This window comes from Schistocerca serialis, chromosome 2 (assembly GCF_023864345.2).
Source record: "Schistocerca serialis cubense isolate TAMUIC-IGC-003099 chromosome 2, iqSchSeri2.2, whole genome shotgun sequence".
In the NCBI taxonomy this organism is placed as follows: domain Eukaryota; kingdom Metazoa; phylum Arthropoda; class Insecta; order Orthoptera; family Acrididae; genus Schistocerca; species Schistocerca serialis.
This window is the reverse complement of record NC_064639.1, coordinates 503,150,369-503,294,547: the sequence shown is the minus strand read 5'-3', so window position 1 is coordinate 503,294,547 and position 144,179 is coordinate 503,150,369. Positions and strand designations below refer to the sequence as shown.

The following is a 144,179-nucleotide window of genomic DNA, read 5'->3' as shown; positions in this document are numbered from 1 at the left end:
GATGGATAAGGAGAGCGGGGGCAGGAGGAGATGGAGAAAGGGGTGAGAGTAAGATAGAAGGTGGAGGAGGAGATGGATAGAGACGGGGAGATGGACACAGAGAGAGGAGGAGGAAGAAATGGAGAGGCAGAGAAATGGTGGAGGATGAGACAGTAAGAGAGAGAGAGAGAAAGGAGGAGGAGGAAATGGACAGAGATAGGTGTAGGGGAAGGTGAACAGATGGGGGAGGAGCAGATGGGCAGAGGGAGAGGACGAGGTGGATACAGAAAGGGGCACAGAGAATGGTCCGAGAGAGGGGGACGAAGAGATGGTCAGAGGGTTCAGGAGGAATTGGACAGAGAGAGGGGGTAGAAGGAGATGGACAGAAGTCGGGAGAGACAGATATGAACAGAAAGATGGGAGGAGGAAGAGGTGGGCAGAGAGAAAGGGGAGGCGGAGGCTTGTCCAATATTTGTATCGATTGTGTACACGACGAAGCCATGGAGAAAAAGCTAGTACAGAAACAAGGAAGACATATAGTGTTGTGAGCTGTGCTGCATAGTTGTGTAGGGATCAGCTTCGATGGCTGGCAAGCTGCGACCAGCAGGTTCAAATTCGGTCGCTTCTGAATATGTGTTATTTAATATTTATTATCTGTAGAAGGTTCTAGAAATTTCTTATATTTGTAGTGTCTGCGTATTCTGGAATATTCAGTGTTTTTATAAATAGCAGCACTCCCCATCCAGGAGGTAGTTCTGATCTGTCTGTACGTTGGTGATGTTAGTAAACGTGCTTCAGTACTAAGTGTTATTCTTCATTGACTACCCTGCTTTGGGATTTGGACTCGATTGTGGTTATGGAGTGACGATACAAATAAAGTTTTAAGCTTCAGTTGTAAAGCATAGACTGTCGAGAAGCACAAAAAGAAAATAGAGGCGGCAAAAATGTAAGTGTGGAGGAGAATCACAAAAATATTATAGATTATAGATTATAGGAAAATGATCGTGTACCAAAAGAAACAAAAGACAAGCAGTTATAGGTAACCTCATAGAGAAAAGAGAAACAAATTGATTGGTATTAAAGGCACCTCGAACGAAAATCTAGCGAAGAAATTCAAGAGGCAGGCCCAGAGGAGCCGCAGCGCTAAGTGTAATCAGTTGAATGAATGCAGCTCTTACAATACAGAGCTACAGTTGATTAGAAACAGCAAGGAATGGCTATACCAACAAAGCATTACCTTCAGTGGATGATGATAATGAGAGATTATGCTACGAAGTGGGTTTCACTCTCTCTTGCCTCATTCTCTCTTCTCCCTGTTATTGCTCTGCATCATCATCATGAGCATCATCACCTTAATCAAATACAGACACATTCGACTACACACTCTATTACCTGACCACAATATTATTTCACATGGCTGTGAGGGCGCTTCAGTTGGCTTATTGAGAGTTTTTATCATATAATATTTCACAAGGACACAATGAACCATTCCACAGTATATGCGCAAATGCCTTGAAATCATTCAAAGTGCGATGCGCTTTCTTTAGTCACCACTGTACTTGTTAACTGTACGCGACATGTGTTTCCGATAACGGCCACAGGAGGCCAAGTGTACCGGAATCGCCTGGAGCACATAGTTAAAAAATGTGTGTGAAATCGTATGGTACTTAACTGCTAAGGTCATCAGTCCCTAAGCTTACACACTACTTAACCTAATTTATCCTAAGGACAAACACACACACACCCATACCCGAGGGAGGACTCAAACCTCCGCCGGGACCAGCCGCACAGTCCATGACTGCAGCGCCTGAGACCACTCGGCTAATCCCGCGCGGCGCACATAGTTAGCTTCGACAAGCAAATCTCTGTCAACTTCAGAAGAAATGAAAACATTTTCGTCGGTACTAAACCGTAAGGAAAACAACTATTGGATGAGTCTTATTAACGGAGTGGTTATAATACCTTTGCGAATTATCAGTTGGAGTTTAAAAGGTTTCTTGATACAAACAACGCGCAATGTTACTTATAATCCGTCTTGATTGCAAAAATATTTATTCACAAGACCGGTTTCGGTTCCTCTAGAGCCATCTTCAGATCTGAAATGACAGTGATACTAATTTACTATGTCACAAATGCTAACCTATTTCATCCTACCCGATCAACATCAAATGTACCAGAACATACCTGCAATTTCGATTACAGGAGTAACCTGTCCACACACAGCAACCTTCACATACTGCATCACATTAAATTGGTTGGCAGAATGCACGTCATTTATATTAATTATAAAACACTTGCCGACAGATGGCGTCTGGAACATTTGTTACATTACATGTGCACATACTGTATTAAGTAGATTTTTCTAATTTGCTTTTCGCTCTAAGAATACTTAGTTAAAATCTAAAGTTGAAATATGCACCCACAAAAAGAAAGATCCGGATTTAATCCTCAAGAGCAAAGCGAGTTCAATCATAAGACCTATTTTAGTGTTCATGACGACTTACTGAAATGATCACTGTTGCGTATGGAAGTCCAAGCCGAAGGATGTGAGATGGTGCACGGAGAAACAGCTGGAAGATGCGTGCAGCGCTTATCGTCGTTGACGGGGCGGGGCCCCCCTGCACGGCCCTCTTACCCACGGCGATGGACATCAGACGACTGAACGGATCGTGGCACAACACCGAAATAGCGGGAACCACGGAAACAGACCATGGAGGAAAACAAGTCTACGCTAGCGCCATGGATATAGAAATCGCCCTTTGTTTTCGATCGTAAAAAAATGATTATTTTATTTTGTATTTTAATTTTGACAAGTACAGATTTTAACCTTGGCAACTACAGATTTTAGCTAACGAGGAGACCTTCTGGGAGGTGCATCGAGTTATGAGCTCCCACTTCGCCTGCTTATAGCGTGGATAGGCACCTATTACACCCTAAAATTGTAGTTGCCAATGCGGCCTCGTTTTTGAACTATTGCAAATATTGCCTGTTAAAGGTTGGGCAGACCTTTGTATACAGAAAAGTTTCATTATTGTGCAAGTGAGCGAATAGCCGAGTGGAAAGCGAGCTAGACTCCTGTCCAGGCGACCCTCGTTCGAGACCCGACAATGCTACTTTTGTTTTCGCGACGCTAGATCCATTGCAAAAAGAAGTATTCCATTACGTCAAGGCAGTGGCGTTTCCTGCGGACTTGAGAAAATACAGACGCGATTGCGACGAAAATGAATGTGAAATTCGTACAATGTTCATGGTGTCGAAAGTACAAATGTTTTGATTGTTTTTATAACAAGTATCTTCCGTCGGAATGCTGTCTTCAAAATATAGGAAATATCGATTAACTTTCCATTAAATGGAACATATTTTAATCCCTCATTCGTTGGTTTTTTTAATATTCCCTACCTCAACGGAACAAAATTAAAAATACAACGAAAACAAATTGAACAATGATAAAATATTTCAAGAATTCGGTTAAATTCCTGTTAAAATAAAAAAAAACGCAAAAGATTGAAACAAAATGCGACATTCAATTTTAATTCTGACTTATAGAGGCTTGTAATTCTTTTTAATCAATTCCTTGCGGAATTTTCTTGATTAATTACAAATTAAAACAGGCATTTGAAAAAAAAGAAAACAAAAGTAGCATAGACGGGTCTCGAACCAGGGTCGCCTGGACGGGAGTCTAGCTTGCTTGCGTTGATCGTTGTGTTTGTCCGTTGCGGACGTCACGTGACATCAGTTAAAGTTTGTTTGTGGATCCTTCCACTCAGTTTTTTATTACAGAGGCCAACCAGCACTCTGACCCAAGCCGTTGAGCTACCGTGCCGGCTTTTTTAAAAATGGTTCAAATGGCTCTGAGCACTATGGGACTTAACATCTGAGATCATCAGTCCCGTAGAACTTAGAACTACTTAAACCTAACTAACCTAAGGACATCACACACATCCATACCCGAGGCAGGATTCGAACCTGCAACCGTAGCAGCAGCGCAGTTCCGGACTGAAGCGCCTAGAACCACTCGGTCACGAGCCACTCAGCTACTCGCTCACTTGCCCCAATAGTGAAACTTTCCTGTATATAAAAAGCTGCCCAAACTTTAACAGGCAATACTTCAAAAACGTGGTCGCATTGGAACGTACAATTTTAGGGTGTGATGGGTGCCTACCCACACTATAAGCAGGCGAAGTGGGAACTCGTAACACAATTCACCTTCCAGAAGGTCCCCTCGTAAGTATTTTTAGAGATAAAAGCAAATTAGAAAAATCTACTTAATACAGTATGTGCATATGTAATGTTACAAATGTACCAGACGCCATCTGTCGGTAAGAGTTTATAACTAACATAAATGATGTGCATTCTGCAACCAATGTAATCTTTCCCGAAGTGTTGCGAACGGACATCATACTGTCGCTGGGTGTGCTTTTTGTATCTCTTGCGAACAGAAACCAGACTGTCGCCGTGTTCTTTAATTGTCTGTCTACTATTTTTCCTGTCTGCTTCCTGTGTATTTTATTATCATCGCCCACCATTTGTTTTATGTTTTAACTTTCGACAATTTTTCGCCGTTTTACCATATACGTCACTGTTTTATCGCCTGCTTTTATTGTTTCTTATCTTGTTGTTGTTGTGGTCTTCAGTCCTGAGACTGGTTTGATGCAGCTCTACATGCTACTCTATCCTGTGCAAGCTTCTTCATCTCCCAGTACCTACTGCAACCTACATCCTTCTGAATCTGCTTAGTGTATTCATCTCTCGGCCTCCCTCTACGATTTTTACCCTCCACGCTGCCCTCCAATACTAAATTGGTGATCCTTTGATGCCTCAGAATATGTCCTACCAACCGATCCCTTCTTCTAGTCAAGTTGTGCCACAAACTTCTCTTCTCCCCAATCCTATTCAATACGTCTTCACTAGTTATGTGATCTACCCATCTAATCTTCAGCATTCTTCTGTAGCACCACATTTCGAAAGCTTCTATTCTCTTCTCGTCCAAACTATTTATTGTCCATGTTTCACTTCCATACATGGCTGCATTCCATACAAATACTTTCAGAAACGACTTCCTGACATTTAAATCTATACTCGATGATAACAAATTTTTCTTCTTCAGAAACGCTTTCCTTGCCTTTGCCAGTCTACATCTTATATCCTCTCTACTTCGACCATCATCAGTTATTTTGATCCCCAAATAGCAAAACTCTTTTACTACTTTAAGTGTCTCATTTCCTAATATAATTACCTTAGCATCACCCGACTTAATTCGACTACATTCCATTATCCTCGTCTTGCTTTTGTTGACGTTCATCTTATATCCTCCTTTCAAGATACTATCCATTCTGTTCAACTGCTCTTCCAAGCCCTTTGCTGTCTCTGACAGAATTACAATGTCATCGGCGAACCTCAAAGTTTTTATTTCTTCTCCATGGATTTTAATACCTACCCCGAATTTTTCTTTTGTTGCCTTTACTGCTTGCACAATACACAGATTGAATAAGATCGGGGACAGGCTACAACCCTGTCTCACTCCCTTCCCAACCACTGGTTCCCTTTCATGTCCCTCGACCCTTATAACTGCCATCTGGTTTCTGTACAAATTGTAAATAGCCTTTCGCTCCCTGTATTTTACCCCTGCCACCTGCAGAATTTGAAAGAGAGTATTCCCGTCAACATTGTCAAAAGCTTTCTCTAAGTCTACAAACGCTAGAAACGTAGATTTGCCTTTCCTTAATCTATCTTCTAAGATAAGTCGTAAGGTCAGTATTGCCTCACGTGTTCCAACATTTCTACGGAATCCAAATTGATCTTCCCCGATCTCGGCTTCTAACAGTTTTTCCATTCGTCTGTAAAGAATTCGCGTTAGTTCTTTGCAGCCGTGACTTATTAAATTGATAGTTCGGTAATTTTCACATCTGTCAACACCTCCTTTCTTTGAGATTGGAATTATTATATTCTTCTTGATGTCTGAGGGTATTTCGCCTGTCTCATACATCTTGCTCACCAGAGGGTAGAGTTTTGTCAGGACTGGCTCTCCCAAGGCCGTCAGTAGTTCTAATGGAATGTTGTCTACTGCCGGGGCCTTGTTTCGACTCAGGTCTTTCAGTGCTCTGTCAAACTCTTCACGCAGTATCCTATCTCCCATTTCATCTTCATCTACATCCTCTTCCATTTCCATAATATTGTCCTCAAGTACATCGCCCTTGTATAGATCCTCTATATACTGCTTCCACCTTTCTGCTTTCCCTTCTTTGCTTAGAACTGGGTTTCCATCTGAGCTCTTGATATTCATACAAGTGGTCCTCTTTTCTCCAAAGGTCTCCTTAATTTTCCTGTAGGCGGCATCTATCTTACCCCTATATCCTTATCTTCTTATGTTTTAAAAATTCTGTAGGCTGAAAAGCCGCGTACTAAGCTGCTGCCAGCCCGCCCCCTTCGAATAAAGGAAAAAAAAAAAACAACCAATTTAATGTGATGCAGCATGTGAAGGCTGATGTGTGTGGACGGGTTACTCCCGTAACCGAAATTGCAGGTACGGTCGGGTACATTTGATGTTGATCGCACAGGATGAAATAGGTTTGCATTTGTGAAATAGTAAATTAGTATCATTGTCATTTCAGATCTGAAGATGGTTCTAGAGGAACCGAAACCGGTCATCTGAATAAAAATTTTTGCAATCACGGCGGATTATAAGTAACATTGTATAACCAGTGATTGCGGTATCCCATCAGACATTATGTCTGTTTTTGCAAAACAAACAACTTGTCCTAAGGAATTAAGTGCCGCGTGAAGACATGAATCGTTCAATGAGAACCTAGAACAAAAGAAAGAAGAGACGAATGGTAACCACTGGGGACGACAGGTGCTGCTGGACAAGCAACATGTCAACGGCCGTGTACCGCCTTTGAGCGGCCTCAGAGTGCGGAGAGTGAGTCGTCAAGGTCATCGGGGCGGGCGGTCAGCGCAGCGGCCGCGGCCTTATACGGGGTCGCCTCCACAAGCCGGCCGGCCTCCAACGGCGACGCCTCCGCGCAGATGGGGCAACGTGTGCGCTGTTCCGCCGCTCAGCTCGCCCCTATACGGTCGTATTCCCGAGATGAGTCTTCGTGGGCCGTGGCGCGCCGACGGAAGAAATCTCTCTCTTCTCTAAACGACCAGCAGCCTAGGATTGGCAGGCTCCGGCACTGATGCCAACCTACACGTAAATCTGTTTTCTGAAAACCAGTAAGTACAAAGAGTACATAATTGTCTGGTCGAAAACTAACACTGCGACCGTGAAACTTGGTGGTGGTTGTGTTGGTTCTTCTGCACATACTCGCCTTCCAGTGGGACACATTTTTCCCAACGGTGGATGCCATTCTACATCTACATCTACATCTACATCTACATCCATACTCAGCAAGCCACCTGACGGTGTGTGGCGAAGGGTACTTTGAGTACCTCTATCGGTTCTCCCTTCCATTCCAGTCTCGTACTGTTCGTGGAAAGATTGTCGGTATGCCTCTGTGTAGGCTCTAATCTCTCTGATTTTATCCTCACGGTCTCTTCGCGAGATATACGTAGGAGGGAGCAATATACTGCTTGACTCCTCGGTGAAGGTATGTTCTCGAAATTCAACAAAAGCCCGTACCGAGCTACTGAGCGTTTCTCTTGCAGAGTCTTCCACTGGAGCTTATCTATCATCTCCGTAACGCTTTCGCGATTACTAAATGATCCTGTAACGAAGCGCGCTGCTCTCCGTTGGATCTTCTCTATCTCTTCTATCAACCCTATCTAGTACGGATCCCACACTGCTGAGCAGTATTCAAGCAGTGGGCGAACAAGCGTACTGTATCCTACTTCCTTTGTTTTCGGATTGCATTTCCTGTACTGTATCCTACTTCCTTTGTTTTCGGATTGCATTTCCTTACGATTCTTCCAATCAATCTCAGTCTGGCATCTGCTTTACCGACGATCAACTTTATATGATCATTCCATTTTAAATCACTCCTAATGCGTACTCCCAGATAATTTATGGAATTAACTGCTTCCAGTTGCTGACCTGCTATATTGTAGCTAAATGATAGTGGATCTTTCTTTCTATGTATTCGTAGCACATTACACTAAAAATGGTTCAAATGGCTCTGAGCACTATGGGACTTAACATCTGTGGTCATCAGTCCCCTAGAACTTAGAACTACTTAAACCTAACTAACCTAAGGACATCACACACATCCATGCCCGATACAGGATTCGAACCTGCGACCGTAGCGGTCACGCGGTTCCAGACTGAAGCGCCTAGAACCACACGACCACACTGGCCGGCGCACATTACACTTATCGACATTGAGATTCAATTGCCATTCCCTGCACCATGCGTCAATTCGCTGCAGATCCTCCTGCACTTCAGTACAATTTTCCATTGTTACAATCTCTCGATATACCACAGCATCATCCGCAAAAAGCCTCAGTGAACTTCCGATGTCATCCACAAGCTCATTTATGTATATTGTGAATAGCAACGGTCCTGCGACACTCCCGTGCGGCACACCTGAAATCACTCTTACTTCGGAAGACTTCTCTCCATTTAGAATGACATGCTGCGTTCTGTTATCTAGGAACTCTTCAATCCAGTCACACAATTGGTCTGATAGCCCATGTGCTCTTACTTTGTTCATTAAACGACTGTGGGGAACTGTATCGAACGCCTTGCGGAGGTCAAGAAACACGGCATCTACCCGGGAACCCGTGTCTATGGTCCTCTGAGTCTCGTGGACGAACAGCGCGAGCTGGGTTTCACACGATCGTCTTTTTCGAAACCCATGCTGATTCCTACAGAGTAGATTTCTAGTCTCCAGACTTTGCGGCCATCCAGGTTGTCGATGTCTCTATTTTAGCTCTTCACAAAACGTTTCACTGCGAAAATCATCTTGTCCTCATGAGCGTTAAAGAAAACATGGCAGCCCAAAGAAACAGCATTGTGACTGCAACCTGCATAGAATGAACATGAGTGTCGTCGAGGAGCAACAACAGCCCCTCGGTCAGCTTCCTGCAACGAATGGTGTTAACAGCCTCTCGTCAGCTCGTCAGGAGATTTCGGTTGTGCGCTTTTGGAACGATTCGCCACTTATGAGAAAATTCTGTTAGTACCACGCCGTAGGAGTCCCAAAAAAGGACATTCAGTACCATCTTACCCGATGATGCTGGCCAGTCCACATGTACTCACTACTCGCTTTGCTCCTTTGTCTCAGGGATGTGATACACTCGTCACTCGTCCATGTTGATTATCCAGCTAAAGAAATCACCTGGATTCAAATGGTTCAAATGGCTCTAACACTATGGGACTTAACATCTGTGGTCATCAGTCCCCTAGACTTAGAACTACTTAAACATAACTAACCTCAGCACAGCGCACACATCCATGCGCGAGGCGGGATTCGAGCCAGTAACCGTAGCAGCAGCGCGGTTCCGGACTGAACCGCCTACAACCGCTCGGCCACAACATCCGGCCACCTGCATTCGCCCGAATAAAGTTTTGTAAGCGCTTTTGTGCTGTACAAAGTTACATGCAGTTGTGGCCGGCAACTGAAGGTATTAGAAAAACTCTATAATAGCCTTAGTCGTTGCCTTCCTTACAAATAGTATTCATTTGTAATTTTCCTATAGTTATTAATCTGACCTTCTTGACCACAATTCTACGTCTTTTAATACCAAAATTATACGTTGTGCTACATGTCGTCCAAATATCGTTAGACGGTGTTGGAAAATAGGATATCCAAATGTAGTAAAAGAAACAATTTTAGAGGAAGTTTCGATGAAATCTATGGTACGCGTTGTTAAACATATTTTAAAATGTTCCCAAGTATGTTTAATTTTTTGTGATGTTATTGTATCTGATCTTAAACTGTTCTGTTATTATTTCTGCATTGCCTTAAGAAAATTGAAAACCAGTTTTCCTTCATGAGAAATAGCTGGATGTGGTTCGCTACATTCACTGCGGAGACAGCAGTTCACAGCACAGATCGCCACACTCTGCCGTACTTACCGGCCAGTTACACATTAGCTTATTAATCCACAACAACGTGACATCTTCTCCATTCGTGACACAAATTTATTGGTTCCATTTCACACCTCCACTCATTTTAACTATAATGTTTTTGTTTAACGACTCTCATTCATTCTCTATGCAGGTCGGTGTAATCCTTTCCATTTGATGCCACTTTGGTTGAGCCGTGCGTGGCTCGTGTTCATGCTGTTTATTGATTGTCAGCTTCTCTTACGGTACTGCCGCCTCGTTTTTTATTCCATTTACTAGCGTCACTAACTTTCTACCTTACCTGCCCCTGAATGGCAGCAGCAGCGCTTGTCGATAAGTGCACTGTCGTACCATCTCTGGAGCGACCGATAGTATTTCCGCGTCGTCGGGTGTCGGGAGTTCAGTTACGGACGGACCAGAGGTGGAATCAGTCGGGACGCAGAAGCAGTGAAGTCGGGGACGGAACGCCAGTGAGATTCGGACAGCCAGTGCTCACCGACCGCTAGCGACACACATGAACTGTCCGGCGGAAGGAGATTGGAGCGGGACAACCTTTGGTTGTTCGTCCGGTTGGTCGTCTCATCGGGCGACGTGTTTGTGATCCTTTGACCGGTCCTGGGCCTCGTCAGTTGGTTATCTTGCCGGACGTGGGTCGGTTCCTTCCTTGTGTAGAGATGTCGTGGCCAATGGGCAAAAGTTACCTCTGCATGGTTGGGTCCGAGCCTTTGTGGCCGGGTCACCGTGTTCCCAAATTCCGAACGGACATCGAGATGAGTCGGGTTGGAGCTGCAGTCAGCTTCGGATAGCCAAGACTAGCCCGACCGTTGCCGACACACGTAACTTCAGTGGGAACGACCTGGGTTGGTCGTTCGGTCGGTCGTCTCATCGGACGACGTGTATTTGATCGCCGACCGCTTGTGGAAACTCTCTGTGTGTCGAATTGATTCGTCCTTGTTCCGCAGTGATTGCTTTCACGATTGTTCGAGATCTTGTGCATGTGTGTTTACGTGGAACTGTGTGTAGATTCTGTGATTTCCACTGAGCACATGAATGTTGCCACGAACTGGAGTAGGCAGTTGGTCAGAGTTTCCTCCCCAGGCCGACCCTTGGAACACTTCTGATCACCACTGTTCGTTGTTTGTGATTGTCATTTTACTTGGTCGCAGGTACTGCGCCAGGCCTTCAGTCGTGTATTAATATTGTCTGTTTTACGTTTAGTATATGGCCTTCAGCCGCCTTCATGACAACTATTTTAAGATTAGGCCTTCAGTCGTGTTTTATTTAAAATTCTTGTTGCTCTGTATTTATGCCTTCAGACGTGTTTTTTTCAGAATCCGTGGCTTTCATATGTAAATCCTTGTCTGTAAGGTTTCACTTTAATTATCTTGAATTCTTGATACGGCCTTCAGCCGTGTTCTGTAAATGTTTATCTTGAGATGGTCTTTAATTATTCTTAACCCTTCAGCCGACAAGATACTTCACGTTTTCTTAAGACTTTTTTGTTGTACTGTGTAAAAACTTATCTTTAAAGTTTCTCTTTTATTATGTAAAAAAAATTTTATTGGGCTTTCAGCCGAAGAATTTATTTGAATTTTCCTTAATATGGCCACTAGCCAAAAATTGTAAATGGTTGGCTTCTAAAGAATTTCTTTAGCCAATCTGAAATATTATTTCGGCCTTTGGCCGAGAAGATATTGCAAGTTTACTTAAGTAAGTCCATCAGCCGTTACTCTAAATCCTGGTGTTTTAAAAAGAATCATTTAAACTTATTCTGGAGAAGATACTTGGGCCCTCAGCCGTGAATTGATCTTTGTTGTTTTAAAGAGAAAACTGTGCATTGGTTCGAGCAATAAAGTTGTGTGTTCTTGTATTACTAACAGTAACTGACCTTGCCCCCTTTACACATCCTGATCCACTCTGTCCTGCGACAACCAAGATTTCATTGGTGACTTAGTGACATTGTTTTTCATTTGGCTGAGTCCATCTCGTTCCAGACCCTATGAACGCAGAAAAGTTCCTCCGGGAAACAAAGCGGGCCTCAGCATTAGTACTTGATAACGTTAAGGATTACAACACACAGGAGGCGAGGCTTGGAACTTTGGGAGCAACATCTCGCCACTCAATAACTGCCTCCGTCATTTAGGAGCCTCAGGATGCCAGATACAGAACCGTACAGTAGGAAACAGAGTACTGTAGGCGATCGAGAGGATAACGGCTTAGGCTGCTAATTCTACGTTTCCGAAGCCTGCACCTGAGCTGATAAAAAGTCTTCAGCTTGCGAAATGATATTGGTGATATCGAATTTCACTCACAGGAGAACTATAGAGGAGAACGTTTCATGAACAAATACAGAGTGAAAGTATGTGCTTTGCCGGTATGATCTATGTCCTTAAAAATAGTTCCTTAGGCAGAACCGAAAAACTCAGGTTGCAAACTCGAAAGTGAGATACATCCTACCCCGTCAGCCCAAACAATTTCGAAATTGGGTTCATAAAAACCAGAGGAACGTTGACATTGTGGTTTTAATGCTTTAGGCATAGTCTGCCCCCCTCCCCCCAGTGTCACCAACCCCCTCCCCCCCCCCCCCCTAAATAAAACAAAGGCTTCAATAAAATGCAGAGAACGTTAATGCAGTCATGTGAAACTGCCAGAAAAGTACTGCCTTTGGTATGTTGTTCAACTCGCGCGTCGTATTAGCTTGAACGTCGGCTATTTCGAGAAAGCGTTGATGCTTCATGTCAATTCCTGTACACTTTCCTCTTCTTCAAAACATTCTGAGGAATCTCTTGAACGCTATATTTAGAGATGTTTTGTGACACAACAACGAAGACACACTACGGTGGCACGTCCACTACGTTAACACTACCTGCTCACAACTGACTGGTCAAATGCACACCTGTTGCTTACAGTTATTAGTTCAAGACACCACCGGCTGATGTTTGTACCCCAGAAATAAAAATAGTTGCTGACCTTTTTGGACGAACAGTGTTAGCAAGGTTTGATGGAGTTTTAAATCACGTCTATTTCACACTTTCGATTCAGTGCTTCTGCTTGAGACTTGGCTCAAAACACTGATAGTTACCACCCGTTGCTGACAGAACTGTAAGGGACCCGCTGAATATTGCTCAGGTCGCCAGCAGACACACACGAGCTGCCCGCTGCCGTTGGCTGTCTCAGACTGCCTTGTGCAAGACGCGCATCGAACAGTGCGCTGCAATAGCCACCTGGTAACGAAATGCGCTGTGCACGTGTAAAGAATTCTGCTCACCCGTTTTCCAAAACCCATAAACATTTAACACATTGGAAAATCTGCCATGATATGAATAGAAAATTACCAATAATTTTACTAAGTGCTGAATTGCAATGAGAACGTTATGAGCTCTAATAGTTTAAAAGAAGTTTTTGTACGTCGGTGGTATTATAAACATGTAACCATAATTTTAAAAAATTAGTTGGGGTGAAGTCAATGATCTGTGGGATGTAAAATAAATTGCAGTGTATCGGTTTCCGTGCCTCCAATTGGCGAACTTTATCATTTTCATATATTTAAATAAGCTAAACTTGCCATCAATCTGAAGCCTGGTTTGAACACCATAATACTGTTAACAAGCTTGGCTGTGCTGGAGGGCCGGCCGGAGTGGCCAAGCGGTTCTAGGAGCTACAGTCTGGAACCGCGCGACCGCTACGGTCACAGGTTCGAATCCTGCCTCGGACATGGATGTGTGTGATGTCCTTAGGTTCGTTAGGTTTAAGTAGTTCTAAGTTCTAGGGGACTGATGACCTCAGTAGTTAAGTCCCATAGTGCTCAGAGCCATTTTGTGCTCGAGGTGATATGCTGTTACCTTCCTTCGCTCTCTGAGCTTAGTCAGGCAGTCACAGGGGGGAACTACAGTCCAACGTGGAGTCAAAACCACCGCGCAACTCGGCATTTTGCACATTCTCAGAGGTGAGAGAACAGATATGTGACAAAAATAAATCCTATGAAAGGCTGAGGATCATACCATGGACCTTTGGGTTGGCAGTTCGATGTTTATCCACTCACCCGCCTAGCTATTAGGTAGTAAAAAATTAACGTCAATGTTCCAAATCTACCCAGCTAATCAGAGAATCAATCCCTATAAGGAACAAATTATTTTATGTTTCATGAAGATAAAGCTGGTGCCGCCCCGCACACTGGGTCTATGTAAGGCAGCAGTTCGTAACATCCGATGTAAGGAACTACATCTGTTATCGAAATATTTTACGCAAAACTGAATCGATTGGTTCAAAATGGTTCAAATGGCTCTGAGCACTATGGGACTTAACATCTATGGTCATCAGTCCCTTAGAAGTTAGAACTACTTAAACCTAACTAACCTAAGGACATCACACAACACCCAGTCATCACGAGGCAGAGAAAATCCCTGACCCCGCCGGGAATCGAACCCGGGCGTGGGAAGCGAGAACGCTACCGCACGATCACGAGCTGCGAACTGAATCGATTGCTCGGCTGGAATTGTGAAGACAAACTATCAAACAACTGCTCTTTCCTCATTTTCACTGTCTTCCAGCAAAGAGTTCTGCGAGTGTAAATATCAGTTTTGTAACCCTCGCGCAGCAGACAACACAAATAATTGATTATAATAATTCTTCAAACTTTTCATTCGGCGACATACCGTTAGACTCAATACGTGAGCTCTCTGCCGCCGTTGGGTAAGCAGCAGCCAGCAGCAAGTCGTACTCTTAGCTCACTTATTTGTTTCATAGTTTAATTCTTAATTTCTTTGCGTGTTTCTGGGTACTTGCATAGTATATTCACAAATTTCCGGCGTATTATAGTATTTGAGTTTTGTAGAATCGCGTTTTAGTACCCGTATAGTGTAAATTCGCGTAGTCGTCAGTCATCTTTTTGTTTTGAACGGCTTGTGAGATAAAAGAGAGGATAAAAATTGTTAGGGATTGGATAGGGACTGCGCCTGTTGTGTACGGATTCAGGGGAAATTGGCCAGTCCATAAACAGCTGGAAGCTGTGTTGGCTGTGGTCGACAGGCTCCAGGCTGTTGCCCTGGGCCGCGGTGACATTGGGACACCCGAGGCAAGCGCTTTGGCGCTTCTGGAACCTATAGCATCGTCTTGAATCTCTGATGCCATTACGCCCTCGGATTCGGACGTCCCTGCCGGTCGACACTTGCCTGACTGTGATTGGTGAACCGTGGCAGGGTCGCGAATCCCTGGACTGAAGGCGAAAGTTGATGCTGGCCGCAAGGCTGTACCCTTACGCCTCTGTAACAGGTTTGAGGTACTGCCAACTGCTGAAAGTAATTCTGAGCCAGCAAGGACGGCCTCGCCTGCTGCGGCAGTGACCGGTCTTCCTGAGAGGTCTGGACAAGCGCAGAGGGTGGGATTACTTGTTATTGGGAGCTCCACTGTTAGGCGGGTGATGGAGCCCCTTAGCGATATGCTAGCTAAGGACGGGGAGAAAGCCAATGTGCACTCGGTGTGCATACCGTGGGGAGGGGGGGGGGGGAGACATCCAAGATGTAAAAAGTGTCCTTCCGGATGCCATGAAGGGTATAGGGTGCAGCCAACTGCAGGTGGTGGCTCATGTTGGCAGGATCGGGAGAGATTCTCTCTGGTTTCCAGCGGCTATCTGAGTTGGTGAAGATTGCCAGTCTTGAAAGCGAGATGAAGGCAGAGTTCACCATCTACAGCATCGTCGAAAGGACCGATTGCGGACCTTTGGTACAGACCCGAGTGCAGGGTCTGAATCAAAGGCTTAGACGGTTCTGCGGCGGTGTAGGCTGCAGAATCCTCAACTTGCGCCAAAGGGTGGTGGAGTTTCGGGCTCCGCTAAATAGGTCAGGTGTCCATTACAGACAGGAGGCGAATACACGGGTAGGAGGGGCTGTGTGGAGTGGACTGGGTGGTTTTTTAGAGTGGACAGTCTCGCGAAAGATCAAAAAGGACCCCAGTCTCAGAGGGTACAGGGCAAAGAAACGACGAGAATCGACCAAGCAACAGTCGGTATTGTAATTGTAAATTGTCGTAGCTGTGTTGGAAAAGTACCAGAGCTTCAAGCACTGATAGAAAGCACTGAAGCTGAAATCGTTATAGGAACAGAAAGCTGGCTAAAGCCGGAGATAAATTCTGCGAAATTTTTACAGAGGCGCAAACCGTGTTCAGAAAGGATAGATTAAATAAAGTAGGTGGTGGTGTGTTTGTGTCTGTTGGTAGTAGTTTATCTTGTAGTGAAGTTGAATTACTATGGGCAGAGGATATACTCAACAGCTGTACCAAAATAATAATTGGCTCCTTCTACCGACCCCCCGACTCAGATGATACAATAGCTGAACGATTCAAAGAAAACTTGAATCTCATTACAAATAAGTACCCCACTCACACAGCTATAATTGGTGGAGACTTCAAGCTACACTCGATTTGTTGGCGAAAATACATGTTCAAACCCGGTGGTAGACAGAAAACATCTTCCGAAATTGTACTAAATGCTTTCTCTGAGAATTACTTTGAACAATTAGTTCATGAGCCCACACGAATTGTAAATGACCTCTTAGCCTCAAATAATCCTGATCTAATACAGAGCGTCATGACGGATACAGGGATAGTGAACACAAGCGAGGCTCAAAACCATATGAACCAAAACCACTAAAAATAATCGCAAAGTATATATATTTGAAACAGCAGATAAAAATTCGCTTGATGCCTTCCTAAGAGAGAGTCTCCATTCCTTACAAGCTAATTACGTAAGTGTAGACCAGATGTGACTCAAATTCAAAGATACAGTATCGAAAGCAATAGATAGTTTCATACCGCATAAGTTAATAAGAGACGGGACTGATCCACCATGGTACACAAAAACGTCAGAACACTGTTGAAGAAGCGACGAAAAAAGCATGCCAAATTCAGAAGAACGCAAAATCCCCAAGACTGGCTAAGTTTCACGGAAGCTCGAAATTTAGTGTGGACGTCAATGCGAGATGCTTTTAATACTCGTAGTGTCCACAATGAAACTTTGTCTCAAAATATGGTAGAAAACCCAAAGTGATTCTTTTCGTATGTAAAGTACACCAGTCGCAAAAACAGTCAATACCGTCGCTGCGCGATAGCGATGGAAATGTTACCGATGATGGTGCCACTAAAGCGGAGTTACTAAATACAGTTTTCCGTAATTCCTTCACGAAAGAAGACGAAGTAAATATTCCAGAACTCGAAACCAGAACAGCTGTTAGCGTGAGTGACATCAAAGTAGATATCTTAGGTGTTTGCGAAACAACTCAAATTACTTACGAAAGGCAAGTCTTCCGGGCCAGATGGTATACCAATCAGTTTCCATTCAGAGTATGCAGACATAATAGCGCCTTTCTTAGCAATCATATACAACCGCCCTCTTGACGGAAGGTCTGTTCCTAAAGACTGAAAAGTAGCACAGGTCACACCAATATTCAAGAAAGGAATTAGGAGTAACCATTGAATCACTAACCTCAATTTGCAGTAGGATTTTGGAGCATATACTGTAGTCGAACATTACGAACCATCTTGAAGAAAAGGACGACGGTTCAATCCCGTCTCCAGCCATTCTGATTTAGGTTTTCCGTGATTTCCCTAAATCGTTTCAGGCAAATGCCGGGATGGTTCCTTTGAAAGGGCACGGCCGATTTCCTTCCCCATCCTTCCCTAACCCGAGCTTGCGCTCCGTCTCTAATGACCTCGTTGTCGACGGGACGTTAAACAACACTAACCTAACCTAACATCTTGAAGAAAATGACTTATTGATACATAACCAACACGGATTCATAAAATATCGATCTTGTGCAACACAGCTAGCTCTTTATTCCCGTGAAGTAATGATTGCTGTCGACAAAGGATCTCAGATCGATTCCATATTCCTAGATTTCCAGAAGGCTTTTGATACCCTTCCTCACAAGCGACTATTAATCAAATTGCCTGCATATGGAGTATCGTCTCGGTTGTGTGACTGGATTCGTGATTTCCTCTCAGAGAGGTCACAGTTCCTAGTGATAGACGGTAAATCATCGAGTAGAACAGAAGTAATATCTGACGTTCCGCAAGGTAATGTAATAGGCCCTCTTCTGCTCCTGATTTACGTAAATGATCTAGGTGATAATCTGAGCACCCCCTTAGATTGTTTGCAGATGACGCTGTAATTTACCGTCTAGAAAAATCATCAGACATCAATTCCAGCCGGCCATTGTGACCGAGCGGTTCTAGGCGCTTCAGTCCGGAACCGCACTGCTACAACGGTCGCAGGTTCGAATCCTACCTCGAGCATGGATGTGTGTGATTTCTTTAGATTTAAGTAGTTCTAAGTTATAGGGGACTGATGACCTCATATGTTAAGTCCAGTTGTGCTTAGAGGGTTTTTTTATCAATTCCAATTACAAAATGATCTAGAGAAAATTGCTGTATGGTGAGAAAAGTGGCAATTGGCACTAAACAAAGAAAAGTGAGAGGTCATCCACATGGGTACTAAAATAAATCCGATAAATTTTGGATATACGATAAATCGCACAGATCATTTCTGTCATTTCGACTAAATACCTAGGAATAACAATTACGAGCAAATTAAATTGGAAAGACCACATAGACAATATTGTTGGGAAGGCGAAACAGAGACTGCGCTTTGTTGGCAGAACACTTAGAAGATGCGACAAAGTCACTAAAGAGACAGCCTACACTACATTGGCCATCCTCTGCTGGAATATTGCTGTGCGGTGTGGGATCCTTACCAGGTAGGACTGACGGAAGACATCGAAAAAGTGTAAAGAAGGCCAGCTCGTTTCGTGTCAGCGTGCACTAGGGGTGAGAGTGTCACTGATATGATACGCGCGTTGGGGTGGCAGTCACTGAAACAAAGGCGGTTTTCTTTGCGGCGAGATCTATTTACGAAATTTCAATCACCAACTTTTTCTTCCGAATGCGAAAATATTTTGTTGACACCCACCTACGTAGGGTGCTCATAATAAAATAAGAGAAATATGAGCTCGAACGGAAAGATTTAGGTGTTCCTTTTCCTGACGCACCATTCAAGAGTAGAGTGTTAGAGAAGTAGTATGAAAATGGTTCGATGAATCCTCTGCCAGGAACTTAGGTGTTAAACCATGTAGATGTAGACCTTTTTCTGGTTAGTCTCGGAGTTCACTCTACTATTCCCGCCAGGAGCCAGACCCACTGGAGTCATTAAAATTATGACCATCGTTTTGCAGAGGCGTCCATTTTACCTGCCGGGGCGACCTGCCCTCAATTCATCATGGCAGTCGTCTCACATCAGCTGTTTTCCCCTTTACAAAGGTGCACTATTACGCATAACGTACTTTCGTCCTTGACAGATAACAACTCTCTCTCCTCATGTTCGGCATACAAGACTCATTACAAAACAAAACTGATGTAATGAGCAGTCTGAGTATATACTGCTTTTCGTTGAAAACGGTAATAAAAGTGTCTGGGATACGTTGGGTTCCACCCACTTTCGGATGGCGGCTAAGAATTGTGGTTTAACAACGCTAAACACATACGTATAAGGTTAAGGCAAGAAACCGCTACCGCACCAATATTGCTTTCAAAATTACCAGGGAAAGACTCAAGGATCTCAGTGCTAGTCAGTATTTACTTTTTGCTGGTATCTGTTGTGGCTAATGTAGTACACATTAACTGCAAATCTGGTAGTAACTACGAAAGCGCAAGGAGAGTACTGAGTTTCAGAAACTCAGTATTCTCGTAACCGTACACTCACTATCCCAGTCACAAAAAAAGAAAAAAAAAATTTACGGAACCTCGCAGAACCTGGAAATAACTCCTCCGACTAAAATGAAGAAAGATTAAACTTTCATTAATATAGAAAATGCTTTTGCTGTTAGGACCCTTAACTGAGGAGATTTCTCACCTAGACGTTAGTGTGGTTGCGAAATTCACGAGAATTACATTACTTCATGTTATCAAATACACATTTACTTACTATACTATGACCGATGTTTCAAATACACTCTCTTGTTACTTTCTTTCTTTCCAAACTATTTGTAGGTGACGTTAACTTACACTTCAGTCACTATTTTGTTTCATACTTAAAGCTCTCAACAGCAATTTTAATGATTTTTTTAAATTATTACTTATTTTTTACTTATTACTTAAATAGCGCACACAATTCAGGTTATAAGGGAGTGAAACTACGACGGCAGCTCGCCAATTTTCTTTTAAAACAAAACATTTACTGCCGAATGTTGCCTACCTCTATAGCATAGCGTCCTGCGCTCCCTACTGACAAAAATGAACATCCCATTACTTTTCTACAACGTTATCCTCCACGATTCTTTACAAAGGAGTAATAAAAAATATTTTATGTTCGACGGCGTCACTTCCTTCCTAAGAAACAAGATGAAATCTGATTCACTCCACGTGCAATCTGGCTATCTGTTCTCATCCCAGGACTATATGATACCACTGAACACATCAAATAATTCAGACGTTGCCCACACAGTTGGGAGAAGAAGAAGCGTTGTTGATCGTTTTACATTATCTCAATACCGGCGAAAAGTTATTTTTCTGTGAACGTGACTTCATGGAGTATATTCTAGACAAAATGCTACTCTCCTCTGGAAATGCATGCGTTGTCAACTATAGATACAATAAGACTCCTGGTTTCAATAAATAAGCAAAGGAACTGCGATCTTTCTCTTACAATAACGCCAGCCATTATTTCATACGCAACTGCCGTTGTCTTTTGATAGTCAATTGTAATGTGTCTTCATGGAAAAATAATTTATCAAATGGTTGAAATGTCTCTGAGCACTATGAGGATTAACATCTGCGTTCATGAGTCCCCTAGAACTTAGAACTACTGAAACCTAACTAACCCAAGGACATCACACATATCCTTGCCCGAGGCAGGATTCGAACCTGCGACCGTAGCAGCAGCGCGCTTCCGGACTGAAGCGCCTAGAACCGCTCGGCCACACCGGCCGGCAATAATTTATCCTTTCCAGCTCCTCACTTTCAGTTTTCTGTGCGGATCCATAGATGTCATTTCACATGCACTTCGGCATGGTCTTTTATTCAACACAAAGCAGCGAAATAATTAAAAAATCATATAAACGTTACTTAAGCTTTACCCATTCTCATTTCGATTTTGACAAAAGTTAGAGTGGACAAAACACAAAAATGGTCCTGCAGAACACATAAATAAAGATTTGGGGCGTGATAAATAGAGCGTTTGCCTCGATCTTATGAATGGCAATAGCAAACTGAGCGAGAGTTGACCATAGTCAAGGGCACTGTCAAGCAACCTCGGTTGTATTTTCAGCACCTACGTCGTCTTCGCACGGGTAGGACAGAGGATCTACGGCCGAACAACTTGTGTAGGGAAGCAATAATAAATTATACACACAAACTTTCAACGTGAATCATTCTATATGTTAACGAATATCGTAGCAAAACACGTAAAGTGTTTCCTTCCTTTTCCGTACGGAAAAATGCGGCCGGGGATTTAAATGCATTATTGTACAGCCAATTTGAACGGAATTTTTATAAGTTGTATAATCACACCTGTTCTCTTGAATCAAATGGTTCAAATGGCTCTGAGCATTATGGGACTCAACATCTGAGGTCATCAGTCCCCTAGAACTTAGAACTTCTTAAACCTAACTAACCTAAGGACATCACACACATCCATGCCCGAGGCAGGATTCGAACTTGCGACCGTAGCGGTCGTGCGGTTCCAGACTGAAGCCCCTAGAACCGCTCGGCCACACCGGCCGGCTTCTCTTCAATCAGTCTATCTGTTAATGAAAATACAATCAGAATCCCAACAGTAGTTCGTGAGATTATTCTTCAATTACAGACAGAAACAGGCGACGGGGGACTTAAATATTAAGACAAAAAAAAATCGACGCACCACGAAGGAATTATCGAAATGGGACTGAAATCGGAAGATGTGATGTAAATATACAGACAAATAAATGGTTACAATTTCAGAAAAATTGGATGATTTATTCAAGAAGAAGGACTTCACAAACTGGGCAAGACAATAACGCTTGGTGCACCTCTGTTCCTTATACAAGCAGTTACTCGGCTTGACATAGATTGATACATTTGTTGTATGTCCTCCTGAATGATATCGTCCAAACTCTGTACAACTGGCGCGTTAGATCGTCAAAGTGAAGCGCTGGTTGGAGGACCCTGCCCATAATGCTCCAAACTTTCTCAATTTGTGGGGGGGGGGGGGGGGGAGGTCCGGCGACCTAGCTGCCAAAATAGGGTTTGGCAAGTACCAAGGAAAGTAGCAGAAACTCTAGCCGGACGTAGTCGGGCATTATCTTGCTGAAATGTAAGCCCAGGATGGCTTGCCATGAAGGATAACAAAACTGGACGTAGAGTATCGTCGACTTAAAGCTTTGCTGTAAGAGTTCCGCGGATGACAACCAATGGGGTCTTACTATGAAAAGAAATGGCATCCCAGAGCATCACTCCTGATCATCGGACCGTATGGCGGGCGATAGTCAAGTTGATACCCCACCACTGCACGGGCAGTCTTCAGACAAGTCTCCGCTGGAGATCTGGACTCTATTCGAAACGCGACTCACCACTGAAGACAATTCAACTCCAGTCATTGAGATTCCAGACCGAAGACGTGCCTGGAGGCGCACCGGATAGCGGTGGGGCACCAACCTGACTGTCGCTCGCCATACGGCCCGACAACCAGGAGTGATGGTCTGGGGTGCCGTTTCTTTTCATTGCAGGAAACCTTTGGTTGCCATCCGTGGCACCCTAACAGCATATCGGTACGTCGACGATACTCTACGTCCCGTCTTGTTACCCTTCATCGTTAGCCATCTTGGGCTTACATTTCACCAAGGTAATGCCCACCTGCGCACGGTTAGAGTTTATATTGCTTTTCTTTATCCTTTCCAAACCCAGCCTTGGCCAGCAACGTCGCCGGATCTCTCCAAAATTGAGACTCTTCGAAGCATTCTGGACAGGGTCCTCCAACCAGCTCGGGGTTTTGACGATCTAAAGCCCTAATTTTACAGAATTTGGTACGATATCCCCCAGGGCGACTTCCAACAATTCTATCAGTCAATGCCAAACCGAATATCTGCTTGCGTATGGGCCAAAGGTGGAACAACGCATTATTCACATTGCTCAATTTGGGAAGCTTTTTCTCTTTTCATCTAATTTTTCTGAAATGGTAATCATTTGTTTGCCTGTATATTTACATCTACCGATTTCCGTCCCATTCGTATAATTTCTTCGTGGTGCATTGTCTCTTTCCTTCCTCCTTTTTTCTGTCTTATAATGTATCTACCAATGTCACTCAACAGGTTATGCAGGTGGTATTCCTGTTTTCACCGATCAGTGCATGTGTTCTTCCAGGACGTCATTTGAAATGGAACCCGTACATTTCCAAATTTACCCACCAAAAGCACATTGAGGAGCTTCTAAAGAATAATTAACAAAAAAAGTGTGTGAAATCTTATTGGACTTAACTGCTAAGGTGATCAGTCCCTAAGCTTACACACTACTTAACCTAAATAATCCTAAGGACAAACACACACACCCATGCCCGAGGGAGGACTCGAACCTCCGCCGGGACCAGCCGCACAGTCCATGACTGCAGCGCCTTAAATAATTAACATCTATTTTCATATAACTACACACATAAACAATGCTGCATCCCTCCTATATTCGTGCAAGTGTGTTGTTATAGTGGCTGTTTCCGTATAGATCGGAAGGTCGCCCCTGACGTTGTTTGCAAGCATACAAACAGCTCCCAAAAACGCCACCTATGGGTAGGACGCCTGTGGAACAGTCATCGTGCCACGAAGGACAATCGCGATCAATGAAGAGGTCCATGTGGTGTCACCGCCAGACACCACACTTGCTAGGTGGTAGCCTTTAAATCGGCCGCGGTCCGTTAGTATACGTCGGACCCGCGTGTCGCCACTATCAGTGATTGCAAACCGAGCGCCGCCACACGGCAGGTCTAGAGAGACTTCCTAGCACTCGCCCCAGTTGTACAACCGACTTTGCTAGCGATGGTTCACTGACAAAATACGCTCTCATTTGCCGAGACGATAGTTAGCATAGCCTTCAGCTACGTCATTTGCTACGACCTAGCAAGGCGCCATTACCAGTTACTATTGATATTGTGAATCATGTACCGTCAAGAGCGACGTTCACCATTAATGGATTAAAGTTAAGTATTCCACCAGCTATATCCGTTATTTCTAAAGTCCAATTTCCTTGTCCTGTTCCAGACCTCACGCCAGCCTGCGTGAGCTAAAACGCGTGCCTTTCGGCTTCCTCTAGTAACACGGTGTTGGCTCTCCTGCCAACCCAACAGTCCACATGATCACATTACGTGTAGAAGGCTTGTCAACCAGGAAAGTTCCTTGTCGTATGCATCGTAGTCACACTGATGTGGTGCGGGCACTGACTCGGTTTCTATTGACAGGTAGGGTTGAGAACTTAAACTGCACACGCGGTCCACGTTCAACAAGTGGTGAGGATGATTAATGCGTGTTGCTTCTGAGCCAAAGGAACCGTGGTCTGAGTGCTCCAGAACTGAATTCGGCGTTCGAAGAGGCTACAGGACGTCACGTATTACAGCAAATTGTTAGGAGACGATTGCATGATGCGAATCTCCAGTTCCGACGACCAAAGGCGATCATCACGTCGTACATCACAACGCCATGGACTCTGATATAGATAGACACGATATCATGCAGAAAGGACGCCGCAGGATTGGTGTCGGGTGCTATTCACAGATGAAACTGGAATCCGTTTGTACTCTTATAATCGGAGACAACGTGTATGGAGACACTCTGGTAATATCGAACTCCTCCAAGACTGATCCCACAAATACAATAAGGCGGTGGTGATGTTCTGGGCTGGCATTTCATGGGGCCACCGTGTACGTCTCGTAGTTGCTGAGGACATTCTCACTGTCAATATATGCAGGGACGAGATTTTGCAAACAATAGTACATCAATACTGAAAAAAATTTTGTGACAATTTCATCTTGATGGTTGACAAATCTAGTGCCCATCGTGCTGTTCCTATGAACACGTCCTTTCAGCACACTGCGATCACCGGAATGGAGTGTCTGCCAGTTCCTTGAACATGAACCCAATCGAACATATATGGATCGATTGAAATGAGCTGTTTTTGGACATCGACAACCGCCATGTACTCTGCGCGACTTACGACGAATCGCCATTGAAAAGTGGGACAGCTTAGACCAGGGTTGGCTTGCCGATCTCATAAGTGATGTGTCAGGACGGATTCAAGCCTGACTCCGAGCAAGGGGACTCTCCACAACGCATTGATGCTGCTCATTAGTGCTGTGAAAAAACCCTCGTGGGAAACATCGCATTTTGTCACAACGCAGTTGTTTGTTTTTTGATTTTTGATCTGAATCACTGCAGACGAATAGATACCCATTCCTGAGAGCCAGTTTGTGTTTTCTATACCACGAATTTCGGAATAAATGGTTGCTGCAAAAATTATGTTGATGTGTGTATTATAGCTTGCAGAGAGCACATGAAGCTTTGAAGATGACTTCACAGGAAACTCAAAAGAGGTAGACTGTAATTCTGCAAACTGAAACGCAAGAAATGGCGTTTGGTTTCGTAAGATGGGCTGATAACTAAAGGCTCTCCTTGATCGCAAAAGCAAAACAACCGTTTATCTTAATTTACTTATAGCCAAGTTGCTATACCTGTGTGACACTGATAATTTTTTGTTTTATGATAATTATTGTGCATTTTTAAGTCAGTTTACAAATGTTTTCATTTAGTTTTAGAGGCTACAGGCAACAGTTTGTCTTCAATGGGCTTTATTTGCCCTGAGAGTATTAGGTATAAATTTTGGTTTTCTAAAGACGACTTCATCGGCTCTTTTGGCGCCCAGTGTGAGTCTCTATCATCAGCAATCAGCAATGACGCCGGAGAGAGGATAATGACAGGTGCTTAAAGAAAACTGTGAAACTAAGGATTTTGTCAGATCTTAATGTATTTGTTGGGAACTACTGTTCGTGTGCCGATTTCAACAAGAGAAATATGCAATTGTAAAAATACGAATTCAAACTGCCGAATATAATGACGAAGGTCGTGTGGGACATGGGTGCCCACTTGGCAGTCCAACGCTAGGCAAGAAAACATTTTTCAAGATGAGAGCGAAAGCAAATAGAAATCAAGACTAAAGTTCTCAGAATGAAATTTTCACTCTGTAGCGGAGTATGCGCTGATATGAAACTTCCTGGCAGATTAAAACTGTGTGCCGGATCAAGACTCTAAATCAGGACCTTTGCTTTTCGCGGGCAAGTGATCTACGGACTGAGCTACCCAAGCACGATTCACTACCCCTCATTACAGCTCAATTTTGCCAGTACTTAGTCTCCTAGCTTCCAAACTTCACAGAAGCTCTTCTGCAAACCTTGCAGAACTAGCACTCCTGTAAGAAAGGATACTGCAGAGACATCGCTTAGCCACAGCGTGAGTAATGTTTCCAGAATGAAATTTCCAATCTGCCGCGAAGTGTTCGCTGATATGAAATTTCCTGGCAGATTAAAATTGCGTGCCAGACCGAGACTCGAACTCGACGTATATTCTCGGCAAGTCTCTAGTGCATGGTGGAGGATAATCTGACTCAGATTATTAATTGCAAAACCATTAAAAATGATATGTTGTCACATCCGCTTCCCTTCCCACTTACACACCCAGTCACTTATTTGTTTGCCGTAGGTACGTAATTTCCGTGATGGTAGCAGTTTAAAGATGACAAAAAGCAAAACATCGTTGCGCAGTGCATAGGCAAACAAATATTTCCATGGTGTGTGTAGGAATGAGCCAGACCTTCACCGAAACGGATAAGGAAAGCGACTCTTGAGAGCGAAGTGTGAAGTGGCGCCTGGCAACTTTCAGTGTCCTTTCACTGGCTCGACGGTCGCCGCTGCCTGTGCACACAGTCTGCCGCTGCCCACTCGTGTTGACGACAGCCAGTTTTGGCATCGGCTAAGGTCAGTCGTACGTTCCCACCTCACTGTCAAAGGCTTTCGCCGCGCCGCTACGCACTGCCCACGTGCGCAAACAGAGAATTACAGGCGCTGGGAGAAATGTCCACAACTCTGACCCTCCGACTTCCTGACACAGATATAAATTAAGCCATTAAACACTTGTTTCTGCCCCTTGGTTTGTGTCTTAGTCGTATAAAACTTTGAAAAGACATGATTTTCACCTTCGACTGTTAAATTCTTTTATTTATAAAATCTCCTATTAAAATTTCACGCATTAGTGACTTTCATATGTATCACAGCGAAAATTTCGTATTTTAGTGCAAATCAAATTTCAGAAAAATCATATGGCACATCTCCGTATCTCCATTACTGTTACTGTTTTTGGCATTCTTTATGGAAAAAGTCAAATATCTGCAAAGGTCCTAAAAAGTCAGTATAGTTACTCGCGACCAGTATTTATCTCCACCGGTTGCTTAGTTCCTGTTTTCGGGACAAGAGTCTGGCTCAGGCGCTCTTGAGAGGTTAAAGGGTGGCACGTGAGTGCGGAGAGAGACAGAGAGAGAGAAGGAGAGAGAGAGAGATAGAGATAGAGAGAGAGAGAGCTGCGATGGAGTTGGGTGATGTGGACAGTTCGTCACGGGAAGCGCGGAGGGCAGGGCAGAGGACCAAGCGGAAGAGCTGGTCGCTGCCCGTGTGGTGGTAACGAATGACAGCACATTGGACGAAGGTTGTCGCAAGTGTGGTTCTTCCTTTGATGCGAGTAAGCCCGTGTTAATGAGGCGCCAGGCCTGTTTCCTAGTGGTCGTCGACTGTACGTCTATAACCGAACGGGCATCAATTTTAAAATGGCGAGCCCCCTTGTTCCTTGTTGTGTTTGGGTTTCTTGGACACTGTAACATGTGCTGACTGATTACTTATGTTTGTGATCCGTCATGGGAATACTACGTCTGCGCCTCTGCCTCAAGTAAAAACTGTAATGAGCAAGCGCTAGTAGACACCAGTGCTAAGCTTTTGCTGCAGCTCCAAAAAGGCTGTTGTCGTTCCGACGTCCGTTGATTAGCGCTTTGCTCGTAGCAAATTTAATTGTGCAGCAACTCACCCGCGTACTGAATAACTATGAGCTAATTTTGTTTGGCAAGGCGTTTTGATAAAGCGTATTTCGTTGTATCTTGTGCTTTCTCAGACTGCCATGAGCTTAAAGCTGACTGATTTTTCCCTGTTTTAGAGTATTTGTATTTTGCTCTCGTTACATGCCCTGCCCTGAGGCACTACGACCCCTTTGTACGAGTACAGTGGACTCGTGGGAGCGTGGGGTGGTGCCATCTGGATCCCGGTTGTGTGTGCCCGATGGTGGGCTGATAAATGTCTAGTACTATTCAGGTATTTTTCTGAAATTATTTAATTGGATTCACTTTCTTAAAAACTCCCTTGCCCAAGGAATACTGAGTCATCCAGCGACGATGCCGTTTCTTCTCGTGTAATGTTTTGTGATTTTGTTATTTTTGTAAAAGCGTTTTTAAACATTTTTGAGACTTTAGAATCTTCTTAAAGGTGCATTTGTTTTAAAGGATTTCACAAAAGTCTTTTCGTTTTGAAATTTTCTTGAATTTTTTAAGGGTTGGTTCCTGTAATTTTTTAAGTTTCGATACTCTGGAAATCGTATTTTATTTAAAAAGAGGTCTTAGAATTTTCAAGGTTTTGAATTTTACTTAAAATTTTATTCATTTTAAAAGAGGGAACTCTAAAACAACTGATTTTTACTGACTTATTATATATGTACATACTGTTTGTGGGTATTGCTAAGTGTACTTACCACTTTCGTGTACAGACTGCATGTTGTGATAACTAAAGGCTGCTAAACGGTGGCCTCCACACACAGATCCCACTGTCCTGTTATCGCATTTCAAATTCATCGTCTGACAGCAACCAAACAGTGGATAGCAGTCGAGGTCCACCACTCAACCAATCGCTAAGATCCACTTTCGATGCCTCACCAACTGCCTATCCTTCAAATACCTCGTAGTTGTTCTCATGATGCTGATTTGACCTTATCCTAGCCCTACCAATAACAACTCCTAGCTGCAGAATAAAGCTGAGTAAGTACATAGCACTTCCTTTTCAAAGCGGGTGACAGACTGCAGCTGCTGCCCACCTCTGTTTACAAAGAGATGACGTAAATGTACGAAGTAATAAGACATTGCCATTAGGAGGAATGAATAGATAACTTAGGACAAATCGCTTCAAGTGAAAGAATTAACTAAAACGAGTTTATATTCCGATTAGCATACTTTAGTCTGTCACTTAAACAAAATAATTGTAAAATGAAGCTCAACACTTCTTTCGTCCCGTTAATTGCTACATCAGTGGCACAGTTACTTAAGTTAACAATAGTGCACCAAATAAATGTGTGAAAGCTGATTGGAAAGTCTGGGTACGAGAAAAAGAGCACCAAATATGGCTGTTAGGCGGAAGAATATCAGGTGGGCGACTCCCAGAAGTGTAGACATTCCGCTTTTAACTTGCCCATGTTTGCCTGTTATCCAGGCAGGCAACCTGCCGCACGTTTCCAGTAAAACGAGCAGGCTGTTTAGAACCATCCAAGCAAGCTATGCCCAATACAAGCAGCCTAAAGGAATCTTGCTTGACTGCCTGTCTTCCCGCTCTACTATGCTACGTATCAGTTTATTCTGTACGCTTTCACTGTAGTGTTATGAGTGAGGTTAGGAAATTGATGAGAAATCACTTTTAGCCAGAGTATCACAACACAAGGCTAAATTAAATATGTATTAATTATGGATCATTGTTGGCCAAAAAAGGATGGATTTTATTTATCGTTTTTTTTTTCCTTTTCGACGTATTTCGGGCTTATTTATTTATTTTGCTAGGAGTGGTTTTCTCTGCAACTTCGCCCTCTTTCGACTATTCACAATGCGAACAATCATCAGGTCAGCTCTAATACATGCTTTCTGTAGCAAGAAGAACCATCTCTAAAAGTCGAGATCCTTTGCATCTAAGAATCTGTTCATTAAATGCATTTTATCAACCACGAAGTTCATTTTTCGTGTTATGTTAACCTAAAGACTACATGACTGGAAGGAGAAGCTTTTCTTTCAAACTAAACTTTCTTCACACAACGTTGCATACCACCAGAATGTGGTTTTTAATATCCACTGAGCCATATTTTTCCCTATTGCAGTCAGCGTTTACCCAAAATTTAGAAACCCCCTCTACTACTAAATGGCCTCAAATCCTCAGCACACATTTCCACACACATGTCATGCACTTCGTCCTTTTTCAAAATATTTATGGAGTGAGAAAACTGCTGCTCAAATTTGCAAACATGTCCTGACATACTCGAGATTCCCAAATGAATGTCTATCTGTCTGTCTGTCTGTCCGGCTGTTAAGAATCCTTTTTCTCAGGAACGAGTATATGTATCAGTTTCAAATTTATGTCACATACTAACGTCTATAGTCCCATAGCGGCGTAAAGCTTTTAAGCTTCTAAGTCAATTTAATCAAAGATCGCCATTTATATTACACATTTTGACACCCGAAAACTCACTGATCAAAAGCTATAGCGTGCTTCCCGTTGACCTAGAATCATGAAATTTGGAGAGAAGCTAGATTTCACAATACAAATAAAGAATAAATCCGAAAATTGCTAATTTGTAATTGTATAAGACGAAAACTTTTTCATTTTTTTATCTGCCTGCTTGTCTGTCCGTCTGTTTTGATCCTTTTTCTCTGGAACAGTTTGGCGTATCAAGTTTAAATTTATGTCAAATAATAAGGTCAATAGTCCATTGGCGCTGACAAAATTTTAAGCTTCTAGGTCAATTCATTCAAAATATACGGCCATTTATGTCACATATTTTGACACTCGAAAACCCATTACTCAGAACCTAAAGGTTCACATTTAATTTATATTTATATTACATGAAAAAAAATGTTTCTTTTCTCATTTTGTATCCGACTTTAAACTTGAAGTTAAAACAGACTCGATAGTCTTAGAATCCCTGGGACCAATACCCCCCCAGTATCAGTGTCGACAACAGGAACAAGTTGACAGTTTTCTCATTCCCGGAATGCATGAACTGTCTGTATACATAATTAAGTTTGTACATAACCCTCAGTGAATGAGCCCTACTCGCATCCGACCATTTTTTTAAATTTCAGTATGAATAAATCTTTCAGCCGTATCTCAGAGTCTTGCTTTATTTATTCTCGATTTGGACACTACAATGCACCATATTTAGGCCCCTCTATGGTAAACCGTGTTATCATGCGGATAAACGGTTAACTGCTACAGTACACATCAGTCGAAGGCGCAATTAACTCGATGTCTTTCACTCAGAAAGGAAGGAATTCTTCAACGCGGACGAGTTGACTGTGCCCTCTACCGAGATGTAGCGGTTATACTGGCAGCAAGTGGGAAGGGAGGGGGGGGAGGGAGGGAGCAGCGTGTAGTGATCGAGCTCGCTTCAGTGCCAGAACGCAGGCTTTCGTCACGTCAAAATCGGAACCCCATTTTCTGCAGCTGACTGTGGGAGGCAGTCTGGCTCGCATGGCCACAAGTTACGGATGTAAATTTGTGTAGGTAGTGGAGAGACAACATGAGTTTACAGATGTTAAGTATCGAGAGCTGTTTAACAATACAGTACTCTCTGTCCTGTAGCTCCAAAACAAACACTACTGTTTGTCATACCGTTAAAAGAACTTTTCAGTCCTTGAATGTAGATATTCAGAAATCCGTAAAATTAGTGACTAATGAGGTACGTTTTTAATTTTCTTTTGAAATGGTGCGGAATCTCAATACATTGCATTATGTTGGACAGGAGCTTGTTGAATATCTTCCCATCAGAATACGTGATTCCACTCTTAACCATAAACAGGGAGGGCTATTCAGAATTAGTGCGACGTTAGTGCTGGTGACTGCTGACTGGACACACATTAGACTAGTAGAGTGGGGACTGTCGGGAGATAGGGCTACAGTAGGAACGGTCTGCACCTTAGCAGAGGCTTGTGGAGTCGAAGTCTAGCAGGTGAGTATGAGGCCACACATGATGAAATAGGTGTTGTCACGAGTAGGGGAATTAAGTCTTTTTAGGATAAATAGTGACAACAGGCCAACTTACAAATTTCTTCAACTTATACACGGAATACTGAACGTACCACGCCGGAGTTCACGCTCACCAGTCACCACTCAGGAAAAGCAATAGAATTATCTATTCTTCGTCAAAATATGCAGTCTATAAAAAACCAAGTACATGAGCTTGAAATTGAATCAATCTTTGAACAGTACAGTTGTAAGTATTTACAAAGCACTGATGCAGAGAGTCAGAAATACAACATGTAGTGCTATTATCATATGAATGTGCAAGTTGCTATCTCAGGACTAACTTAAAAGGTGCAGGATCGTGCCTTTATATCAGAGGTGCACGTAAAAATTTTGACTTGGCTGCTGATGAACCAGAAAAGCTAGACAAACATAAAAAGTTTTAATCATTGTGTACGTGTATGTCTCACTTAGTGGTCATACGAACGCTTTCTTAAACGAATTAACTGTAGTCATGGAAAAATCCTGGTGTGGCAGCTGAAGGCAGTAAAAAAAAGCTGAGATTTTAAATGTCACGTTCAAGAAATCCACAAAGGAAAATCGTACCAACATGCCGTCATTTGACAATCGGACAGACGACATAATAATAAGAATACCAGGTGTAGAGAAATAACTGAAAGATTTGGGAGCAACTAAATCACCAGTTCGATTGTACAGAGGGTACTCTACGGCGTTGGCCCCTTACATAGTTTGCAATAATCGCGACTCTCTCGCCCAGCACGAAGTCCCAAGCGACTGGAAAAGAGCGCAGGTGACTCTTGTATATACGAAAGGTAAAGGAACGGACCGACAAAATTACAGACCAATATCCCTAACTTCTGTTTGCCGTAGAATCCTTGAACATATTCTCAGTTCGAATATAATAAACTTTCTTGACACTGAGAAGCTTATGTGCACGAATCAGCGTGGTTTTAGAAAGCACCGCTTGTGCGAAACTCAGCTTGCCCTTTTCTCATATGATGTACTGAGAACTATGGATGAAGGGCAACAGGCGGATTCCATATTTTATAGATTTCTTGGAAGCATTTGACATGGTACCTCATTGCACGCTGATAACTTAGATACGAGCGTATGGAATAAGTACACAGATATGTGAGTGGCTCGAAAACTTCTTAATTAATAGAACCCAGTATGTTGTCCTCGGTGGCGGGTGTTCATCATGGGCAAGGGTATCGTCAGGAATTCCCCAGGGAAGTGTGATAGGACCGCTATTGTTCTCTATATACATAAATGATTTGGCTGACAGGGTGGGCAGCAGTCAGCGGTTGTTTGCTGATGATGCCGTGGTGTACGGTGAGGTGTCGAAGTTGAGTGAGTGTCGGAAGACACAGGACGACTTAGGCAAAATATTCAGTTGTTGCGATGAATGGCAGTTAGCTCTAACGAGGAAAAATGTAAGTTAATTCGTATGAGTAAGAAGATGAATCCTGTAATGTTCGGATAGAGTATTACTAGTGTCCTACTTGGCAGTCAAGTCGTTTAAATATCTGGGCATAACATTGCAAAGCGATATGAAGTGGAACGAACATGCGAGAACTGTAAATGGTTGTCTTCGGTTTATTGGGAGAATTTTAGAAAAGAGTGTTTCACCTGTAAAGGAGACAATATATAGGACACCGGTGCGACAAATTCTGGAGTGCTGTTCGAGTGTTTGGGATCCACACTAGGTCAAATTGACGGAAGACATCGAGGTGGGCTGCTAGATTTGTCACCGGTAAGATCGAAAGGATCCTTTATTGTATGATTATATGATAGCGGAACAAACACTGGTAGCAGTTACTTCTGTAAAATATATGGGAGTATGCGTGCGGAACGATTTGAAGTGGAATGATCATATAAAATTAATTGTTGGTAAGGCGGGTACCAGCTTGAGATTCATTGGGAGAGTGCTTAGAAAATGTAGTCCATCAACAAAGGAGGTGGCTTACAAAACACTCGTTCGACCTATACTTGAGTATTGCTCATCAGTGTGGGATCCGTACCAGATCGGTCTGACGGAGGAGATAGAGAAGATCCAAAGAAGAGCGGCGCGTTTCGTGACAGGGTTATTTGGTAACCGTGATAGCGTTACGGAGATGTTTAATAAACTCAAGTGGCAGACTCTGCAAGAGAGGCGCTCTGCATCGCGGTGTAGCTTGCTCGCCAGGTTTCGAGAGGGTGCGTTTCTGGATGAGGTATCGACTATATTGCTTCCCCCTACTTATACCTCCCGAGGAGATCACGAATGTAAAATTAGAGAGATTAGAGCACGCACGGAGGCTTTCAGACAGTCGTTCTTCCCGCGAACCATACGCGACTGGAACAGGAAAGGGAGGTAATGACAGTGGCACGTAAAGTGCCCTCCGCCACACACCGTTGGGTGGCTTGCGGAGTATCAGTGTAGATGTAGATGTAGAACAACACTTAAGTGTTGCGAAAATGATTCGGTAACTCAAATGGGAATCCCTGGAGGGAAGGCGACGTTCTTTTCGTGAAACACTATTGTGAAAATTTACAGAACCGGCGTTTGAAGCTGACTGCCGAACGATCCTACTGGCACCAACATACATTACGCGTAAGGACCACTAACATAAGACGCGTGAAATTAGGGCTCATGCGGACTCATACGGAGTCATACAGACAGTCGTCTTCCCCTCGCTCTATTTACGAGTGGAACAGGAAAGGAAAATACAAGTAGCGGTAGAGGATACCCTCCGCCACGCACCGTGTGGTGGCTTGCGAAGTATCTATGTGGATGTAGATGTAGATGTAGTCTCAGTCCCAGAACATACAGGGTATCAGAAACTTTAGCATCAGTCTTAGACCATGTACTTACAGATAAAACTGTATAGTTTTTATAGAACAGCTTGACCTCTCTGATCATTACTGGTCATAGAATAAAGGTAAAGGTAGGCTTGCTAAGACCCATTAAACAACACACCTTGATCTTCTCGGAATGTAAATTACATACCTTTTCTAGGGTATTGCAAAATAAACCTGGGATAAAGTGTACACTGAAAACAATGTAAGCACGAATGTTTACAAATTTTGGCCATTTTTGAGAAAGTATTTCCAACAGCAGCCGCTCCAACAGCAGCAGCTAAGGAAAATAGATGTATAACTGCGAGTACCACAGAGTCGTCCCAGACACGCCAACTTCTCAGTTCTTTGCTAAAGCACTACACCAACCCACAGTACCGAAATTGCTACTAAAAGATATACAAGACAGTACTGCTTGCTACAACAAGCCGTTCAGGCACAAAACAATATATAGTGCAGAAAAATTAAAGATACAGAATTTCCAGGAACTGACAAATCTTGTAAAAGACTCTTTCTTTGATATGTGGAGAAGTTACAACAAATCTTCCTACAACATATGTAGCACCCACAATGAATTATTTTTCAAGCACAGTGTTTCCACAACAGAACTAAAAGTCAGGAAGACAACACAGAAATTAAACAATACGTAGTCAGCAGATATATACTAAGTTCCAATCTGTTCCGAGCGCTTGGACAGACGCCTTATAAGCCTCATTAACAGACAAAACAAATTAGTCCTTTTGTTCGGATGTTTTTCGAGAGTACATGAAGTTGTACCCCTAGTAAAGTAAGAAGTTGCAGAAAGTATAGAAAGTAGAAGCAAGTTTCACTACTGTCAGCACTCTCAAAAATTATCCCTGCGGAGTCCTCGGCAGCAATGATCGGAGAGATCAACCACATTCTCCCAGGACAAAGATATAGGAAAGTGTTATGTTTCTTTATTTTCCAGGTCTAGTTTCGTAAGAACAAACTGAGGAGCAAATCTCCATGGTCATGGAACGAGTCACTACTTGTAAGTAAAATAGATAAAATAAAAGTAAACAATCTTATGCGGATGACAAGCTGCGAGTGTATACTATCATAATTAACACTATAACACAGGAATTAGGTTAATGTATTTTCAGGAACTTCCCGACATAATAGAAACGATGAATAAGGAAATTCTTCAGTTTAATGCAGGAATTACTGCTTAAGTTTTGTAATTCTTGTGGTAGCTCATTGAAAATGGATGCAGCTGAATATTGCATGCCTTTATGCACAAGAGTCAAGGAGGTACGATCTAAATGCAGACTGGGTCTCGGTCTAGTATTAACTGAGTGAAAGCCGCTAATTCTAGGGAATAAACTCATATCAATAAATAATGCATGGCTGGCAACAACGTGCCAAACTTCACACGTGCAACACGAGGGGTGTGTGCAGGCCAAACCCCGGCTTGTCCCTCGGCTATTGTCGGTCCTTTTCGGAAGTACTCGGAACAGCGCGACATGTCATTTAGCATTCCAGTGCGGGATTTTTCGATCGGCACAACACTCTGAGTTCGGCAGAATCGTTGTGTCAGCGCTGGTTACTCTTAGCTAATTGTTCCTGCTATGAAGCACTTTGGCAGATCTGGCTGTTCGCACGAAAAGAGGAAGTCTAACGATCTATCGAATCCTATAAAATGAATGGGAATGACAGAAGAGAGGGATGAGAATCGTTAATACGCATAAGCGGCAGGAACTGCGTATTTGCTATGAGACGTTACAATACCATGCAGAAAGAATTTAAAGATTTAGTTACAGTGAAAAAGCAAAAAATTACAACAATCGACAGACGAAATTCATTCATCTGTACATCAAGAAACACTTTTTGCTAAAATTTGCAGGCATGGAGCAGGTGAAGAAATTGGTGGTGGTGCGAATAGTAAAATTCATGAAGTCGCACGCGTTAGTCCATTCTCAGCTGCAGTAGTTTTCAGTTGAACTTAATGAAGAGTGTGGAGACTTCATATACACTATGTGATCAAAAATATCCGGACACCCCCAAAAACATACGTTTTACATATTAAGTGCATTGTGCTGCCACCTATTGACAGGTGCTCCGTATCAGCGACCTCAGTAGTCACTAGACATCGTGAGAGAGCAGAATGGGGCGCTCCGCGGGACTCGAAAGTGGTCGTGTGAGTGGGTGTCACTTGTGTCATACGTCTCTACGCAAGATTTTCACACACCTAAACATCCCTAGGTCCACTGTTTACGATGTGATAGTGAAGTGGAAACGTGAAGGGACTCGTACAGCACAAAAGCGTACTGGCCGACCTCGTCTGTTGCCTGACATAGACCGCCGACTGTTGAAGACTGTTGTAATGTGTAATAGGCAGACATCTATCGAGACCATCACACAGGAATTCCAAACTGCATCAGGATCCACTGCAAGTACTATGACAGTTAGGCGAGAAGTGAGAAAACTTGGATTTCATGGCCGAGCTGCTGCTGATAAGCCACACATCATGCCGGTAAATGCCAAACGACGCGTCGCTTGGTGTAAGGGGCGTAAACATTGGACGATTGAATCACGGTGCACGATGGGGCGATCCGATGGCAGGGTGTGGGTATGGCGAATGCCCGGTGAACGTCATCTGCCAGCGTATGTAGTGCCAACAGTGAAATTCGGAGGTGTGGCGTTATGGTGTGGTCGCGTTTTTCATGGAGCGGCCTTGCACCCCCTTGTTGTTTAGCGTGGCACTATCATAGCTAGGGCCTACACTGATGTTTTAAGCACCTTCTTGCTTCTCAATGTTGAAGAGCAACTCGGTGATTGCGCTTGCATCTTTCAACACGATCGTGCAGCTGTTCATAATGCACGGCCTGTGGCGGTGTGGTTACACGACAATACCATCAGTGTAATGGACTGACCTGCACAGAGTCTTGACCTAAATCCTATAGAACAGCTTTGGGATGTTTTGGAACGCAGACTTGGTGCCAGGCCTTACCAACCTACACCGATCCCTCTCCTCAGTGCACACTCCGTGGAGAATTGGCTGCTATTCCCCAAGAAACCTTCCAGCACCTGATTGAACGTATGCCCGCGAGAGAGGAAGCTGTCATCAAGGCTAAGGGTGGGCCAACACCGTACTGTGTTCCAGTATTATCGATGGAGGGCGCCACAAACTTGTAAATCATTTTGAGCCAGGTGTCCGGATACTTTCGATCACATAGTGTATTACTGCAAAGTACGTTGATTAAGTCAAGGGTCATGCCTGGAACGATTTTTCGATTTAAAACTCGATATTGTTGAATTTATGAAGGAAAAAGAAATTCTGGAAAGAAAATTAGGACATCTGGAATAGATTGCAGGCTTCGTATGTTGAGTGGACTTGCGTTAACACCGCCCAAAGTAAGACACTGCAAGATAACTTCTTGTTGATTTGATGGGAATCCATTTTAATAGAAAATCCCGTCGTAGAAGTAATAGTTTCTGTCAAAAACAGTCCAGTTCCCTAAGCTCACTGGCTTTAAAGAAAACGCGAAGTTTGAAGAACTCATTGTGACCTTGAAAGAATTACTCGGGTAGTGTTATAACGGTTTTGAAGACGCTTTCTTTCGTTGTTTAAGTTGAAAGTGCCCCTGTGCATGTACACGTGTAACTACTTGATCTGAGAGGTAATTCCAGTTATAATGACAGATGTTTTTACGTAAAAACTGTCCGGAACGTCTACATTTCTTTCCTCACGTGGAGTTTCCATGTCTCCATAATGAAGTGCTACAATATTTCGATCAGCTTATTTGTGTGAAACATTACAAAATAAGTCAGTATTACACGTCAACTTGAATGTCAAACTGTCTGCGTCTGTCCGTAAGCCGACAATTCGTACCAGACAAAAATTACATATTCATCGAGCCAAAAATAATTAAACAATACTGAGCTTTTGTCATGTTTGTGATCTATGAAGTCGAAAAATGTGAAAAATAAACCACTGCTATTTAAAAGCAGTTTTTCTCTCTTCTGCCTCCTCATACACAGACAGCGTGGCGTGGCGATGAAGGAAATGTGCAACGTAGCTGAATGCTTTGGCACTCGTACCTGAGTAGGGCCCGCGAGCCGAAATCTTGGCTACCCCTGAAGTAATGTAGCACCTTCTCTTTTCCTCAAAGCAGGTTGCTTTTATTCAGGATTCCAATGCATCATATTATTCCCCATTTTTTTGTTACAAAACCCTATTTTTGAACATAATCTTCGTTCAGTGGAACGGCTTTATACAACCTTACTGGCTCAGTATTGGTGGTAAGTTCCTATGGGACCAAACTTCTGAGGTCATCGGTGTCTAGGCTTACACACTACTTAATCTAACTGAAACTAACATACGCTAAGGACAACACACACACCGATGTCCGAGGGAGGACTCGAACCTCCGCAGCGTGAACCGTGGCAAGGCGCCTTAGACGGCTGCCCCGCGCGGCGGGCCCTCTATGTGCGCATAGTACCACACTACTGGTCGACGTCTGAGCCAACGCCTTGCTACATCGATAACCTGTCCATCAAACACGTACCGCTTCCCGCCGAAAGCATCTTTTATTGGGTCAGACAGGTGGAAGTCAGAAGGCAGGAGTCACAGCCGTATGCAGACGGCCAGCACGCGGAGATCGAACGGGTTTGCGCGACCTTGGTGGGATGATGACAGGCGCCTCACCCAACCACTCACCGTGCTTTTGTTAACTACCAGGTCTCCCTAGTCTTTCCTCAAGTGCCTATGAATATCGCAGATGCTCTGACTTTCCATCAAAATAAACTCAATGACTGCTCTCTGCTTGGAACACACCTCCGTTACAGACGATATTTTGAAGGCTACGTTTAGCACTGCCACCTATCAGCCTTTTATAAAACAGTAGGGGATATTCTACCATGCCCCACAGCATCATTTTTTCAAGCACAACTGGCCGAGAAAAGAATGTGTTGTATTTTATATGGAACGCCTCTACTTGTATATTTAGAGACCAGTATCAGAATTCGGAGACACCTGAACATGAGCCGACAATGCAATGAACACAGTTCTAGAAGGCCTATTTCTACTGTAATCTCAATGCTAAATGCATCAATTAACTCGTTTTCTTTGTTCTCTTATGAATAAGACTTCTCTGTGTTGAGTAACTGTGGAATTCATTTGCACGTTGTAATCAAAAGCGCGGGACGCGGACATCTCCTGCAAGTAGGCAAATGAATCCGGACTGCTTGTGCAATGTATTGGCCTTGTCTGTTCTCGCCGTGTATGGATTAAATTCTCTAACACAGCGGAACTTCCAAGATGGTGCTCCCCCCCCCTCCCACCCCCAACACTGCGTTACCAAAGTACGCCGTGGAACGCAGGGCATTGTTGTAAAAGGGTCCACGTCCGTAACTGGAGGTGTGCGAAGGCGACAGGCACGGTAGGGCACGGCGGGCGCAGCGTCTGGCGCCGTCGCCAGCTGTTGCCGTCCAGGCCGCCCCATCGATTTGCCAACCGCCAGCCGCCAGCCGCCATCCGCCACTCGGCTCCCGGCGACCGGCGCGCCCGCACCTTCGCACTGCAGCCGCGCCGCCAGCACACGGTGAGTACCGCAGGCCGACAGCCGGCGCTAGCGACCTTGCTGCTGCGTGCACTGCAATGCGGGGCAGTCTAGCGTGAAGGGGCGTACCGAGCTGCCAGGGACCAGCGGTATTTGGCCTCACGTAGTTACGTGATACGCTTGGTTTTAGCTCTTTCTTTTATCCGTAACTGGTCCGTAGAACTTTTCTACTCCCTCTAGATCAGATAAAGCAACGTGGGCACCTACTTACAGTTAACTAAAGAGAGCCAAACCGTCTTCAGGGGCGATACCAACCGTTAGTAGCTTACCGCATTGCTTTTGAATCTTGAAATAGTTGAAAACGCATGGTAGCGGAACGTCTGTGACGTTTCGATGTCTCTTTGACGCGAGGATGCGCTACATATCGCTGTTACATATTTCCAGATAATTAGAGAATTGAGAAACTGCTGACGTTGGGCGTTGTGATCCGAGCCAGTCTGACAAATTAAAAACATTAATAAATTACTCGACTGTCACTAATGCAACACTAACTTCTTCCCACACTTGGGATTCATGACAAATTACGTGTAGCACAGCTCATTAGGAATATTTCTTTCACTATATTTATATAGAGAGCTCTGCTATATCCTGTTTCACCATTTCGAAATATTTGAATGATATAATGAGCATCGGCATTTAGTTCCATAATTAGGTTATAGCCTTTAGTAGGTTCAAAAGTAAAATCAGATTTGTATTGTATTGTATTAAACCGGTGACCTTAAATGACGCAGACGCTTCATCCCGTCATAGCCCTCAGTAGTTTACAATCCCACAACAGGCCACAGCAGTCCACTCACCCCACCGCCGCTCCACACCGAACCCAGGGGTTATTATGCCGTTCGGCCGGTGTGAACCCCCAACCCCCTCCCCCCCCCCCCTCCCTTGAAGCGTTGCGTCTCATACCAGACAAGCGTACGAGAGCAACCCCAAATATTTACATGGTACAATAATTATGATGTACGCGTACGTGGAAACGGTGTATGCGCAGCAAATGCCGAAACAATGTAACTGAGGCGGAATAAGGGTAATTAGCCAGCATTCGCCGAGGCAGATGGAAAACCGCCTTAAAAAGCATCCACAGGCTGGCCGTCACACCGGACGTCGACACTAATCCACCGGGCACATTCGTGCCGGGGACCGGCACGCCTTCCCGATCGGGAAGCAGCGCATTAGACCGCGCGGCTAGCCGTGCGGGCTCATAGTCTGATTTACTTATAGTGATCCAAATATCTAAGTCAGATTTTCCTCCCTATCTCTTTCTTTCTCTCCCTCTTCCTACCTCTCCTTCTCTCTCTCTCTCTCTCTCTCTCTCTCTCTCTCTCTCTCTCTCTCTCTGTCTCTCTCTCTCTCTCTCTCTCTCTCTCTCTCTCTCTTTCCTACAGTTTACCATCGACCTATAGAGGTAGCAATTCTTGATTGTTTTGAGCTGAACTTAAAAGCGAAATAAAGTTTTGAAGTTATAGTGAGCAGTGGTCTGTTGCTCTACGTCTAACTGTTTGTTATTTTCTTATTCTTTTCCAATACAACAGTTCTGCTAAAATAAAGTACACAACTAAATCTTCTGATTTTCGTCTCATTGAAAATTCGAAATACAGGGAATAGTGATACTGTGAATCTTTTAATCACAGAGTCTACCTAGACGGTTCTTGGAACGAGATGACGACTGGTGCACCGTCATTCGCCCCACCTCCCTCCAGCGTCCTCTAATCACATCGCCGTCGATTGGGCAGTAGCTCGAACCTTTTTTGCTTCCTTCTTACTTTGCCTCCTAATCAGGTCGTTCCCAGGCAGATATAATCAGAAAGCAGAACATTTGAACTTACGTATTTATGCGAGCAACTAAAACTGGACGATGAATACAAAGCTGACAGAGAAAGCGTTCATACACCTACTGCAGATAAGTTACACTAGCTAACGGGCATCTACTCTCAGACCCAATTGTGCCTGTTGCAATTTCTAATGATTCCTTCGTAGATGCGACTGCGTTGTCACTAAATACCGAAAGCAGTCTTATTTAGTCAACATTGTACTATTTATTCGATGCTATCAGGTAACAATGCTATGGAACTCCTTTATGTCCGCATTCAGTGATATCCTACTCCCTCTTAGCCGTGTTTCGTAAGGAGGTATCAATGCTATACTCTGACCTTTGTCTTAAGTTTACCAACTCTCAAATAAACATGTCATCACACCATGCAAAAAATTTGTCGCCCTTGGGGATATCACACTGATGACGCTTAACACCGCCACTAGCCCTGTAAACGGCGAGATTTCGGTGACGAAGAGATTTCCCAGGTTTCTTCAAGTATGCCACAGGCACCTGAAGCCACTCATTGATGACTATATCCCGTAAAGATACCAAATTGCCGAGATTTCGTTTGCAGCGCTTCACCCGCTGTTCCACATAGCCCCCCAGGTATGTTCTATGGGATTAAGGTCGGATGATTTAGAGTACTTTCAAGTAATGACAAGACGCATCAGCCTGCGTAAAAACAGTAACATGTGGGTGCTGTCCTGTGATCAGTCCATTGTCATCTTGGAAGACGGGGGTGTCCACAGCGTACTCATGAAGACGTAGAAGACAAGGCAACTCTTGGTCGCCAATAATGTAGAAATAAACATTCTAGTTCACGTTGATGGTAACCCAAAAGAATGGGTCCAAGTCACCAAACGGAATACACCCTAAAATGTCTCAGAATCAACTGCGGACTGATCTACAGCCACCACACACTGAGCGTTAAACGCTTCATGAAGCGGTCGGTGCACTCGACGCTCTGCGGCATTTCAAAGACGCAAAATCGCGATTCGTCGGATTGCACAACACGCCTCCACTCAACTACTGCCCAGTTTTTGTATTATTTTGTGTGCGTCATTGAGTAATGGCCTTTTACGAGAATCTTGATTACAAATCTCGGAAACGGAGTGAGATGGACTTGCATTCACGAAAGCAGCAATTCATGTCGGATAGAAAGCAGTTTGTCATTACTTAGCCGTGACATTCGTCTCCAGTCCCTGCCAGTTATAATCATTGTAGGACCACAGTTCCTACACGGTCTGACATGGATGCGACTACACTGGTGGGCGAAACTTCAGGACGAAAGCAACTTTCACACTGCCAAGTAACATAGCTGGATGAAACTGGGGCCACATTTAGAAATAATTGCTACAGTATACGATTGTAAGTGAAACAAACACGGAATTGGACGAACAGAAATTTGAAGACAAAAACTATAATAAAGTCACCGAGATTTAGGATGGCCTTCTCGACATTACAAAAGGTGGGACATGGTTCTTAATAGATTGTTTTATCACCACGGACGCCCATGCATGCTCTTCAACTTGCCCCCGTACTGGCCATGAGGTTGTTCTTGTGGTAGGTCGTTCTGTTCCTCCAACGAAAGAATTGACAGTTGCAGGATGGTCGTTGATACATGTGGACGCGTTGCAATTCGTCTCCCCAGTGCAACATACACGTACGAGGCAGGGTTTAAATGGGTGAAGGGCAGGCCAGTCTGCTAGTCGAACAACCTATCGTTCCAAGAGTTCCTCCATCTGCGCTTTCCGATGCGGTCGCAAATTGTCTCCATAAAAATGAAATCAGGGCTGAATGCCACCCTGAAAAGACGCACATGTGGAAGTAGTATGGTTTCACAATGATGCATACCGGTGAGTCTACAGAGTTCAAACATTCGGAGTTCATTACGCAGATGCAACTTCACGCTTGTAATGCCAAAACAATAATGTTCCACAATGATCCTGAGTACGTTCGTGCTCCCATCTCTCGCTATATTAGGGTACGTCCAGAATCACTGCAGAGACTGCGTCTCCTCTCGTTCGAGAACAGCACATGATCCCACTCGTTGTTGGTCCAGTCTCGATGCTTTTCAGACCATCGCAAATCTTTGAACGCGGTACATTCACCGGTCAACGTTATTGTGACTCTGTACTCCTTCCCAATGTGCGTCTTTCAGTTGTGCAGTCGGCCCGGCTCTGAGCACTATGGGACTTAATATCTGAGGTCATCAGTCGCCTAGATTTAGAATACTTAAACCTAACTAACCTAAGAACATCACACACATCCATGCCCGAGGCAGGATTCGAACCTGCGACCGTAGCAGCAGCGCGGTTCCGGACTGAAGTGCCTAGAACCGCTCGGCCACAGCGGTCGGCTCCCTGACTTTATGTCTGTGGATTACAAAGTGCGTGTGGAGGAGCTCTTGCAACGAGAGGAAATTCAGCGAATGGACTGACCTGCCAGTTCCCCCAACTTAGGCCCCATCGTGCACAAATGGGAAGCGTTGGGAAGACGCTCTGTAGCACGTCACATTTACCAACGACCATCAAGCAATTGTCAACCGAGTAGGTGAAGGAATTGAACGCCCTACCTCAAGAACTCCTTATCGACCTTTTGGTCAGCATGGAAGCAGCCTGCTGTCACTGTCAGCGGTGATCACACACCCTATTAAGAACCATGTGCCGCCGTTTGTAATGTTCAGGGGGCAATCATAGATCTCGCTGACTTCAATGTAATTATTGCCTTTGAATAAACGCGTCATTTCTCTTCGTGTCGTTGTGTATGTCTTTCAGTTAACCTCTGTACTTCAGTTTGGCAGTTCCTTCTATGTATGGCTCAAGTTTCATCGAGTTACGTTACTTGGCAGCGAGAGAACATGCGAAAGTTACTTTCGTCCTGAAGTTTTGCACACCAGTATAGTGAGCTGTTCCTAGTAAACCCGTTCGGCAGACCACTTTGTTACACCAACAAATTGGGCAGCCTTTGTTTTGACGTGGTGATCACGGGCACTTCCAAACACACTAGCTGCTTTCTGTCACTTCTCCACGTCGGCCCATCTTACTGCGCTCGCCTGTGTTCCACACAACGGTGTAGGACGTGCGCACCACTTCACTGCCAAGAATTACGTCAGCGGTGGATGATCATATAATCGCCTGGTACAGTTTTACACCATCTGCAGCGTTCCAAAGCGACCTGTGTGCTCCTGTGTCGTGTTGCTAATATTTCGTCCGGTGAACTAATTTCCACCCAGGCGGTTCTTCAAAACAGAGTGAATCTGCGAGGAATCAAACACTGAAGACAGTCTCTGAATAATGCAGATAGCTAAACGACACCTTAATCCTTACCAGTGCTTTGTTTAAATGTGTCTTCACATTTCACACGATGTAATGGAACGACATTACAGCTTTAGGAGACATTCTTGAGTGAAAGATTTATTAGTTTACGATTCCATTTCTGTCACCTATACTCTTAAAATCTAGTATGCGTTCCATCTCGACACATTTCATTACGTAGTCAGCAAGAACGTGAACGTATGATTCATTTTTGGTACTTCCTGCTCACATTTAAACATCTTTCCTGTGAAACACTGTAAGTAGGCTGTTTATGTTTTCTTATTGGCAACGTTACGTAGCAGTCTGTGGCTGCTTTGCATTGTTGTAATACTCGCCATTGTAGTGTTAGGCAGCTGGCTGTGAACAGCGCGTAGCGTTGCGCAGTTGGAGGTGACCCGCCAGCAGTGGTGGATGTGGGGAGAGAGATGGCGGAGTTTTGAAATTTATCATGAACTGCTATATTTATATATGATGATATCAAGGTAAATACATTGTTTGTTCTCTATTAATATCTTTCATTTGCTAACTATCCCTATCAGTAGTTAGTGCCTTCAGTGGTTTGAATCTTTTATTTAGCTGGCAGTAGTGGCGCTCGCTGTATTGCAGTAGCTTGAGTAGCGAAGATTTTTGTGAGGTAAGTGATTTGTGAAACTTATAGGTTAATGTTAGTCAGGGCCATTCTTTTGTAGGGATTTTTGAAAGTCAGATTGCGTTGCGCTAAAAAAATATTGTGTATCAGTTTAAGGACAGTCGTGTATAAATTGTTCAAAGGGGATGTTCCAACACAACTAGCTCATTACTCACATGAAGTGCTGAGTGCTATTGACAAGGGATTTCAGATCAATTCCGTATTCCTGGATTTCCGGAAGGCTTTTGACACTGTACGACACAAGCGTCTCATAGTAAAATTGCGTGCTTATGGAATATCGTCTCAGTTATGTGACTGGATTTGTGATTTCCTGTCAGAGAGGTCACAGTTCGTAGTAATTGACGGGAAATCATCGAGTAAAACAGAAATGATTTCTGGCGTTCCCCAAGGTAGTGTTATAGGCCCTTTTCTGTTCCGTATCTATATAAACGATTTGGAAGACAATCTGAGCAGCCGTCTTCGGTTGTTTGCAGATGATTCTGTCGTTTATCGACTAGTAAAGTCGTCAGGAGATCAAAACAAACTGCAAAACGATTTAGAAAAAATATCTTAATGGTGCGAAAAGTGGCAGTTGACCCTAAATAACGAAAAGTGTGAGGTCATCCACATGAGTACTAAAAGGAACTCGTTAAACTTCGGTTACACGATAAATCAGTCTAATCTAAAAGCCGTAAATTCAACTAAATACCTAGGTATTAAAATTACGATCAACTTAAATTGGGAAGAAAACATAGAAAATGTTGTGGGGAAGGCTAACCAAAGGCTGCGTTTTATTGGCAGGACACTTAGGAAATGTAACAGACCTACTAAGGAGACTGCCTACACTACGCTTGTCCGTCCTCTTTTAGAATACTGCTGCGCGGTGTGGGATCCTTACCAGGTAGGACTGACGAGTACATTGAAAAAGTTCAAAGAAAGGCAGCACGTTTTGTATTATCGCGAAATATGGGAGAGATTGTCACAGAAATGATACAGCATTTGGGCTGGAAATCATTAAAAGGAAGGCGTTTTCGTTGCGACGAAATCTTCTCACGAAATTCCAATCACCAACTTTCTCCTCCGAATGCGGAAATATTTTGTTGAGACCGATCTACATAGGGCGGAACTATCACCATGATAAAATAAGGGAAATCAGAGCTCCTACGGACCTATATAGGTGTTCATTCTTACCGCGCGCTATACGAGATTGGAATAATAGAGAATTGTGAAGGTGGTTCGATGAACCCCCTGCCAGGCACTTAAATGTGATTTGCAGAGTATCCATGTAGATGTAGACATTTAACTACGTAACAAAGAAGTTTAAAGCAGCAGAACAGACAGGCAAGAGGTAATGCTAAAGAGACACATCGTCGCTTTTATCACAAAATTTACAGTCGCCTTTAAAATTATCGGAAGGCCGCATTCTTTCAACACTGGGCATGTAGTTAAGCACTCCGGCAACGGGCGCATATACCGATTCTCCGCTTACCCTTTCACACACACACACACACACACACACACACACACACACACGAAACACATAACTGAAACAAACTGATATCATTCAAGGTGCGTATAACCAAGCGATTACAATACCACAAAAAACGCAAGGACGTGGAAACAGTTTTTTTCCCTACTACTGGATCAGTGTAACTTGTAGACTACAAAGTTTCTAAAATGACCCACATCTGCACTATTGAGAAGGTGTACTGAAGATCGGCTGACCACAGATACGCGTCGGTGTTACGGTGGAATTTCGTGATGCACTTGCTGTGTACATTCGTACATTGTCCTGCTGGAAAATACCCGAAGCTACACCCTGGAATGCAACTTAGGTACCAGCATGATATTGCTTATACAAGTCTGCAACATCAACGAATGGCGAGTGTTGCACTCCGTGGCACGATACTAGTGTTGACACGGTGTGGCGCAACAGCAGGCGCAGACTTGAAGCGCTTCCCGGAAGCTCTGTCACTAGAGCACGGCGAAGGAATTTTGATCATGCTTAAAACACGCTCGTGTCAGCTGCGCGTCACATTTAACTCCCTTCAAAGTTTCTAACACTAAGATGTTACTCATCTGCTGTAAAATCAAATAATTACGAACAAATCATTGAAAGATACCAGTATTTACAAGTACTCAGTTATCTGCATCCTGCCCACTCTGGCGTGTCTGTAGTTGGCGGCGAGCAGAATGGAGTGGGCAACAAAACTGCCTTCAGGGAGTGAGGGCGTGAGTTCTGATGAATCAGCAATTAATCAACAATGCAATTAGTCAGAGCGATTAAACCGGAAAGTAAGCTGTCATGAAGTATTCGCGAGCTCGCAGTCAAACTAAGTTTATAACGCATGAAGAAACTGTATACATCGACAGCGACCACGAACACCTCCAGCCACATGAAAGATTTTATACGAAACCAGTTCTCCTAGGCTGCTCACATTCTCCCTCCCACTCTAGTTCCTGTTACGATTACTGTCTCAGGTTACAAAATCGGTCTCATTTCTGATGTTTTCTACAGACAGATTAATTACAAGAAGTAGGCTTGAAGCCTACAGCTATTTTCTTTCCCTTACCATAGTTCAAAAGTCTGGTAACACCCATGAACTATAGCAAAATTTTCTCACATGAGTGGTACTGTGGGACAGCGACGACACTCTTTGTGCAGAACGACAGGCAAAGGGGGAAACAGCATCAAGCTGAATTACTGAGTCGGTCCAAGAGGCGAGATCGGAAGGTTATTGCAACAGCAAAGACTCCGAATGTCAGATGTCTTCAAGCGAACCGCACCCCACCCCGACGTAATCCACAGTTTTAACTGAACGATTGTGTTAATAGGGTGAAAGATTACGTTGCACAGAAAAGACAAACGCGAATCATCAGACAAGGGGATGAGAAGGGATATAAATTATTAACGTAGACTCAACCGTTAAAGAGGCATATTTTATGCAACTTCAAATACTCTGACATTGCTAAGTGTCAACCCTTCCACTGCTGTAGACACGTATACACGTCCTGCTCCGTCGTTCTCCAGGTACTGCGGACTTGGGTTTTTGCTGTTGATGAATTACCTCCATATCTCGTTGAGCAAAAAAGATTTGAGTATTTATCACACAACATATGTACCTCTTTGCGTGCTATCATATGCAGAAAATCTCGCTTCCATATCTTGATTCATTTATGAAATCTGACAGTTATTATGAGCACATAATTCCCGGTCGCGTTGCATGCGAAAGCCTATCGGGCATAAAAATTAATAATTCAAGAACCAACTGAGATATCACTCTGTTCTTTATTTTAAATAAAATTCCGATATCTTATCTCATTTAATATACCGCAATGTATAAGCTAAACTCAACTGTACACAAAGTTAACGCAATGCGTTTTTACCTCTAAAAACTGTCTGAAATAGCGCTAATGTTTTACTTAATTTCATACAGCGCAACAACTATAACACATAAAAAATAGAAATTCAGTCATTTCTAGAGTGAAGATATCAGACTGTAAGATGTGCAAAAATCAATTTTATCCAGCCAACAGTTTTCTCACAATCGGATGAAAACTGTTTCATAGTGGCTGAACGCCGTCTCTCAGCACAGATAGCAGCATTTGGCAAGCAGTACACCCACAACAAAGTCGCGCTTAGCAAGAAATGCGGAAATGTAGCAACGAAAAATTGACGTATCAACGTACTGTGTCATGCAAACATGAGAGGTGATACCTTGTCCACAAAAATTCTTGTATAACCATTAGACATGGTCACCCATCGCTGTGAGATTGATTTGTTGTGTAGATCATCCCAAGAAAGAGTAAAACAGTATCATAAAATCATAAAGGCACTTTTTTAAATTTCTCTTTCTTTGTATATCTAATTTGGTTGTCGGATGAACTTGGAAGGGTTGGTAATGCACTTTCAGTCAGGGATTACTCCCAGCCAGGTTGCATAGACGACGATAGGTCAAGCAGTAACGGAATTTCTTTTACCGCAGTCAGTACAAATAGGGAAAGAGAACTTGGATGCGGAAGACATTACAAAGAAGTCCCAATACCTCAGCTGTTGGAAACCTGACCACTGAGTCAGTCACAGATATAATTGATATTCTTTCACGCAAAAATTGTCTTGATAGTTGTAAAAGTAGATAACAGACGAGAGGTTTCCCCTGAGACTGTTAGACAGAGAGAAAGAGGGGAAGAGAGAGACAGACAGACAGTGAGACAGAACCTGGTAGAAAGAGACTGCAATCAGTACAGGACAAGATGCATATACAGTTGCCCCTGCATCTACATGAGGAGGCCTTTTAACCCAGGACATCTTACTTCAACGAAAAACATGTGCTTCTCCCGCCACCTCATGGTTTTGGCAAATAAACAGAAAAACAAGCTAATGTTATTATTCACTATCGTGCACTTAGGACAAATCCTTACTAACATTGTAGATGGAGATGCTGCCAGACTCATCAGAGTGTTACATTGCGTGCAAACAGCCACTTGATTGGTATAGTACCGTGTGTGTTTGTATATTAGCGCTTCCAGTGTGTACTGAAGCCGCTTCCGTTTGTGCCTGTCGACTGAACATTTGCGTCGCAATCAATGGCCATTTACTCAACTCGCGGGACTGTTGACATTACCGGGTGGCGTGCGGTATGAACGCTACGGGGTGACGGTGATCTATGACAGGGAGGTTCTTGAAAACTGGACAACTCGATAGCTCTCGTGGCTGTAAAGGAAGGGGAACGATATCGGCTGTGCCCTTTAAATGAATCATTTATGTTCAGCGGTTTAGGGAAACACGGTAATATCCGGTAATATCCGGGTATACGGACACGGGTTTCACGCTCCGTCCTCCAGAATAAGCGTCCTGTGTGTTACCTCCGCGTCACCCCTCTTCCTCACTCACCTGGTCGGATTCTGCCCAGCGAGTAGATTCCCGCAGAATCCCCTTCTGCTCTTACCATTTTCGTCTTGTACTTGCAGGATTTTTCTTGGCATTTGCACCGCTTCAATAAACGGGATTGTACACTGTACTTCACAATGTGGATAGAGAATGCGGTAAAGATAAAATTAGTGGAGAGGGAGTCCCTTTTCATCCAAGATAGGCCACTTCAAATACATCCATCTTCTAAATTTTTCCTGACTTTCGTCCCGTATCTACACGGGGTGGGCATGTTAATTATTGTATTTGCCAATGTTAGTGGTAGAGGGTGGGAGGATTCCCTCCTTGTCACCAGCCCTTCTTCCCCCGAAAGCAATTTGTGTACCTCATCTGTCCGCGTCTAGAGTTAACACATGTCACATGTGAAAATATGCGAACGTTTTCTCAGTGTTTGCGATCGTGTAACTGAGGCGTGGCGTAGGTATTCCGCGGTATTCACCTAGTGGGGCGTGGGAAACCACTTTAAAACCACATCCAGACCGGCCGGCACATCGGGCATTGTCGTTAACCAAGCAGGAGTTTCCCATTCGGGACCGGCGCGCTAACAGGCACGGCTATCCGGGAGGGTCACTTCAAATACGAGTCTTGTCCAGAAAGTAAGTTCCGATCAGTCGCGAAATGGAAACTACATTGAAAATCAGAAACGTTTTATTTGGGGCAGTTGGCCCCACCTTCCAGTTACTTCTCTACATAGTCGCCGCTCCAGCTACATCTGTCGCATCGTTATACCATCTTTCTAATACCCCCGTCATAGAAGGCAGCCGCTTGTGCTTCCCGCCAATTCCCTACGCTCATCTATAGCTTCTTGTCTGTGCGAAAATGTTGTCTTCATAGACAGTAGTTATTGTGAGCAGAGATGAAACTGAGAAGGATTACCGGCTGTAGTGCGGGTGATCAAACACTTCCCATCGAAAACGCTGCAGGAGCATTTTCATTGCCCCTGCAGATTGCGACCGAGAATTGTCACGAAGTAGGAACCGTATAACAGTTCTGTAAAGTGGGCTGCATAATATCAGGCGAAATCTCTCACCAGGAGCTCATACTTGGCGGGAGACACTATTTTATACGCATCTTTACGTGCTCACCATGCCCTCAGAACTGAAACGAGAGAAGTGATGCAACCGACAGGGATACTAGAGACACTGTCGAAAACATATGTGCCAAGCTTCATTACATTTTCACCGTGGTTTCCATTTATTGACCGATCGGAACTTACTTTCCGAATATCCCTCGTATATCCATAACGAGTAAATATATCGAATCGCTGAGCTATACCGGGCAATATGGCCAGTTTTCTGACTTAAGCAAGCAATTTTTAAAGTTTACTGCTACATAATTATAACGCTGAATGTTTTTAGGGTTCCGTATCCCAAACGGTAGAATGTAATCCTTACAGGATTGTTCGCATGTCTGCCTCTCAGTCCGATTGTTAACAACCCTTTTTCTCAGGAAAGAGGAGACGTATGAAGCTGAAATTTATATCACATACTAAATTCTGCATCTCTTGGTGGTGCAAAACATTTAAGCTTCTACGTCAAAGCGATCAAAAGATATGGTCATTCATGTGACGTATTTTGATACTCGTAAACTCACTGATCAAAATTTGTAGCGTGCATCCGGTTGAGCTAGAATCATGAAATTTGGCACGAAGCAAGGATCCACAGTAAAAGTAAATGAAAAAATCAAAACATTGTTAATTTTTAATTACATCACACGAAAAAACTATTTTTTGTGTTGATCATTTGCAATCCGACTGCCTGTCTGTCTGTCAAGAGTCCTTTTCCTCAGGAACGGGTAGACTTATCAAGTTAAAATTTATGTCGCATTCTAAAGTCCACGGTCCCTTGTCTGTGTAAAACATTTATGCTTCTACGTCAATGCATACAAAAGATACGGTCATTTGGGTCACTGATGTTTACCAGTATCATTATCGATAACAAGCTAAAATCGTCGAAATTCACTATTCTCCTTGGACAGGTGTACTACCTCTATACTTTGTACTGAATCCTCGGTACGAGAGTCCTATTGGTACTCATCCAGATTTTTTCTTCTAAAGAAACTATATAATATTTTCTGTGATATTCGAAAGAGCCTTCGAAGAAGACTAACCAACGTGTAACAAGACAATATTCCCGCAAACCGTTGTCCCAACGTCCGGAGAAGAGGTCCCAAAAAGTCCTCCTCACTGTACCAAATGCAAGCTAACACATAGCTGAGGTGGGGTTCGTGTGTGTATTATTATAACTGTCATATCAAGTGCTCAAAACGTTGAAATTTAACTTTGATAAATGCTATAAAGCTATTCCGCACAGACAGTACTGCACGTTGCACTTCATCTGGACATAGCAGCACTAGCCCTTACTACACGGCACTTCATGCATACGGCAGTCGTCGGTGTTTCCTTATAGCATTCTTGTTTATTATTTCCCGAGACACAAAATGTTCAGAGGCGTTAAGACTGGCAAACCTGCAGTCCGTTTTATGGTTTCCAAACGACCAATCCAGTGATCTGCAAATGTTACGCTAAGAGAATCTGTAATTTTCTGTGCCGAATAGATGGGACATGCGTGGTATTCCTACCACACGTACTGCCTTACATACACTGCTATGTCTTGCAATAACGGCGGCAGTACGTCTGCTAGGAAGTATAGATACTTGTGGCTATTTAGAGCCCCATCAATAAAACAGTTGCGAGATTCTTGAAACTCGCGCTCTTCACGTAGTCGGACCGAGGTCGTAGTTTATGCACTTCTCTCAGCCACCGTGGATTTTCATCTGACTATTAGTGCATACTGCTGATGTCTGCTGGCACATGCTTTGTAAACGATGCTTCACCCATGAACAAAACATTGCATAAAAACGCCACATCAGTTTGTAGTTTCCGTACACACTATTCAGAAAACTGTATTTTGAAATTCATTGCCATGAAAGTGTTGATGGATAGAAATAGATAAAGGATTTCCGTGATACACTAGCTATGTACGTGCGCCCTCACATTTTCCTCCTGCAAAGTACACTACCTGATCAAAAGTTTGCGGAGACATACTAGTGTACACGTTTCGGCTTTATGTTGGCTTAAATTCTGCTGGGAACAGTTTCAATAAGGTGTCCGAATGTCTGTGAAAGAGTGGCAGCCCATTCTTCCTCAAGAGCCGAAACCAGAGAAGGTAGTGAGGCTGGACACTGGAATCTTGAGCTAAGTCTAAGTTGTAACTAATCCCTGAGATTTTCCACTAGGTTCAGCTCCGGAGTCTGGACAGGCCGGTGCATTTCAGGAATACTGTTGTCGATAAACGATTATCTCAAAGATGTTGCTTTATTGCAGTGTCCGTTGTTATGCTGATACCAACAGTCATCCTCTCCTAACAGTTCACAATGCAAATCAATGTGTTTATATCCTTCTGTATTTTCTTGAGGGCATTGAGGGAGCACGCTCTAACTACTGGAAAGACCTCATACCGTAATACCACCTTCTCTGTACCTAAATACTAGCACTGCAGATAATGTTAGGTATTCGTTTGCCGAATTTTTTATTCTGATAGGTCCGCCTCTTGTGACATCTGGTGGCCAACACCGCACTATGCAGAGGCGTCCGGATATTTTTCATCTGTTTGTGTGTATTTTGTATTCTATTGTGTATTGAACAGGGGACCTAGAAATGACGGAGAGGCTTCGTCCCGCCGTAGCCCTCGCTGCTTCACAACCGAACAGGCCACAGCAGTCCACCCACCCCACCACCACCCCACACCGAACCCAGGGTACTGTGGGGTTCGGCCTTCAGTATGGTGTACACATACGTGGAGACAGTGTTTGCGCAGCAGTCGCCGACATAGTGTAATTGATATACTTATATTGATATGGTATCTGTTCATTCGGACATTTCCGACGGAACAGACACCATATCCATATAAGTATATAGTTCTGGCAACACCGGCCATGACCTTTTTCTTCTGTACGGATGCACACATACTCCCTGAACTCTTACGGGAGTTTGTAAGAATGTCTTCCACAAGTAATGAGTGTGTTGGGGTGGGACACTACGTGTGTGGACATACAAGGTGAGAATGTGGGTCTCGCGGGAGGCGTGCGCGAGATAGTCCCTGCAGTCGCACTATCCTCTGTGCCCTCGATGGTTCAGATGGATAGAGCGTCTGCCATGTAAGCAGAAGATCCCGGGTTCGAGTCCCGGTCGGGGCACACATTCTCATCTGTCCCCGTTGATACATATCAACGCCTGTTAGCAGCTGAAGGTATTAATATCATTCTAAATAGTGTAACTGAGGCGGAATAAGGGGAACCAGCCCCCATTCGCCGAGGCAGATGGAAAACCGCCTTAAAAAACACCCAAAAGCTGGCCGGCACACCGGACCTCGACACTAATTCCGCCGGGCGGATTCGTGCCGGGTTCTGCCACGCCTTATCGCTCGGGAAGCAGCGTGTTAAACCGCGGCGGGCATCGGTTAATGTACATGGTAGTCAGTAACATATTGCGCAGATACGTTATTCTTGGAGTTGTGTGATCAATGGACTGGATCAGTAAATGGTCATCCAAATTCGTCTTTTTGGCCGACTCAGGGCATCCCCTTACTACCGTTCCTCTTTCTCCCGATGAAATGCACATAGGCACTCCTTGTTGAGCTCAGAGAACCAGCCACAGTAGTAGAAAGCTTTTATGTTAAAAAATGGTTCAAATGGCTCTGAGCACTATGGGACTTAACTTCTGAGGTCATCAGCCCCCTCGAACTTAGAACTACTTAAACCTAATTAACCTAAGGACATCACACACATCCATACCCGAGGCAGGATTCGGACCTGCGACCGTAGCAGTCGCGAGGTTCCAGACTGTAGCTCCTAGAGCCGCTCGGCCACTCCGGCCAGCAAAGCTTTTGTGTAATTTACATACACCATTGCCCTGAACTAATTACACTGTCATAGGACGTAAAGCCTTGGCGGAGGAAAAGGAACATGTTGGATCCTCAAACCTAACTTCCCTGAATACTCACGTAACATTTCCGCGCAAGGTCATCCTCTTGTTCCGAAGTGACGGCTCTGCTGTAAAAGTGCGGGACTTACTCCACGGAAACTACACTCCTGGAAATTGAAATAAGAACACCGTGAATTCATTGTCCCAGGAAGGGGAAACTTTATTGATACATTCCTGGGGTCAGATACATCACATGATCACACTGACAGAACCACAGGCACATAGACACAGACAACAGAGCATGCACAATGTCGGCACTAGTACAGTGTATATCCACCTTTCGCAGCAATGCAGGCTGCTATTCTCCCATGGAGACGATCGTAGAGATGCTGGATGTAGTCCTGTGGAACGGCTTGCCATGCCATTTCAATCTGGCGCCTCAGTTGGACCAGCGTTCGTGCTGGACGTGCAGACCGCGTGAGACGACGCTTCATCCAGTCCCAAACATGCTCAATGGGGGACAGATCCGGAGATCTTGCTGGCCAGGGTAGTTGACTTACACCTTCTAGAGCACGTTTGGTGGCACGGGATACATGCGGACGTGCATTGTCCTGTTGGAACAGCAAGTTCCCTTGCCGGTCTAGGAATGGTAGAACGATGGGTTCGATGACGGTTTGGATGTACCGTGCACTATTCAGTGTCCCCTCGACGATCACCAGTGGTGTACGGCCAGTGTAGGAGATCGCTCCCCACACCATGATGCCGGGTGTTGGCCCTGTGTGCCTCGGTCGTATGCAGTCCTGATTGTGGAGCTCACCTGCACGGCGCCAAACACGCATACGACCATCATTGGCACCAAGGCAGAAGCGACTCTCATCGCTGAAGACGATACGTCTCCATTCGTCCCTCCATTCACGCCTGTCGCGACACAACTGGAGGCGGGCTGCATGATGTTGGGGCGCGAGCGGAAGACGGCCTAACGGTGTGCGGGACCGTAGCCCAGCTTCATGGAGACGGTTGCGAATGGTCCTCGCCGATACCCCAGGAGCAACAGTGTCCCTAATTTGCTGGGAAGTGGCGGTGCGGTCCCCTACGGCACTGCGTACGATCCTACGGTCTTGGCGTGCATCCGTGCGTCGCTGCGGTCCGGTCCCAGGTCGACAGGCACGTGCACCTTCCGCCGACCACTGGCGACAACATCGATGTACTGTGGAGACCTCACGCCCCACGTGTTGAGCAATTCGGCGGTACGTCCACCCGGCCTCCCGCATGCCCACTATACGCCCTCGCTCAAAGTCCGTCAACTGCACATACGGTTCACGTCCACGCTGTCGCGGCATGCTACCAGTGTTAAAGACTGCGATGGAGCTCCGTATGCCACGGCAAACTGGCTGACACTGACGGCGGCGGTGCACAAATGCTGCGCAGCTAGCGCCATTCGACGGCCAACACCACCGCGGTTCCTGGTGTGTCCGCTGTGCCGTGCGTGTGATCATTGCTTGTACAGCCCTCTCGCAGTGTCCGGAGCAAGTATGGTGGATCTGACAAACCGGTGTCAATGTGTTCTTTTTTCCATTTCCAGGAGTGTAGAAAAGCAGCGACGCATTAGGTGCAGCCTACCCGACAGGCGAGTAGGGGCGGTGAGGGGTCTCTCCACGCCTCACCTTGCACTTTCGTGCTTGGCACAGCGCGCCGTTGAGCCGTAGGCGCCGCGCGGGTTGTTAGGAGAAAGTCGAGGACGTGTAATTGGCAGCCTCTGCTCTGCTCTGGCCACGTTGCTCCTCGCGCGTCTTCCTTGCTGACACACTTCTGCTTCCAAACTTCAAGTTTCTCCGTCTCTCTAACAAATCTGATACTGGACAGAGAGTCTTAAGACTGTTGTTGGTCTTAGGTTAAACTTCTTTTTACTTGGAAACAGCACCGAGCGGGGCAACAATGTACAGCTTAAAAAAGTGCAACAAGTGTGGCAGACTGCTGTGTCACTTTACTTTCATCTATCAGCGAACAAATTGCCCAGAGGGTTGAATGAAAAGTAAGGTCTCCACCTTCATACCTTGGCTTCGTTGGGAATATTTTAATAGGTAATTCTTAGAAAATGCTCTAGTTACTGCTGTTAACTTTAGCATATAATCACCAAAAGACTGGACATATTCAAAGTTTTCTGGAGCACTCGTGGTAGAAGTCGCAACTAGCCTCTCACAGTTCTCTCAACTTCATCAGATGCATAGTGACTTCCCCGCTGATCTTCCTACAACATCTTTAAATACATTTGTATATAATTAGCCCTATTAAAAATTCTGTTTCATCTTTGGATGTTTTAAACTCTTTTGCCTGAAGAGCGGAGTATTGTTCCGCTATCGACCTATCCTCGCCAGTCTGGCACGAGGAAATAAAATAAAATGAAGAAAAGAAAGGGTCTGTACAGTCAACAGAAATACTTATTCTAAATTATGAACAAATGTTTATAAGTTTTACCCATTACAAAGCTATAATATTAACTAGCGTAGTAAACGTTTAAGGGGCTGACAAATAAAAAGGAGACAAATGGGAAAAAGTAAGTAAACTACGTATTATTTCACAAGTAATCGCCAAAATTGTTAATATTTTGTAATTACTGTAACACAAGACGGTCAACGCCTTCGTGGAAAATATACTACTGCCCATTAAAATTGCTACACCAAGAAGAAATGAAGATGATAAACGGGTATTCACTGGACAAATATATTATACTAGAACTGACATGTGATTACATTTTCACGCAATTAGGGTGCCTAGATCCTGAGAAATCAGTACCAAGAACAACCAACTTGGATGGCGTGTACAGGTACAGCTGCCAATGCAGCTTCAACACGATACCACAGTTCATCAAGAGTAATGACTGGCGTGTTGTGACGAGCCAGTTGCTCGGCCACCATTGACCAGACGTTTTCAATTGGTGAGAGATCTGGAGAATGTGCTGGCCAGGGCAACAGTCGAACATTTTCTGTATCCAGAAATGCCCGTACAGGACCTGCAACATGCGGTCGTGCATTATCCTGCTGACATGTAAGGTTTCGCAGGGATCGAATGAAGAGTAAAGCCAAGGGTCGTAACACATCTGAAATGTAACGTCCACTGTTCAAAGCGTCGTCAATGCGAACAGAAGGTGACCGAGACGTGTAACCAATGGCACCCCATACCATCACGCCGGGTGATACGCCAGTATGGCGATGACGAATACACGCTTCCAATGTGCGTTCACCGCGATGTCGCCAAACACGGATGCGACCATCATGATGCTGTAAACAGAACCTGGATTCATCCGAAAAAATGACGTTTTGCCATTCGTGCACCCAGGTTCGTCGTCGAGTACACCATCGCAGGCGCTCCTGTCTGTGCTGCAGCGTCAAAGGTAACCGCAGCCATGGTCTCCGAGCTGATAGTCCATGCTGCTGCAAACGTCGTCGAACTGTTCGTGCATATGGTTGTTGTCTTGCAAACGTCCCCATCTGTTGACTCAGGGATCGAGACGTGGCTGCACGATCCGTTACAGCCATGTGGATAAGATGCCTGTCATCTCGACTGCTAGTGATACGAGGCCGTTGGATCCAGCACGGCGTTCCGTATTACCCTCCTGTATCCACCGATTCCATATTCTGCTAACAGTCATTGGATCTCGACCAACGTGAGCAGCAATGTCGCGATACGATAAACCGGAATCGCAATAGGCTACAATCCGACCTTTATCAAAGTTGGAAACTTGATGGTACGCAGTTTTCCTCCTTACACGAGGCATCACAACAACGTTTCACCAGGCAACGCCGGTCAACTGCTGTTTGCGTGTGAGTAACCGGTTGGAAACTTTCCTCATGTCAGCACTTTGTAGGTGTCGCCACCGGCGCCAACCTTGTGTGAATGCTCTGAAAAGTTAATCATTTGCATATCATAGCATCTTCTTCCTGTCGGTTAAATTTCGCGTCTGTAGCACGTCGTCTTCGTGGTGTAGCAATTTTAATGGTCAGTAGTGTATTTTCGGTTGCCTGTGGGACCATAACTGTGGCCAGGTCTGCGCCTCTTTATCGGAAGCAAATCGACGAACACGAATGTCTCTCTTCAGGGCTCCAAAATTAGAGAAATCGCGTGGGGAAAGATCTAAACTGAGTGGAGGATGTGTAAGAGCTTCCATGCAGCGCAGTCCGAACAGTTACGCCAACACTTGGGGCTTTCGACTAAGCTGCAGAAATTTTGTTCGTAAGCTCTTACACGCCCTCCATACAGTCCCGACCTCGCCCCACAGCATCGCAATATTTTTGGTGCCCTGAAGAAAGACGTTTGTGGCCGTCAGTTGGCTTAGAATGAAGGGGTGCACGTCTTCTTAGAATCATGGCTACGTACGCAAACGCAAACCATGTTTCATGAAGTCGTTGATCGTCTTCTCTCCCAGTGGGACAAATATGCACTGCGCAGCAGAATTGAAGGATCATTTTTTCGAAAACCTCGTAATTGCGTCCCACTGTAACGCATAAGTTTGAAATTCGGCCAAATTGTGCCTACAACCTTTCTTTGCAACGGTGCAAAAGCATAGTTCCCTGCGACGTCACCATCGGGATCGACCACGTTTCAATCGAACAAAGTGTTGACGCATGTGAAAAAAGGCCACAACTCAGAAGTTCATGTGCCATGTGAGGTGAATTAATGGCGACGCACTGGCACCAAATTTCACCACAATTCTACACAACGCCACCGTGGACGTTTCATCCGGTGGGAAGGTAGTCACAGCCCCTTTTACCCACATTTTACCTTTTTTTCGACACCTCTGCAAAGGTGGTCAAAACTGCGACGCCCAGTGTTAAAATCATGCGATTTCCTTATGTGGGACCGAGTAAAACACTTCGGACGCATCGCCGCTCATAATCGACATGAAAAGGGCCAAGAGGGTAGCATAAAGCGTGTGATTAAAACCACCCTTTTCCATGGGGTGTTGATTTCCACAGATTTCGCGGTCAGAAACGAAACTTCGCAATGCGATGAGCAACAGGGAGACATACTTGACAACATTTGACACCGCTGGCACCCTCGGACGCTTCAACCCTTCTCTGAGAATACTGTGGGGCATTGAACGCGATGCACCCCTTTGGAGTGCAGCACGACCGCAATTTTTGTTCTCGTGTACAGGTTGGAACCACTAGGGACCGTTCAAAACAGTTCGATGAAATAAACCGTGATCCGAAGCAGAAAATGGTGTTTATGCTTTCTCAGCCCTCCTATTTCGCATCCTCCTGCGGCATTATGAGGGGGAGATGTGACATTCAGACATGCATGGATAAAATGGCAAAGGGTCCGCCTAAGTACCACCAATTCGGCATAACTCTCCGTGGCACCCTCACAGCTTTATAAGAATTTTAAGCATGAAGGTATACAGAGACAACCTGTAAAGTATTCTGAGGCGCCTGCACGTAGGCAAGCCCTTGACCTACCTGCGTACCGAGTTGCCTGCCTAAAAGGTCTACGGACTACTTTACAGGTTGTCTCTGTACACGTTCATTTATAAAATTCTCAGTAAAGATAGATGGATAACACCAAGTGTTTTGCTGAGCTGGGAGGGGGGAAGAGGGGAGGAGGTGGTGTTAGAGCATTCTTGCCGTTTTATTCACGCATTTGCCAATGTCCTACCCACCTGTGATGACACCACAGAAGGACAAGAAACAGGATGGCTGGATAAGCATAAGAACCCTTTGGTGCTTCGGATCACTTTCAGATTTCATTGAATCGTTTCTAATAGTCCCTAGAGATTTTACCTTTGCTCTGGTAGAGTAAAGACTGTGGTCCCGCTACACTCCAAAGGACTCAGATCAGCCGGCCGACGTGGCCGAGCGGTTCTAGGCGCTACAGTCTGGAACCGTGCGACCGCTACGGTCGAAGGTTCGAATCCCGCCTCGGGCATGGATGTGTGTGATGTCCTTAGGTTAGTTAGGTTTCAGTAGTTCTAAGTCCTAGGGGCATGATGACCTCAGAAGTTAAGTCTCATAGTGCTCAGAGTCATTTGAACCATTTTTTTGAGTCAGATCACGTACAGCTGCAGTCCCACTACGCCCATAGAGAAGGGTTGAATCGTCGGGGGTTGACAGCAGTGTCGAAGGTTATCAACAACGTCCATCCTACTGCGAACTGTCGCTTTCGACCGCTAAATTTGTGGGAGTCAACGCCCCAAGGTGCTTCTGATTTCCATCGCAGAGGCGTCAAAAGAAGGACGTGAGTAAGAGGGGCTGCGGCGACTTTCCCATCGTGTGTGCCACGTCCACGGTGGCGTTGGGAAGAATTGTGATGAAATTTGGTGCCAGCGTGACGTCATAAGCACGTCATGCACGTCACATGAACTTCTGAGTTCTCTCTCTCTCTCTCTCTCTCTCTCTCTCTCTGTCGCAGTGGAAGGCAATTGCGGGGCTTTCGAAAACGTGATTCTTCAATTCTGTTGCACAATATATTAACCGTTACGGCGATTACTTTTAAAGTAATGAGCGTTTTACATACTTATTTCCATCTGTCTCGTTTTCAAAAAATGGTTCAAATATCTCTGAGCGCAATGGGACTTAACTGCTGAGGTCATCAGTCCCCTAGAACTTAGAACGACTTAAACCTAACTAACCTAAGGACATCACACACATCCATGCCCGAGGCAGGATTCGAACCTGCGACCGTAGCGGTCTTGCGGTTCCAGACTGTAGCGCCTAGAGCCGCTCGGCCTGTCTCGTTTTCATTTGACTACATTAAAAATATGTTTCGATTATTAACATTTGTTTTTTGTTCTTGATCTTCTCCATTATTTTTTGTACCCTCGGCATTCATCAACTTTGTTATAACGTTCGTTGTTGTCCGGGCAGAGTATTTTCAGGACCGTGTTGGTTAATGAGTGTTGATGGTTTTCTTAACGAGGTGTTCCACGAGATTCGAGTGGTCAGATTTGTATTCAAGTGGTCTCAAGTGATCTTCGTATCTTGTCTCAAAGTTTCTGCTAGTCATCCCAATGCATATCTGTCAAGGCAGAGTAAACAGTACATCTCGTTCCAGCAAATACCATAGTCTCCCGATCTCATAACATCCAAATTCAACCGAGCCATTACTGAAACCGTATCAACAAACATCAAAACGGACGACCTATAAGAATCTCATGGAGAGTATGTAGTGCAATAGCTAATTAAATTCAAAAATCTGTCTGCTGCTACAATTGCAATACTATCACAAAAAAGAAAATAAATATTGGCTTACAATTGAGACTATTTATTTTAGTGCTGTTTAGCTTCTGGATAAGGATAATTAATACTCTGCTGCATCAGAAGAATAGCAGTTGTTCTTATCTGCAATCAAACAGTATTGAAACAATATCTGAGGAATAATAGCTGCAAACTAAGATGTTTCATGCCAGTGGTGTCTTAAAGAAAATCATATCTATGTACCACCAAGAGCTGCTGATAAAACTAATCTTTTTTATGATTTTTTTATAGTTTTCTGAGTCTCCGACTTCTTAACAAGTCATCACCATATGATACTAGAATCAAGTTAAATGATGTCCACCTACAGACGTGATCCGCTAATACAAACGGAAAGAAAAAATAGTTTTCAAGATGGTTCCTGTGTCTCCCTAAAGCCTATGCCAACTCAATGCCAATATTTAGCTGCTATCAGTTTCGATCGAAATGGACATCATGAGGCAACACAAAACTGTTAAACAGCCTATATGGTATGAGTCTTACTAGGGAAACAATAATGAAAAATCAAGCAATAAAAATCTATCTTGCTTGACGGTGCTCAGTAAGTACTTGTCTCAGTTGACCGTGGAAACCCTCCGAAGATCATGTGAAAGGCACAGTAAATTTCAGTAAAAAAAAAAAAAAAAAAAAAAAAAAAAAAAAAAAAAACGAGCTATTGACTTGAAAAAAAAGACACCCACACAATGAGCAGATAAGCATTAACAACACAAGCGAGTGAAGAAGATGATCATGATATTTGGTTTGTGGGGCGCTCAACTGCGCGGTTTTCCAGCGCCAGTACAAATTCCCAACCTTTGAAATGTCCAGTCTCGCCACTTTCCCACATGATGATGAAATGATGACGACAACCCGAATTTGCAGTCCCCGAGTGGAGAAAATCCCCGACCGGATGAGAGTAGAACCTGGGACCACGTGATCCAGAGGCGAGTAAAGAGGAAGCCATATCCTAAGACAACTCTTCATAGCCCAGATAATGGACTACTCAAGTTCGGAAACGTAAAGTTTAAATCTCCACTTGGCTACAGTAGTTCAGGTTTCTTGTCGCTTTCTTAAACCATTCTAGAAGAATACTACGAAGGCACTTTCCACAAAAATACTGGCAATTGGTTGATCTCACCTTGGGCGCTCGTGTACAGTCGCTTCGTCAGCTTGATTTCTACAGAACGGTAAAGTACGCGCAAATGTGGTTCACGTGTAATGACGATAAAAATATTCCAGCAAAGTACAGTCCCACCAGAGGAATGACTTGCGTACTCATTACTATTTTCGGACGTAAATCGGTAGTCAAACGACGGCGTGCATTGACGTGAAGATTATGGGTTGTTTCTGCCCTTTTTGAACAAGTTATGAAGCCACAGACAAGTGGGTTAAATCATTGTAATTTGTACGTAATATAGGAGAAAAAAATGTGTAAGTCACACGAGAAATATTTCCCACCGTCAATAGATGGGATTAATTCTGGAACTGGTTATGGCTGTAAAACTACTCAATTTCGTTAAGTTGCTTCTGGCTGCATTTTTGCAACACTAAACAATAGCAGTGTTCTTCATCTTGGATATACTCCACCAACTGGCACGTTGAAGAACACTATGCCAAGGTCTATATTACTTCAGTCGCATCACCCTGTACATAATTAATTTCACTCTTATGTTCGTTTTTTATGCGTAATAGAGGCGATTACAGTTCTACAATTGACTCCATAATGGAGCAGGTAAATAATTTCTATTAATATGAAAGAAAAGGATGGGGATGTGAATGATTACACTGTTGTTGTTATAGCCGCTAGTCTTTTCACAACCACATGAGTACTGCTCGCTGCATACTTTCGCGCGTGCGTACACCTTTAGCTCTTGGTCTCCCTCTGCAATTGTAAATTTGTGGTAAGGTCTTATCGGACCAAACTGCTGAGGTCATCGGTCCCTAAGCTTACACACTACTTAATCTAACTTTGACTAACTTAGGCTAAGGACGACACGCACACTCATGCCCGAGGGAGGATTCGAACCTCCGACGGAAGGATCCGCGCGGACCGTTACAAGACGCCTCAGACCGCGTGGCTACCATGCACGACCTCTCCCTCTACAATTTTTACCCCACCCGCTCCCCGCGTTTCCCTCCATTACCAAATTAACAAGTCCTTGGCGCCTCAGCGTGTGTACTATCAACTTACTCCTTCTTTTACTAAGGTTGTCACATAAACTTCTTATCTTCAGCATTAAAATCAGTACCTCTTCATTAGTTAGCTGATTACCCATCTGCTGTTCAGCATTCTTCTGTATGTACAAATGTGTGCTCGTTTTGTCTGTTCAAATGGTTCAAATGGTTCTGAGCACTATGGGACTTAACTTCTAAGGTCATCAGTCCCCTAGAACTTAGAACTACTTAAACCTAACTAACCTAGGGATATCACACACATCCATTCCCGAGGCAAGATTCGAACCTGCCACCGTAGCAGCAGCGCGGTTGCAGACTGTAGCGCCTAGAACCGCTCGGCCACCTCGGCCGGCGTTTTGTCTGTATTGTTTATTGTCTACGTTTCTCTTTCATACGAAAGAACTCTACAAATACCTTTAGGGAAGACTTTCTAATACTTAGTTATAGCCGGCCGCGGTGTCCGAGCGGTTCTAGGCGCTTCAGTCCGGAACTGCGCGACCCCTACGGTCGCAGGTTCGAATCCTGCCTCGGGCATGGATGTGTGTGATGTTCTTAGGTTAGTTAGGTTTAAGTAGTTCTAAGTTCTAGGGGACTGATGACCTCGGATGTTAAGTCCCATAGTGCTGAGAGCCATATTTGAACTTATATTCATAGAGAAATAGACTGCGCAACAGAATTAAAGGATCATTTTTTCGAAACCCCGTAATTGTCTCCCATTGCGACGGATAAATTTGAACTGTAGCTCATAGGGGCCTACAACCTTCCTCTGCAATGGAACAAAAGCTTGGCGACTCTGTCCAGAGCAGCTGTGAACGTGTCACACGATGGGAACGTCATCACAGCCCCTTTTACACACATTTCATCCCTTGTTTTGCCGCCTCTGCGATGGACGTCAGAACCACTATGTCCAGCGTTGAAAGCCCACAATTTTCTTATGAGTGGTCGAGGAAAACATTTCAGAGACACGGACGCTCAGAATCGACACGAAAAGGTCTTACCGGCTTGCACGTAGGGTGTCAACGAAACCACCGCTTTCCTTGGGACGTTGATTCCCACACATTTCGCGATCGAAAACGATAGTTTGCAGTGCGATGAGCAATAGGAAGTCGTTTTTAACAATCTTTAGTAGTGATGACACCTCCGTGACTCTTCAACCCTTCTCTGAGAAACAATGTGACCTGGTAACCACTATAAACGCGATCTCTCCCCTCTGGAGGGTATTGCGACCTCAATTTGTGCTCTGGTGTATAACGTGGAACCACTAGGGTCCGTTCAAAATCATTCTTCGAAATATGAACGTCATTCGAAGCAGTAAGGCGTCCTTAAACCTTTTTAATGCTACTCTTTCACACCTTCCTGTGGCCTGATCACAGATGTGTGTGACATTGAGACATGCTTGAATACAACGGCAAAGGATCCCTCTAAGACCCTATTTCGACACTACCTCGGTGGCACTCGCCCACATTTGTCGAGAATTACACAGAAAACCTGTGAAGTAACCTAAGGCGCGTGCAGATAGGTAAGCATCTGACACACCTCCGACGTCAGGGAGATGTCAGAAGTATCAAGAATTGCCTACTATGTTTTCCTGTTGCCCACGGCACTCCAAACTGTCGTTTTCGATAGCGAAATGTGTGGGAACTGAAACCACCCCTTAGAAAAACTTATTAATTACTGTGCTGGTAAACGCCTTACGTTATTTGATTTTCAAACAGCTGAGCAAAACTGAACGTACTCAGACATTTCTCTCTTTACTTATTCTGATCATCAAAATATTTTTAGCGCAACGCAATCTGACTTTCAATAATCCCTACAAAAGAATGGCCGTGACTAACAATAACCTATACCTTTCATGAATCACTTACCTCACAAAAATCTTCGTTACTCGAACTACTGCAATCCAGCGAGCGCCAATGCTACCAGCTAAATAAAGGATTCTAACTGCTGAAGGCACTAACTACTGATAGACATAGTTAGCAAATGAAAGATTTTGATAGAGAACAAACAATGTATTTACCTTAACAGTGTTCAAAAGTCAATATATATATGAAATCAGTTCATGACATCCAGTCTTACAAATTTGGTTTTTCTGACGGATACACGTCCAGATCGTCCGCTCTCAAAACTCTGCCATCTCTCTTCCCACATCCACCACTGCTGGCGGCTCACCTCCAACTGCGCAACGCTACACGCTGTACACATCCGACTGCCCAACACTACAATAGCGAATATTCCAACAATGCCAACCAGCCACAGACTGCACACAGCACAGCCAGTGGTTTTCATACAGAGCGCTACGTGACGTTACCAACATAAAAACCTAAACATCCTACTTACAGAATCAACGAGCTGAGGAAAGGGCTGGTTTCATGGACGCCCTTCATGACACCCGGTGAGGCCTTTCAGTGTCAATTCTGAGCGGCGGTATGTCTGAAATGCTTTCGTCGGCCACTCATCAGAAAAACCCGTGATTTCAACGCTGCGTGATGCGGTTCTGACCTCCATGGCAGAGGCGTCAAAACAAGGGGTGAAACGTCGGTAAGAGAGGCTATAACAACCTACGCAGCTGTGACTCGTCAACGGGCGTTGGGCAGAATTGTGCTGAAATTAAGCGCCAATGTGTCATCATTAACCCATTTTACACCTTACGTGTTCTGAGCTCTGCCCTTTCTTCCGCATGACACCTCGCTGCTGGAAGTGTCGTCGGGCCCGAGGCTGACGTACCAGGGCGCCACGCTTTTGCACCATTACAGAGGACGTTCGTAGGCACCATTGAGCCAAATTTCAAAGTTACGAGTCCTGATGGCAGACAGTTACTGGGTTACGAAAAAGCGATCTTTTAATTCTGTTGCGAAGGCTTTTTTTTACCGGTCTGCACATTGTATTCTCTTTGCTTGTGATATCGTCAGTTTTTTGCTGCCCCAATGTCAAAACCTGTGTACTACTTTAAGTGTCTCATTACCTGATCTAAATCTCTCAGCATCACCTGCTTCAGTCCGACTACATTCCATTACTAGTACTATTGTTCTGCAATTTTGTCATATGATGACATATTGGAGACCGTGGCTGTTTTTGAAGACAAATGTTGATCGTGTTAGGACAGCAACCAGCCACAAATTTACTTTGAGTTCCTTTATTCAAAGGAAACCGTTACCGGTTTCGAATCGTTGCGATTCATCATCAGACGGTTTACACGCTTTCTTTCTACATTTGGTGTGTTTTTTACAGATTAATTGTCCTAAAATATAAATAAAACACAATTACAAACACGCCATACACAGATGGTTGCGTTGCAGATTTTTGTTGCATGTGACTTACGTGAAACGTCGGTTTCGAGTGATTGTTTCTATAACGTTCATCCAATCGATGTAAATGCATTCCCACTGCATCCTCGTTGTTGCACACGTAATAGTTCTCACTGTACACTTTAAATTTGTCACTGAGTTCATTCCAACCACGCACCACATGTTTTGGTACATACAAAGAGCTTACAAACATATGGGTGTCACAGATGCTACGATATATCGTAACTTTTGACGATGATGTCCCATGTTTGGAGAGGATCATATATTCTTTTACAAAACTGTAATGTCTTTTACACTAGTGTAGAGAGATAGAATTTTTTTTATTTTTTTTTAATATATATGTATAAATCTGTTATTGCTAATTTAATTATAAAGTTTTTTATATATATTTAGAGCTGTATAGGTAAAATAGTACATTATTTTATTACATTTGGCAGCATGAGAATTATAGTAACAATAAATTTTCTACTTGATCTGCAGACAGGTGTATTAATATTATTTTTTGCTTTGGAGGCTGGAAAGTAATTTTTGGAAATTTTTCAGGAAAGGGGCGTTAGCCAACTCTGTTCGTTCGTTAAGGATATAGTCTGGGGTGCTGTTTTTGTGTGTGTGTATTTCTAATTCTTCTAATATATTCATAGTGGCCCCTTTTTCTGTTAGATGTAAAATCTTTAAGTTGTCCTCAATGTTACCCACTGAATGGTTTTCTTCAGCAATATGGGCTGCAAATGCTGATTTGTTCAAGTTACCAAGTCTTAGGGCATCAATATGTTCTTTATATCTAATTTCAAAACTTCTGCCTGTCTGTCCAATGTAGAATTTGGGGCATGTATCACACTTGAGTTTGTATATTCCTGATTTACGGTAGGGACTCTTGGAGGTGTTTACATCATGTATCACTTTTTGTTGTAATTTATTTTTTGTGTAAAAGCTGATTCTGATATTTTTCTTCTTTTTAAATAAGTTTGCTATTTGGTATGAAAGTGGGCCTATGTATGGGAGAGTAGCATATTTAGGTTTGGCTTCAGTGGCACACTGATTTGGCTTGAAGTGACTGCTGTGAAGTGGATCTGTGGGTTTTGTCTGCATTTTGTTGTGGAGTTTTTCATTATTATGAGCAACTGTTTGAATTATATTGATCTCATTTTGTTGGTCTGTGTCACTCATTGGTACTTTTTTAATTCGGTGTAGCATCGTTCTGAAATATGCCATTTTTTGTTGGCAGGGGTGGCAAGATGAGTTGCTAATACTGACATCTGTGGTGGTAGGTTTTCTGTAAATACTGAATTGATGTTTATTGTTAGTATTGCAAATTTTCAGGTCAAGAAAGTTAATGCTTTTATTAGTTTCATGTTCAACTGTGAATTTAATATTTTTGTGCATTTTGCTAAGATCTGCTGCTAATGTATCTATTTCATTGCTTGTACCATCAAAAAGCAGTATTGTATCATCAACATATCTTCTGTAGTATATTATTTTGTTTGAGATGTGCTGGTTGGCAGAAAAGAATTTTTGTTCTATATGGTTGATATAAATGTCAGCCAATATCCCAGCTAAGCTACTTCCCATTGCCAAACCATCATGTTGTTGGTACAGCTTGTTGTTGAAGCTAAAGTAATTATGTTCTAGAATAAGTGAAAGTATTTCTACGAGTTCACAGATCTCTGCAACACTAATTTTCTTATATTTAAGCAGATTGTTTCTTATAATGTTAATAGTCTCTTTTACAGGGATGTTCGTGTACAGGTTGACTATGTCTAGTGATGCTAATTTAGCTGTTGGTGGGATGTGGATGTCTTTAATTAAGCTTATGAGTTCATGTGTGTTATGTATGGTGTAGTTATTTTCAAATGTATAGTATTTGGTAATGCGGTCTTTTAATTTACGGCTTATGAAGTATGCAGGGCTGTTTCTTGAATTAACAATCGGCCGAATGGGACAATTTTCTTTATGAACCTTTGGCCGTGCACGCAGTTTTGGTGCCGAGGGATTCATTGTTATGCAGTTACGTATTTCATATTTGTTCAGTAAAAAGTTACAGTTTTGTCGTAGCTTTCGGAGTTTAGTTTGGAATCTTACTGTAGGATCCGTCTTTATTTCAGTAATATTGTTGCTATGGAAAAATTGCAAGGTTTTCTCTACATATTCCCTTTCATGCATTATGATTAAAGAATTTCCTTTGTCAACTTTTACTATGAGTGCTTTACTTTCAGACAGTTTTCTATTAATATTTTTCAAATCTTTAAGTTCAGTGTTTTTGCGGGTATTATTTGTTTGAAATTGTTTCATTATCAGTTTATTTGTCTTGTATGCAACTGCATTTTTCTCACATGTGTCTAGTTTTGCTGTGTCACAAGCAAGTTTTGTGCAGGCTATGAGGTTTTTAACACTGTGATTATTGAGATTGGTTCCAATATTATGTTTCAGACCTTTATTTAACAAAGTGAGTTCACTGCTGCTAAATTGGATATCAGTTGTATTAATGACTCTATCAAAAAATTTGTGTTGGGTTAGCTGTTTGTTATTATCAAACTCTGGATTGTTCATAGATTTTAAGGCTTCAATTTTCTTTTTGTGTTTGGATAGGATTATCTTTTGTTCTTTGTCTACTTTATCGTCTATGTGCAGTAGGATGTGCGAGAATTGTAAAGGTGAGAGGCTGTGTCCTAGCTGCAGATGCAAGTTGTACATGACATTGAATAAAGGAACTCAAAGTAAATTTGTGGCTGGTTGCTGTCCTAACACGATCAACTATTGTTCTGCCTTTATTGATAACCATGTTGTAGCCTCTTATGGCGCAGGTATCCATTCAAATCATTTTGCAATTCCTTCGCCGTCTCTGAGAGAACTACAAGTCAACAGAAAACCTCAAATTTTGTTATTTCTTCCCTTTGTTTCCTTTAATGCTTCCTGAATGTACACTTTGAATAACGTGCGGGAGATGCAACAACAAATTCAAATGTGTGTGAAATCTTATGGGACTTAACTGCTAAGGTCATCAGTCCCTAAGGTTACACTACTTACCTAAATTATCCTAAGGACAAACACACACACACCCATGCCCGATGGATGACTCGAACCTCCGCCGGGACCAGCCGCACAGGCCATGACTGCAGCGCCTCTGACCGCTCGGCTAATCCCGCGCGGCGATGCAACAACAGCGTTTCACATTTTACAACTACATCAATTACGGTCTCCTGCGCTCGTCCATCGCCACTTAGAACGTTTATTATTTATTTATTGCGAACTTATAACCCTGTTACTTGATGTTTAAAACGGGTCGTACATCTTACAATTTTCGTTTTTCATGTTTTTACAGTTTCCTTTTGTTTTGTTTTATCTACAACATTTACAAAGAATGATACTTTTCAAAATAACAATAATTTAAGGGAGAAATATAAGTAAAATTTTGTTTTCTTAGGAAGAATATAAAAAGCTTATAGGATAGAGGAGAGATTTGTTAGTACCATCACCGAATGTGACTGACAGTGAATACGTCGGAATGGTTTCTTCGAGCAGTTGACCGCCAGTCACACACACACACACACACACACACACACACACACACACAAATGGTTATTAGTAGAGAAATAATATTGCTTATGTTATTTATTACTAATCCTAGTTATTAACTACTTTAGGTGCCCATTCAAGTACAGCATTTGGTGATTTCTTGGCTAGATCGCCAGCACCTTATGCTTATTTACTGTCACATCTCAGCTTCCTCTTCCTGCTCCTCATTGTCACTATTTTCGCTGTCACTGTAGGCGTCGCTGTCCACCCCCTGGAGGTTGTCGTTCCGCTCCACATAGGCATGTCTGTAATGTCGTGTCCGCATGTACTCTTCATGTGTTGTTTTTGAAATACTGTTTGTCTGTACGTTTAATTGTGCCCATTGTTCTTCGTCTCTTATTGCTGTGTATATATCTATGTCTGTATCTTTGTAGTCTGTCTTAGAACATCCGACTCAATTCAGTACAGGTGATAGATAACTTCAGAATTCCGACGATAGTATTCCCTAACTTCCTGGCAGATCAAAACTGTTTGCGGACCGAGACTCGAACTCGGGATCTTTCACTTTCACAGGTGTTCTACCGACTAAGCTATCCAAGCACGACTCACCACTTGTCTTCACAGCTCTACTTCCGCAAGTAACTCGTCTCCTACCTTCCAAACGTCAGTGAAGTTCTCCTGCGAACTTGCAAGATTAGCACTCCAGGAAGAGAGGATAATGCGGAGACATGGCTTAGCCACAGCCTGGAGTAATATTTCGGTGTAGAGTATTCTAATGGTTAGTAAAACGCCAGTCGTTAGCCTATACTTCATCTGCTTTTGCCCTGATTACACACGTATCGTTTTCTACTCTTTGTTAATCTCTTCCTCTTCTGTGATAGTTTTCATTCCAATTATCATGTTTCCAAACTCTGTCTCTCTCCCTCCCTGCCTCTGCCCTCCATCTCTCTCTCTCTCTCTCTCTGTCTCTGTCTCTGTCTCTGTCTCTCTCTCTCTCTCTCTCTCTCTCTCTCTCTCTCTCTCTCTGTGTTGTGTGTGTGTGTGTGTGTGTGTGTGTGTGTGTGTGTGTGTGTGTGTGTGTGAGCGCCCGCAGTGCGGCAGCCCGCAGCGCAGCGCAGCGCGGCACGTTGCAGGAGAGCGCGGGGCTGCGTTCCCGCAGGCCAGCATTGATCCGCGCAAGACGCGTCGCGGGCTGCCGCCTGCCGCAGCATCTGCTCCCAGCCCCGGACACTGGCTATTGGCGCCCAGCACTCACCAATCACTCCACTTCTCGCACCATTTTTTTCTATTTTACTCTGTTTGCCATTCGATTAACGTCATCACAAAGGACAGCAAATAACGAAATTTTACTTATTGTGTGTATACAGCATAGCAGCAACAATACATTATTAAATGTCTGCTGCCGCGGCTGGTAGTAACAGTGGCTCTTACCCGACTGCTCAAGGAGGTGAACTTAGTTTGGACGACAGATACGGATGCGTCGTTTCACGCTTCTTCAGCTGCGTGGTAGATTTCTTCAGTCATACAGGCTGGCGAGTGGAGACGGATGTCCTTATTGAGTGAGGGATCTGGAAGAATGTGCTGGCCACGACAGCAGACCAGCACCCTTCGTATCCAGATTGTTCAGGAAGGTGCGGGCACCATGCTCTCTTGCATTATGTTGTAGAAACAACATACATCAAATTTAGTTCAGAGCCACTGGCCTGAACACGTCACAGATGTAACACCTCTAGTCCAAATTACCTCCTATGTCAACCAGAGGTGACTGCATTGTGTGCCCACCGGCGGCCCGTGCCGCCCTTCCAGGTACTCGACCTGTGTAACAATGACGGATGCAATCTGTCATCGAGTGTTCTCTTCGGAGCGTTCACACAAGGATACTTTGGTAGTCATGCTGTACGCCGAACCGAGACTCGTCTGAAAAGACTATGGGGTGCCACTCCTGCGTCCAGTGTAGTCGTTGGGCGCACCACCCTCTGCAGGCCTCTCTCTTCTGTCCCGCCATGGCATAACATAACAATGCTCGCCATCCTGACGCTCCTTGAAGCTCCGGAAGGCATCGTATTACCAGTGTGGATACTTGTTGCAAACAAGCCCATTTTCTGACTCAACATACATATCCCAGCTGTGCGAGGGTAGTTCAATAACTAATGCAACACCTTTTCTTCTGAACGCAGGTTGGTTTTATATAGAATACATCATATTATTGTACACTCTTATGGCTACAAAACCGCATTTAACAACATAATCTCCGTTCAATGCGACGGCCTTACGTCACCTTACAGCGACGGCCTGTGTACCCGCTGGGTACCACTCTACTGGTCGACGTCGGAGCCAACGTCTTGCTGAATCAGTAACCTTCCCGCAGAGTGCATCTTCATTGGGCGAAACAGATGGAAGTCTTTATGGTCTTCTGTTAGGTGGCGAGGAATCCAGCAGGCACACACCTTTGCGTACCCTCACGGTATCCGAGTGTGTCAGCAATACCAACAGAGACGTCCAGTTGTGCAGTGAGGTGTTCGATTGTGATCCGTCTGTCGCCTCGAACGAGAGTGTCCGCACGTCCCAACACTGCGAGAGTTACAGTTGTGTGTGTCCTATTATGCAGGCGCCGCGCCCAACGACTCATTGTTGTTCACTGCCAGGTCTCCGTAGTCCGTAGACATTCTGTAAGTGCCTATGAATATCTGCCATGCACTTGTTTTGTGCCAAAAGAAACTCAGTGAAAGCTTTCTGCTTGGAACGCAACCGCGTTACAGTCGCCATTTTGAAAGCTACATACAGCGCCTCCACCTGGCGGAACTTCATGAAACTATAGTGGCTGAAGCGGAAATATTCCGCGACGTCCCACTACAAATACCATATTTTTTCAACAGCAATTTGTCGAGAAAGACATGTGTTGCATTACTTATTGAACGTCCCTCGTACGATACTGCACGAACGAGCAAAGAACAAACCCATCCTCCCGACCAACAGTTACTGCGCTCGCTGAAATTCCGCATGGCGTTGAGTGTGGCCCTTCAGAACCCATTCCACAGTCGTGGGATCCTGACAAACGCGGACGGCCATATCGTCGAACAATAAGCCGCAGTCTCGACACGCCACAAATTGCAGCACGAAATTATAGACGATTCTCCCTTTCACTCGAGATATAACAATGTGTTCTACTAAGAAGCAACGTCCACATCCGATATCTGAATACAAACTCGTTGCGTAATCTTTCCTCACATACATAAACATACTGTTGTTCCTAGCTACTCTGTGTGGCTGCACTGAAATTCCAATCATTTGCAGAACCAAGCATGTAGTACACCTCAAGCCAATTAGAAGTTCGTTGCATGCCGCCTACGGCCAGCAGTGTAGACATAATCAGGGAAAATTATCACAGTAAGTGTCGGTTTCGACAACACATCGTTTAACTCCACAACATGGATTCTTGGCTGAAACAGGTAATGGTTGTAACCATATTCTGAATTCTGAAGAATGCGAAGCCGAGATCAGCAGTGATAACAATGATTTTCTCTCATTGTGTCAAAAGAAGAAGGATGTGTATAATACGTCAAGGACATTCGTATTTTCACAAGTGGAAGTCGAAAGAAATATTATGACCAAGTTTCTCGTTGAAAGGGTTATTCCGTTTCGTCGACCAGCACACACATATGTCGAAAACCATACTGAGACTATATTGCTGCCTGAAATTCAGATATTTCCTGTGATAATATGTGAAGCAACGCGGTGCCGATGGAGTACTGGTCAACAGTTTAGGAAGAAAGATCAGAGTTTAACGTCCCGTCGACAGCGAGTTCATTAAAGACGGACCAAAGGCTCGGTTTATGAAACGATCACCAATTTAGGGTTGTTTAAAGGTAGTGAGACTATTCAGAGCTACACATTTCGTGATGGATTTGTTCAATCAGTGTGAGTGTGTGATAGCGTACCGTAGAGGTTCAACAGTCCCCAGTGTGAGACCTCTCGGCAGGGCTGTTCAGTGGTAATACTGAACACGCATTCGAGAGGATCTGCATACAATACCACACCTCTCTATGCAGGTTTAGGTTTTCCGTGATTTCCTTAGAACGCTGAAGGAAAAATGCGAGCGTTAACCTTTGAAAAGTACGCGACCGATTTTTATTTTTCCAGCTCGTATTCCTTCTCTAACGACCTCGTCGTCAACGCAACATTAAATCTCAGGCTTACTTCCAGAAGAAACGCGTTCTGATGTACGGACAAATTTACCCTGGAGTTTAATGATATGGTCTCCACAAAACCCCTAAGAAGATGGTGTACTATACTAAGTGATGAGTGATCAACAGCCACCTATAAAACACGGAGATCTGTCGAAATTGTGCCCGTCGCATGCACATGTGACAGGATGGTCCTATATACCAGTGCGTCCCACTTATCATGACCACCCAGAATAACTTTTTGTCCAGAAAAAAAATACCGCATCCAACAAATGTTGGTTAGCTACAAGTGAGATATTAACCAGCATGATTACCTTTCTTGTAACTTCATTCGTTACAAAGGTATAAACCATAGGACGTCTGTTTTAAATAACATCCTGCACTTTTTATTAGGTAATCCAATTCTCTGCTCGAGACCTGTTCAAAAACACTTTACCATTCACATAAACATGAAGTTACAAGAAACGTAACACAAGTGATTTCGACTCTCTTGTACTATCACACAGTGCAGGCACCTTGGGGTAACATACGAGTAATAGTCTACTTCCTGGAGCTCATACTAAACAAATGGAGAGAGTATCACGCTAGAAGTTGCTGAATTCTCCTACGTAATATGTGGCCACTCACTGAAAACGACCACATAAAACGATATAATGGAGCAAACCAGTTCCTTTCCGTGTGAAAAATGGAGCCACTGATTTAGGAAACACTATACGCTAAAAAATGTACATCTCCAACATTGTGGTAGTTGGTAGAAGCCAATCTGGATCGTAACAGGGGCCTGTGTAAAACGAGATCCGTCGATTCCTTTGGTTCTTGCATAAAAGAACCTCCCCATCTTTCTGTTCAGCTGATTTTTGAAAGGTTTGAGCAATGGAAGCTCTACGACAAAAGGCCTATGTTATTTAGAGGTACTTTAATATCAGTAGTTTCTTTTTTTGTAGTGGTCTTTTGTTAAGAAGGTAACTTCAACGAAAGTAATTGCTGTAGCTGCCCTATGTCTGTCAGTAAGTTTAATTCATCGACAAATAATGCACTTAGCAGATGAAGTTTTTCCATCAAATCTGGACACAGTAAGTCTAGGCACCTCTAGTAGACTTCTTACCTTACTTGGAAGCGTGCTAGATCCGTCATGAGAAACGAATCAAAACAAAACCGCAGCGGTCACAGACGTACCACATGTTCAGAATATTAGAGATGTTATAGTACAAAATGGGGGGGGGGGGGGGGGGGAACGAGCTTTACATATGAATAGTTTATACTAATCTGCGTATATTATGTTGTTCAAGTCCTTTGCTGGTACGACCTTCTCCTAGAGGACGGTAGAGAAATTGCAAGCTAAATTTGGCTCGAATTCTCCGAAGAACTGTCGCTAGAAGAAGCTGCCAATAAAGAGTATCGCCGAATGTAAGCGTTGACTTCCGCGGCCGTTGTCGTAGTCAATACAGTTCTTTTGGCTGTGTGACCGCACTTTCAATGTGTAAGATTCTCTAACATCTTAGCCTCTGTTGCAAATGGCGTTCCTCAGGTTGTTTTTGCTACTGAGCAAAAGCACCTGAGGAAGGCCATTTGCAATAGTGGCTGAGACGCCGGAGGATTTTTCACATTGAAAATGCGGTTAAATACCTAGAAGGTTATTGCCAATATCGTTAAACAACCCGTCCTCACAGCTCCAATTCTGCCAGTATCTCGTCTCCTACTTTCCAAACTTCACAGAAGCTCTTCTGCGAACGTTGCAGATCTAGCACTCCTGGAAGAAAGGATATTGCGGAGACATGGCTTAGTCACAGCCTAGGGGATGTTTCCAGAATGAGATTTTCACTCTGCAGCGGAGTGTGCGCTGATATGAAACTTCCTGGCAGATTAAAACTGTATGCCGTACCGCGACTCGAACTCGGGACCTTTGCCTTTCGCGGGCACGTGCTCTACCATCTGAGCTAGCCAAGCAAACAGTTTTAATCTGCCAGGAAGTTTCATATCAGCGCACACTCCGCTGCAGAGTGAAAATCTCATTCTAGTATCGTTAAAAGTTAATTGTGTGTCGAATAGTTATGAAACGACGAGGGTGTAGAACGATGTGGTGCAATTGGTGGAAGGCGAGAGTGGCCAATGATCTCTACAGACCAGGCTCCAACTCTTACGGGAATCGGTGAAGTACACTACAGCCGTAGTATGAGGTTGAGAATTTGGGTCTGACGGGAGGCGTTCTGCGGTGGTCTGCGATGTTGCGATGTCCACTGTGTCCGGGTGGCGCAGTGGTCAGCGAATCTGCATAGTAAGCAGGAGACCCGGATTCGAATCTGTGTCCAGCATAAATTTTCAAACTTCCCCATCAATGAAACTTCCTAGCAGATTAAAACTGTGAGCCGGACCGAGACTGGAACTCGGGGCCTTTGCCTTGAGGGCAAGTTTGGAAGGTAGGAGACGAGGTACTGGCAGAAGTAAAGCTGTGAGGACGGGGCGTGAGTCGTGCTTGGGTAGCTCAGATGGTAGAGCACTTGCCCGCGAAAGGCAAAGGTCCTGAGTTCGAGTCTCGGTCCGGCACACAGTTTTAATCTGCCAGGAAGTTTCATATCAGCGCACACTCCGCTGCAGAGTGAAAATTTCATTCTGGCAACGTCCCGGAGGCTGTGGCTAAGCCACGTCTCCGCAGTATCCTTTCTTTCAGGAGTGCTAGTTCTGAAAGGTTCGCAGGACAGCTTCTGTAAAGTTTGGAAAGTAGGAGACGAGGTACTGGCAGAAGTAAAGCTGTGAGGACAGGGTGTGAGTCGTGCTTGGGTAGCTGAGATAGTAGAGCACTTGCCCGCAAAGGGCAAAGGTCCCGAGTTCGAGTTTCGGTCCGGCACACAGTTTCAATCTGCCAGGAAGTTTCATATCAGCGCACACTTCGCTGCAGAGTGAAAATCTCATTCCCCATCAATGTCGACTCGCAGGCAATGTCTATAATTCCTTCTTAATTCATAGTGCTGCTGGATAGAAAAGGTGTCTCTTCTTACGGATATGTCAGAAGCATATATGTAATTGATACGGTCTCATAAACCTCTCAGGACGAATCACCTTCCAGCGACTTTATCCGTTCCTCAGTGTCCCGGTCTCTGGTCTATTGATTCCCTCAGCTCCGCGAGATGAGGAAGCGAGCCGCTGATTCTCGTCACGTGCTATCGGCGGCACGCGCCAGCTGCGATCTGCCGCAGTGAGCGTAGTCGATAAAGCCGCCGCGGTAAGCGGTGAGCGGTGAGCGGTAGCGGGCGTTACGCAGGTCTCGCGGGCCCCAGAGATTTCGCCACGGCGCGTCTCGGCGGACCCCCCGCTGGTGGGGGGCGGTCCCTCCCCTCCCCTCTCGCCCCTCCCGCCGGCGCCAGACGACCTCACCGGGCTGCAGCCCTGGACCCCGCAGTCTGGCGCGGCGCTCCGGCCAGACTGTTCCTGGACCGCGGGCATGCGCCTACCCGGGTAAGTCCGCTCTGCTCTCTCATATCTCACACGCGCACTCTATCGTCTCTTCACACAGCTTATCCTGTCTGGTGCATCTAGTTTTGTTTGTCATCCAGTCTGTGCAAATTTGCCTGCGCTTGTTCTGTGAAATCACTGTGACACTCGTTTGGTTCGATTCTGGTCAAATGAAGCCGATACTACATCCCTTTGCAATCGTGTAGCTTTTCATTGTCTTACACTCGAGCATCCAGCCACGTTGCTGGTGTTTCCATTTTTCGACGACTAACATGCTCACCTTCGATATGTGCTGTTACATGGTCTCTGAGCATAAACCAGTTACTGTCTAACCAGAAAGTTCATCTAAGATCATCACTCGCAGCACGAGAGGAGGATAAAGAGCTCAGTCGAGGAAAAATGGAACTGTCCACCGCGCTGAATTCTCTGAAAAAATTTTCTGAATTAGTATTAGAAGTATTATATTTCCTATCGACGTATTGCTGCCATGCAAGGTTTCCCTCTCCACTTTTAACTGCTGTTTTACATTCTTTTTAATCATTAGTTAGCCACATCAGTGATATTAAAAGACGATATGAAGCTTTTTGTACGATGGCTATCCGGAAAGTAAGGAAATATCGGTCGCGAAATGGAAGCCACAGTGAAAATCTGATGAGGCTTTGCATAGATGTGTTGGGCAGTGTAATATGCTCATAGACAGCGTCATCTAGCTCTTCTTAGTTCACAAATGGTTCAAATGGCTCTGAGCACTATGGAACTTAACATCTGAGGTCATCAGTCCCCTACAACTTAGAACTACTTAAACCTAACTAACCTAAGGACATTACACACATCCATTCCCGAGGCAGGATTCGAACCTGCGACCGTAGCAGTCGCGCAGTTCCTGACTGAATCGCCTAGAACCGCTCGGCCACTCCGGCCGGCTTCTTCTTAGTTTGGAGAGCACAGTCAGAACTTAAAGATACCTAGAAAATAGCGTCTCCCGCTAAGAATGAGTGCCTGACGAGAGATTTCGCCTGATTTCATGCAACTCCACATAATGTAAATGTTATCCATGTCCTTCTTTATGACAGCTCTCGGCCGCACACTGCAGGTGCCACGAGGACACTCCTACAGCGTTTCCGGTGGGAAGTGTTTGACCACCCACCATACAACCCACAGTTGGCTCCATACGATTTTCATCTGTGTTCAAATGAAGTGCTAGTTATAAAGACAACATTAAGTTGCAAAAATGGTTCACATGGCTCTGAGCACTGTAGGACTTAACATCTGACGTCATCAGTCCCTTAGAACGTAGAACTACTTAAACCTAACTAACCTAAGGACATCACACACATCCATGCCCTAGGCAGGATTCGAACCTGCGACCGTAGCAGTCGTGCGGTTCCGGACTGAAGCGCCTAGAACCGCTCTGCCACCGCGGCCGGCATTAAGTTGCAGTCCAGTGTAGAAATTTGTCCGAAAGCACAGGACGCTGCCGTCTATGACGAGGTTAATAGAACGCTAGTACAACGGTGAGATAGATGTCTAAGTCGGAGAGGCGACTATGTAGCGAAGTAGCTGGAAGGTGTAGATAACTGTTGCAAATAAAACAGCTTTGATTTTCACTGTGGTTTCCATTTCGCGACGGATGGCTCCTTAGTTTCCGAATAGCCATCGTATAACATAGCTTACATTTCATAAGGTTTCACCTTTCCCCGCTAGGTACTTGAGAATCTCCGCAGAACACGAGCTGTAGCGCGACAGCAAGCTTCCATTTGGTGTTACAAGGTCGACATTGCCCATAGCCGCTGCCGGAAGACAACACAGGTGATCAGCTACAAAAAGAACGTAACAGAGTGAAGTCCACAGTCACGCTCCAGATGAGACAAGAAGCACGATTTTCGCTACCGCAACGCGCTCCAGCGGTAACGACTAACACGGTGTGGTCTGTTTTGAGACTAGAAGGTAGGAAACCAGCGACAGCTGTACAGTGGCTGAGAGGAACCACAGACAGGCGTACTGTCCAAGTTGTGGTCGGGCGCTGCTCCGACCAGTCACCGAGCGAACCAGCGTACTCGTTGAGGCACTTTCAGCATCGGTATCCTGATTTACGTTCCAGATGCTTTCACTGAACATCTTAACCAGGTTTCTTTGATACATCCATGGCTGACTTTTTATGTCTGCGTTTCTCTGGTTTGAAATCATACGACCTCATACTTTCGTTCCCTCCTTCCGATTACGAAACTCATCTCGGTATTACGACAGCGAAACCAGTTACTCTTTCCTTTCTTCTTCCTCAGAACCTTCCTTTTTTTCCTTCAAATAACGAAAGGAAGGGAAATTAGTGCTTAACACTCAAGTTTGGTTTCAGATGGCTCTGAGCACTATGGGACCTAATATCTGAGGTCATCAGTCCCCTATAACTTATAACCACTTAAACCTAACTAACCTAAGGACATCACACACATCCATGCCGGAGGCAGGATTCGAACCTGCGACCGTAGCGGTTGCGCGGTTCTAGACTGAAGCGCCTAGAACCGCTCGGCCACAACGGCCGGCTGTAAGTTCGGAAATATGGAAATCTGTGGTAAGTTCTATCGGACCAAACTGCTGAGGTCATCGGCCCCTTGGCTTAGACACTACTTAATCTAACTGAAACTAACTTACACTAAGGACAACACACACACACACCCATGCCCAAGGGAGGACTCGAACCTCCGACGGGAGGAGCCGGGTGAACCGTGGCAAGACGCCCAAGGCCGCACGGCTACCCTGTGCGGCCGCAAGTTTGGATCAGAAAAGTGTCTGCCGTGTCTTTTACAAAGGAATCACACTAGCATTTGCCTTAAATGGTTAAAGGACACCAGAGTATACCTAAATATGGATGGGCAGACGGAGGTTTCGACCGTCGGCCTCTTGACTGAGAGTCTGCTACCTTACGAATGCACCACCTCGTTTTCAGTTTGGTCCTTCACTACAAGATAGCGCATGTCCCTACTGGTCTTAACAACTGCAGACCCCATAATTAACTGTTACAGTAAAATCAGTCCCACAACGTGGGAGCTGAAGATTAGCAAGAACTTGTCGTCCGTCTTTTAAAGCAATAATTTATTGCGCCGCCAGGAAATAGTGGAAGGTATATTGCAAGAAGTCTTTCAACATAATTAGGTCGTGGAAAATAGTATCTTTGTAGACTTTGAGCACGTATTTCCATGTCAAGCTAGGCGGCGAGGTTAGAGTTTGACATCCCGTCAACAACGAGACCCCGAATTATGGCATTGGAATGGGCAAAGTTGTGGAAGGAAACAGTCCTTACTTTTTGTTTATCAACCATCCATTAAGGCGCCTCGAACGATTTAGGGAAACAACGCAAAATCTAAATCCGCATAGGGATATAGGAGGGTTGGAACGTAAACAGTGGCAACTATTTATTCACAACCGATACAAAAGAGTTACAGTTTGCACCTGTTACTCTCCTTCAAAGTAGTGACCAGCGTTGTGTAGAACCCGTTGCCAGCGATGTGGAAGGCGTAGTATACGTGAGCAGAGCCTGTTCTGTTGATGGTGCGAATGGAGCGATCTACTGCCTGTCGAATCTCTGGGAGAGTTATGAAGTGAATAACACGAAGTGGTTCCTTCATCTTCGGAATCAAATCAATGTCACAAGGACTTCAGTCCGGGGAGTATGGTGGTTGGTACAGTACGTCACAGTCCCATCATCGACCGAACAGAGCAGCCACAGCTAGCGCTGTATGAGTCCGAAGATGAAGGAACCATTTCGTGGCATTCGCTTCAGAACTGTTCCAGAGATTCGACAGGCAGTAGACCGCTCCATTCGCACCATCAACAGAACAGGCTCTGCTAACGGTATACTACGCCTTCGACATCGCAGGCGACGGGTTCAACACAACGCTGGCGACTACTTTGAAGGACACTAACAGGTACAAACATGTAACTCTTTTGTATCAGTTGTATCGTTTGTGAATAAATAGTTGCCACTATTTAAGTTCCAACCCTCGTACAACACGTTCTTACCACTGCACCGTCCCGTTGATCGTGTCAGGTTTGGAATTCTCTTTCCTATCCTAAAACTATTGGCCGTCAGACATATACAAATTCTGCTCGCAAGAATTTGCTTATTCATGCTTAAGCTAGTTTTATCATTAGTTCGTACATGCGTCCAGTACTGGTACCCAAATGACTGAAAAAAATACCCGCAATTTAGCAAACTTAACCGTTGCTTTTGCCCTAAATGCTCCCTCTTATAGTACTCTATTACCTCCGACAAAATATCGTTATAGCTCCATTAACTGAGCAAAATTTTAGAAGGGTGTTTCAAATAAATGGTCTTGAATTACTTATGTCAAAAAATCATTTACTACACTCAGAAATCAATATTTTTGACCACTTTCATATTATCAATTGCCGATAAATAATTTCCACATAACCAGAGAGATTATCAATATCGGTTGTGCATTAAGAATAAAAAGAAGATAACGATGTAAGCCGGTCTTTTGTGATTTCCTTTCTCTGCAGCGCCCATTTGCGTGACTAAATAAAAGAATATTAAATTCAAATATCAGTCCATTCATTTACTGAACCTCCTCAGAGGCAACGTGTCAAGGTCAATGTCTCGTTTTTCCAGTGCCATATCTTTTCCATTCTTCACTGATTCCGTTGCATCTGTAAATTTCATTGTTTATGCAGCCACATGTGCTTAACTCCTACGTCGGCGCCTAATTTGTGTTTTCTGTATACCAGTGAAGTTACCAACATCAAAATTTATCTTAGCGACTGATGAAGCAACAACAGAGATACAACATTAAGCTAGTCGTTCGTGAAAATTAAAATAAGGGGGAAAACAGCTTCGCGACTGGTAGTATATACCACGCCCGGGTTCCTGGGTTCGATTCCCGGCGGGGTCAGGGATTTCCTCTGCCTCGTGATGACTGGGTGTTGTGTGATGTCCTTAGGTTAGTTAGGTTTAAGTAGTTCTAAGTTCTAGGGGACTGATGACCATAGATGTTAAGTCCCATAGTGCTCAGAGCCATTTGACTGGTAGTATAACAACGAGCTGACACAAGGATTAAAAAGAAAAAAAATAATACTCAGGGTCGAAATGTAATAAGACTTTTATAAAAGTATCCAACATCTTTGCTCATGAATCAAATAATGTTACCGTCTGCAGCAAGCTTCGAGATTAAAGGCCCATCGCTGTCGAGGCTCCGACAGACTACCAGACAAGAATGCTGCCACAAATTATCCGTAGCCCTTGTCGATGAATCATCGAAGTACGAGACTCGACCTGAAATGACTAAGGGAAAAACAAGAAATTTAGTCAAGGATAGCTGGACTAGGATACGATCCATGGTCCTCCAGAGCTCGAGTTCAGTGCTTCAACGACTTTGCCACCTCTCGTGTCTTCCATTTACCGAGACCCACACATATTAACTTATTCATGGACTTATATAGGCTCGTTCATAAATAGATCACATGCGACGTAATACGTAAGTTATAGCCCGTTGCGTTTTCACTTTCTGTAAGCTACTGGTGCCAGCCGCAGTCTCAGATGACGGTGGACGGGGTGGCGGGGGAGGGAGGGGAGACAGTGAACCGGCCAGAAAACAAGGCGGTAGGTTCTGTGGACAGAGAGTAAAAAGATCGGCCGCTTTCTCCCCTCGCCCTGCCCCATACTGCGTGACTGTCGTTCCAGATTCGGCCTCACGCCTCACTGCTTCCTCGTGCGCTTTCTTTCCACATCAGAGACAAAAAAACTTCGCCCAGTCTGGGTTCCTGGCAAACAGAGGGGCGCTCAGGAAATACAGATATATGCGTAGAACGAAAACATTCTGCTGAAACTGAGTTAATAGAACATGCTTTATCGTCAAACGTTATCTTATGTGGTCTTAAATAAGCATAATAGCTTACATTGACACTCCAATAGAACCGTGAGCTCACGCCTCATTGACTAGAGAACTGAACGGCAGTGCTGCAGATGGCCGAAGCGATCTCCAGGTCCATGCAACTGTAAAAAATCCAAGTAGAGTACTCACACATAAACGTGAAGAAACTATAATAAGAACAAAGTAGAGATAAAAATAGAGATTATATGCATTACATATTTTTTGTTCCACGCGTACCTAGTGTTTCTCTACTTGCTGAACAGTCTTCTTGCTTGCAACTGATTGAAAGAACTGAAAAGCGAACACTATAACCAACATACCTGAAAGACTGCTGACACATTCAGTTCCTTAGCTCTTGAGCGAGATCCATGGACAAAGACGTCACTGAACGCTCGCACTGAAGGAGCATGTGCTTACCACATTGTTCTTCCGATTGTTAATGTCAACTTCCACCGGATGCGCCACTTCTCCTGTAGATAATTCCTCAGTTGTCCCCACAAGGTTGAATCAGCCCCATACCGGTCCTCCCACGAAAGAATGATCCCCAGGGGAACCTGGTCGTCCGTGGTGCCATCGGACACGTCAATTGCTTAGCAGTCGATATGTGCAACATATTCAAAAATGGTTCAAATGGCTCTGAGCACTAAGGGACTTAACATCTATGGTCATCAGTCCCCTAGAACTTAGAAATACTTAAACCTAACCAACCTAAGGACATCACACAACACCCAGTCATCACGAGGCAGAGAAAATCCCTGACCCCGCCGGGAATCGAACCCGGGAACCCGGGCGCGGGATGCAACATATTCAGTGCCTGCCATGTAATGATTTTGTATCAGACAAGAATCATAGCTTTTAAGCAAGTAGCTTTGCGTCCAGGTAGATCCCCAAAAATACATCTCCCTCTGCTGGAAAAAAGTGTCAGCTTCTGTAGGTGAGTGGTCAACATGCCTTATTCTGATGCTGAGCATTGAGCTTTAATTTCTCATACTTCCAGAGATTTTCCCTCTCTGGAAGGACTGGAACGGATTGCTCTCAACCTTCGGACCACAAAGGGGGAGATATCTGATTACGAATTATCGGCCCCACGCTCCAGAAAACTGACAATGGCCGACAGAGCGTTGTTCCCGACGCCACACTCTCCGTACCACACCCGAATGACGCCTCGTGGCAGAAAATGACAAGGTGGCATGGTATGGTCCTTAGGGCCGGAACGCAGATCTCACGTGTATTCGTATTTTCTTAAAAAGTCTAGATTGAACGTTCAGCAAAATATGAAAGCTACCTGCAAATACCGGTTCCAAATATAATGCGGTTAGTGTGCCTCTCGTTTATTAGAAATATCAGACTATTTCCTCCACCAGAAAAGTACAAGTGATGTTATACACCAAAAAATTGCGGGATCATCATCCGCCATTCTCTCGTTACCGCCAACTTATTCTAGCAAGTTGGCCGTATTATATCTTCAAAACTATATGCGAATGGAGATTTGCTGTTCTGATTTAAATCAATGTTTGTTTTGTACCACCTTACTGGACTCTAACGTGTTGTTCATAGTAATCTTATATAATCGACAGCGGCTTCTGTCTGACGTTACGTAAGCTTTCCAATTTGCCACTTGCTCTACAGGTGAATACTCTGTGCAGCGACTCCGTACCATACTTGCCCTGAGCTGCGTAACCCCGCGTGACAACAGGAGTACGATCTACATCTACATCAACATCTATATTCCGCAAACAACTGTGAAGTGCATGGCAGAGGGTACGTCCCATTGTACCAGTACTTAGGAGTTTCTCCCGTTCCATTCACGTACTGATCGCGAGAAGAATGATTACTTTTAATGCTGTACGTGCTGTAATTAATCTAACCCTATTCTCCGATCCGTACTGGAGCAATACGCAGGGCTCTGCAACGTATTCCTAGATTCAACACTAAGTCTCACGGTATAGTTAGCGTCTATATTCGAGCGCCCACCAGTTCAGATCTTTCAGCACCTTTTTGACGCTTTCCCATGGGTCGAACAAACCTGTGACCATTGGTGCTGGTTTGAATCCGTTCAATAGCCCTTTGGTTCTGTTTGGTATCGACTCCACACGATATCGTAACAAGCGTAGATTTCTGTATGTCCGTACTATATGCCGTGGAGTGATACTTAGAAATGGTTCAAATGGCTCTGAGCACTGTGGGACTCAACTGCTGAGGTCATTAGTCCCCTAGAACTTAGAACTAGTTAAACCTAACTAACCTAATAACATCACAAACATCCATGCCCGAGGCAGGATTCGAACCTGCGACCGTAGCGGCCTTGCGGTTCCAGACTGCAGCGCCTTTAACCGCACGGCCACTTCGGCCGGCGTGATACTTAGTTTTCATACTTTCACGACGCATTCTGTAAGTGCTCCCGCCTATTGAAATAACGTTAAGCGGAAAATGCAAGGAAATAGAATGAAGTGCAATACAGCTTTAAGTATTTACTCACCATTGCTATGGAATTCCGTGGTAATTATAGTCATAAAAAACTGTTTTCGAGAAGATTTCATATGGCAGAAAAATATCATACAGCGGTATGAGAGAGGTCCACCACGTGCTGTAATCCAGCGCCGTGATCGTTATCTTGCCTTATGCACCGGAAGACTTCAACGACCACGTCGTCTGTCCTGGCTAGAGAATTAGCGTCTGTCTCATGGTTATATATTTCCCGTCAGACTTTGTGTCATCGGCTTCGAAACTGTGTTACGTATGCTTGTCGGTCTGCCACATGCATTCCTCCGCACAAAGGTACCACGTGTCTCGCAAACTGTTGTGTTTGAGCAACTGTGATTAGACACAGTAACAGTGAGCTAGTGTCCTGTTCACGGATGTTGCAGAAAAATACGCAATGTACTTGTGTTAGGCTTTCCATACGTCCTCTTTCCGGAACGCCTTACAACTCTGCCAATATGGTAGGAAGAGACCGTTCAGGTGGCGCTGCCGTTCTCGCCTGAGACTGTGTCATGTTAGGAACACGGATGCCACTACTTGCGTTTCCTTCAGGTACTGTCACTGCTGTAGCCTATGTGCATAACGTTCTGCAACAGCGTGTACGCCCTTTTCTTGGTCCATACTGACCTGTCTTCCATCTGATGACTGATAACTTCCTAACACACGAGACAGGCCACGAATGTAGATGCCAGTAACGGGAGGGTCAGCAACTTCGCTTTGACTGAGCAAGCATAAGCACCCAACGCCCAAGGGCTTTATCGATCATTTTAACGGGAAATACTTCCTATCTTCAGTGAAGCTTAGCCCTGCCGATTGTTCCTCCAGACGGTCGTTGTACCACTGCCAGTTTCTTTTCTTCTTGGCTGTCCTTGCTAGAGTCGGACTCAAACACACGGAAAAAACTGCATCATATGAACATGATACTTCGCCAGCATGCGTAGCTACATGGTGACGTGGTCGCGCTACGCCCTCTTCCCAGGTTGCGGATCTGTCGGTTCTAAGACGTCCTACATTTTTCGTAGAAGTCACCGGCCAGTCGCCTGAACCTCACCAGAAAGTAAAGTATTCCGACTGCCTAGTGGAGTAACCGTCGGCAAATACAGACATAGGTACAAAGCGAGTTTGAGAGTTCGATTTTGTACCTTTTTAGGCCATATATACTCGTATGTGTCGCATTTCCCCAACCGACAGCTGCCTGCTGAAAAACCAGGTCCAGTAGCGTCTTGTACAGAGCAACTCCGAGCTACTGCAGGAGAGTAGACTCGGATTCAGTAGCGTGTAGAACTGGCAGCCTTCCGGTCACCACCGCCTTTTCCCTCAGTTCTTCGAGTCGTTGGCTCCAAGCTAGACGCCTATGACCAAAGACACTTAGGTTCTTGGCCGTGCACCTCTATTCCACAGATCCACTCAGGAAGTCTACCAGTCGAAGGACTGGACCCCAAATTCCGCTATTACGGAATCTGCCTTCCAGACGGCACTTCCGCATGTCATGATGGATGGAATGATCCAGAGTGGGAGGAGGTGATGTATACTGCGTATTGCCGTGCGAAACCATCGCCTCCTTCACTGACGTTCGGTATGCCACAAACCGATGGGAAACACACACTGTAGGGGCCAATATGTTACCCATATGTGATTTCTCCAGGGTACATCGTTTCTGCAAACATCAAATGGAATGAAATTGTCGTATAGTATTGATGGCAGGGAGATCCGATCTGGGATAGTTTGGCCGCCGAGTTGTAAGTCTTTTCAGCTGACGCAACATTGTGCGACTTACAAGTCGATGATGATGAAATGATGATGAGGACAACACAACACCCAGTTCCAAGCGCAAAACTCTCCGACCCGGCGGCGAATCGAACCCGGGCCTACTGCACGGCAGTCAGACGCGCTGATCACTCAGTTAAGGAGGCGGACTGTTTCCGTATAATTACCTAAGTATAACAAATTGGTCGCGTCACCTTCTCAGTTCATATATCTTGTTGCTTCATATTGTAGATCCCATTTTATTGGTCCCGGATATTTGTCTACTAATAAACAGTAATGTGTTTAGGCCGACGTGCTATTAGGAATTTATTACGCAAACAACAGAGAAGAAACTGAGCCACTGATGATGAAGCTGTGTTTCGAATGTACATTTTTCTAAAATGAATCCATAATTGCATATATACATACTGACAAGACGGATGAATATTTGTACCAAGGCCAGGATTCGGACCCGGGTCTCTTGCTCAATAGGCAGATGAGCTAACGACTACGCCACTTCGTCACAGTAGCTTTGCACTGATGTGCGGACTACCCTAGAACGCTTCCCTCCACTATCCAAATAACGTCTCTGGAACCGTATAGCTTCATTTGATTAAATCCGTAGTTAACGACAGTTGACGAAACTTGCCCTCCCAGCCAGCCGCACATGTTGGCACACTGCTTCTGCGATCCGGGCAGGTGCGCCGGCGCAGGATCCAGTGCGCCCAGTGGATTAACGACGAGGGGCCGCCTGCCACTTAGCCTGCATGTGGCTTTTAGGCGGTTTCCCACACCCGACCATGTGAATGTCGGGCTGGTACCCGAGACCCGCCATAGTTACAAGATTCGAAAACAAACCTTTAGAAGCTGCTCGCACTCATTCACATGAGATTCGAAAACAAACCTTTAGAAGCTGCTCGCACTCATTCACATGCAGACAGTTGGGATACACATATTCCGTCCTGGGGAGGGGTGGGGGTGGGGAGGGGTGGGGGAGGTTAATAGAGTGGCACTTAAATTAACCATGGCAAGTACAGTAGTAAACATGCCGATCCCGCTTAGAGGCAGGACAGAGGCACAAGAAAAGGAAGAAAGAAAAAACGACAGCTGTACTTAGAAATTACATTTTTCTTAAGATTTTGAAACGTAATACAGCTGTCACACGTATAATAGGTGCACAGAAAGCAGTGTCTGCGTCTCTGTTGATGACACCGGGTAACTAACATTTGCTTCACTACCAGGAAGTTGCTGCTGTCGTAGTTGCTGTCACGCAGTGTGTTTGGTTCTGTAAGAACGGCTGCACCGGGCTACGCCGAGAAGGGCAGCACGACACGTTCCTTTCACTTTCCGTTAAGCGGCGGTCGAGATAGGAGGCGGTGCCGCACGCGCGCTGAATTTATGGGCTCCTCGCGGTGCTTTCACTACCGCAGGCGTGGCGCTCAGACTTACGCTCTGCACCGCAACAAGGAAAGGCTGGCTGACTCCCCATATGGCTCGTGTTCACCGCGTTCCGCCAGTTGCATGGTAAACTAGGACGCATTCTGGACAAGTGTAGACCAGCTGCCTGTGTGAAGTAACTCTAGTCACTCTGCAAGTCACCTGGTCTATGAGTTGATGGTGGCCCCTGACGAGAAAGTTCCGGGATCTGTCCTCAGTGACCACCCAAATATTTCTCTCATAGGAAGGTGGGGAACGAGGTTCATTCAGATTATACGGAAGGTACTTCTACAAATGAGCTGCTCACCTACATGAAAGTCAACTGAACGGTGTCAAGTCGCAAGATTTGCTCTCGGAGGGGGACAAAAATATGGCAACACGACAAACACAACACATCAGCATGCCTAATGTGGTGTACGAAAACTGTTGGCATTCAAAACAACTTCCTATCGTCTCGAAATGGATAAAAATACACTCCTGGAAATTGAAATAAGAACACCGTGAATTCATTGTCCCAGGAAGGGGAAACTTTATTAACACATTCCTGGGGTCAGATACATCACATGATCACACTGACAGAACCACAGGCACATAGACACAGGCAACAGAGCATGCACAATGTCGGCACTAGTACAGTGTATATCCACCTTTCGCAGCAATGCAGGCTGCTATTCTCCCATGGAGACGATCGTAGAGATGCTGGATGTAGTCCTGTGGAACGGCTTGCCATGCCATTTCCACCTGGCGCCTCAGTTGGACCAGCGTTCGTGCTGGACGTGCAGACCGCGTGAGACGACGCTTCATCCAGACCCAAACATGCTCAATGGGGGACAGATCCGGAGATCTTGCTGGCCAGGGTAGTTGACTTACACCTTCTAGAGCACGTTGAGTGGCACGGGATACATGCGGACGTGCATTGTCCTGTTGGAACAGCACGTTCCCTTGCCGGTCTAGGAATGGTAGAACGATGGGTTCGATGACGGTTTGGATGTACCGTGCACTATTCAGTGTCCCCTCGACGATCACCAGTGGTGTACGGCCAGTGTAGGAGATCGCTCCCCACACCATGAAGCCGGGTGTTGGCCCTATGTGCCTCGGTCGTATGCAGTCCTGATTGTGGCGCTCACCTGCACGGCGCCAAACACGCATACGACCATTATTGGCACCAAGGCAGAAGCGACTCTCATCGCTGAAGACGACACGTCTCCATTCGTCCCTCCATTCACGCCTGTCGCGATACCACTGGAGGCGGGCTGCACGATGTTGGGGCGTGAGCGGAAGACGGCCTAACGGTGTGCGGGACCGTAGCCCAGCTTCATGGAGACGGTTGCGAATGGTCCTCGCCGATACCCCAGGAGCAACAGTGTCCCTAATTTGCTGGGAAGTGGCGGTGCGGTCCCCTACGGCACTGCGTAGGATCCTACGATCTTGGCGTGCATCCGTGCGTCGCTGCGGTCCGGTCCCAGGTCGACGGGCACGTGCACCTTCCGCCGACCACTGGCGACAACATCGATGTACTGTGGAGACCTCACGCCCCACGTGTTGAGCAATTCGGCGGTACGTCCACCCGGCCTCCCGCATGCCCACTATACGCCCTCGCTCAAGGTCCGTCAACTGCACATACGGTTCACGTCCACGCTGTCGCGGCATGCTACCAGTGTTAAAGACTGCGATGGAGCTCCGTATGCCACGGCAAACTGGCTGACACTGACGGCGGCGGTGCACAAATGCTGCGCAGCTAGCGCCATTCGACGGCCAACACCGCGGTTCCTGGTGTGTCCGCTGTGCCGTGCGTGTGATCTTTGCTTGTACAGCCCTCTCGCAGTGTCCGGAGCAAGTATGGTGGGTCTGACACACCGGTGTCAATGTGTTCTTTTTTCCATTTCCAGGAGTGTAGGTCATGTAAGCTTTTAACGCAGTCTTATACCATTCTACCAGCAAAATAGTGGTACGTTCGAGTAACGGTGATGCAGTTGGACAGCAATCACGCACGTTTCTCTCCAAAGTAGGTCATGTATGCTAAATAACTTTCAGCTCTGGTGACTGCGATGACCAGTGGAGAAGCGATAATTCATCTTCGTGCTCACAAAATCAGTCTTCGACGATGCGAGCTGTGTGAACAGGGGGGTCTGTCGTCTTGGAACACAGCATCACCAGTGGGGTACAAACATTGTACCGTGGGATGGACCTCATCAACCAAATCCGTCACGTAGTCCTAGACAGTAATGTCACCTTGGAGAGTAACCATGGGGTTCATGGAATACCACGGTGTAACAGCCAAATCATCGCCGAATAGCCACCTTGTTTTATTTTTGGGACGTAACTCTGTCAGACACGGTAAACGGTGTGAAACATTCTCCCACTGCTCCACAGTCGACGTTTTATTGCACGTCTGCCTCTTACGGGCGTTTTCATCGCTGATGAATGGTTTCGGGATTCCAGTTCGCCATGCAGTTCCCTTCTTCTGACACTCAACCTCTATTGTTTTCATGGTAACAGGGTTGGCGATTGCGACATTCAGTCCTGCAGCGAATTTTGCACCTCTAGGCCTGTTATTTTTCGTCACAGTCCTCTTGAACTACCGTTCGTCACCACCACTCAAGACGCACTTTTTTCGTCTCCCTTGTGACTTAGCGGATGACGTTTTTCCGCTTTCAGTGTATGCGTTATAAATCTTCGATGTGGGGCTTTTCGAAACACCAGAGCCTTCGGCTAACTTGGTGACATATTGGTAACACTTTCCCGTCCATGTCTTCAAAATAACGACTATAAATGAAATTTCTAGTAAAGGAATTTTAGGCAATCTGAATCGTTTTGTACCAAGATTTTTTTTAATACTCTTCTACGCATGCGCAACTGGCTTCATGGCACGCGATCGATTCTTAGGATGGATATCTAGAACCGTACTTTGCAGACCGCTGTGAGGAGCATCGTAGAAGGTCCCCTTCCTTAAACAGTTTTAGTAAGTCACTGAACGAACTAACCGTTCCAAGCGTCTGGAAAAAGTCGGAAGTGTTCCTATTTCCAACAACTGTCGTCTGTATGAAACGCCTTACTGTAGGCTCAGTCATAGATATCAGTCTATTACTGATTTATGGATCACACTTTTTTACAACCTAAATGCTAGTGTGAAGGAATCAATCCAATCCATAAACAGCTGTCTGTTCGTCCTTGAGATCCACAAAATTATACATTGCGGTGCCCAGGGTGATTTCGTGTTGCTTGATTTCCGTAAGGCATTCTATAAGATTCCACGCTGCCCGCTAGTGAGCAAAATACGAGTTTACGTAATATCGGACCACTTGTGCGATTAGGCTGAATACATCTCAGCAAACGTAACTCAACAGGGAGCAATCGTCAAATGTGAAATCACTGTATGTACCTGAGTTATGAACTGTGGGAAAACCGGAAAAGAAGAAAATCGAATAAAATCGTAGGAAAATGCGGGTATTAATCAGTAGAAACAGTCTAGATCATGTGATCAGAAGTGTGTGTTAGAAGGGATTTCCTGTGGACCGATCACGAGCTACAAGGAAAGTGGTTCCCAAACAAATATTTTTTTCTAGAAATCCTAAGGAATTGGTATTCCCTCATTCAACCAATTTTCGAGTACTGATACTCGTACTGGGATTCGGTAACAGAAGAGGTAGAAAAAATTGTGAAACGAGCTGCGAGTTCCGCAATGGATGTGTTTAGACAGCGTGAGGGAATGGCTTGGTCAGACTGCTCCAGACACTACCAGGGAGGCAGGCAGATAACGGAGACACAATTGTGAGCGGTCGTACAGCAACAAGACTTAAACTGCATACTATTTCTCCCCTCCCCCCCCCCCCCCCCTCCACACACACATATAACCCAAGAACTGATTGAATCGGCAAAACGAAATAAACTCGAGCTTGTACAGCGGCCTACCAGCGATAGTTCTTCCCGCGCGTCACTCGTGAATGGAACGATTGGGGAGAGGCGAGACGTACTGGTAACACAGCCACATGCCGTACGTAAGCTTGCCTTGCGAGGTGTAGATGTAAAAATCGACACGGAAGCTTATATTTTAGTCTCCTATGAGACGGTTCAAACCCGCGTCCCACCATCCTGATTTAGGTTTACCGTGATTTCCCTAAATCGGTTAAGGCAAATGCCGGGATGGTTGCTTTGAAAGGGCACTGCTGATTTCCTTCCCCATTGTTTCCTAATCCGATGGGATTGGTGACCTCGCTGTTTGGTCCCCTACCACAACCAACCTACGAGAAGACCGGCTTGTTGATGTTGTAGTCATCAATCTCGTTTGATCCAACACTCCACACTAACCTTTTTTGTGCAAATTTTCTTATATCTGCATAGCTACCCCAACTATTTGAACCTACATCCTCTCCCCCCCCCCCCCCCGGCATTCCGCAGTCCTTACTTCCATGCCGGTCGGTGTGGCCGTGCGGTTCTAGGCGCTTCAGTCTGGAACCGCGTGACCGCTATGGTCGCAGGTTCGAATCCTGCCACGGGCATGGATGTGTGTGATGTCCTTAGGTTAGTTAGGTTTAGGTAGTTCTAAGTTCTAGGGGACTGATGACCTCAGAAGTTAAGTCCCATAGTGCTCAGAGCCATTTGAACCTTAGCTACCTCCATTGTCTCAGGATGTCTCCTATCAACCTATCCTTTCTTTTAGTCAAGTTGTTCCTTAAAGGTCCTTTCCCTCCAGTTCGATTCAGTACTTCTCTACTAGTTAGCCGATATACCTATCTAGTTTTCGGCATTCTTCTGTACCGCCACACTTCAAAATTTTCTGTGCTCTTCTCGTCTTTACTGTTTATTGTCCACGCTTCAGTCTCTCATCAGGCTACACTTAAGCCTAATATAAGGACTCTTTTCTTCTGATGCCTAATCGGTCGCGAAGTACAAACCACAGTCAAAAACCACAAATGTTTTTCATTAGTTTGGCTCAAAATGGCTCTGAGCGCTAGGGGACTTAACATCTGAGGTCATCAGTCCCGTAGAACTTAGAACTACTTAAACCTAACTAACCTAAGGACTTCACACACATCCATGCCCGAGGCAGGATTCGAACCTGCGACCGTAGCAGTCTCGCAGTTCCAGACTGAGGCGCCTAGAATCGCTCGGCTACCGCGGCCGGCTTCATTAGTTTACTCATCTTGAGTGGTAATGGGCGATCTGTAATAATGACTTGAGAGAAGATGTACTTCTTACCCACGATCGCTTGCAAGCAATCTTTATTGTCGATTTCTGGTTTTGGTAAGCGTGGTTACCATCTTCAGATCTCGATAAAAGGTTATTACATAACTCCTATACCAGCTACACAAGAACTCTTCCTACGTGAGGGACGAGAAGATAGATGCAGTGGCAAGTCAAGGTTAAAACCGACAATATACAGTGTAATTCGCCAAATGTGTCCTATATCACACACTACTGCGCACTTTACTGCAGCCAGGGCACGCTGTCTAGCTGTCTTGGCGAAGTACACTGTATATTGTGGTTTTAACCTTGACTTCCCGACACAGCGTTCTTCCTGTTCCTCGGATACCTGGCAATGTTTTAGAAAGAGTTCCTGTACAGCTGGTATAAGAGACATGTAATAACCTTTTACGCAGATCTGAAGATGCTAACCACGCTTACCGGGACTAGTAATCGGTAATAAAGATTTCTCATAAGCAATCTTGGCTGAGAAGTTCATGTTTTCTCAAACAAATGTTTTATTTGCAACAGTCTGCTACACCTTCCAGCTACTACTCTACACAGTTGCCTCTCCGACTTACACTTTTCTCGTGGCTTTTTGTACCAACTTTCCAATACCCTCGTCATAGAAGGCAGCCGCCTTTGATTTCCGCTAATTCTGTATGCTGGCCTCTAGGTCGTTGTCTGTACCAAAATGCTGTCCTCATAGTTCATGTGAGCAGGGAGGTGAAACTCAAAGGGAACAAGGCAGTGGGTGAGCAGACACTTCCTATCGAAAAAGCAGTAGTAGCGTCGTTTTTGCAGCTGCAGTGTGCAGCCGAGCATTTTCCTCGTTACTTGTTGTGAACTGGCCTCCTTAGACGATTTTCTCCAATCACCCGGTCCACTAGCTGAATAAGATTATTGGTTCACACGCGCGTCCCTACCTGACAGCCCGCACCGCTAACATCTGTTCGTCTTGCTTCAAAGTTCCTGCACCGTTGCCGCACCTTGCTGTCACGCATGGCAGACACGTTAGGAGGGCTGCATGAAATCAGGCGGAACCCCTGATCATGAAGAAATGAAATGGCAGTGTGCACTTCACACTTTGTCGGTGACATCATGCTCTACGCATTTTTAAGTGCTCACTGTGCACTCAAACTGAACAGTGCGACGTGACGAGATCAACGGGCATACACTACGCACCCGTGGAGAGCTCCGTCGGATTTTCACTGTGGTTTTGATTTCGCCATCGATCGGATCTTGAAAAAATAGCCATTATACTTCCAGGAAGACATCCTAACACTTCATATTTGATGTTGAATCGGTTTTCTTTTTCTTGGAAACTTTTATTATTTTTGCAAGTCTGAATTGCATTTCCTCTTTATTTCTACCATAATCAACTGTTTTTCTGGTCAAATAGCAAAACTATTCCACTACTTTCAGCGCCTCATTTCCTAGTTCCCAACTGTCCCTGCCACTCGCCAAGGACGTGCGGAAAGAACGACTCCTGGTGAACCTTAGTGCGACTTCCGATCTGTGATCTTACCTTCCTAGTATTTCCTCAAGATGTAGATAAGGCGTCCTCTCTTCTAGGAATGTACCCTCTCTGACTTGCAACGGTGAACCAGACCATGATCCATAACGCCTTTCACTGGTTTCGTATTCGGGAGGACAACAGTGCAAACCTGCGTCCGGTCATCCTGCTTTAGGTTTTCCCTGATTTCCCTAAATCGCTTCAGGCAAATGCCGGGATGGATCCTTTCAAAGGGCACATCGATTTCCTTCCCCTTCGTTCCCTAATCCGAGCTTAAGCTCCGTCTCTAATGACCACTTTGTCTACCGGACGTTTAACACTAACATCCTCTTCTACGACGCCGTTGTTGTAAAAGCTGACATAATGTCCTAGAGGAAATCCACTACTTTTTGTTGTCCGTCCTGATTTCATTAATATTATAAATTTACCACTTTCGTAGTACGTAAATTTTGCTGTTAGACGGGTTAGCCTCGTTAATGATACAGACAAGATCGTTCATGTTGAACCAAAAGCGCTAATTTTGTGAAATAGATGCAACCCAAGACAGACAATAAAAAATTGTCTTTGTTGTAGTGTGTGCCACTGGAAATAGTTGAGCATCTCTGTGAATCTTCCGCTCTTACAAAAACTTACACGTGTTTCGTTGCGCTGGTCTCTTTCGGATTTCCTGTGTTTTCCCTGTAAAACCTACTAGTTGAAGATCCCAGAGAAATGAGCAATAATCAAGTATCGGTCAAACCAGTGTTTTGTAAGCTACCTACTTCACGGTCGGATTATGCTGTTTGAGGATTCTTTAGAAACGTGACAGTCTGGCATCAGCCTCTCCTATAATTGGTTTTATGTGGTCGTTCCGCTTTAAATCGTTCCATGTACGCCCCCAGATTTTTAATGAATGTGACTGTGTGCAGTGTTTGCTCTGTAATTGTGCAATCGAATAATAACCGTCTTTCCGCTTGCTTAAACGCAGTACGCTACATTTGATTCTGTTAAGATTAAAATGCCAATTCCAGTTCGACTTCTATCCATTACGCTTGTTTTACTTTTATCTACGCCCGTCTTAAAACGTCATAGCCCGACTTACAAAGGAACCATACATACAACGAGTAAGCGATTGTGCTCATTTTTCGCATTGTTAGAGTACATACTTAGATGTAACAAAGTCTGCTCCAGCACGATTCTGTTGTAAAGCCTTTTCTAGAAACCGAGGCACAGACTTTGACGAGCCTGTTGAACACCATATGAGAGCGTCAGCTACCGATGAGCGTAACTAATGTAACTGGCTAATACAGCTGACTACAAGGCTGCCCGTATTGCGCCCGCGTCTCACAACTTTTTTTCTAATCTTCCGCCAAACACTCGTATGGTGATCGTACAACCACCGTTGAAAATCCTGGTAACAGCAGCGAACGAGCTTCCTTAGCGATTGGAAACTGTTGACTGAGAGCGCTATGATTTCTGGTATCGAAATGAAGCTGCCTGCAAACAGCAGGTAAGGAAGTAGGCAATCCCGGCTCATTTCACGAATAGTGGCTGCAATTACCTTCTATTGAGGGTCCAAAAGCAATATAAATACAATTTACGATGGCGTGCTGAAAAGTAATGCCTCCGAATTTTTCACGTGAAAACGCTAAAAGATTTTGAAATAAAACAAAATTCGCTAACATTCTACATTTATATTTTTCATGTCCACATATTTATTTCTCGACATACTTGCCATGGCGGCGAACACAATTGTCCCCACGAGAGACCAGTTTGTTAATACCGTCAGTGTAGAGTGTTCGACTTATTGACGGAGCAACAATCGGATCTGGTCAAGTCGATACTGTGTAGAGGTTGACCGATGACAGTTAACCCAAACGCCGGACCGTTGCAGATGCCGCAGCAGTCGTGTGTGGTCTGGCACTTCACGTTGAAGGAGTGGGTGCTCCGTGTGAGTACGAACTCTTCGAATTCGTGCTTTCAGTTTTCCGAGGTCTCTCACGTTCTGACCCAGTTACGTTACACACTGCCACATTACACACTACAATTCAGAGCCCTCTAGCGGCAGGGATTGCAAGCTGCATCAGCGAATCGGGGAAAGTCGGCCGAGTAACCACACGACGTGTAATACCTCAACCCATAATGAAAACAGTATAAGAGATCCGGAGGCATTACTTTACAGCACGCCCTCGAATATTATTCGAAGGAGATTCTCTATGCCTCGCCACAAATGTACTATTATGACTACAAAAATAATTTCTGTTCCTTCAAGAAGAAATAGGGCTCCTCGTAGCGATACAGGTGTTTTGTGGAAGGCTAGGAAAAAAAAAGAACGAGACTCGAATGCAATACGGTGAGACATCTAGTCTTCGCCTTCGTGCGGTTGTGCTAACACAGCTCCTCGAAAGCTGCCGCGCTACTGTACAGGCGTGTAAAGCTTCGAAACTCAGTTTCTGGAAAACGCTTGAGACGTACACAGTACTAGACTGGCATTGTTTAAATCCAGGTATGTACGGGAAGATGGTGTGAAGTACCACTTAAAAGGAAACTGAATTTTCATCAAACTGTGATTACTGACAGAAGTTTTTCGTGTACACATTTTCAATCCACATACACTATTATAAGGTATCACACTACATATTTTAAGTGAAAAAGATGGTAATTTATATAAACTATACGCTAACTGGAAGCTTACGTAGAGTGATCTCACTTCCCTACCAAAGGGCGCGACGTGGTCAGTGTCATTGTAACAGGAACTCACCTTCGTTCTTTTGATTTTCGGACTCATGTTCTAGGCATCTTGATGCCTTACTACCTGAAATCATATTACGCGGCTGCAGCAGACCCTGTTCAGTCGGATTTTTGTGTTGGGTCAACAATAACAGAATGGAGACGGAATTAAATAATGTAAATTAATTACTTCAAAATCTTATAAAAGAATATAATGATGGACGACAGCTGTGTACACGTAAAATTGTCTAGCAGTCAGTCTGACCTTTCGTATTACGCGTGAATCTGAAAGTAACTAAATCTCATTGGGTAAACACTATGGCTACCTTTCCCCATGAGAAGCGTGGTTACATTTCCCGATCAGACGCCATGGGGCATTAGTGATTCGCACATGATACTACCAAACTAAAGAAACAACAAGGAACCACATTTGCAGGCCAAAGGACATTGTTTGACACTAGGAATGTCAACGCATTTTCCATAACACCCATTACTGTGGCGAGAGCGGAGGGGGGGGGGGGGGGGGGGGGGGAGGGTTCTCTGTACCCAACTAAAAAAATTAAAAAACCCAAAATTCGTTAATTATTGTTAACTTACTTTTAAAAAGGCACTGATGTGCAGGTAGCATCCACAAACTGAAAATATCTTTTGCACACTCGTAGCAATATCAAGACACATTCAATGATGTGTACTACCAACTGTACTATGACCACCACAAATTTTTTAAATTGCAAATTCCTTTAATTTCTATTGACTTTAATTCAAAACATGCATTTTACAGAAATACTGATGTATAAGTATGTACTGAACATGAAAATATTGGGCATGACATTCATTGGGAAAAGTGGCATCTACTACTAATACCTAAGTTTTTCGTTTAACGGAAAATTTTTAAACATGTATGGAATCTGGTAGCAGAATTCATTAAAAACAATGAATACTTTTTCAAATTTTTAAAATATAAAAAGAATTATGTTACAATATTTTCAAAAAATGGGCATAAAGTACCCTCCTTACCTCCTTCTTGGTCGTGCGAGGGTTAAACATTGATATTCTAAAGAGGTATTACTATACGAATAAGTGCGGTAATAACAATAATAGTTAAATAATTTACTTCATACCAGACTGCTGAAACTCGGAAAAGAGCTTATCAAAAAATAAGGGGACAAGGTTCTCTGCCAAACTCACTGACAACAATAGTCTTGGTTACAATTTATTCTTTTACTAACAACGAGTTTCGCCTTCATAGGGAAACTTCAGGCTATCTTAAAATTTTCCTTTTACAGTATTTGAAAACACATCAAACGACTCTGTGCTAGACTGAAGCGCGCGTTGAATCACATGAACCCGAAGAGACCTTTTCTTTTTTCTCTGTGGGTTTATCTGACTCAATGCGTGCTTCAGTCTAGTACAGGGCCGTTTTACAGTTTTAACATGTTGTAACAGGAAAATTTTAAGATAATGCGAAGACTCCCAGCGAAGGCGTACTTCCTTGTTGATAAAGAAATAAGTTGCAACCAAAACTGTTCCGAATTCAAGTATTCTACGTACAGCTGCTGTAACAGATGGCGCAATGGAGTGAAAGAAATTTTATATTAGCACTAGTTTGACCACTGCTCAGCAGGCAGCAGCTCTGTACAAGGCAAAAAATATGTAACTGCCAGGTTTCCCGCCATGGTCACTTTATCCCATCTTCCCTTGCTTCAGTCGTGCGAAAGATTATCACACCCGTTGTGTGTGAGCTTCCCTCCCTGTTAGTGGTAGGCGAGTGAGGAGCGCGCGTCACCAGAGAGACGTACTGGACAGCAGGCGGCGCGTGCCTTTGCAGAGCGGTGCGCGCGTGCGTCGTGTGGGCGTCGCTGTGGGCGGCGTGGGCGGCGGCGGCGGCGGCGGCGGCGGCCGTGTCCGGCAAGCCGCCCTCGCCCGGCCTGGTGGGCGCCCGCAACCTGGCGGCGGCGCTCGACTGCTCCGGCGTGCTGGGCTTCTCCAGCGTCGGCCACCTCGCCAACTCCAGCTCTAGCGGGCCGCTCACCTTCCAGGCGGACCTCTCCGACCGGCGCGGCCTGGGCTGGAGCCGCCACACCGGCGAGTTCACCTGCTTCTGCCCCGGCGTCTACCAGATAGCCTTCTCCGGCGCCGGCGCTCAGTGAGTTCGCTTCTTATACTGCTACGGGTGCCAGTGAGAAACTGCTGTGAGACGCGTTCTGCGCGGAGACACGTGGATAATACAATCTAAGACAAAAAGAAACGACGCACCACGAAGGAATTACCCGAAAGGGACGAAAATCGGTAGATCTGTTGTATATGTACAGACAAGCAAATGGTTACAGTTTCAGAAAAATTCGATAATTAATTCAAGAGAAAGAGCTTCACAAATTAGGCAAGTCGACAATGCCTTGGTCCACTTCTAGCCCTCATGCAAGCAGTTATTCGGCTTAGTATTGATCGATAGAGTTGTTGGATGTCCTCCTGAAGGGTATCCTGCCAAACTCCATCAATATGGCGCGTTATATCGCCAAAATTCCGAACTGGTTGCAGGACCTACCCATAATGCTCCAAACGTTCTCAATTGGTGAGAGATCTGGCGACCTTGCTAGCCAAGGTAGAGATTGGCAAGCACGAAGGCGAACATTAGAAACTCTAGCCGTGTGCAGGCCGGCATTATCTTGCTGAAATGTAAGCCCTGGATGGTTTTCCATGAAGGACAACAAAACAGGATGCAGAAAATCGTCGACGTATCGCTGTGTTGTTAGGGTCCCACAGATGACAACCAAAGGGGTCCTGATATGAAAACAAATGGCACCTCAGACCATCATTCTTGGTTGTTGAGCCGTACGCCAAGCAAAGGCCGGTTGGTAACCCACGACTGTCTCGGGGGTCTCGAGGCACGTTTTGGCCTGCGAATGTCACTGACTGAAGTAGAATTATCTTCAGTGATGAGTCGTGCATCGAACTGAGCCCCGATGCCTGGCAAAGACTTGCCTGGAGATTCCCCAGATAGCAGTGGGACGCCAACCCGACTGTTGCCCGCCATACGGCCTGACCACTAGGAGTGATGATGGTCTGTGGTGCCATTTCTTGTAACAGCAGAACGCATTGGTTGTCATCCGCGGCACAATTACACCATAGCGGTATGCCGACGATACTGTACGCTCCTTTTTGATACCCTTCATGGCAAGCCATCCTGGGCTTCCATTTCAGCAAGATAACGTCCGGCCGCACACAGCGAGCGTTTCTACTACTTGTCTCCGTGCTTGCCAAACTCTGCCTCGACCAGCAACGTGGCCATATCTCTCCCCAGTTGAGAACTTTTGGAGCATTAGGGCTCTCTAACCAGCTTGGAGTTTTGATGGTCTAAAGCACCAATTGGACAGAGTTTGGCACATTGTTCCTTAGGAAGACATCCAACAATTCTGTCAATCAAGGCTAAGAAGAATAACTGTCTGCATAAGGACCAGAGGTGGACCAAGGCATTATCGACTTGCTCCATTTGTGAAGGTATTTCTCTTGAATAAATCATCCAAGTTTTTGGAAATCGTAACCGTGGTTTTTTTTCTCTCTATGCATGTATATCACATGACCGATTCCCGTCCCATTCGGGTAATTCCCTTGTAGTGCTGTGTACTCTGCGGTGAACCACTGCACTCTCCCTCCCTCTGTCCCACATCGCTCCAGTTGTTGCCTACACAGACAACTGGCAACGTTGGGGCTACCGCCACATTCACCGCGTTTACATGGGGCTCCCAAAACCGAATTTCATAGACCAGACTTCCCAATTCGTTTCTGGTTCGTTGGTCATGTAAACACTCCGAAATCGATTCTGAAAACTTGCTCCTGGGTGCCCAATTTCCACTACCACAGTCAATTATCGCTCCTGTATAAACGCATAACCGTTTCTGGAACATGCTTGAGTTGTTCGCTTACATCTTGTTTACAAAAATTTCAAAATTTTTAGGCTTATCTGGATGGAGTGCTTTTTGTGCAGTGGAGGAGAAGTAGAAATATTAGATTGAGCATGGAGCCATCTACTTCTAATATTTAACTGAAGAGGAACACCCATTGTGCTGACTAAATGAGAAACCAGAACAACTGTTTTCCAGCTGGCGATTGGAATACCGATATTTGACAGCTTTAGAAAACCCCATTCTTGCCTTAATTTTTAAACATGACAGCGAAAAACTGGTTTACGAAATTCAGTTTTGCCTTCTGTAAGTCGTGTCGCATGATAAAGTAGTGATTTGGTCACCGTTTCTCATGCTCTCTAGGAAAAAATATGCAGTGTGAACATTAATGAAACCAAAAAACTGCAGGGACGGATTCTAACTGGAAATGGGGGAAAAAGGATCCTATGAACATGTGTCCGGAGATGAACAGTGTGCGTCAACGACAACATATCGTCCTGGAACACAGAATAGAGCTACAACGCATCCATGTCACAACAGATGTTCAAAATGGCCTCACTGGGATGCAATGCACGCGTTCACACGTAGCGTCAGGGATTGCCACACTCTTTCGCATGTTCCAGTCTCTCTCGCTACAGCATCACAGACGTGAACATGCTGTTGAAGGGTCTCCACATCAGGCTCAGCATACACAACGCTTTTCATATGCCCCCAGAGGGAAAAATCCAGGAGGTTTAAGTCCAGAGGTATAGCAAGCCGTGCCACAGGGCCTCCGCATCCTACATCTGGGGAAGATGTTGTTGAGGTGTCAGCGATCTGTGTATGAAAGTTGAGTCGTGCTCCATCGTGCAGAAACCACATAACCTGTCATGCTGCCAGAGGCACATTCTCAACCAGCCCGTGCAGAGCATTCTGCAGGAAGTCCAGGTACGTTCCTCCATCGAGGCATTGTGCAATAGTAACTGATCCAAGCCATAAGGCCACCAACAATTCCTGCCCACACATTGACGCTCAGCCGATGTCGATGAGACCCCTCACCCATTCCGTGAGGATTGTCTGTAGCCCGCAGGTGGTGATTATGCAGACTGATGATGCCAGTTCTGATAAAAGTTGCTTCGTCGGTAAAGAGGACCGATGATTGTAATCCCATATTTATGATGGTACGGTGCAAAAACCATCGAGACAAAATTCTTCTCCTGAAGAGAAACCCACTGCTTGCACTCACTTCAGGTGATAGTAGCGGACACCATAATCCTACGTTGGCTTACACCATGTCGGTAGACCACTTGCCTGGAGCTTGCACTTAATCTTTCTTTGGCTTACAAGATGTTGGCGGGCCACTTGCCTGGAGCTTGTACCAGCGTTCGTCTCAACATCCTGTAAAACCCAGTCCTCCAAATCTGGTGTATGCCTAGTCCGCCGCCTCTCTTCACGTTCATCTGTCCGAAACGACCCATGTTCAGCCAAACGCCCAAAAACGGCTTCAAATATTGTGTGATGTGGCTGGTGTCTATGAGGGTCTTGTTTTGGTGTAGCCTTGCTGTAACGCACATGGAACACACGGCATGTGGTCAGAGAAACGGTAATTCGTCAGCGCCATCACCTCACCCACCCATCCACTCACTAAATCACACACATACACACAACAACACGCGCGCTTACGAGAAACCACGGAAACCGGTAGATCTGCCAAGCTAAGTAACAGATTACGTGTGTGCCTGTACGATAAAAATCAGGGTATTACATTGCCAAGACCAAACCGCAAACTTCCATTGGTTTATGCGACTTGGCCTTAATTTCTATCTTTAACTTGTCGCTATAAATATCGAGGCTCAGATCAACATCAAGTGACCATCAGAGTACGTTAATGGAGGACCATTGTATACTTATGATCTCAATTTTAAGACGTCACTAATGAATCACATTTTATCGAGTGCACCTGACGTTTGACTCCTGCTACATCCAATAAAACTCAAACGTTCTTTAACTGCTTGTGATTACAAGGAATGGAGAAATATTAGGCAAACGATTTCAATTAAATTTATAAGAAATGGAGACGTATATTAATACAATGTGTAGCAGAGTATATGAATCCTGTACGAATGTTTACGAATCCTCTTCGTGCTGTATATTATCTGATCAAAAGTGTCCGGACACTAAGTACTGCAGCGTTGACCACTAGATTGTCCAAGAGGCAGACGCGCCAGTATAAAAGGATGCAGGGAGCATTGCGTTGTGAGCAGAATTGTTCGCTTAGGAGAACTCAGTTGATTCGAACATGAACTAGTCACTGGATGCACCTGAACAAAGAAAAAAAAACATCAGGGACGTTTCAGCCCTTCCACAGCTGCCCAAGTCGACCGCTGGTGATGTAACTGTGAAGCTAGGTGAAAGAACAGCAGCAGTTAAACCAAGATCAGGTAGGCCTCATACACTGACGGACAGGGAGTGAGTAGGGTGGCTGTAATGAATCGCATTAAATCTGCAGAAGGAATCACTTGTGAGTTCCAAAGTGCTAACAGCAATTCAGCTTGCACAATTACTGTGATTAGGAAGTTAAAAAGTATGGGGTAGAACTGTCGAGCGGCTCATCACAAGCCACATATTTCTGTAGTTCATTCTAAGCGTCCCTTGAGGTGATGTAAAAAGCGACGCCAGTGGACAGTGGATGACAGGAAACAAATGATCTGGAGTGCTGAATCACGTTATATTCTGTGGCCTTCCAGTGTAAGGCTTTGGGTTTGACGAGTGCCTGTGGAATTTACCTGCGATCATGTGTGATACTAACAGTGAATTACAGTGAAGCTGTTGTTACTGTATGAGTGTGTTTTTCGTGCTGTGCTTAAGAAAATGTTAAATGGGGACGATATAAACACGCTTTACAGCATAGTGTACTACATACAGTAGGGGATCAGATCCCAGATTATGGCTGTTTGTATCCACCCTGTCATACAGCAGCATCTATGAGACAATGGTTTCCTGAAATGGACTGTCTGCCCAGGGACCCGATCTGAACCCAATGAAACAGCCATGGGATCAGTTAACTGTTGACTTTGCAGCAGAACACAGCATCACTACTTTCTGGTTTCGTATCTAGAGAAAGAATGGGCTGCTACTCCTCCACAAACATTCAGACACACTGAAAGAGTCTCCAGCAGAGTTCCAACCATCATTAAGGCGAAAGGTGGAAGCACCACGAACAACTGTCCAGATACTTTTGATCAGATAGTGTCCTTCACGTTTTCTGTTGGATCTCATTTTGCATTTGACAGATCTTTTCATTGGTTTGGCGAACACCTTAGTGAAGCCTCCTCAAGTGAAGTTTTTGCATGCTATGAATGAAGTTTCATGTCAAGAGCCACAGAAATTCACTAGTACAGAAATTCAGTAGCACAGGAAGCTTTCTCTCCTAGGAAGCTTTCATATTACTTAATTAATAAGGGTTCAGATGTTGGTTACGCTTTCTGGCGATACTAAGCCCTGCTGAGTGGCTGGTTTTCTGGTTGGCTGTCCAGGTTGTCGCTGAAGAGGCGTCAGTCTGGGGGCGGATCCTGGGATGACGTGGTCCACACAGGCCCTGGCGGCGGTGCACACACACTGCTGCTCGAGATGAACGTTGGTGACTGCGCTTCTCTCTGGCGGGACTCTGGGGAACTGCTGCCCAACACCGTCAGTTTCTCTGCCTTCAGGCTTGCCAAGAAATAGGAACGGCAAGTGGCTGTTCTAGGGAAACGGAAAGTGGCACTGGTCGGCAAGCCCACATTTCACTTCACTGACGTCACTAATTCTTTGTGTGCTTTAGTATATTTATCAGATAAAATAGAATGATTGAAAACTTCTGGCAAAGGCAACCCTTCGAAGAATGAGCTAAATTCTTTAAAAAAATATCTACACCTCTGTCCATTCTTCTTATTTGACATCTGATATAATCTACTAACTGCACACATAGGATAAAAATCTCAGGCCCTAGTTACCATATTCCATTTTATTCTTGCTTATTTTTGTGCCAGTCAGTTAAACAAGGTCACAGTATATTGGCGTCAGTTAAATCTCTGTCATTGTTATCAGTAAAAATTGATCCCGAGCAACTAGTGAGGGAACGTCGACTAGGCAAATTCAATACAGCAGTTGCACAAATTATTATATCTGCCCAATCTGCTCAATGCTTTTATGAACAGAACTGTGATATGTTTCTTCCCATCCTGTGCCACATTCCGTTTCCTATTTGGCAGAAATATTGTACATTATCACTGCCACATCAATCTGTCCTGTGCTTACTGCACAAAACTAGAGGCTTCTAAAACTCTCACTCACAGTTTAAAGGGTGAATCCACTCATTTAAACTGTAAGTGAAAGATAAATGTCATTAAAATACTTTGTACTAAATACTTAGCTGGAAACCCTCTGATGAGATCAAATATTGTTCCTAATCTGTGATAGTGTCAAATACGTTGTACTAAGAGAAAGAGAGAGAGAATTCTATAGACTACAAAATTCTAGTCGGGTCTCCACCTTCTGGGCCTTCAGCTGACTGCATGGAATGCACTTCAACTTATCACAGCCTCACACTACGCATGTCCCTGCTAATACTACTTTCACTGTTGGCTCTGTGGTGGACTACACGTATCGTCAAAAGGACACTGTTTTGGCAACACGGGATGTACTATCACATGAATGTGTTGTGTTTTGTTAACATTTACCTTCTGGTGTAATTTCTTTCTTCTGTCTCCTGTATTTTGATTTTTTTCTTTTTTTTACCTTCAAGTACAAATAAAGCTCTTGGTTCTATGAGTTGTATAAATTTTTTATTTCAAATTCATATTACCATATCATTATCTTTTTCATTGTACATAATTCTATCACTAACATAACTGTTTTGTAGATATTATTTTCCTGGGTTCTGTTCTTATAGCTTCTGTAGATAAAGTTTTCCTTTTTTTTAACATTATGTAGAGGAAGAAGCTTGTGCACCCTTCTTTCTTCTTTCTTGTGATTGGAGCATACTTTAGATGGTAAGTTGTAATACTGTACTGTATGTGTATTCTTTCTGTTACTTATCTTTCATATTCCTTGCTACTTTTTTTCCAATGGGAAATCAGGGTATTGTGGTGTTGTAAGTGTTCAAAAATTTTTTCTTAATGTTGTCTTGTTTCATTGTGTCATGAGTGGATTTCATCAGTCCAGACAACACTCAACTACTAATTTAACTTATTTTTGTTTCTGTATCTAACACAAATTTGTTATTATTTGTGTTTTAACCAAAATACTTGTACTAATGTTCACTGCGTATGGATAACCTTTTTTCTGTTATATTGCTTCAAGAAGTAGCATACAAGTACACTTTTTAGAATGGTTTTGTCAGTTATCATAGAGTCAGTAGTTTGTACTTCAGTCATTTATGTTTCAAGCTTTTTCAACCTGTGTGAACAGGCAGAAAAAATGTGACAGTGGATCACGTTTCATGAAACAATTAGAAATTTCCTTGCTGTGTTTATAGGTTGCATGACAATATGTTACATTTACAATAGACTGTTCAATTGTTGCTCCTTTCTTTAGCTCTGTAGCTCCAAAAAGATTTCTCACTACAGTTTGCAGTATGTAGTAGCATAATTTTCTTTTGTTTATACACAAATATATAAGCATAGTTTCTATGTCTCTGCTTAAGTTCCTATATTTTCTGTACTGTACTATCTGAATAATTTTTCGTGAGTTTTTAAATAATCAGTACTGTGTAGATATAAAAGTAATTAAGTGAGTTCAGTGACTGAAATGATACTTCCATCAATTAGGCCTACTCACATCCTTTTGCAGTCAAGTGACCTTTATAATACTCAGAGAAAGTTCCTTATTGTTCAACATAAATGATTTATTTTTATAGTAATAGGTAGTTATTAGTAGTAGGGTATCAGAATCAAATTATTTTTAGTGACAATTGAATAACACAAAATCTGCTTGAACATAAAATGTTTATATTTAAAGCTGGTAGGTGTGCGAAGAAGAAACAGTGGGTCTATAGTCCACATAGTCCGTTACTTTCAGCTTCAGATGACATCTAAGTTCTGAACTCTGCATTTTACAAGGAGAAAATAACAAGTTTTGATAAAATATTTTTGAGTTTTGTAGGGAAGATAACAAATCAGTTTTTGCTACAATATCGTTGTCTTCTTTAGGTGCTGCTAGCAGTGATCTTACATGCACTTATAACCTGTATTCCAAGCAGACCATGAGGTATTGTTGCTGTTGCACCTCTGTTTGCTGCCACATTTGTGACAGTATCCAAAATTCTTTTTCATGAGATTTTTTTTCTGCATACAAGCTTTTATTCCATGTACTTACATCCCTTAGCCTTTTCAAATATGAGATCATCCTTCACAGTACTCAAAGAAGACAATAAAGTTAGTTGTTGAAATATTATGTGTAAAATTGGAACTTCTAACTCAACTGGAAACCTGAAAATGTAGCATCAATCAGTTATTCCAAGAAAGTCTAAGAAAGCAAGTAAAGTTTTAAGTGACTCAGTATAACAGAAACATTTTCAGAAAAATGAAAGTTTGCTGGGGTTCCAGTTCTATGTCACTGTTTACTTTCAATTTGCTACAAGCACTACTTTCTGTGATATGAATTTGTTACCAACTCTGACACTGTAGTTTAATTTATATTTGTGTATCAAGGAACAGTAACACAAACAAATGAAATGAAAATTGGACATGATCTGTTTTCCCTTGTGTAAGCACTCATATACTGGCACATCTGCTGTGTTCATTCATTTCCAAACATGTTAGAGCAACAGGCAAATTTCCATGGAAATGGTCTTAACAGAACCTCTGTTACCCAAAAATTGTTACATTTTATACACATCATTAAAAATAAATTTATTTGGACAGAATTTATACAGGATAAGATAACAGAAAGTTTTGAGGAATGCTATAATTTGGAAATGGTATATGTCAGTAATTGGCAAATTTCTGTATGCAACAATAATGCATCTGCACAATTCCTGTTCCTGTTTACTGATGAAAATGAAAGTTAGACTACATTCTTTATATTCTGAAATCACCTTCGTCTTCTTTATACACTACATCATTAATATTACATTCAGTGTTCCTGTTTCTTGTTTAATGTAAATCTGATGTATTGCTCTTGTCCTCTTGTCCTATTTGCTCTCTTTGTTGCTGTTATTCAACAGCCAGCAAAACTGGGCACTGCATATGGTGTATGGAATCTTTTTGTTCTGATTTCAGTCTTTATCTGTTAACAAAAGGTATAAAATGTGTTCCATCATTGCAGCTTACATATTTTAATAGACCTAGTTATGTTTTACAGTTCTTCTGTCTGACTGATATCTTTTATTTTCTTTATATTGTCAATGATCGTACCTGCTTTTTTTGATATGAGATTACTAGCCACATAATCAATATTTGCTGCTTTATTTTAGCTACCTTATGATTTTACGGTATTATCATGGAGCAACAAGCTGTATTATCATTACCATTGGTCTTTATAATTTGTATTAGGTTTAGTGCATGTTACTTTAACTGTTTCTTTAGATCCTTGCAAATATCTTCTGTGATACAACAACCTTATTAGTTATGTTGATACCTCCCTGTGTTATAATTATCACCATTCTCACAACTAATACCCCACTTTCTTTTCTTTCACCCTTCATTGTGACAAATGTCTGTGATACTAAGTTGTTAATCATTCTGCTACTACCCTCTTATACATTTTTGGTAATATGTGCATATGGCAGAGATTCAGATTGTGCAGTGAAAGTAAATTGAGTGCAGTTGTGAGTTGCTTTATTAATCTACACCAGTACCTTCTTAGTACCTTGATCAGGATTAGTAATCATCATTTGCTACCATGATTAATACGATTTTTCCCCAAAATAATACAGTGAGCTTTAAGTTGTTTTAAATTTTCAGTTCCTTCTCCCTGAGGCCCTTATTTCTCACATATGATGTTGCACAAGTATTGTTTTCTATTAATTAGTGAACAGCGACACAATACACACTTTTTTGCTACCTGTAATTTTGTGGTTATCATTCTATTTCATTGTAGGATGAAACTAAAACTGTACTCATTTAATTTCCCTTTTACTGCTCATCTAGAATCAACTTTCATTCTTCCATATTACAATGTCTATTTCTTTTAGGCTCTCTCATATCTAATCTTTTGTCTTTCCTTCATTTTCATATTTTCATTTTGTTCATTTCTCTCTTTTATTCATTCCCAAACTTTACCTGTATGGTAGTTCATTTTCCATTTCTTCTCTGATGTTTGTTATAATATGATTACTCCTAAATGTTTCCCAAGAGTACCTCTTATTTTTACAAGTTCATTTCCTACACTGCTTGTTCTTCATCTTCTACTCCTTCTTCTCTGTCTTTTATGTTCACCCTGTGTTTTGTCTCCCACACCATCATCTTATTTCTTCTGTGTTCTAGATTATCTTACACTGAAAAGCTATCTTACAAGTTACACAATGATTCTCACTCATTTATTTTTCAGATTTCTGCAATATACCCGTCTCTCTCTTGTCTGCCTTTTCTTTTCTACTTCCTTACACTTTTATGCCTCTGATTAAGAAAGCATGCATGCAAACTGTCTGCACATGTATTCTGTAGCAGTTATTTTGCAGGGAAGCAAGATGTACTGCAGACTACTATATCTAACCCTACAGACAAAAGAAAGAATAGCCACATTTGCTGTCACATCGAATACTAACATGTCACTGAAATGTTGCAATTCGGCCTTGCTTATCCACTACCTCACTGAGGCTCACTATGTATACACATATTGTTAAAACCACAGCACAACAATTAATGACACCAATTTGCTGTCAGGCTTCTGATACAGCATTTTTCATCTTAATGCACAAAGTTACGTGGTTTGCCACTGGATAATAGCCAAGAGGATTATAAACTTGAGCATAAAAAAAGTTATACAGGTCTTACTTTCACACATAAAAGCTTAGTATTTTGAGATACCACTGCAAAGAAGAACCTATAGGCATGATGAATGGTCAAATGATACAGTAATAAAGTAGGTATATCCATTAATAAAACAAGTCACTTGTTTGCAAATTGCCTTTCACAAGTGTCATCATGTGCATTTTGAAATATGTCCCCTACATAATTTAAATGCTAAAAGTCCCTTAGTAATTGTATTTAGTTCAATGTTCAGAATTTAACACCTACTTTGAGTACACTATCCTCTATCCTCCGTGAAAGTAGTGTACAAAGCAACACACATCGACAAACTGCTGCTGGTTCTTAAATCTCCAGTATCTCGTATGATCACTTATTTCAAAGGGTTTTTTTCACTAATCTTCACTGATACCTGTTATATACCTCCTTTATCATTTCCTCTGTTGACAGAATGTGCCCCTTGTAGATTTTTTCAAATCTTATTTTCTGAATATAGTCAAAACTCTAGACCTCTCTGTTCCAAGACTTTTCCTCTGTTTTTTAGATTATTTCTTCCTCTTCCTAACTACTATGTTTGCATTGTTGGCCATAATGTAACGAGTTTTAATTCTTGTCCATGATGTTCATAATTTATTTCATTATTTTCTTGCATGTGACTTATTTTACCTCCTTGTTGCTACTTTTTTGTTTTGCATTTTTTATGATATCCATCACATTGTTTTGCTTCCTGCATGCCCACTTGTCATAACTATCTTCTTTGCTTTCTTTTTCTATTGTGCTGAAAGCTATATTGTAAAAGTTATTTTCTCCTATTGATTATGAGATCCAGCATAAAACATACATCACTTCCCTTTGTAATTGTTCCACAAATTTCTGCAAATATTTGTATTACCTATATTATTTACCTCCTTCCTTTCCCAAAATCCTTCATCCAAAACTCTATATTTTGTCTGTTCAAACGCTATTCCAACTTCAGACTCAGAAATTTATTCTATACTTTTTTATGCCTGTTCTCAATACACTATTGTAGATGGATTATGCTTCATTTGCCACTCTCTCATTTCTGCTATCCTCTGTGGGTTCCATACTCACTATTTCCCTGTATTTAGTATCACAGCTTAATCTTCCTGAATGCTAAATAACATACTCCATTGGTTAAATGTCTTTTTTATGCCATACCATTTTGACCACAATGTAGAGTTCAATATTACTGTTCTTTTATGTTGAACATTTTTTTCTCAGTCCAGTTAAATCTGAGTTCACAGTTTGTTTTGTGGGTAATTTCACACAACCTCTCTGCTCCATGTTCCACCTCTTTCATTAGAGACATATGTATTCACTGTGCACTATACTATGAGTTACATTCTTTGGTGTTCCCTACTGTTAAAATCCAGTCATCCTTCCTTTCCTTGCATGCTGAATATTTATTCTGACAATTTATCATCATCCTTCAGCTTTATTTCATTTTAACTGACAAGCATGTTTTTAGTTGCATTCTGTTTGCTTTATTGTGTCTCACATTTGTTATTAGCTGTCATTCATTAATTTCATTGCTCTCTTCCCTGTTTCTTACTTTCACCCTTTATCTCTCAATTTTATGTCTCATACCAATTCCACTTATATTTCATTAATAGTTTCCTTTTATTTAAATAGCACTATATCATAGTAGTAGCATGACATTACCCTTCATATCTATATGCATTTTTATGTATGCTTCCTACTCAATTATCATTCTTGAGAATGAAATAGCCTTTGCTCATGTTTCTTATCCTCTCTTCTTCTCTTCTCTGCCCCCTCATTGCAAACCCCTGAATGCCCCTGTATTAAGGCAACCACTTATTGTCACATTCTTGCCCCCATTCCCTTTGAGAATATCCTTAAGTTTTACTAAAATTTCCTATTCTTCTTTCACCTCTTTGCCTATCTCTGTGTTCATTCCATATACCAGCTGAATTAAGCTACTTAACATCTAATATACAGTTAAATATATACCTCCTGTTCTACTTGCATATTTTTATACTCTTGTGTATGTCCTCTTTCGGCAGATACGTATTTTATTGTCTCGAGTCCTTGTACCTTGCACACACTGCTTTTCTCCTTAATAACACCTAGATCATCCTGTTCTGTGCATGAATCTTGCATACTTGGTTCCTTGTTGCCAGGCTGCTGCTCCCCCTTCAATTTGAGTATGTTCTGATCCAAGTAGATTCGTTTTTTCTCATCTAATCCTCTTTTTTTTCTTTCGCCCTTCAGTCTACCCCTTTGCTAACATCTGGGCCATTATTTACCACAGCAACAAATCTTTGTGTTCATGTTAGATAAATGTTTTATATCTATTGTTATATTCATGCTACTCTTGAACATGCCCTTGCCCTTAGCCAATCCTTCTCTTCTTGTCTCCCATTCTGTTCTCTCACATCTATCAAACTTTTTCCACATTGGGACTAGTATCATCCAGAGTACTACATGTGATGTCTATGTACCTGTTCTCTCTTCTTTCCCTCTCATTCCTTTATCCACCTCTAACTAATCCAGGATTCTCCGATATACAGTCAGCTAATATCTCTTTTTTGTTTGATAAATCACTTCTACAAAAATATCAAATATTATATATTATTTCCTTTGAGCATGCATTCATCATTTGAAGGATCCATCATTATTAATTATTGTCTCCTCTTCTCTCTCTCTCTCTCTCTCTCTCTCTCTCTCTCTCTCTCTCTCTTTCTCTTTCTCTATTTCCCTCTCTCTATCTCTGTCCTGAAACCTGGAAGCACCCTACATTACAGGGTGTAATTTGTATGTACTTACTTGATAGAGTACTCTGTTTTGTTATCATATATCCTTATTCTTGAGCATATTCCTGTCCTTATTAGAATCTTTCTCTTCTTGTCTTCTGTTCTCTTCCTCTGCAGTTATATATCTCAGTGTATAATGCTAGATCAACATCAAATATGGATGTTTTATTTTGACATACACTGTGTTGTTATGTAACTTGTATTGTCTCGTTCCTTTGAGAACATTTCTGTTTATTAAGAAATTTCACCCTTCCAATCTATTCTTCATATTTCATCTTTGCCTTCATCTATACCTGTGCTAAGAAGCTGTTCTCCTACACACTTCTAAAATGATTACATTCTTGTTAGATACAGTATCTATATTTAGGTCTAAATTCATATATTGTTACCCTGAGATGATCTAAAAATCTTTAGTGATAGGAAAGAATCTGTAACAGCAAATGCGAATGCATTAATCAAAGTTAGTGAAGATGTAGGTCTAAGGATAAGTGAAGACAAAACTAAATACCTGGTTACTACTAGAATGCCAACAGCAGTAGATCAGGAAATGTTAAGAGTTGGAGACATTCTGTTTGAAAAAGTGAACACATTTAAGTATCTAGATGTGGATATCACTTCGAGAAATGAGATTGAATCCAAACTGAAGAAGAGATTACAGGCGGGAAATGTGTGCTACTTCTCACTGAATAGATTACCTTCATCACGGATATTGTGTAGGAATTTAACGATTAGAATAGAGAAAACTATTATTCTACCAGTTATGCTGTATAGGTGTGAGACTTGGTCTCTCACTGTGCAGAGAAGCCATTTCGAATATTTGAAAACAAAATTTTGAGGAAAACTTTTGGAGCAAAAAGGGATGACATTAGCGGAGAGTGGCAAAAACTGTGTAACAAAGAGGTTCACGAACTCTATTCAAGCCCTGACATAATCAGTATTATTAAATCACGTACGCTGCAATGGACAGGTCATGTAGCTCGAATGGATGAGGGCAGGGCAGCGCGCAAACTACTGGTAGGGCATTTAGAGGGAAAATGTCCTGTGGGGAGACTGAGGTGTAGATGGGAGGACAATGTGAAGGCTGATTTGAGGAGCCTAGGTATTGAAGGTGAATGGAAGGAAATAGCCCAAGACAGGGACAGATGGCGAAAATACGCTGCAGCGGTAATGGACCCTCGAGTCCGGTATGACCAGTGAGTGAGTGAGTGAGAAAGCCCTTATATTATGTTTCCAGTCCTCTTGCTTTTCTCTCCTTTGTGTGCCATTTGGGTAAAACCTGGATCATCTTGCATTCTGAAAAATGCCATAGTTCCTAAGTTCTTGCACCTGCTTCATTCTTTAATGTACCATCAGATCTTTGTGTTCTTGTTTGACTTATGTCTTCCTTTAACTTGCTGTATGGTATTGCTTTTGAATATGCACATGGTCTTGATAGATATGTTTCTTCTTGTTTCCCATTTTCCCTTTTTCCAACCATCAATCAAATCCCATGCTGAGGGTGATATCATGGTTCATTATGGCATGTGCCTATTATCTTTTGCTTCATACTTGCCTTCTTCCTTGTGTCAAATAGTTGCACCCACTCCCTTTAGCCTGCATTTCAGTTTTTCCCTTTTTTCCTTCTCTTTTCTGTTACCCCTTCATCTGCCTCCTGATAATCCCAGGATACACCCAAATATAGACATCTAATATATAATTTCTAGTTTGATGTGTGCCTTCTGTTATAATGTCATTTATTATTACTACTGAGTATGCCTACATCATTTGACAGAATCCTAATTCTTATCTCCTTTTAATTCTCTTTCACATTTTTGTTCTTTTAGTCTTGAAATGTGGTGCCCAACTATGTTATGTCATATAATCTCCATGTTGTTCTTTAATCCATACCTTCCATTTTATTATCAGATATTGTTATGGGTTAATTTAACTTACTCTAGTCCCTGATTGTTCCTTCACTTCTTGTCTACAATTCTTTTCATTTTCAGTTATCTGTCCATGTGTCTACACCTAGACCATACTAAATTATGAAATGTAATACAAATATTTTGTTTTCCATAATGGCTACCTTGTTTTTCTTGTCAAATTGTTGTCACTGTCTTTTGAAAACTTTCTTATCCTGCAGCAAATTCTACTCTACTTATCTCCTGTTCTTTGTTATTTATACCCCTTGTGTACCTTTGTGCTGACATGTCTTCCTTCTAATTCTTATTTTTGGTAAGTATGTTCTTGTTAAATATCAGTACAGTGTATGCCTTCTATCTTCCTTTCATACATTCATACTCTTCAACTTCTATTTATCTTTTGATTGATACTTTTATGCATGTTTCCAACCCTCTTCCCTTTAACCACCATCTCTCCCCCTTTGGTAACAGCTGGATAATTTTGTAGTATGACATCCAACCTCTATATTGATGATTAATATAATTTGTCTTGATTGATGTGAAACTGTTACTGAGGCTATCCAGATCTTCTAAGAAATTCTCTTCTTTCTTTTCTTCATTTTGCTTTTTTGTTTAACACCTTTAACCTTTCTTTACAACACCATTTAGTGTTTGTGATATTGTTTGATGCGTCACACCTTTTCCACTGTTGTATGACATATCCTTGAACATGCCCTTATCCTTCACACATTCTTCTTATCTTGGTCTTATTCACCTCTTTTCTACCCTTCTGTCTATTTCCATGTACAGTTCTTGACCATCTAGCATCATGGCATGTGATATCTATGTTCCTGCATGATACGTAATTTCTTTTCATTTAAAATGGTTACTGCCATTTCCTTGAGTATGCACTTGCCTTTTGATAGTATTTTCTCTTCTTCTCTCTTCCCTTTTACACCTCTATCTGTATCTGCTAAACCTAGGTTTCTTCCATATACAGACATCTAATCTTGACTTTATTGAAAGATTTATGCCTTCGGCTGCAAAGCCTGTTATTCGTACTGTTAATAACCCACTTATCATTTGACAAATACTTCATTTCTGTTCCACCTTCTCCACATTTTCATCTCTCCCTCTCTCTATATATATCTCTCTCCCTCGGCTCCCATCCCTCTCTCCTTCCCCCCCCCCCCCCCCCTCCCTCCACTCTCTCTTTCTGTCTGATGTAAAATCTGTATGTACCATCTAGTTATTTTGTTATGTACCAGTATTACTTCTCTTTTATTGCCATATATTGCTATTCTTAAACATGCACTTGATTTCTAATGCTTCTTTTCTCATTATCTCCCATTCCTTGGCCTTTTAGTAAACTGTCTGTTTGTGTGTCTAAACCTAGATACTTAATAATTATGTCATATATTCTCTATGTTATGTTTCACATCTACCTTCATTTTTACCATATTGATGTTCCTCTTTCCTTTAACAAATTCCACTCTTTTAATGTACCTTTCTTATTTCTTTTATAGCTTTACCTATACATGTAGTAACATATTGATCTACATATTTTTAACTATTGATTAAATTCTTGTTAGGTCCACTATATACCTTCAGCTCTACTTCTATACATCTTTGATGTTATTCTTGAGCATGTCCTTGTCTTTAGTCATATACTTCTGCTTGTGTTTCATTGCCCTGTATTATGGCAGATGGCATAATGCCTAAGTTCTTGTATTTGGACCATCCTTTAACAAACAGTCAAATATTTGTGTTCTTGTTTAGTATGTTTCTTTTCCATTTTAGTATGTTAAGCATAAACCTGTACGTTGACTCATAGTTTTCTCTTTGTTTCCTATTCTCTTCTTTTCCAACCTTCTGTCTAATCCTATACCCAAACCTAGATCATACTTCAGTATGGCAAGCGATAGCCATGTTTTTGTTTGACACATGCCTTCTTCTTTGTGTCAGACTATTATTACCATCTCCTTGAGCATATAGATGTCCTTCCATATTTCATTCCCCTGCCCTCTGCTTTTTCTATCTTTTACTCTTTTATCTACCACTTGCTAACCCCAGGATTTTCCCATATACACATATCTAATTGCTAATTGCTTGTTTCATGTGCACCTCCTTCTATAATGTTATTTTGTTATTGCTATTTGGCATGATTTGACACTTTCTTACTTCTTGTCTGCTCTTATTGTCTCTTGTCTTTAGGCAAATGCTTCTGTTAAGTTTCCATTCCTCTTTCTTTAACTCTTGATTTCCTTTCATGTCTAAGATCTGGATCATCCTGTTTTGTGACACATGCCATACTCCCTACATTCCTGCAGCTGGTACATTCTTTACTACTGCATGAAATACTTTTCTTTGTTTGTTGTATGACCTTCTGTCTCATTTTTGTTTGTTTCTAATCTTAATATGCACCTGTCTGCTGCCACATCCAAATCTAGATCATCAAGCATTATGGCATGTGATCTCTATGTTCTTCCGTGATACATGTCTCCTTTTTTGTGTCAACAGTTGCTGACATTCCCTTGAGCATGCACTTGTCTTTTATCAGGTTATTCTCTTTTGTCTTGTGCATTCCTTCTCTTCTCTTTTACCCCTTTGTCTGTCTCCTGCTAAGTGGTAAATTCTCCCATTACAGACACGTACTTTATAATTTCTTGGCTGATATGTGCATTCTGCTATAATGTCATTTGTCATTACCTTAGAGAATTCTCTTATCATTTGACAGATCCTTCATTCTTGTCTCCTCTTATGTTTTCTTTCATACTTGTGTTTCTTCAGTCTTCAAACCTGGACCCCACCTATCTTATGGCATCTAATTCTCATGTTCTTCTTTAATGCATACCTTCTGTTTTATTATCAGATACTGGTATGGGATACATTAATCTTCCCTAGAACCTAATTGTTCCAGCCCTTCTAGTCTGTGTGTCTACATCTAGATCATTCTAAGCTATGGCATATAATATCTATATTTTGCTTTTATATGTACCTTGTTTTTCTGTAAAATTATTGCCCCCTTTCTTTTGAAAATGTTCTTATTTTGCATCAGATTCTACTCTAGCTATCTCCCCTTCTTCATCTTTTATTCCCTTTGTGTAACTCTGGGCTGACACCTCTTCCCCCTTATTCTTAATATTTAAAAAATGCATTCTTGTTAGATACCAGTACAATGTATGCCATATACATTCCTTCCACATATTGTTACTCTTTAGCTTCTAGTTATCTTTAAACTGATATTGTTTATCATTTTTCGAGTCCTCTTACCTTTTGTCAACCTCCCTCATCTTTATTAAAACCTGGGTCATTTTGTATTATGACATATAACCTTCATACTTTCAATTAATATAATTTTTCTTTATTGATTTCAAACTGTTACAACTATTTCAACATGACAGTGTTCTTACTTTTTAAGAGATTAACTACATTCTCCTCTTCTTTTCACACTTTTGTATATCACTTCCTAACACATTTAACTTTTCTTTATTACACCACGTAATCTTTCTGATCCTGTTCGATGCATGTCAGCTTCTACAGTGCATGCCCTTATCCTTCACAGATTCTTCTTCTCTGGGGCCCTATTCACCTCTTTTCCACCTCTCTGTCTAATTCCATGTATAGCTCTGGCCATCTAGCATTATGGCACATGATCTTTATGTTCTTGCACGATACATAATTTCTTTTCGTGGAAAATGGTTGCTGCCATTACCTTGAGCATCCACTTGCCTTTGGAAAAATTTTCTCTTTTTCTCTCTTCCCATTTACACCTCTATCTATATCTAGCTAACGCATATACAGACATATAATCTCAGTTTTCTTGTATGATTTATGATTTTAGCTGTAAAGTCAGTTATTCTTGCTATTGATAATGCACTTATCATTTGACAAATAATTCATTTCTGTCTTCTCTACATCCCCCCCCCCCCCTCTCTCTCCCTCTCTCTCTCTCTCTCTCTCTCTCTCTCTCTCTCTCTCTCTCTCTCTCTCTCTATATACCCCTCTCCTCCCCCCACTGTCTGTCTCTTTCTGTCTCACCTAAAATCTACTTATGCTATCCAGTTCTCCTTTATTTCCATATATTGCTACTTTGAGCATGCACTAGTCCTCTACTGATTCTTCTGTTACTGTCTCCCATTTCCCCCCCCCCCCCCCCCCTTTTGGTAAATGGTCTGTCCAACTTTTTCCTGACACCTTTAACTTTTCTTTTGTACACCACCTAGACTTTGTGATCTTGTTTGATGCATGTCATCTTCTCTGTTGCTACATGGTTATCTCTTGAACCTGCCCTTATCCTTCACAGATTCTACTGCTCCTTTCACCTATTATCTGCTCTTCCACCCTTCTGTGCATTTCGGTATACAGATCTTGATGATCTAGCACTATGGAATGAGATCTCTATGTTCTGGCATGATACATAATTTCTTTTTATGTAAAATGGTTCTGCCATTTCCTTCAGCATGCACTTGACTTTTGAAAGAATATTCTCTTTTTCTCACTTCTCTGTTATCCCACTGTCTTTACCTTGCTAACTCTAGGATTCTCCCATATACAGACATCTAATCTCTACTTTCTTGTATGGCGTGTGTCTTCGGCTGTAATACCTTTTATTCTTACTCCTGAGAATGCAATTATCATTTTATAACTACACCATTCCTAGCTCCTATACCCAGATACTCCATTCGTAACTCACGTACTCTCTCTCTCTCTCTCTCTCTCTCTCTCTCTCTTATGCCTTCTAGTCCTTCTATATATCATCACCCCATCTCTTTGAATGTCACATATTGCTACTTTGAGCTTGCCCTTGTCCCCTACTGATCCTTCTCTTATTGGCTCCCATTTCTTCCCCTTCTGATAAGCTGCCTGTATAACATTTTCCTTATACTTTTAACCTTCCTTTACTACACTATGTAATCTTTGTGATCTTCTTTCATGGATTTCAACTTCTCTGCTGCTACATGGTTTGCTCCTGAACCTACCCTTACCCTTCACAGATTCTACTTCTCTTGTCACCATTATCTGCTCTTTCACCTTGTATTGTATTGTATGGAACTGGGGACACAGAAACAATAGAGAGGATTCATCCCCATGGTAGCTCGCAGTGGCGCACAAACCCACAACAGGCTACAGCAGTCCACTCACCCCTCACCCCACTGCCGCCCCACCCCTCACCCAGGGTTACTGTCCAGTACAGCACCCAGGGGACTACCCCCACCCCCCCTCCCCCCCGTGGAAAAATTATGGTGTATGCAAACATGGAGAAAGTGTTTGCGCAGTAATCACCAACATAGTGTAACTGAGGTAGAATAAGAGGAACCAGCACACATTTGCTGAAGCAGATGGAAAACCACCTTAAAAACCATCCACAGACTGGCTGGTACACCTGATCTTGACACTAATCAACCGGGCAGATCTGTGCCAGGAACCAGCATAACTTCCTGGCCGGAAAGCAATGTGTTCGACCGCATGGCTTACCAGGCAGGCTCTTTCACCTTTCTGGGTATTTTCGTATGGAGATCTTGATCCTCTAGCATTATGGCATGTGATCTCTATGTTCCTGCATGATGCATAATTTCTTTTTATGTAAAATGGTTCTGCCGTTTCCTTCAGCATGCATTTGTCTTTTGAAAGAATATTTTCTTTTTCTGTCTTCTCTGTCATCCCTCTGTATTTTCCTTGCTAACACTAGAATTCTATCATATACAGACATATAATCTCTACTTTCTTGTACAAAGTATGTCTTCAGCTGTAAATCATTTTATTATTACCCTTGAGAATGCACTTGTCATTTGACAGATACACCATTCCTAGCTTGTATACCCTATCTCTCTCTCTCTCTTTCTCTCTCTCTCTCTCTCTCTCTCCCTCTCTCTCTCTCTCTCTCTCTCTCTCTCTCTCTCTCTCTCTCTCTCTCTCTCTCTCTCTCTCCCCCCCCCCCCGTCACTCACTCTCTCTCTCTCTCTCTCTCTCTCTCACACCCACACACCCACACACACATACACACACACAACACACACACACACACACACACACACACACACATCACACTCATTTACTCTCTCTATCCGCCCTAAAATCTTCATAATCATGCATAAGTCACCCAGTCTTTGAGTCCTCTTTCTATGCACTAATATCTCTTATCTTTTATTGCCAGTTGTTATTACTCTTGAGCATGCCATTATCGTTCACAGATTCTTCTTCTCTTGTCTTCTATTCATGTCTTTTACACCATTCTGTCTATTTACATGTACAGATCTTGATCACCTAGTATTATGGCATGTGATCTACATTCTTGCATGGTAAATAATTTCTTTTCATTCAAAATGGTTACTTCCATTTCCTTGAGCATGCACTTCCCTCTTGACAGAATCTTCTTTCTTCTCTCTTGCCTTTTACACCTCTATCTAGCTAACCCTAGGTTTCTCCCAACTTTCTTGTATGATTTATGCCTACAGCTGTGAAGCAAGTTATTCTTACCATTGAGAATCCACTTATCATTTAACAAATACTTCATTTCTGTTCTCTCTTCTTTGCATTTTCACCCCTCCCCCACTCTCTCTCTATATTTCTCTTTCACCCCCTCCCTAACACTCTGTCTGTCTCTCTCTCTCTCTCTCTCTCTATGCCTTTTCTGTCTGATCTAAAATCTACATATGCCTTCTAGTCCTTCTGTATACCATCACCCCTTCTCTTTGAATGTCACATATTGCTACTTTGAGCTTGCCCTTGTTCCCTACTGATTCTTCTCTTATTCGCTCCCATTTCCTCCCCTTTTGATAAGCTGCCTGTCTACCATTTTCCTTATACTTTTAACCTACCTTTACTACACTATGTAATCTTTATGACCTTGTTTGATGCATTTGAACTTCTCTGTTGCTACATGGTTTACTCTTGAACCTACCCTTATCCTTCACAGGTTATACTTCTCTTGTCACCATTATCTGCTCTTTCACCTTGTATTGTATTGTATGGAACTGGGGACATAGAAACAATGGAGAGGATTTATCCCCATGGTAGCCTGCAGTGGTACACAAACTCACAACAGGCTACAGCAGTTGACTCACGCCTCACTCCACCATTGCCCCACCCGGAACCCAGGGTTATTGTGCAGTACAGCACCCAGTGGACCCCCCCCTGAAATGTCTCACACAATACGAGTGTAACCCCAGTGTTAGTGTGATGGAGTAATTATGGTGTATGAGTACATGGGGAAAGTGTTTGCGCAGTAATCACCAACATAGTGTAACTGAGGTAGAATAAGGGGAACCAGAACACATCCACTGAAGCAGATGGAAAACCACCTTAAAAACCATCCACAGACTAGCTGGCACACCTGAACTTGACGTTAGTCCACTGGGCAGATTTGTCCCAGGGACCGGCATTACTTCCTGCCCACAATGCAATGTGTTGGACCCCATGGCTAACCAGGGGGGTCTTTCACCTTACTGTCTATTTCTGTATGCAGATCTTGATCCTCTAGCATTATGGCATGTGATCTCTATGTTCTTGCATCATACATTATTTCTTTTTACGTAAAATGGTTCTGCCATTTCCTTGAGCATACATTTGTCTTTTTCTATCTTCTCTGTTATCCCTCTGTCTTTACCTTGCTAACACTAGGATTCTATCATATACAGACATATAATCTCTACTTTCTTGTACAAAGTATGTCTTCAACTGTAATACCCTTTATTATTACCCTTGAGAATGCACTTATCATTTGACAGACACACCATTCCTAGATCATATACACACTCTCTCTCTCTCACTCTCTCTCTCTCTCTCTCTCTCTCTCTCTCTCTCTCTCTCCCTCCCTCCCACACACACACACACACACACACACACACACACACACACACACACACACACACACATACACACTCACACACACCCCTCACTCATTCATTCTCTCCGTCCAAAAATCTTCATAATATTGTGAAAGTCATCCAGTCTTTGAGTTCTCTTTCTGTGCATTAATATCTCTTCTCTTTTATTGCAATTTGCTATTACTCTTGAGCATGTCCTTATCCTTCACAGATTCTTCTTCTCTTGTCTTATGTTCATGTCTTTTCCATCATTCTGCCTATTTACATGTACAAATCTTGATCACCTAGTATTATGCCGTGTGATCTCTACATTCTTGCATGGTATTTAATTTCTTTTCATGTAAAATGGTTACTGCCATTTCCTTGAGCATGCACTTCCGTTTTGAGAGAATTTTCTTTCTTCCCTCTTCCCTTTTACACCTCTATCTATATCTAGCTAACCCTAGCTTTCTCCCAACTTTATTATATGATTTATGCCTACAGCTGTGAAGCGAGTTATTCTTACCATAGAGAATCCACTTATCATTTAACAAATACTTCACTTCTGTTCTCTCTTGTTTGCATTTTCACCCTTCCCCCACCCTCTCTCTGTGTTTCTCTTTCACTGCCTCCCTAACACTCTCTCACTCTCTCTCTCTCTCTCTCTCTCTCTCTCTCTCTCTCTCTCTCTCTCTCTCTCTCTCTCTTTCTCTCCCCCCCCTCTCTCTCTCTCCATTTTCTGTCTGGCCTAAAATCTACATATGCCTTCTAGTCCTTTTATATACCAGTACCCCTTCTCTTTGATTGCCATATATTGCTACTTTGAGCATGCTCTTGTCCCCTACTGATCTTTCCTTATTGGCTCGTATTTCCTCCCCTTCTGATAAGCTGCCTGTCTACCATTTTCCTAATGCTTTCAACCTTCCTCTTCTACACTATGTAATCTTAGTGATCTTGTTTGATGCATGTCAACTTCTCTGCTGCTAAATAGTTTACTCTTGAAAATACCTACCCACCCTTATCCTTCACAGATTCTACTTCTCTTGTCACCATTATCTGCTCTTTCACCTTGTAGTTTATTGTATGGAACTGGGGACCTAGACACGATGGAGAGGTTTCATCCCTGCTCTAGCCCGCAGGGGTGTACACCACCCCACTACAGGCTTCAGCAGTCCTCTCGCCCCACACCCCACTGCTGCCCCACACAGAACACAGGGTTATTGTGCTGTTTGGCTCCCAGTGACCACCCCCCCCCCCCCCAACCCCCCACCCCATCCACTTCCCCAGAAAGGTCTCACATCAGATGAGTGTACCCCAGTGTTTGCATGGTGGAGTAATTATGGTGTATGCACACACGGAGAAAGTGTTTGTGCACTAATAACCGACATAGTGTAACTGAGGCAGAATATGGCGAACCAGTCCACATTCGCTGAGGCAGATCGAAAACCACTGTAAAAACCATCCACAGACTAGCTGGCACACCTGACATTGACACTAATCCACCGGGCAGATTTGTGCCAGGAACCAGCATAACTTCCTCCCAGGAAAGCAATGTGTTAGACCCCATGGCTAACCAGGTGGGCTCTTTCACCTTTTTGTCTATTTCTGTATGCAGATCTTGATCCTCTAGCATTATGGCATGTGATCTCTATGTTCTTGCATGAGACATAATCTCTTTTTATGTAAAATGGCTCTGCCATTTCCTAGAACATGCATTTGTCTTTTGAAAGAATATTTTCTTTTTCTACCTTCTCTGTTATCCATCTCTCTTTACCTTGCTAACACTAGGATTCTATCATATACAGACATATAATCTCTACTTTCTTGCACAAAGTATGTCTTCAGCTGTAATACCTTTTATTATTACCCTTGGGAATGCACTTGTCATTTGACAGATACACCATTCCTAGCTTGTATACCCTATCTCTCTCTCTCTCTCTCTCTCTCTCTCTCCCTCCCGCCCTCGTTCCCTCCCACCCTCCTTCACACACACACACACACACACACACACACACACACATACACACACACACACACACATCTCACTTATTCACTCTCTCTATCTGTCCTAAAATCTTGATAATTTTGCGTAAATCATCCAGTCTTTGAGTTCTCTTCTGTGCACTAATATCTCTTCTGTTTTATTGCCATTTCTAATTACTCTTGAGCATGCCCTTATCCTTCACAGATTCTTCTTCTCTTGTCTTCTATTCACATCTTTTCCACCATTCTGTCTATTTACATGTGCAGATCTTGATCACTTAGTACTATGGCATGCCATCTACATTCTTGCATGGTAATTAATTCCTTTTCTTGTAAAATTGTTGCTTCCATTTCCTTGAGCATGCATTTCCCTCTTGACAGCATTTTCTTTCTTCTATCTTCCCTTTTACATCTCTATCTCTATCTAGCTAACCCTAGGTTTCTCCCAACTTTTTTGTATGATTTATGCCTACAGCTGTGAAGTAAGTTATTCTTACCATTGAGAATCCACTTATCATTTAACAAATACTTCACTTCTGTTCTCTCTTGTTTGCCTTTTCACCCCTCCCCCACTCTCTCTCTATATTTCTCTTTCACACCCTCCCTAACACACACTCTCTCTCTATCTCTCTCTCTCTCTCTCTCTCTCTCTCTCTATCCCTTTTCTAAAATCTACATATGCCTTCTAGTCCTTCTATATGCCATCGCCCCTTCTCTTTGAATGTCACATATTGCCACTGTGAGCTTGCCCTTGCCCCTACTGATTCTTCTCTTATTGGCTCCCATTTCCTCCCCTTCTGAGAAGCTGCCTGTCTACCATTTTCCTTATAATTTTAACCTTCCTTTACTACACTATGTAATCTTTCTGATCTTGCTTGATGCATTTGAACCTCTCTGCTGCTACATGGTTTGCTCCTGAACCTACCCTTATCCTTCAGATTCTACTTCTCTTGTCTCCATTATCTGCTCTTTCACCTTGTATTGTATGTATGGAACTGGGGACACAGAAACAATAGAGAGGATTCATCCCCACGGTAGCCCGCAGTGGTACACAAACCCACAACAGGCTTCAGCAGTCCACTCACCCCTCACCCCACCGCCGCCCCACACCGAACACAGGGTTATTGTGCTGTTCGGCCCACAGTGGGTCACCCCTCCCCCCCCCCCCCCCCCTTCGCCCCAAGAAGATCTCACACCATAAGAGTGTAACCCCAGTGTTTGCATGGTGGAGTAATTATGGTGTGTGCGTACATGGAGAAAGTGTTTGTGCAGTAATCACCAGCATAGTGTAACTGAGGTATAATAAGAGGAACTAGCACACATTCACTGAAGCAGATGGAAAACCACCTTAAAAGCCATCCACAGACTGGCTGGCACACTTGATCTCGACTAAAATCCACCGGACAGATTTGTGCCAGGAACCAGCATAACTTCCTGCCCGGAAAGCAATGTGTTAGACCACATGGCTAACCAGGTGGGCTCTTTCACCTTTCTGGGTATTTTCGTATGGAGATCTTGATCCTCTAGCATTATGGCATGTGATCTCTATGTTCCTGGATGATGCATAATTTCTTTTTATGTAAAATGGTTCTGCCGTTTCCTTGAGCATGCATTGTCTTTTGAAAGAATATTTTCATTTTCTATTTTCTCTTTTATCCCTCTGTCTCTATCTTGCTAACACTAGGATTCTCCCATATATAGACATATACTCTCTACTTTCTTGTATGAAGTCTGTCTTCAGCTGTAATACCTTTGGTTCTTACCTTTGAGAATGCACTTGTCATTTGACAGATACTCCATTCCTAGCTCCTCCTATACACTATCCCTCCCCCCTCCCCCATCCCCCCTCCCACTCTTTCTGTCTCTGTCTGTCTCTCTCTCTCTCTCTCTCTCTCTCACACACACACACACAAACACACACACACACACACACACACACACACACACACACACACATCTCACTTATTCACTCTCTCTATCTGTCCTAAAATCTTGATAATTTTGCGTAAATCATCCAGTCTTTGAGTTCTCTTCTGTGCACTAATATCTCTTCTGTTTTATTGCCATTTCTAATTACTCTTGAGCATGCCCTTATCCTTCACAGATTCTTCTTCTCTTGTCTTCTATTCACATCTTTTCCACCAAACTGTCTATTTACATGTGCAGATCCTGATCACTTAGTACTATGGCATGTGATCTACATTCTTGCATGGTAATTAATTCCTTTTCTTGTAAAATTGTTGCTTCCATTTCCTTGAGCATGCATTTCCCTCTTGACAGCATTTTCTTTCTTCTATCTTCCCTTTTACAGCTCTATATCTATCTAGCTAACCCTAGGTTTCTCCCTACTTTTTTGTATGATTTATGCCTACAGCTGTGAAGTAAGTTATTCTTACCATTGAGAATCCACTTATCATTTAACAAATACTTCACTTCTGTTCTCTCTTGTTTGCATTTTTACCCCTTCCCCACTCTCTCTCTATATTTCTCTTTCACACCCTTCCCAACACCCTCTCACTCACTCTCTCTCTCCCTCTCTCTCTCTCTCTCTCTCTCTCTCTCTCTCTCTCTCTCTCTCTCTCTCTCTCTCTCTCCCCCCCCCCCCCCCCCCCCCCGCCCTCACTCACACTCTCTCTCTCTCTCTCTCACACACACACACACACACACACACACACACACACACACACACCACACTCATTCACTCTCTCTATCTGTCCTAAAATCTTGATAATATTGCGTAAGTCATCCAGTCCTCTTTCTGTGCACTAATATCTCTTCTCTTTTATTGTCATTTGCTATTGCTCTTGAGCATGCCCTTATCCTTCACAGATTCTTCTTCTCTTGTCTTCTATTCATGTCTTTTCCAAAATTCTGTCGATTTACATGTACAGATCTTGATCATCTAGTATTATGGCATGTGATCTCTACATTCTTGCATGGTATTTAATTTCTTTTCATGTAAAATGGTTACTGCCATCTCCTTGAGCATGCACTTACCTCTTGACAGAATATTCTTTCTTCTCTCTTCCCTTTTACACCTCTAGCTATATCTAGCTAATCGTAGGTTTCATCCAACTTTCTTGTTTGATTTATGGCTACAGCCGTGAAGCAAGTTATTCTTACCATAGAGAATCCACTTATCATTTGACAAATACTTCATATCTGTTCTCTCTTCTTTGCATTTTCACTCCTGCCCCGTTCTCTCTCTATCTTTCTCTCTCACCCCCTCCCTAACACCCTCTCACTCTCTCTCCCTCTCTCTCTCTCTCACTCTCTCTCTCTCTCTCTCTCTCTCTCTCTCTCTCTCTCTCTCTCTCTTTCTTACTCTCTGTTTCTCTAGCCCTTTTCTGTCTGGCCTAAAATCTACATATGCCTTCTAGTCCTTCTATATACCATCACCCCTTCTCTTTGAATGTCACATATTGCTACTTTGAGCTTGCTCTTGTCCCCTACTGATTCTTCTCTTATTGGCTCCCATTTCCTCCCCTTCTGATAAGCTGCCTGTATAACATTTTCCTTATACTTTTAACCTTCCTTTACTACACTATGTAATCTTTGTGATCTTGCTTGATGCATTTCAACTTCTCTGCTGCTACATGGTTTGCTCCTGAACCTACCCTTATCCTTCACAGATTCTACTTCTCTTGTCTCCATTATCTGCTCTTTCACCTTGTATTGTATTGTATGGAACTGGGGACACAGAAACAATAGAGAGGATTTATCCCCATGGTAGCCCGCAGTGGTACACAAACCCACAACAGGCTTCAGCAGTCCATTCACCCCTCAACCCACCGCTGCCCCACACCAAGCACAGGGTTATTGTGCTGTTCAGCCCACAGTGGATCACCCCTCCCCCCCCCCCTCGCCCCAAGAAGATCTCACACCAGATGAGTGTAACCCCAGTGTTTGCATGGTGGAGTAATTATGGTGTATGCAAACATGGAGAAAGTGTTTGCGCAGTAATCACCAACATAGTGTAACTGAGGTAGAATAAGGGGAACCAGCACACATTTGCTGAAGCAGATGGAAAACCACCTTAAAAACCATCCACAGACTGGCTGGTACACCTGATCTCGACACTAATCAACCGGGCAGATCTGTGCCAGGAACCAGCATAACTTCCTGCCCGGAAAGCAATGTGTTCGACCGCATGGCTTACCAGGCGGGCTCTTTCACCTTTCTGTGTATTTTCGTATGGAGATCTTGATCCTCTAGCATTATGGCATGTGATCTCTATGTTCCTGCATGATGCAAAATTTCTTTTTATGTAAAATGGTTCTGCCGTTTCCTTCAGCATGCATTTGTCTTTTGAAAGAATATTTTCTTTTTCTGTCTTCTCTGTTATCGCTCTGTATTTTCCTTGCTAACACTAGGATTCTATCATATACAGACATATAATCTCTACTTTCTTGTACAAAGTATGTCTTCAGCTGTAAGACCTTTTATTATTACCCTTGAGAATGCACTTGTCATTTGACAGATACACCATTCCTAGCTTGTATACCCTATCTCTCTCTCTCTCTTTCTCTCTATCTCTCTCTCTCTCTCTCTCTCTCTCTCTGTCTCTCTCTCTCTCACTCTCACTCTCTCTCTCTCTCTCTCTCTCACACACACACACACACACACACACACACACACACACACACACACACACACTCATCACACTCATTCACTCTCTCTATCTGTCCTATCTCTTCTCTTTTATTGCCATTTGCTATTGCTCTTGAGCATGCCCTTATCCTTCACAGATTCTTCTTCTCTTGTCTTCTATTCATGTCTTTTCCAAAATTCTGTCTATTTACATGTACAGATCTTGATCACCTAGTATTATGGCATGTGATCTCTACATTCTTGCACGGTATTTAATTTCTTTTCATGTAAAATGGTTACTGCCATCTCCTTGAGCTTGCTTTTACCTCTTGACAGAATTTTCTTTCTTCTCTCTTCCCTTTTACACCTCTAGCTATATCTAGCTAATCCTAGGTTTCACCCAACTTTCTTGTATGATTTATGGCTACGGCTGTGAAGCAAGTTATTCTTTCCATTGAGAATCCACTTATCATTTGACAAATACTTCATATCTGTTCTCTCTTCTTTGCATTTTCACTCCTGCCCCGTTCTCTCTCTATCTTTCTCTCTCACCCCCTCCCCAACACCCTCTCACTCACTCTCTCTCTCCCTCTCTCCCTCTCTCTCTCTCTCTCTATCTCTCTCTCTCTCTCTCTCTCTCTCTCTCTCTCTCTCTCTCTCTCTCTCTCTCTCTCTCTCTTTCTTACTCTCTGTTTCTCTATCCCTTTTCTGTCTGACCTAAAATCTACATATGCCCTCTAGTCCTTCTATATACCATCACCCCTTCTCTTTGAATGTCACATATTGCTCCTTTGAGATTGCTCTTGTCCCCTACTGATTCTTCTCTTATTGGCTCCCATTTCCTCCCCTTCTGATAAGCTGCCTGTATAACATTTTCCTTATACTTTTAACCTTCCTTTACTACATTATGTAATCTTTGTGATCTTGCTTGATGCATTTCAACTTCTCTGCTGCTACATGGTTTGCTCCTGAACCTACCCTTATCCTTCACAGATTCTACTTCTCTTGTCACCATTATCTGCTCTTTCACCTTGTATTGTATTGGGGACAAAGAAACAATGGAGAGGATTTATCCCCATGGTAGCCTGCAGTGGTACAGAAACCCACAACAGGCTTCAGCAGTCCACTCACCCCTGACCCCACCGCTGCCCCACATCAAACACAGGGTTAATCACCCCCCCCCTCGCCCCAAGAAGGTCTCGCACCAGATGAGTGTAACCCCAAAGTTTGCATGGTGGAGTAAATATGGTGTATGCGTACATGGAGAAAGTGTTTGTGCACTAATCGCTGACATCGTGTAACTGAGGCGGAATAAGGGGAACCAGCCCACATTCACTGAGACAAATGGAAAACCACCTTAAAAATCATCCACAGACTGACTGGCACCCCTGACCTTGACACTAATCCACCAGGCAGATTCTTCCCAGGCATCGGCATGCTTTCCTGCCTGGAAAGCAGTGTGTTAGACCACACAGCTAACTGAGTGGGCCTTTTCACCTTTATGTCTATTTCTGTGTGCAAATCTTGATCCTCTAGCTTTATGGCATGTGACCTCTATCTTCCTGCATGATACATAATTTCTTTTTTATGTAAAATGGTTCTGCTATTTCTTTGAGCATGCATTGTCTTTTGAAAGAATATTTTCATTTTCTATTTTCTCTGTTATCCCTCTGTCTCTATCTTGGTAACACTAGGATTCTCCCATATATAGACATATACTCTCTACTTTCTTGTATGAAGTATGTCTTCAGCTGTAATACCTTTGGTTCTTACCTTTGAGAATGCACTTGTCATTTGACAGATACTCCATTCCTAGCTCCTCCTATACACTCTCCCTCCCCCCTCCCCCATCCCCCCTCCCACTCTTTCTGTCTCTGTCTGTCTCTCTCTCTCTCTCTCTCTCTCTCTCTCTCTCTCTCTCTCTCTCACACACACACACACACACACACACACACACACACACACACACACACACACACACACACACACGCTCCTCAGTCATTCACTCACTCTATCTGTCCTAAAATATTGATAATCTTGCATAAGTCATCCAGTCTTTGAGCTTTCTTTCTGTGTACTAACATCTCTTCTCGTTTATTGCCATTTGCTATTACTCTTGAGCATGCCCTTATCCTTCAAAGATTCTTCTTCTCTTGTCTTCTATTCACGTCTTTTCCACCATTCTGTCTATTTCCATGTACAGATCTTGATCACCTGGTATTATGGCATGTGATCTTTATATTCCTGCATGGTAGATAATTTATGTTTATGTAAAATGGTTACTGCCATTTCCTTGTGCATGCACTTGTCCTTTGAAAGAATATTCTCTTCTCATTTATCCCTCTATGTTTATCCTGCTAACATTATGATTCTCCCTTATACAGACATATGATCTCTAATTTCGTGTATGAAGTATGTATTCAGCTAAAATGAAACAGTGGAAACTCCAGGTAGTAACATCAACAATGTGGGAAAAGATACACTGCTACTTACTGTAAAAATGAAACTTCAAGTCGCAGACAGGCACAATTAAAAGACAATCACTTATAGCCTTCAGCCACAGTCTTTGTCAGTAAGAAGGACATGGACACACCATTCACACACACACACACACACACACACACACACACACACACACACACACACACATTCACACGATTGCTAACTCCAGCACCTTGGGCCAGAATACATCATCACGTGGGATGCAAGCAGCTATCTGGAGGGGGTGGGGAAGGAAGGGACTAGATGGCTGACATGCACAGTGTCAGGAGGTTTTAGGACAGGGAGGTTGGGGAAAAAGGAACAAAAAAGGAGAGGAGTAGGTAAAAATGAGCATATACATTGGCAGAGGATTGCAAATAAACAGGGTTCATGTTTACTATGTTATTTGTTCATTTTTGAATGGTGTTGAACCTGAACATGTACCTGTCCTTAGACACACTATTTTATTCTTGTTTCCTACTGTCTTCTTTTCCAACTTTCTGTCTAATCTTTTATCCAAATCTAGATCATACTTCATTATGGCATGTGACAATAATGTTTTTGTTCAACAAGTTTCTTCTTCTATGGGTGAAAATGGTCCAATCTCATTCAACCAGATTTCTCTCCTCTCCACATTGCTTTTCTTATCTTTTAGTCCTTTATTCTACCACTTTCTATCCCCAGGATTCTCTCATACATATATATATACTGTACAATTTCTTGTTTAATGTGTGTCTTCTGGTGTAATGTTACTTATTTATTACCATTGGGCATGACTTAATCATTTGACAGATTCTTAATTCCTGTTTGCTCTTATCATTTTTTTCATGCATGTGTTTTTTCAGTTCTGAAACCTTGATCCACCTGCAATATGGCCATAGGTATTTCACCTTTGCTGCAATATGAAGTCCAGAATTTTTATTCTTAAATTTGGCAGATAAACAATAATTTTCTGAGATAAATTAAATTTTTAGTGCCATCAATAAAATTTATTTCTTATAGCATGACAGGTCTCAAAACGTGAAACTCATTTATGCAGTTTTTCAGTTTCAGCATTTTGTTGACGGGTAATCAGCAACATGCCTCCTACCAAGTCACTTTTGACTTGGTAAGAGGTAAGTATGATCGTGAGACTCATTCTGCTAACATTCATAAAGCATATGTTGCCACTTTGATGTTTATTATTAAGATCGGGCACTGTCTTTGCAGCCTCAATATGCTACGCTTGAAAATGAACCTTAAGATTTGAAATTAGTCACCTAATATAAGTACTGCAACTATTGACAGTCATTAATAAATGCTTTAAGTTATTTATGAAAGTTTTAGAATTCTCCTCCCCTCCTCCCCCCCCCCCCCCCCCCCCCCCCCCCCACGCACACACACACACTTCCCCTACCACCCTGCACGTTATCTTCATTTTCTTCTCCAATGCATGCCTTCTGTTTTATTATCAGACATTGTTGTACTTGAATTTATTCTATTCCCAGATTGATCTTTCCCTTCTTGTCTACAGTTCTCCTCTGTTTCAGTTATCTGTATATCTGTGGGCCTATCCCTAAACCAACCTGAATTAATGCATTTGTTTTTAAATCTATCTTATTTTTAGTCAAATTGTTGACCCTTTTTCTTTGAAAATACTTTTAACCTGCATATAATTATCCTCTACTTATTTCTTCTTCTTTCACCTTAATCCCTTTTATGTACCTCTCTGCTGACACTTCTTTCTCTTAATTACAGTATACGTCTTCTTCCTCCAATTCATATATTCTTACCCTTCTGCTTCAATTCAGCTTTAGACTGATACTTTGCTTCACAAAACCAATCCCTATACCATTCACTAATGTCCCTCCCAATTTATAACACATGGATTATCTTGTACTATGACATCTTCAAGCATTCTATACCACGAGAGGGCTCTTGTTTGATACATTTCAATTTCCCCACTCTTATAAAGGGCGTTTCCATCAGAGTGTGCAAAAATTTAACAGGACATTGAGAATGCTCCTCTGAAAAATCTTAAGAAGGGAACCTGGGATTGGAGAATGCAGCTTAAGAAGATAACAGGAATAAAATCATGTTAATGTGTACTTTTTTATTTACATTAGTTCCAGTTAACTGTAAATACCGTCACTGACACAATGAATGAACCATCTTACAAAATGTGGTGAAACTGACTGCCATCAACCTCAATGCAAACAAGATTCTGATGCACCCTGAAAAATATAATAGGCACCTACAATTATGGCAATTTCTTGTTTTCCTTGCAGGAAATAGGTAATGTACATGTAAATAAACAGCACAGTACATGTAAACTTTTACACACGTTAGTTTTAAATAAGCTGAAAAACAGTAATGCTAGACAAGTTCATTTCCATATCTCCTTAAGCTGGCTTCTCCAACCCCAGGTTTCCTACCTCAAATTGTTCAGTGGAGCAGTCTCTATGTCCTGTTACATTTTTGCACACACTTATGGAAATACCCTGTATGATGTACTCTTAAGCATGCCCCTATAATTGACAGGTACTTTTCATTTTGTCTTCTGTCTCTGTTTACTCCACTGTCAACAGAATGTTAAACAGTACTCTTCATTCCATTACCAGTAATCTCCTATTCTCTTCTTATCCATCCTACTGTCTACTTCTATGTTCAAATCTAGATCATCTAGCATTATGATACACAGTCTCTATGTTCTTGCATGACATATACAATCTTTTTATAGACTCTATGTCCTTTTCTCTGTACCAGTATTCCTTCTTGTTTACTGCTGTATATTCCTACTCTTGAACATGCCCTTATTGCTTATTGTCTATCTATATGTCTAAGGCCAGATAATTATTAATTATTCCACATATATCTTTATGTTCAGACCTGAGTTGTTCTTTCTTTCCCACCTAACTGATAGTCCTCTTTCCTTTGAAAGTTTCCTTATTTTTTGACAATTTCCACTCATCTGACCTACTCTTTTGTTACTTTCTTGTCTTTGTCTATATGTATGTTAATGTGCTACTCTACATTTTTCTAAAAAGATTACATTCTTGTTAGATACACCACATAGCTTCAGTTCTACTTCCCCTCCCACTCTCTCTCTCTCTCTCTCTCTCTCTCTCTCTCTCTCTCTCTCTCTCTCTCTCTCTTAAGTTTTCATCTCTCTCCCTTTTCTCTCTTTATTTCTCTCATGCCTAAAATTTGGAGCATCCTGTTTTATGACATGTGCCAAATCCCTGTGTTCTTGTACCTGGTACATTCTTTACTAATGCATGATATCTTTTTTCTTGTTTGTTATATGACCTCCTTTCCCATTTTTGTATGGTGCTACTCATAATATGCACACATTCAAATCTAAATCATCAAGCATTAGGGCATGTGATCTCTACCTTCTTGCAAGATACATACCTCATTTTGTGTCGATTGATTGATGCCACTCTCTTGAGCATGCACTTGTCTTTTATTAAAGTACTCTTTTTTACCCTTTGCTTTCCTCCTCTTCTCTTTTACTCTTTCATCCCTCTCCCAATAACCCCAGGATTCTCCCATGTATAGACATCTAATCTGTAATTTCTTATTTGATGTATGTCTTCTACTAAAATTTCATTTTTTATTACCATTGAGCACGTCATGATCTTTGATGGGTTGATAATTATTGTCTCCTCTTACCTTTCCTTACACTTGTGTTTCTTCAGTCTTGAAACCTAGATACCACATATCTTATGGCATCTAATTCTCTTGTTTCTCTTTAGTGCACACCTTCTGTTTTATTATCAGATATTGCTATGGCCTACTTTAACTTGCTCTAGTCTCTGACTGATCCTTCACTTCTGACCTATGGTTCTCACCTTTTTCCATTATCTGTGTATGTGTCTATACCTAGATCATCCTAAATTACAGTATATAATATCTACATTTTTTACATATACCTTGTTTTTCTGTCAAATTGTTGTCCCCTTTCTTTTCATAATTTTCTTATCATAAAGCAAATTCTCCTCTACTTATGTTCCATTCTTTGATCCTTCTCTCCTTAGTGTGTCTTTGTGCTGACACCTCTTCCTCCTAATTCTTATTGCTAATAAATGCATTCTTGTTAGATACCAGTACAGTATACACGTTCTATCTTCCTTTCATATATTGTTACTCTTTGCCATCTCTTTATCTTTAGACTACTACTGTTCTTCATGTTTCCAGTCCTCTTCCCATTCACCAACTTCTCTGCCTCTTTGGTAACTCCAGGATCATTTCATATTATGACATATAATCTCTATATTTTTGTTTAATGCAATTTATCTTGATTGATGTCAAACTGTTACACCCCTTTCAACCCGAGGCTATCCAGATCTTTTAAGAGATTCACTTTTTTCTCTTCCTCATTTCTCTCTTTTTTTATGGCTTTTTCCTAACACTTCTAACCTTTCTTTATTATGCCATCTTGTGTGATGCATGCCAACTTCTCTGCTGTTATATGATGTATTCTTGAGCATGCCTTTATCCTTCACAGATTCTTCTTTTCTTGTCCCCTGTTCTTCCCATTTCACCCTTCTGTCTATTTCCATGTCCAAATATTAATCATCCAGCATCATGGCAAGTGATCTCTATGTTCTTGCACAATACATAATTTCTTTTTATGTAAAATAGTTACTGCCATTTCCTTCAGCATGCAATTGTCTTTTGACAGAATTTTCTCTTCTTCTCTTTGCTTTTCTTCTCTTTTACCACTGTATCTATATATTACTAACCCTAGTATTCTCCAACACAGAAACATCTAATCTCTTCTTTTGTGATGCATACCTTCATCTACCACATCATTTATTCTTCCTCCTGAGAATGCACTTACCATTTGACTGATACTCTATTTCTATTTCCTATACTGTTTCACCTCTCTCTCTCTCTCTCTCTCTCTCTCTCTCTCTCTCTCCCTCTCCCTTTCTCACTTACTCACTCATTCTCTTTATGTCCTAAAATCTGGGTCATCCTACATATGTCAATATAGACTCTATGTTGATATTTTATGTACCAGTATTCCTCCTCTTTTATTGCCAATATTACCATTCTTGAGCATGCCCTTGTCATCTATTGATTCTTCCTTCATTGTCTCCAGTTCATTTCCTTTTTGGATATTGTCTATCTCTGTGTCTAAACCTGTATAATTGTCAGTTATACCACATAAATCTTTTTGTTCCTTGACATATATCTTCTTTGTTACTACATTTATATTCTTTTTCCCTTTTAAAATTTCCTTATCTTTAACAAATTCCACTCATCTGATCTTCTCTCTTATTCTGTTCTTGCCTTTGTCTGTATGTATGTCAACATGCTGTACTCCTACATATTTCTAAAAAAGTTTACATTCTAGTTAGATACAGTATATACTTTCAGTTCAACTTCTGTATGTTCTTACTCTTCGGTATACCCCTGTCTTTAGACCAATATTTCTGTTTATGTGTCCAATCTTCTAGTTTTTCACTCCTTATTCTCCTCATGGCTAAAACCTGGTTCATCCTGTTTTCTGACATGTACCATAATCAGTATTTTTTGCACCTGGTCCAGTCTTTACTATGGCATGAAATCTTTTTGTCATATTTGTTATATGTATTCTTTCCATTTTTGTATATTGCTACTCTTAAATATACACCTGCATGCTTCCATGTCCAAATCTATATCACCCAACATTTTGACATCTGATCTCTACAGTATTGCACAATAAATAACTCTTTTTATGTCTAATGATTACTCCTATTTCCTTGAGCATGCACTTCTCTTATGAAAGAGTTCTCTCTTTGTTTCTCTGCTTTTCTCCTCTTTTACCTCTCTATCTATTTTCTGCCAATCCTATGATTCTCCCATTTACAGATATCTAATCTCTTCTTTCTTGTAATGTATGCCTTCTGCACAATGCCACTTATTGAGAATGCCATTACTATTTGACAGATACTTTACTTCTACCTTCTCTTCTTTACTCCTTCACCTACTTATCTCTCTCTCTGTCTGAAAACCTGTATTATCTTATGTTGTGGTTGGCAAGAGAGCCAACACCTTGTTACTAGAGGAGGCCGAAAGGCACGCGTTTTAGCTCACGCAGGCTGGCGTGAGGTCTAGATCAGGACAAGGAAATTAGAGTTTAGAAAAACGGACATAGCTGGTGGAATACTTAACTTTAATCCATGAATGATGAACGTCGGTCTTGACGGTACATGATTCACAATATCAATAGCAACTGATAATGGTGCCTTGCTAGGTCGTAGCAAATGACGTAGCTGAGGGCTATGCTAAACTATCGTCTCGGCAATTGAGAATGTATTTTGTCAGTGAGCCATCACTAGCAAAGTCAGTTGTACAACTGGGGCGAGTGCTAGGAAGTTTCTCTAGACCTGCTGTGTGGTGGCGCTCGGTCTACAATCACTGATAGTGGCGACACGCGGGTCCGACGTATACTAATGGATTGCGGCCAATTTAAAGGCTACCACCTAGCAAGTGTGGTGTCTGGCGGTGACACCACATCTTATGTAGTGGCATCTATCTTTTATATTCGTTTTTCTTTTTTGTGTAGGTATCCTTTTGTTTCATTATCACATGTACAGCCACCCTTGAGGATGCCCTTGACTGGTCCCTTTCAGTAACATGTTTGTCTGTGCCCAGACTTAGATCATCATTAATTGTGGTACATATTCCTTATTTTCTAATTTGATATATACCTTCATTGTTACCAAATTCATATTGCTCTCTGCTTTGTGGCACATATTCCCTGTGTTCTCTCTACTTTGAGAATGGTATGATCTTCTAATAAACGTCACTCTTCCAATCTACAATTTTTTTCATGCCTTTTACTATATTATTACTTTACTTTATTACTAGATCTGTTTTGTTTACCAGTCATGACTGGACAGACTCTGTCAAGATTAATTACTTATATACATTTAAAAAATATTCACAAAAATTAAGACATTTATACTTAATAGAAACAATATTTGTTTGTCCATTCGGTTTGGTCACTATTAAAGAATTCACCAATGAAGTACAATAGGTGTTCTTTCAGGTCCTGCGCTAATCTCCTTCTGAATGTTCCTAGTGGCAGGGATTGCACTTCTTGAGGCAGTGAGCTGAACTTCTTTAGAGCAACCACTGGAAAGCTGTCTTGCGTTCTCATCAGTCGACACCTGGGTATTTCGATGCTCCTCTTGTTAACGGGTATTGTGATTGTGTATATCTTGCCTCATGCTGAAGACTCCTTGGTTTTCTTTCATGCTGATGAGACATAAAAACACATACTGGCTGAAGACTGTCACTTATAGTGCTGATCTCCTAAATTCTTATAACTAATCTTTACATTTTTGTTAGATTTATTTATTTGTTTGTTTTGATCCTCTGAATCATACATTTTACAGAAATGCACATCATGATTTAGATGTAGTACATACTCCTAAGCATGCCATTGCCTTTAGACAGATACAATTACTTAATGTCTTCAAGCCCTCTCTATATCCTTGTTGATATATACTTTGTTCTTTGTTGTCAATTTGTCACTGCTCTTTCCTTTGTGTACTGAAATTTGACAGACTTGCCTCTTCCCACCTAAGCTTCTATTTGCTTTACCCTGGTTTCTACCTCTTTACTAACATCTGAACTTTTTTTATTATGGCATCTTGTTTGATAAATATTTTCTTGAACAGATTTTTCTCTTCCAGTCATCTATTCTGTTCTGTTTCATCCATCTGCCTGTTTCTATCATGAGATCCATATGAACCTCTATTATTGCATGTGATATGTACTTGTTTCTCTCTTCTCCTCTTTATGTTTTTTTCTCTGTTATCCCTTTATCTATGTCTTACTAACCCCAGGTATTCTCCAAAATATAGATGTCTAATCTTCACTTCCTTGTTTGATGTATGTCTTCTGCTGTAATATAATTCATTATTAGTCTTGAGCATGCCCTCACCAGTTGGCAGCCCCTTCATTCTTGGCTACTCTTCTCTTGCATGCATGCATCTCTCTCTGTCCTGAAACATGATATATGATCTTTCTGTACTTGCCTCTTGCGTGCTTCTCTTTTATAATTATACATTGTTATTGTGGATATGCCCTTGTCCCTGGATCGATCCTTCTCTTCTTGTCTCTTCCTTTTCAGTCATTTTTCTGCCTCTCTATAACTAGATTATCCTCATGTAATGTCTATGTTTTGGTTTGACATATACCTTGTTTTTGTCACATTGATGTTCCATGTTCCTTTGATAATGTTACTATGTATTAATAAATTATTCTCTCCTTATATATCCACCTTTATTCTTTCTTTCCTTTGTCTCTATTTGTGCTGTTTGCATTCTCCCCTTCCACTCTTTTGTCTTTCTTTTTGGTTGCTTTCATCTGGATCATAATGTGTTATGATGAGTGTCATAATCACTACATTCCTGCACATAGACCACTCTATACTATGGCATTAAATCTTTGTGTTCTTGCATTGTTTGTATCTTCTTTTCCATTTATACATGCTGTTACTCTTGAATATACAGTTGTCCTTCACAAACTGTTTTATTCTTGTCTCCCTTTTTCATCTGTTCCACTCATGCACCTATTTCCTTCTCAAAACCTAGATCATCCTGCATTATAGCATATGATCTCTAGGACACTGTTTGATACATACCTTCTTTTTAATGTCAAATGGTTGTACCTGTTACTTGAGCATGCACTCTTATTTGCCAGATGTGTCCCTTCTCTTCTTTGTTTTTCTTTTATTTTACTTCTTTCTCTACCTCTTACTATCACCATATCACCAAGATTCTCCCATAATCAGACATCTACATTCTAGTTTCTGTTGACATCGGTGTAGACACTTCAATCTGTCAGTACAGGATTATCGAATTCCTACATTCTGGTTTGATATATATGCCTTTAGTTCTG

At 43.0% G+C, this 144,179-nt stretch overlaps 1 protein-coding gene and 1 non-coding gene across 3 annotated transcripts; both read left to right on the top strand.

The window, feature by feature from the left end:
• Positions 1 to 55,314: 55,314 nt before the first annotated feature.
• Positions 55,315 to 55,389, top strand: Trnat-ugu (transfer RNA threonine (anticodon UGU)). Its single transcript has one exon. It is a non-coding gene; the product is annotated as a tRNA-Thr (tRNA).
• A 24,540-nt stretch (positions 55,390 to 79,929) lies between these two features.
• LOC126457463 (uncharacterized) lies at positions 79,930 to 109,620 on the top strand. 2 transcript variants are annotated; one of them, XM_050093754.1, is made up of 3 exons: positions 79,930 to 79,972; positions 102,756 to 103,073; positions 108,345 to 109,620. In XM_050093754.1, exons 1-3 carry the CDS (start codon positions 79,959 to 79,961, stop codon positions 108,532 to 108,534), a joined length of 522 nt encoding a protein of 173 aa, XP_049949711.1. In that variant the 5' UTR covers positions 79,930 to 79,958; the 3' UTR covers positions 108,535 to 109,620. The 2 variants fall into 2 exon arrangements, with proteins under 2 accessions (XP_049949711.1, XP_049949710.1); XM_050093753.1 differs by lacking the exon at positions 79,930 to 79,972 and adding an exon at positions 82,056 to 82,096.
• The last annotated feature ends 34,559 nt before the right edge of the window (positions 109,621 to 144,179 follow it).

What these genes read in the sequence shown, in the direction of transcription:
- LOC126457463 (XM_050093753.1), top strand. Translation starts at nt 82,071, where the DNA reads ATGCTTTCACTGAACATCTTAACCAG. An exon ending in TCACTGAACATCTTAACCAG is followed by an intron (nt 82,097 to 102,755) that starts GTTTCTTTGATA and finishes GTGCCTTTGCAG; the next exon opens with AGCGGTGCGCGCGTGCGTCG. An exon ending in TTCTCCGGCGCCGGCGCTCA is followed by an intron (nt 103,074 to 108,344) that starts GTGAGTTCGCTT and finishes TTGGCTGTCCAG; the next exon opens with GTTGTCGCTGAAGAGGCGTC.